The 144,179-nt window shown below is 37.8% G+C and overlaps 2 protein-coding genes and 2 long non-coding RNA genes across 4 annotated transcripts; 3 read left to right on the top strand and 1 right to left on the bottom strand.

The window, feature by feature from the left end:
• The first annotated feature begins 15,864 nt into the window (after positions 1-15,864).
• On the top strand, positions 15,865-71,143 carry LOC110935738 (receptor-like protein 8). The gene is made up of 10 exons (XM_035989721.1): positions 15,865-16,499; positions 16,588-16,752; positions 17,254-17,331; positions 26,372-26,527; positions 40,895-40,969; positions 41,077-41,244; positions 41,347-41,418; positions 54,727-54,807; positions 68,580-68,723; positions 68,853-71,143. Exons 1-10 carry the CDS (start codon positions 16,064-16,066, stop codon positions 71,057-71,059), a joined length of 3,582 nt encoding a protein of 1,193 aa, XP_035845614.1. The 5' UTR covers positions 15,865-16,063; the 3' UTR covers positions 71,060-71,143.
• On the bottom strand, positions 24,381-26,363 carry LOC118491710. Its single transcript, XR_004892031.1, has 3 exons — positions 25,844-26,363; positions 25,151-25,209; positions 24,381-24,427 (listed from the first exon to the last, which is right to left on the bottom strand). It is a non-coding gene; the product is annotated as an uncharacterized LOC118491710 (long non-coding RNA).
• Positions 71,144-74,552: 3,409 nt separating the features above from the next.
• On the top strand, positions 74,553-77,126 carry LOC110932903 (receptor like protein 21-like). Its single transcript, XM_022176154.2, has 2 exons — positions 74,553-74,718; positions 74,848-77,126. The coding sequence occupies exons 1-2, from the start codon at positions 74,553-74,555 to the stop codon at positions 77,052-77,054; spliced, it is 2,373 nt and encodes a 790-aa protein (XP_022031846.1). The 3' UTR covers positions 77,055-77,126.
• A 55,553-nt stretch (positions 77,127-132,679) lies between these two features.
• Positions 132,680-133,878, top strand: LOC110934367. Its single transcript, XR_002588273.2, has 2 exons — positions 132,680-132,776; positions 133,793-133,878. It is a non-coding gene; the product is annotated as an uncharacterized LOC110934367 (long non-coding RNA).
• Positions 133,879-144,179: the final 10,301 nt, after the last annotated feature.

A 144,179-nucleotide genomic window follows, 5' to 3' on the forward strand; every position in this document is an offset into this window, starting at 1 on the left:
AGTCTTTGTAGTCACCAAATTACAGCTGGTATGTGGGGTAATTGTGCACATTACTGTTATTATCACTCTATGTGAGTGAACATTACTCTATGTGAGTTATTATTATTACTCTGTGTGAGTACACCGTCACTATTTGGGCAACGGGACCCAATAGTGGTATGACCACAGTCACAGAAATGAATCGAGTGACAAATACCCATTCTTGATAATTGGTTGATAGAAACATTGTAATCGCTCTTAATACTGTAAATTATAACTAACGGGTCGTTTTAGAAAACGGAATGATTCACTCAGTATTTCCCCGCTGACAAAACCTTTTTCAAACATGTTTCAGGTGATCTGTGTGATCCAGGAAAAGTGCAGTAAAGCACTATCAAGCTCAGAGAAGTGGCTCAGTGTAAATAAACCAATAAAACGTGTTTTGAAAAATAAAGATTTCTGTGTGAAATCAACTTATTGTAAATTATGGGATTTATCCCTTAAACTTTGTGTAATATATTAAACGAGCATATTTTACGGATAAAAGATCCTGTTATAAGAAGACTTCCGCTGCCGTAATAATTAAATACCACGGGAACTGTCTCGCGGACCCCCGACTCCGTCCAGGGTGGGTCGGGGTGACGTGACACCTTGGGAACGAATATCTCCGTGGGATGGAAAAACAGTTAGTACCCAATGAGGAAGGAACATTGTGTTTCATGGGAAGAATTTGGGTACCCCTCTTTGGTGGTCTCAGAGAAGTAATTTTCGATGAAGCCCACAAGTCACAGTACTCGATCCATCCAGGATCGGATAAGATATACCAAGATTTAAAGGATTTCTACTGGTTTAAGAGACGACAGAAAAGATTATACAGATCCGAGAGCGCATCAAGGCGGCTCGTGATCGACAAAAGAGCTTTGGGGACCAAAGGAGGAAACCTTTGGAGTTTCAAGTGGGAAATATGGTTTTATTAAAGGTTTCACCCTGGAAGGGTATAGCACGCTTTGGGAAGTGTGGGAAGTTGAACCCGCGATACATTGGACCATTCAAAATCCTGGAAAGGATTGGTCTTGTAGCTTACAAGATGGATCTACCCGCAGAACTGAATGGCGTTCATGATACATTTCATGTATCTAATCTGAAAAAGAGTCCAAATCAAGAAATAGTTGTCACTCCTGCCGATGAAGTCCACGTTGACGACACACTCCACTTTACCGAAGAACCTGTTGAGGTTACTAATTGGAAGGTTAACAAGACGCGAAGGAGTAGTGTTAAGCTCGTCAAGGTTCATTGGAATGCGTGCCACGGCCCAGAATTTACTTGGGAGCGTGAGGATCGCATGAAAGCGAAATACCCACATTTGTTCCCTAACTCCTCTGCAGCTAGTAGCAGAGCCTAAAATTTAGGAAAAAAATTTCTTAACAGGAGGAGAATGTGACAACTGTCAAAAATCCAGGTATCCGTACAATTTAATTAACCATGATTAGTGCTTAATGACTGTGCTGAATTACAAATGATTGCTTTTTGATTACTGTATCATACTTACATGTGCATCACATTTCATACTGTCACATCATCTTTACATAAAACTCTTAGTGACATAAACGATGCACAAAGCACGGTTAGCACAGTTAACGGATAAAACAGGAATATGCTGACAGGGTTCAGTACATAGACAAACAATGTTTTGAGACCCTGTATGGGCCAGAGACTATGTTTCACACTAGTATAGTGTGTAGGAAAGTAAGGATCACAAAACTGCTTCACTAGGTGATAGTTTAAGTGCCAGAAGGTGCCTAAAACCCACTAAAAGTGCTGAATTCAGCATATTTCAGCAAAATTCAGCAATTTAACAAACTAGTAACATGCAAAAATATGACTAAATGGTCCTGAATGCTTACCTAAGTGTCGGGAATTAAAACTGTCAAAAAAGGGTACTAAAAATCACTAAACGGAATAGTTTGACAATTTAACGAACCGGTATCTAACCGAACAACCGGACATTAACTGAAACACCAAAATTATACTAGAAGCATTGTTTTAATGTTTCTGAGCTAGTCATGATCCTCAAACACCCTAACACACTATATAACACATCATACACATAAACACTAATCTATGCACTTGAAATCTAACTTAATCACTTAACTACCCATTAAACACTAACCAAAACCCCCCCTCCCCCCCTTAAGTGGACGGTCACCATGTGACCCCCACCAATATCATGCTAAATCTTCCTAAGATTTGCTAAGGATTATGTGGTGTACTTAAGAAACAAAAGACCCAATGGATAAAGAAGTTAGATGGTTATAAGAAGACTAGAGTGCTCATTCTCACACACACTTCACCCCACTCATCTCCTTCTCCTCCCTTGCTCTCCTCTCAGCCGAAACCCGCCCAAACACCACCATCATTTTCATCCATTGTCCAACCATTCCAAGTACATCCTAAGGTTCAAGAAGGTGTTTAAGGAAGTGTGGAACTTGTGGATCTTGAAGGACCTTCATCATTTGCTATTATCCTCCACATTTGTCATCTTCAACCTCTTGTGTTCTTCCCTAGCCTTGTGCTAGTAGTAAGGCCCTCATAATCCTTTGTTACTTCTAATTTTGTTGGCTAAAAGATGTTATACATTGATGATCATGAAGAACACTAAAGAACCTAATCAAGAAACATGAACATAAGCTTAACCTATAACGAACTCTTGATGAAACTATGTTGTTTAGTGTATGTATGATACTTGATGTTATTTTCTTGAGATTATGATGTTGATCATCATAAGGAGCTTGCTAGATTGTGATTAAACACATGATCTAGCAAGTGAGAGGATAATTATGTGATAAAACAAGATGATCATCCTCATGTGTAAGCATGAACTTGAAGAATAAAGTGGTTTCTTGAAAAATAATAATCAAAGTGGGTTAATAATCTTATGGATCTAAGTTTTATTGATGGTTTTCCAAAAGAACCAAGTTCAAAATATGATTTTTAGGAGATCTTGGTCCTTACTTAAAAATACACTATTTTTGGTGATAAAACAAGTGTAGAAACACTTGAGAAACAAGAAGATTTCACAAAGAAACGTTTTTGTAAAATATGTTTACAAGTTGTAAATACCTAAACCTTCCAAGAATGAGATTTTTAAAGAAGTAAGCACACTTTAAAAGGGTAACTAAACATACTAAGCACACTACCAAGTTACTACAAGTTTTTATGAAAGTTCAAGTTCATGATTATTATGCAAGTAGCATTGTTTTGGCACTTGGTAAGTGTAGGATGTCTAGGGTTGATTGTTGATTGTTTGTGATGTTTTTAAAAAGAAAATGACATGCTTTGATAGCATGGACACCTCCATTTTTAGGGGAAACTATGGCAAAATTTTCTAAAAATATAAACACTTAGTAAAATATTTTCTAAACAAATATTTTCAAGTGTGTTTTAACTATGGTTTTCAACATAAACTTTGCTATAATTTTTATTACAAAAATACAAATATTGGAGGTTGGTTTTTATAAATAAAAATGGATAAATATGTATTTAGAATATATATTTACACATTGTGTGTGATTATTTGTATACTTTGTGTAGTAGTTATATTATTTTAGGATTTAAAGTAATATAACTTAACAAAATACCAAGAATTTACAATTCAAAATAATACCAAAATCACAAGAAATAAATATATAAGTTACACACATAATATTGTAAAATCGAACAATAAAATGTAACTTACAAATAATCCAGAAAATACCGTTATAAATATATTTTCGGTAAATATTATTTTGGATACGAAAGAAATGAAAATATGATTTTTATTATTATTGCAAGTATATCATATTTTCGACAAGGAGAAAATATATTATTTTGAGAAGTAAAATTATATTTTCTTAGTATATTTAGAAGATATATGATTTTTGAGAAAGATATATATTTTCTTGAAATACATTATTTTTGGAAAAATAAGTTTATATATATTTTCTAAAGTGAGACTTGAAAATATACAATTTTGGAACTACAAATACAAGAAAACAAATATACATGTATGAGATACCCTCATCCTTGGGAAGGAAATACGAAAATAAATACTTGAGAAGTAATGTTACAAAAATATGGTTTAACAATTATTCCAAAATTAAATATAATAAAGTTAAGATATTTATTATTTTAACAAGTAATTATAACATGGAATGATATTGAAGACTTAAAAGAAACGTAACTCGAAAACATTAATTCTGAGACAAGGCACGACCCATTCGTCTAATAGACGTTAGTACCTTGTAGGTAGTCATGTTTGCTGAGGAGATTTGAGTTACGATTCTGAAGACGCAAGACTGTGAGTTCATGCCCCCCCCTTTTTTTAAACTGTTTTGTTTATTAACTTCGGGGGTGAAATACTTGCTACAAAAGGATTATATACAAATACAATTGGTATGGTTAGCCTTGGAAAGAACCATAGATCATGTGAATGGGTAGGCGGATACTTGAGACCATTAATCCTCGTATCAGGACCGAGGGGCATGAGTGATAGATCTATTTGGGTGTAGCGAGCCCACACCCATGAGGACCAGGGTGGCCCATAGGGTGACTATGTCTTCCAGCCGGAAGCCCGATACAAATTTGCTAGGTTTGAGTCTTCCTACACCGTCACACATATCAGTGGCCTTGCAAACCATTGGTGATCGTTTCCTTGTTTGCTTTCATACCGGGATTTACATACACTGTTTACCAAGGTTTATACATACTTATACAAACACATGAACTCGCTCAACTTTTGTTGATGTTTTCAAATTACATGTATTTCAGGGAACTAAGTGGATCTGGCAGGTGTTGCATGTTTTCAAGCTGCGAAACAGATAAAAGATGTCATCCGAGGTCGTAGGGTTTAGGAGGTGTATCCTATTCTTAGACGGGATACATGTTTCTAAAACTGGTTTTATTTAAGGTCTTTTATTGAGTCTTCATGAACTCATTTAAACATGTTGTGGTTTGTAACTTGAATTTGGTGTCGATGTTTCAAACAAGTATGCTGTGTTATTTTCAAACATAATTAATGGATGAACATCTTATTGGTTTTATCATATAGCATTGTTATGATTGAATGTTATGGTATTAAGAATGTCACACCAATAATCACGCTTCCGTAAAAGTCAGGGTGTGACAGCTTGGTATCATATATCAAGTCAACACCTTTTCTTGAAACTTCTTTTCCTTTTAAGTTCCATACATGGTTTATCTTTGTAACCATGCCGAAATTTACTTTTCGAAACATATATTTATTGTCAGATTGTGCTGAAACTAAGTTCAATTGTTTGAAGTTGTCCATTACACATGTTCGATTCAAAACACCATATGATGTGTTGGAAACATCATATGCAAATTCGTTTTAACAAGCGTTTCCTTTGTTCCGAGTCGTAGCAGACTTTTTTAGTCTACGACTCCATTAAGTCGTTTGTTGATTTCGACACCTTGTGATGGTGTTTCACTAATTTGAAGCTTGCGCTAATCTCGTTTACACATATCATGCACGGATTTAATTATTTATTTATTGACTTGTTTTAAATCCGCATTGATTTATCATATTAAAGCAGTCTTAACACAATCGTGTGGCAAGACAATGGTACACAAAATTCATTTTATATTCCAATGTACCTCCTAATGATCGAATCATTTGAGTAATGATTCGGTAGAACTCGATGACACGTAGTTTAGTTACCGCTTTTGGGTTAGAAACTTATAGTTATTCCGTTATAGGAATGCTTATAGAATGCACGCTAGCAAGTCAAGTCTTGGAAACGACATCACGAAGTCGTAATTAGCTAGCTTTGTACAAGGCAATTCAGGTGAGTTCATAACCCCACGTGTTTACGGTTTTGCATTTTTATAAATGTTTTCGGGGTGGAAAGACATGCACCTTTTTCTGTAACATACGAAGTTTTCGATGAACAAAATTTGCAGATTTTAGACAAGCACGTTTTGCAAAGAACATACGAGGTTTTTGAATGAACAAAAACTATATACTTCTAAACCATGTTACAACACGTTTTAACTAACACAAAAGATTTATGATTTTCATTAAACTCAAATGGTTTACGAATGATTCATACTAAATATACCGGTTTTACAAAACAAATGCGTATTATCGAAATGTGAATGATTTTCATGTCTAGGGATGGGACCGTCTAGTTATAATATTGGGACTGGGTTGGTCTGCATTTGAAGAATGGGACACCCAGTGAGTTTCGTGTTCCCCCTTTTTCCATTAACTATTTTTCCGTTTTATAACTTCGGGGGTGAAGTGTATGTTACAAACTGTTTACAAACGTTATTATTTGGTATGGTTAGGTAAGGAAGGGTACTGCTAGATCATGTGAGTGGTGGGTATAACGCTTAAGACCATTAATCCTCGTTGTAGGACCGAGTGACATAAGTGATAGATCTATTTGGGTGTAGCGAGCCCCGCCCATGTTGGACCAGGGTTTGGCCCATGGGTTGACTATGTCTTACAGCCGGAAGCCCGGTACAAAGTCTGCTAGGTTTGAGCCTTCCTGCATCATGTCACACATATTAATGGCCTTGCAAACCATTAATGATTTGTTTTTCCTTGTTGCTTTCATACCGGGATTTACAAATATACATACATACTTTCAATGATTTCAAAGGTTTATTCGCGCATACATACTTACAATGATTACAAAGGTTTTCAAGTTTATTTGGAGCTCACAGTGTTTATATATCAGGCCAAGAAACACGACAACTTTAAAACCGGTTATCAAACAGATTTGTTTTAAATCTTTTCAAAAACAAACTATGAACTCGCTCAACTTTATGTTGATTTTTTGCATGTTTCTTTCTCAGGTTACTTTTTCAAAGTATGGCACGGTTGGAATAGTGGAACCATTGGAGATTCGAGTACTTAGTAGGCGTTCATTTTCTAGAAGCCTGTGCTTATTTGCTTCAGATGTGCAATTAAGATACCAGTCTAGTCACGCCAATGCTCTGATATTTCGGGGTGTGACATATATGTATGTCCATAAATATATAAAATTTGTTCAATAAGTCCAATATTTGTCCAAGTCCATAAGTTGTAGGAAATATATTTATATTGATATATATTTTTGTATTTGTCCATATATCCTTTTATAGGTAATTTTGTATGCTTGTATAATTGGCTCGACTCAGTTAGAAAGTCAGTCTAGCTCGGCTCGGCTCGTAACGAGCCAGATTGGCTCGGTTTGGCTCGCATACCAGCTCGGACTTAGCTCAGATTATTTCACTTTAGATAGTTTATTTTTATATACATTTTAAGGTTGATTACCATGCTAATGAACTTATATTGTATTTCGTTGAGATTAAGAACGTATTTTGTGTTGTTAAACTTAATTTTAGCTCAGATTATTTCACTTTAAATAGTTTATTTTTATATCAGAAGAAAACTGATTATTATTTACATATGAATAGGAGTGTAATTTGATTTCTATACCACATTTTAAGGTTGATTACCATGCTAATGAACTTATATTGTATTTCGTTGAGATTAAGAATGTATTTTGTGTTGTTAAACTTAATTTTAGCTCCTAATATATTAGTTTGAGCTTATTTTCGGATATGTTCTTTTGAATTATTGAATAATATTTTAGACTACTGAATTTTGAGAGCCCTGTATTAATTTTTCTTTTTAAAATCGAGCCAAACTAAGCCGAGCAAAGTCAGCTCGGTTAAAACCAAATCGAGCCCGAGCTTAGGTTTCCAGCTCGGTTTCAAATCCGAGCCGAGCCAGCTTGGTCTATCATCGAGCCGAGCCCGAGTTTTGCCCTAGCTCGGTTTGGCTCGTGAACACCTAGTTAGAAGGTTCACTTACGAAACTAACTTGGTTAAACAATAAATTAGTTAAGTAATTATATCTATTTATATTTATATTTATATTTATATTTATATTTATATTTTTAACTCGGTAAATATTATAACGAGTTAATTACACAGTTAGTCCCTGTGGTTTGCACAAAGTAACATACTTATGTAGTAATAGTTTAAAATCGCATTCTAGGGTATTAACTTTTTATTTTGTAACGTTTGAAGGTATTAGCGTTATTTTTAGGTTAAAAATCACATTTTATTAGTACATAAATATGTTATTTTGTGGAAACCACAGAAACTAACTATGAAAATACCCTAGAAATTAATACCTCTAAACGTTACAAAATGAAAAGTTAATACCCTAGAATGTGATTTTAAATTATTAGTACTTAGTATGTTATTTTGTGCAAGCCACAGAGATTAACTCTGTAATTAACTCTATTATAACTAAGTTAGATAGATGATTTCCTTTTATTTATTAACGAAATTTAATGTATATTATTAAAATTAACGTTCTTTTAAAAAAAATATTCTGATTTTATCTGTACAAATGCGTATCTACAATAAAACATAAAAAAGTCGATAAATAGATTCTCTTTATTAAGTTCACAAGAACCCGATTTACAATACGAGTTGGTTTTTGGGGATCTGTTTTCTACGGATTTTACACATCACGCGAGTGTTATTTGAGAGAAAGATCCGTGTAAGGGAGGCCTAGGTGATGTTTCAAAATAGTTATAAATGGTCCTGTAACAATAATGTTAAGAAAATAAATAGAAATCCGAGGGTTTTTATTCAGTTAGGATAGGTGTAAAAGTACTATGAAAATAAACTAGATGATAAGACATGGCTGAAGTATAGTGGTTGTTACAGCCTTATTCATTACACTCCGGATACGGTAACAAAACCAGTCAGGTTTTCTAGGATCCGTTTTTGCCGAATATTACTGCATACTTAGACATTGATTAACCAAGCTACATGGATCATCCACACTTTTCCAAGGGACTAGAGTCTTCAAGGAAGAGAGAATAATGACACGAAGGCACAATTCTATCAGACTTGGGGCTATAGTAAACCAAGGAACCAGTGAGTAAAGGACATGCTTAAAATGGGTGAATGAGGCCTCTATTTATAGGCTAGTCGAGGGCAGGTAAGCACGAGCGTGCCATGGGTGGCACGACTGTGTGTCGTCCATGTGTTCGTTGGAAGCGTCGAGATCTTGTCCTCTCTGGCTCCCCGGAACATGTTTGGCACGGGATTGCCTCCCCATGCACAGGCGTGCATGGTGAGGTGTCCCGACATGGCCAACAGCATGTGTACTTCTGGTCTCTCGATTTTGTCTTGTTTGATTTGTTTTTAGTGGAAGAATGGGCGTGCACGAGGATGCACGGGCGTGCCCGACACTTTTTCTTTCTTACGCCTTTTATTTGATCTTTGCTAATTTTCCGAAAGGCGGGCTGAGGCTATAGGCATGGTCATGCACTATGGGGTGGATAGGGGTGCTACTTGAAAATTTTGTATTTTCTTCCGATTTTCATCGTTGTTTTCTGATTTTTTTAATTTTTTTTTTAATCTTGGACCTTTAATCCTTCAAAAACTGAAAATGATGATTTAGGTAGTGTTTCATTAATAAATTATCTAAGAAGTACTTTATAAATGAGGGTATATTCATATAATAAATATGTATAATTGATGGCACATTACCATTACCATTAACGTTTGAGCATCAGTTGTGAATCCTACATAAACTAATAAAAGGATCTCGTTTGCCTGTACATCTAGTGAATCCTACAATATGAAACCAATATATATATTGTGGGGGCCTTAAGCCCAAGCTTTGACTATTTGTACCGTAAAACCAACCCTGCACAATAGTCACACACACAACAGTTACACACATACGTTAACTTATGTTATTTAATGTAAAATGTGGAAACGGTGAAAATTGAGATAGTTCCTTCCAATATAGGTAATTATCGGGAAAGTGAAGAAAATTAAAGAAAAGTGATATGATATCTTTCCTAGGAAAATATCTAAATAAGACAACTCCCCCCCACTAAAATCGGTGATTGGGAAAATTGTGATAACTTTGGTATATTATTTGTGAAAAATGATTAATTGTACCAGCCTTTGAAATTTCAAGCATAAACATTTTAATTATCTATACGATATCCTAACACAATAAAGTGTGGGGGCTTGAAAATGCGACCACGTTTCAGAAATAGAGCATGGTGCAAAAACAGGACGTATGGGAGTGGTGTGGTTAGTGACATTTTTATAAAAATATAAATAAATAAACATTAACGAATTAAAACACATTCAAAATCTACATGCCAATCAATAGCCTCCATCTCACAACCCAAATGTCTTACACGCGAGTGAAAAACTCCCCGTCGTGTCCATTTCATCATAAGATCATGCCTAGCCGTTGGGGTGAATAATGTCCCACCCTTGGGCGTTGTGCGCCATGTGGCAGCTCAGTCAGCAATGTGTCATTTATCTAAAATGGGTGTAGTGGAGATGTGGGCGTTGTGCTAAAAATGAGGTGTAAATAAAATTAAATAAAAAAACATCAAAAATCTTTATTGGACAAGAAAAAGTAGAAATCATTGATTAGCCAAAACTTTTGAACATGGGCGTGAAAAATACAACGTCAAAATGAATTTTAGTGAAAAAAAGCCCATGAGGGCGGGCTCGCCGGCGTTTTGAGGCATGGAAGAAGACAAAAACACCCACAATTATAATAAGTACGGATAGTCTAAGGGGACTAGAGGTGGTTCACTAGTGATAGAATCCATCACTCTCAATATCCAATAAAATTATGTCATGTCATCAACCAAATTTCCATCACTAGTGATAGAAATGTAGGAGGGGTGGAATCACTAGTGATGGAATTCTATCACTCCCATTTATTTTTAATTTTCATTTTAAAATTATAAATTTCACTAATTTTTTTAATTTTTTATTTTAAATTAGAAATTAACAATAAAACACAAAAGTTAAAAATTTCATTAAATTTAAAACATACTACTTCAATTTAACATACTAGAAACATACAATTAAAAAAAAAAAAAAACCCTACTCCAATTTAACATACTAGAAACATACAATTAAAAAAAAAAAAAAACCTACTTCTCGTTCGAATCCGGAAACTCAAAACCTAGAAAACCTACTAGTTCGATTAAATCGAATCTCAACCGAAAGTGAGTTTCTTCGTTACGCAATTGTAAATTGATATCTTGTGGAACTTGAACTTGTGTAGGAGGATCCGGTACCCAATCCGGGGATATTGCACGTCCGTCGTGTTTGATCAACATATTGTGCAATATGATACATGCATACACTATGCTATGTATTGCTTTCTTGGTCATCGAACGAACCGGTCTGTGTAGTATACCCCATCTTCCCTTTAAAACACCAAATGCCCTCTCAACATCTTTTCTTGCCGATTCTTGCAATTTTTTGAACGCCTTTTCTTTAGCCTCGACAGGAAATGAGGGAGCTTTCACAAAAACAGACCAAGACGGGTAGATACCATCCACAAGATAAAAGCCTCGTCTGTAATGTCGACCGTTAACATAGAAAGGAGAGGAAGGTGCGGTACCATCCGTTACGCTTTGGAACAACGGCGACGTGTGCAACACATTGATGTCGTTGTTTGAACCTGGAACACCGAAATACGAATGCCAAATCCATAAATCATTCGACGCCACCGCTTCTAGTATGATGGTTGGTCTTTCGATGTCTCCCCTCACATACGCCCCTCGCAAATCTCTTGGACAATTTTTCCACTCGATATGTGTACAATCGATGCTACCGAGCATCCCGGGAAAATGCCATCTAGCCTCGTGTGCGGCGTAAATACGTGAGATGTCGTGGCTCGTCGGTTTACGTAAAAACTCGTTAGCATACAACTTAATGACCGCATTGCAAAAAAATTGCAAACATTCACGTGAAGTTCTTTTAGACATAGCTAGGTATTCATCATATTGATCGGGTGGGTTACCTGTCGCTAGTTGGCGAATGGCGGACGTGCATTTTTGTATCGGCGTGAAACTTGGTTTGCCCCTCGCATCGTAACGTTCTTGAAACCATTCCTCGCTTGCTTCGATGTCTCCAACAATCTTTAAAAATAATTCTTTGGGTAAACGAAACAGATCTCTAAACGTTTCGGCATTGTATAGCGGGTTTTCCACAAAATAATCGTTCATCAAAACTTCGTTGGCACTTATACGATCACGGTCGACCATCTTCTTCTTTGGGCGGGACGAGTCGGCATCAAGCTCGTTATAGACCGACACAAAGTAGTTTAGCGTGTCGTTGTCGGAAGACGACTCGGTATCGGTATCGCTAGACATCGGAAACGTCGAATCCGTAGGGAATTCCATTTGAGAAAGTTATAAAAATTGTGTGAAATGGGTTTAAAAGATATAGTTTGATGTGTGAAAAATGGTTAAAATGTAGATATATATAGATAAATGGTTTATTTTTTTTTTTATTGAACTTACCGTTTTAAAACGGTCATATTCCAACAAACAGTCGAAAAATTTAAAACTTTAACGCGTGATATGTAGCACGCGTTGATACTTCAACGCGTTAAACAAACACCGGCGGCGGTGTTCCGTTTGAGTTCAACGAGTGATGGACCTTCATCACGCTACCGCCCCGAGTAGCCTAAGGATGATATACCCGGCATGAAAAGACCACCACACCACTTTTCCACCCCTAACCGTGTGGTGTAATGGCCAAAAGTCGTCCAATGCAATCAATGGTAGGCCTAGAGTTGGTTGGCAATCAATGGAACATTTATTTATTATTATTATTATTATTATTAAAGCAACTTATTTTGACCAAATCGTAAATCTCGTCTTCCAATTTATTTACTAATATTGTAGTATTATTATTTTTTATTTAATTGTGTTGTTCTAACTTTCAAACTGTGTTATTATATTATTATTACTAATTACTAATTTCGTACATATTATAATCTTCTCTTATTAGAGCATTCACATTCAATCCACTAAAAATATACATACATTCCATTAAAAAACAACTCCTATATCAATATATTTCCACTAAAAACAAATACTTTTTCTCTCTCTCCTTTACAATCTATATTATATTTTCTCTCTCCTCTACTCACAACCACTTTCAAAATATATTAAAAAATTATACAGGGTGAACAGTGTCCCCCCAAATATACAGATGAACAGGAACATTTTCTTTCTCCTCCACTCAGGGGCGGACCCACATTGGTGTCAACGGGGTCCCCGGACCCCAATCTTTTTAAAAAAATAGTAGATTCGGTATATTAAATTGTATATGGACCCAATAAATACAATTAGGTAGACACCATAGAGAAATATAGAAAGCTGGTGTAGTGGTAAGTCTCCCTCTTTTCCACCAAGAGGTCATGGGTTCAATCCTTGATAAGCCTATTTTTCTTATTTTTTTTTTTAATCTAGTTCAAACCTCACTTTAACTCGACCTGAACGAGGGCCGACCCGAAAATGGACCCCATTAAAATAAAATCCTGGGTCCGCCACTGCCTCCACTCACAACCACTTAAACCACTTTTTATAATTTAAAAACCCATCTCTCAAGGTTTGGTGGATAAAATGTGAATGCTCTTATACTTTACAATTTTTTTTATAATATCACGAGTATATGGATATGACTCAGCTATGTTATCTAAGTAACCATATAAGTTTTTTAAAAACAAGTTCTGATTACTAATATGCAAGTTGTTAAGCACAAATGTATTTGTTACAAAGCTACCTCACACATTGTTTTCTTTAACTGACACCGTTTACATTTTGCATTATTAGAAAATAAAATATAATGTTTTATACAATTCCGGACACACTGTTGCGACATAGGTATTTTTTAATCTACATTTCGATAAAAGTTTTGATCAAACATAACTGTTTTTTTTGTTCTATACAGTAACGACTTTATTTACTTTTTTGTTTTCTTTTTTGATTGTTATAATGGGTGTTGGTACTAGGCCGACATCGGAATGAAGTAAACCTGATGAAATACTGGTTAACACCAAGGTTAACTAGCTGGATTGTCTCTTCTGTGAGTTCAATCTCCTTTTCAGCTCGTCAAATGGCTTGGATCCTGCAAAACAGCAACACCGTTAGCTCGTTAAGAGGGGAATATGGGAGTTTCCCTCTTAACCAGACTCCGGCGTGAGGATAAATACTGTTACGAGGAAGAAAACAGTGTGTGTTGAGTGTGAGAGTGTGGAGAGTAGAATAGAATTAATCTGAATGATGAATGGTCCTATTTATAGCCGGAGAGTGAAGGAGGGAGGATCAACCTTGCCAGCTGCTCGAGGGCGCCAGCTGTCCGACCAAGGGGAATATACTCTTGGTCTCCTCTGTTGTGGTCAGGGTGGTGGTACACATGGCGCGCCTATATTCGCCCATGCTGGAGACGTCGTACTGCTGTTGTCGATCTGCTCCTTGGATTTGTTCCAGGTCTACATGGCGCTTGGAGACTGGTGACACGTGTTGTCCTTCCTGTCGGGAGGAAAATCTTTTGGTGCCACTTTGACATCTTCCAGAAGCTTCTGGAAGCTTCTGAATGCACTTGCTGATGTAGGCGCCATGTTGGATGAAAAGGTGGTGTGGTCCTTGCCATATAGACAAACAATTGGGACCATACCTCTTCAAAACCATTATACCGAATTCTCGTCGCAATCTATGGAAATTTCCACTAGTTTTATAATTAAACATAGAATTAATTCTGTACATAAACACTACTAGAAAACTGCTATTTTTCCTACCAAAATTTCCTACGCATTTCCTACGAACGAAAATGGCTACACATTTCCTACGAAATTCCGACATATTAAAAAGGGTCTTAGTTTTGTGACAAAAAAAGCGACAAAAGAATGACAAATTGGTTTGCGTAGGCAAAGTGTAGGAAAATTCAGACCGATCTCCGACGGAATCCGTTTTCATTTTAACCATTAGTCGGAAATTCGTAGGAATTATTATGCGTAGGAAAAGTGTAGGAAAATTCCGACCGATCTCCTACGGAATCCAATTTATTATTAAAAAAAATTCATAATAAAATGAAATTACTGATATTAAAACATAAAGTTTTATTATTTATATCAATATATGTTATTTTTAAAATAAATTTATTTATATCCGTAGAAAAAGTGTAGGAAAATACCAACACAATTCCTACGAAATATGTTTCATTTCCTATGAAATTATTGATATTAAAACATAAAGTTTTATTATTTATATCAATATATGTTATTTTTAAAATAAATTTATTTATATCCGTAGAAAAAGTGTAGGAAAATACCAACACAATTCCTACGAAATATGTTTCATTTCCTATCCGTAGGAAGTGTGTCAGAAATTATCGACAAATTGCTCACGAAATATGTTTCATTTCCTATCCGTAGGTTTTTAATTAATATCCGTAGGAAATGTGTAGGAAAATATTGACTCAAATAGTATATATATAGAATTAAATCTAAGATATATCAGCTCCTGTACAGGAGGATAAACTGGTTAAGACACTTCGGTTATAACGTATAGGTCTCGAGTTCGATCCCAGGCACACACCGATCCAGGGGGAATTTCCCCTTTTTGGCCGATTTTTTTTCCGTAGGAATTGTGTAAGAAATTAAAATATATAAATATTATATAATAAATATAAATATAATTGTTTTAAGCACAAAATTTTAAAAAATAAATATTCCGTAGGAAATGCGTCGGAAAGTTAAGAAAATTAATTCCGTGAGAAATAAGTAGGAGAATTCTAACGAAACATTTGTGTGGGAAAGGAGTAGGAAATTCCATAGGAAATGCGTCAGAAAAAAATTATCCACGAGCAAAATTCCCACAGCCATTTTCGTGGGAAATCCGTGGGTAAACGCAGTTACCCACGGATTTCCTACGGAAATTGACGTGAGAAAAGTAGTAGTTTTCTAGTAGTGAAATTTAGTATATTCATGTCAATTTTTGATATAAATATTCATTATGTTTTTTGATGATTTGAGGGGGCAAAGGAATCGGTGTCTTTTAAAATAAAGACAACAAGACTTTTTATAGCAAGTTGAATATTCTGCATACAAATTATTTCTTCTATTTTAAGAGCCATAGAATAATAGAAACTAATCATATCTCTACACAGCCGTTGAAAATACTTCATTTATTTGCCGGCAATAGAAATTAAGCCCTTCTTGTTAGGCACTAAAATGGCTACTTGGTGTTCAGGTAAGCACAAATCACCGTTATTGATATTCATGTTGCTACTAATTTTCACGGTTGGACGGATGCAAGGGCGCGTTTGTATTGAAGATGAAAGAAAGGCACTCCTCGAAATCAAAGCCTCCTTTCACGAATTAGCATACCGTTTTAACATCGGCAATCTTCTCGCCACTTGGGTTGATCATGGCGTCGCCAGTAGTGAATGCTGTGACTGGGAGAGGATCAAGTGTGACAAAACTACCGGGTACATCACACACCTGTCTTTGGGCAACGTACTCTCTTTAGAATTTGAAGTCGACGAATACTTTGACAAAGATCCTATCCCCCTTTGGCCGTTAAATTTTTCTCACTTCCTTCATTTCAAGGAGTTAAAAAGTCTCGATTTATCGTGGAACTATATTGGCAAACCAATCGCGAACATAGGTATTTATGAAAACCTTAAAATGTTGACTCAAAGTGCCTGTAATTAAGTTAAGCATAAATTTACTACAAATAACTATTTTTTCCACAGGACTTGAAACGTTGTCGAGTTTGAAGAAACTAGAGCTATTGAACCTGAGTACTAATTATATTGAAACCAACATCTTTCCTTCATTGGGTGCACTCACTTCACTCAAAATTTTGGATCTCAGTTACATTAACTCATACCAAGGATACACCATGCCGCCTTTTTATGGTATGTTGTTTGTCATTCCATTTTCTTAACTTTTCTTATAATATATTGAGTAAACTGCCAAAATGGTCACTGAGGTTTGGTCATTTTTGCCACTTTAGTCCAAAACTCGAATCTTTTGAATCTGGGTCCCTGTGATTTTAATTTTGTTGCTATTTTCATCCAAAATCAAAATCTGGTCAATTTTTGTCAACATCCAACTTTTTCAGTTAAAATGTGGTTAGATTTTTTTTAAATTGTTACAATAAAACGTTAAAAAACCATTTTTCCCTTCATTAAAAGGGAGGAAAAAGAAAAAAAGTTGGATGTTAACTGAAAAAATCTAACCAGATTTTGATTTTGGATGAAAATGGCAACAAAATTGAAACAACAGGAACCCAGATTCAAAGGGTTTTGAGTTTTGCACTAAAGTGGAAAAAGTGACCAAACTTCAAGGACCATTTTAGCAGTTTACACTACTATATTTGTTTATGCTCTGAAGATGATACTTATTCACTTTTGCAGACATTTCTGAATTTTCAATTTTTGAAAACTTGGAGGTGCTGGATCTTACTCAATGTGGTTGTTATGGTACCTTGCAAGGTAATTAATATATACCATCTTAATTTTGTCACAAACAATAAATTTCACATAATTAAAGAGAGAAAATTATGAGAAGAGTCACAAAGAAAAACTAAAAACAAAGATTATGTTACCCTTATGTTCTTGTTGGTAATTAATTATGTAGATACATAGCCAGCCCTGAGGGTGGGCGGAGAGTACCATCGGCCAGGGCCCGATATTTCGAATGTCACGTTATTTTAAAAAAAAATCCGATATGTATAAATAAAAAAAGAGTAAATTACAAAATCATCCTTTATTTATGTCACTTATTGCAAACTGTTTCCTTTGTCTTTAATAATTACAGAAAACGTACTCTTTGTTTACAAACCCTTGCAAGTTACGTCCTTTAGCCCTAACTCAGTTAGTTTTCATGGTTAAATTTGAAAAAAATAAGCCATAAGAGGGTATTTTGGTCATTTGACCCTATTTACTCAAATTAATAAATTAAAACTTCAACCCACTCTTTCTCTCTCTTCCAGGTTTATCTCTCTCCCTCCCCCCTCTCTCTCTGTTTACTAAAATCAAGATCTTCATCTTCTCAGTCTTTTAAAACCTCAACCCCTAGAACACATAGCCCTAACCCTAAGCCACCCTCATGTTTGTCTGATGCATAAAGGACGACAACGGCATGACTAGGTGTAGGACCGTGTTTCGGGACCGAAACCGTAATTAGTGTGAGTTAGTTCAAGATGGGATAGATTAGAGATGGATAAACAAAACTTGTTTGTATTAATCGTTAGTATAACATTAGAAATCGGCCCGATTACAAGATAACCGAACAATACCAAAGTAGTATACATCCGGAGAGAGACCAAGTGTTGATCTCTCCCCCAAACACTAAAGCTCTCTGTGAACTCTCTCAATGAGCTCACCCTTTCTCAAATTTGCAAATGACAAAAGGGTTGCTATTTATAGCCACACCCCCATTGTCTAGCAAACACAAATGGTCAAACAAATAACTCTCTCGTTTGACCACTTCAAACGAGCGGGTCAATACACGTTCGTTTGACCGTTTTACTAACTATTACAAATTCCGCATAAAATAAAACTAATCTATTCGAACAGCATCAGACACAAAATCTGCATCAAAATGCTTTCGAACATTACGAATAACCAATAACAATCATAAACACTGACGTGCGGAAGTGAACATACCGTTTTTGGTTTATGGCCCATAGTCAACTCACCAAATTTGACGTTTGCATCGGTAACCGTAACTACCCCACGTTTAACAAAAATCAAGTTTTCATCATCTCACATCATCCCGCGCGCTCCCGAACCTGTACGAATTTGACGTTAAAGCGCGATTCAGATAAACTTTGCGAACACCGGACCCCACTTTGCAATTTAGAGTAGAAACGAGTCCAATCTCTGAAAGTGAGCCCAATACCTACGAACTCTCATGTGGGCCACGAAGACTTAATTTGGGCCAATGAGGACTTATGATGAACTAATAACCTGTTAAGCCCAAAATACAATCCAACGAACAATTAAAGGGTTCGTGACTCACTTAACTCTTAGTGATCCACTAAACTTCATGGTCCACTTAACTCAAAAGTGTAAGGCCCTACTTAATTGTTCCTACTAAAAAATCTTAGAGAACAAGCTGATGATACCAAGTCTGACTTTTCTCTCTAGGGCCCACTTAGTTGTTCCACTTAACTATTCTTCGTCCATTCAGGCCCAAAGGAGAGTAGAATTTAGGCTGATTAAGTGATGGGCCAAATAAAAAACATAGCTGCCTTACAATTGACTTCAACCGACAATATCATGGTCATCCTTTATTTCTCTCTCTTCGATACACAGCAAGTAGTATCTGTATCTTCGTCTACAATATTCCACATCCAAAATTAACAGCAAACATCTTCATGTCTGACTTCTTCTTCTTCTTCTTCTTCTTCGATACACAGACCTCATAGTAGCCGCCCCACATCAATTTCCATTTTCTCCTTTTGATAAACAACAACAACCGATCAACCTGGACCGACATCAACCTGGTACAGCCGCTGAGATTCAGATACAGCCAACAATAACCAAGTAAAGTCTTCGTCGCTGAGATTCATTGTCAGAGGAAGTCTTCGTCTTCCAATAACGAGTCTTTGTCGACTAGGAGTCTTCGGCTAGGAGTGAGTCTTCGTCGAAACATTGAGTCTTCGCCGGTAAACAGGCTTCGTCGTAGTGTTCGTCACAAGCATGCTTCGTCAATATAAGAATCTTCGTCATGTATAATAAGGTTTGTCGTTTTGATGCTTCGTTGACCCATTTCAAATGTTTAATTGTTCAATTGTTCGTCGACATGAAGTGTTCGCCAGTGGATTCTTCGTCGATGCAGATATGAAGAAACCCTAGTTTCTTAAAGCAGCCACCACACAGCTTTAAGAACACAACCACTGTTTCTTTTGTAGATCTGACAAAAATCACTTCAAAAGTGATATTTGATGATGAAAACTTGAAATACATGGTGTAAAACATAAAACCCAACACTCGGTTGTGATCCGTTTCAGCTAGACCCGCGAATTTCAGTCCAGATCTGGGTTTTCTTCATTTTCACCATTTTTACATCTTGAACAAAAATCACAATAAACACAAATCTAGAGCACATGTGATTTAGCAAACGGTTAGATTAACTAAATCGGGTACCATGGCTCTAATACCAATTGTAGGACCGTGTTTCGGGACCGAAACTGTGATTAGTGTGAGATTAGTTCAAGACGGGAAAGATTAGATATGGATACACAAAACTTCTTTGTATTAATCGGTAGTATAGCATTAGAAATCGGCCCGAGTACAAGATAACTGAACAATACCAAAGGAGTATACATCCAGGGAGAGACCAAGTGGTGATCTCTCCCCCAAACACTAAAGCTCTCTGTGAACTCTCTCAATGAGCTCACCCTCTCTCAAATTTGCAAATGACAAAAGGGTTGCTATTTATAGCCACACCCCCTTTATCTAGCAAACACACATGGTCAAACAAATAACCCTCTCGTTTGACCACTTCAAACGAGCGGGTCAATACAAGTTCGTTTGACCGTTTCACTAACTATTACAAATTCAGCATAAAATAAAACTAATCTATTCAAACAACATCGGACACAAAATCTGCATCAACACTAGGGTTCTGCCGCTAACCATAGTAGTGACGACTTTGACTAGGGTTCTGCCGCTAACTGTAGAGGCATTATCTTGTGAAATTTATATTGTAAATGTAGGAACCGTTCACGTAATAAAATAAAATAAACAAATTTTATTACTGATTACAATACAAAGAAAGTAGAAAATAAGCAATACTATTACAACTGAAAAAGCAAATACAAGAAATGGAATAGAAGCAGAGTGGCTGAGGCACGTGATCACACGCTTCCCTTGAAACAAATTCTGAGTCTCCCAGAAGTACTCGTTTTGTTTCCCAGGGTACAACAGCCGGAGCAGAAATACTGCCGGAATTCGCCTACAACTCGAAGGTTACCTTGACAACTACAGGAAAAAGATTAGAAGTAGGAAGATAGTTGTTTGCATAAGCTGTTGTGTAGCTGGGTTTTCGTAGTGTTCTCTACAGCAAGGTATGGAGCTGTATTTATACAGCTCCCGGTTTGAAACAGCAAAAAACGAATTAAATGAGAGGTTTAAATTGCATTAAACGTCTTCAATGCAATTTAATACGTCATTTAATTCTCAGTCAAAGCTTAGTAACTCGTCAGTTACGAAGCTGGATTGAAACTGCACTGTCATTCAATGCTGGAAGCTTCTGCGCGCGCAAGTCACCCTGGTGCGCGCGCACCCAGGTCTGCACGCCCATGCCGTTGCGTCCTCTTGGCTCAAGTCCATGCGCACGTGCGCCACGTCACCTATGAGCCTATACGAGCGCGCCACACAGTCGCGCCGTATTGGCTCACTCTGGTGCGCCGCGCACGACACAGTAGGACCCATGCACCATGCACGCAACCGCGCGCCTCCGTGCCATGTACTCGCGCGCGCATGCGCATGACTGCCACGTCATGCGCTGCATCACCTACCACTTGGTCCTTGCAACCTTTGTGCTCCACCACGCGCACGCGGTCAAAAATACAAAGGCGGCTCTTAAGCGGCTCGCGGCGATGCGAGCGAAGTGCGCCATCAAAGCGCCGCATCGCCCACGCGCGAGCGCAAGCGAGTTAGGGTGCACCGCACCCTTCGCGAGGACACTAGTGTGTCCTTCCATGAAACAATAAGGATAGGGAGTTCCACCTTAAATACCCATTTAAGTTCCATCTCTCCTCCGATGTGGGACAAGGAGCTACTTTCCCTTTAGTTTCAGCATTGAATGTTCCAAACACCCAACTTTGAGCATCGATGTCTCATTCATCTTAGCTCGGTTTTGGACGTGGTTTAGTTCGTTGCGAAGCTCTTCCTTCATAGAACACAAACCCACAAATAAATACATAAAACCCGCTCATTTTAGTATATTTATTTCTAGTCCAAAATAGGAAAAAATCATTTTCCTATATTTGTGAAAAATGCTATTTTTACCTATTTTTCCAACAGTAAATTGGCATATGCTCTGTTTTTACTTCGTTTTTCCTCTGCTTTTGCCTTGTTTTTGCCAAATTAATCACATTTTCTTGAATAAAATAAACAATTTTACAATACCATCATCATTGTTAGAATGTGAGTCATGGGTATCGTGAGAAATGGTGCTTACAAATATTGAAGCCATCGTCTTTCATTAAAATCAATATTATGATCTGGGTATAAATTTAATGTTTAGAATGAACCTTTTAGCCTAGATTCAAAATACAACTTTGAGAAACTGTAAATTATAAAATGTATCATGATTATTAGGCAAAAACCAGATTCGATAATGGGAATCATATGAAAGATAGAGAGGAGGAACGGAGGTTCCGCCAATTTGCAAGGGAGGAAACGAATGAGAGGGTTCAAATGTGCCAAATTAATATATGTTTTTTCCTCTGCTTTTGCCCTGTTTTTCCCCGGTGGTGGTGGTGGTAGAGAAGTTAGAGAGAGATAGAAATGTGATAAGGCTAGAGAAAAATTATGTGTACATATATGTATAATCTATTTAAACATGATTAATGTATTTATTATTTTTTTATGATTTTTTATTCTAATATTTATGGTAAAATGATTAAGATACCCTCATGTGGGGTTCAATTGGTCAGACTTAGTTCTGAAAACTAACTGAGTTAGGATTAAAGAATGTGACTTGCAAGGGTTTGTAAACATAGAGTACGTTTTCTGTAATTATTAAAGACAAATGACACAGTTTGCAATAAGTAACATATATAAAGGACGATTTTAGTTTGCAATAAGTAACATATATAAAGGACGATTTTTGTAAGTTACTCTGTAAAAAAATAAACTAATAGGGTATACTTATACAAACAAAAATATAAGCACACTTACAAAACTATTTTTATGGTTTAGATTAGTTATTAGCCCATTGACATTCGGTTTAGACCTTTAGTGAGCCCAATACCCAATTTCGTTAAGGCCTAAGGGCACGTTTTATCGAGCTCGAACAGAGTACACGAATTTTCAGGACCGACGCGCATATTATGAAAACAGTATACTTGTAGTGTGGCCACCTCTCCCCACCATCTGTGCAAACTCCATAAAATTGTCAAAGGCATTAAATGGGTAAATTTAACCAACCAACCCTGTGTAGTCATCTTAGGATGGAGATATGCATTTTAAATGTTATGAAAGGGGAACTGAAGAACTTTGCCTTTACCGCCCAAGTGTCATAAACATAGTGAAACATATTTCCATGGGTGAGTGATCTATGGAAGGTTGCCCACAAGTATGATGAATTCGAGGGACTGAAATACATGACCACATACTCTCACTTTCTTATAAGTTAACAGCGTCAAATCACACAACTGTGCTAAACACCTCCTAAATGCTTGAAACATTATCATATATGCCATACGTTTCTGTGTTTAAAAAAAATGAAAAACAAAAAGATCTATGTTTCCTTACGTTTCTGTGTTTAAAAGATCTATGTTTCCTTACGTTTCTGTGTTTAAAAAAAATGAAAAACAAAAAGATACTTGATGCTCTTTTCTTCTGGAATGGGCCGAATCCAAACATGAAGTGTTCTGAACCTTACTAAAATATTTTGGTATCTTTACCTCTATGACACCCACGCAACACGTGATGGGTGAAAATACTAGTTCATCTCTATGACTCAACCTTAGTATTTGTTTCACGTGATATTTTAAAATTTATTTTAGACTACGATAACTAAATACTTGGCGTAATTTTGATTTTTTGTAATTCCGTTGTAGTGATTGTTGTGTCTCTGGTTTGGGTGGCGTTGTGAATAATATACACTTTTCAAAAAAAAAAAAATACATAAATACTATATTGGTCAATAGGGTAGGGTTCCAGCGTGAACAACCTCCCAAGAGTGAACTGCGTGAACAGATCTGGACCATTGATTTCCTTTTTAGTTGTTAAGGGTAGGATTGTAATTATATAAAAAATTAGATTTAAATCATTATTTTAATAATTGAATTAAGTTACATCTTTCCTATTTTAAATTCATTATCCACATTATCTTTTATTTTTTTAATAAGATAATTATCAAAACAAACAACAAATCACAAGATTTCAATTTCAATTTTTTATTTCAGATTTCATCACCAGAATTCAAATTTTGATATTTAAGATCCACGTGACCTTCATATTTCAACGGTATACAAATGTGTACTTGGATATTAATAAAACAGTACACATGTGTACTGAGCATCGTACATATGTGTAATTAGCTACATAATACATACATAGAAACAATACATGTAAAACATTTTTATATAACAAATTACAAGTTCTATAATGTTTGCCAAACCAAACAAAAAAACATACAATTACAAGTTCCAGTTTCGTGAAAACAATAAACCCAACATAATCAGAAAAACAAAAAACATAATCTTTTACAACTATTCGCCACGTTGTATGCTGAATCATCCTTATCGACCAAGCAAACAAACATACGTGAATCATCCTTATCGACCTCATACATGAATCATCCTTATCGACCTTCCATCTCCACTTTTCTCGTTAACGACAACTCCTATAATAGCACAAAAAAAAACTCAGCAACTAATATTTTGCACAATCCACAAGTGTACATCAACAACTTTACACATTCAATACACAAAAAAATTATGAGATATCACAAATAGAGACGCTATACACATGTGTACGTCACATTAAAATTTGAGCAAAATCCGAATACACACATGTACTTCGCATTAAGAACAGAGCAAAATCAGAATACACATGTGTACATCGCGTTAAAAACAGAGTAAAATCAAAAAATTGAACAAAAAGAACTCAGCAACTAATACTTTGCATAATTCACAAGTGTACATCAGCAACTTTACACATTCAATACACAAAAAAATATGAGATATCACAAAAAATAGACGCTATACACATGTGTACATCGCATTAAAAACAAAACAAATCAGAATACACATGTGTACACCGCATTAGAAACATAGCAAAATCAAAATACACATGTGTACATCGCATTACAAACAGAGCTAAATAAAAAAAATTGAACAAAAAAAAACGCAGCAACTAATACTTTGCAATCACTATATAACGTGAATTTGTAAATTACAAGTTCAACAATGAGAATCAGTAACCTAATATTACAAGTTCATCATATTTACTTATCATTTAACTTAAACAATCCTTTTCATTCAGTAGTAAACAACCATCAATCGAAAAAGTTCAAAACGTAAAATGGAATCGTAACTCGTACACATATGTTGTTTAGAGTCCATACCTTAATTGCAAACATGAAACTGTAAATAACTCGTGCGAACTTAATGAATGTTGCAAGGCCTACAAATATTATTGTAACTTTAAATCTACTAAACTTGGTGTCACACAATTTGCTTGCACTTATTAAAGAAAAACATTTTATAATTCTTTAAAAGCTAACCTTCTAAATAAGTCAATGGCTTAATGAATAAAAAAAATAAGTCTAGCAGTTTATTTATCAAGAAGCTTAATTAGTTCTCATCATTGTCATGCATTAAATAAATAGATAAAATATACTTAGTAGTTTCTTCAAAGAAAATACACGAAGTCTTTTATTTATTACCAAAGAATACATATATCATTTATATATTTGATCTTGGTCTAACGACATGTTAAATTTTAAACATATATAGATTATTCAAAGAAAGAGCAACTAATTTATTTTTGAAAACAGTATGTGAAAAAGTTTCAAAAATGGTTTTATCCATTAAACCCTTTGATTCTTGGGGTTATCTGACAACCCATGGCCTAGAGTAAAAATAAAAATATGCAAACGAAATTCTATCTTCATTTACTTTGCAATACAGAGGTTATGAAAATAAAACTTGTTCTAATCAATTACTTCAAAAACAAGCCTAGTGATTTCATTTAACCATCGGGATCTAGTGACTTCCATTCAGAAACTAAAATAAAAGTGGGCTGATTGTATTATTACCTCTGGTCGCTACACGATTGTCACCACTGGGGTTCGCCGGAGTTCTTGTCTTCGATGCCGGCGAGATTTGAGACGAGTGTTTGTTTTGATGTCAGCGAGATCTGAGACGAGGGATTGTTTTGAGAGAGAGAAAGTTGGCCCTGTTTTTGTTTCGATGCTGGCGAGATCTGAGAAGAATGTTTGTTTTGATGCCGGCGAGATATGAGATGAGGGGTTGTTTTGAGAGAGAAAGTTGGATCTTGAATAAGGTTTGAATATGTTGATTTGTGAGAGAGAACGAGATTAATGCAATCAATTTTATATACCCTTATTCATTTAATTAAATAGTAACAATTAATCAAATAATTACCATCATGCCATTCAATTTAATAATCAAGATCATAATAATCAATGGTCCAGATCAGTTCACGCAGTTGAGATTTTGTTCATGTTTGAACCTAATCCTTAGTCAATAACTACCATTTTTGAATAAAATAAAATAAATAAATAAGTACCATATTGGTCAATAACTACCATGGATGATCACAGGTTCGGAGGCGGTCTCTATTTTGAAGAAATTAAAAGTTCTAAATCTTCGGGAGAATCAATTCAATGAAAGCCTTATAACATCATTAGGTGGTCTTTCATCACTTAAATCTCTAGACCTTTCTGGGAATCTACTATCCGGATCATTTCCAGCTCAAGGTATGTTTATCTCTAATTTAATTGATTTTATTATTTGTTTGTAAAATACACATGTGGTTGATTGTATAGCAAAGTGCTAGGCTAAAGCAGAAACAAATAAACATATACCTGATAAATAAAAAAATAATAATTGATTGTGTCACGGTCATAATTCTGCAAACACAATATTTTTTTTAATGTTTTCTTGTTTAACTTTATATTCTCTTTCTTATACATAATTTCAGTCATATATTATCTCTTCATATTCTATTTCTTATACATAATTTCAGTTATAATATGGCTGATATTGTTTTAGTCTTTTAGAAAATATTAAAATTTTGGTTTAGTTAATTTATATTTTTTACTTAATAAAGTATGTGATTTGATAGCTAAAAGATATATGGAAACATGTAAAGATAAGGAAAAAAAAAACTTTGTAGGTCTAGGGGTGTTCAAAAAACTCGTGGCTCGCAGCTCGCTCGAAACTCGCTCGAAAAAAGTTCGAAAAGAGCTCGGCTCGAAAGCGGCTCGGTTGTAAACGAGCCAGCTCGGCTCGGCTCGGTTTGTAAACGAGCCGAGCTCGAGCTTGGCCTGGCTCGGCTCGCGAGCTCGTGAGCCAGCTCGATAAGGTTTACATCCTTCATTTTTGGGTCCCACATCGCTCAGGAGATAAAAACTAAAGGAGTATCTCATCTATAAAAGAAAGTAAAGAAAATGTACAAAGTGAGTTATCTATTTATACTTGCATATTTAGCCATTTGGTTAAATATAATTGCAATTATGGCCCTTAGTCTATAAAAAGATTCATTTTTAGGGATTTTTAAGTAGTGAATTTTGTGGTTCTTTGTTAATTCGAGCTAGATCGAGTCGAGCCGAGCTAGCTCGAATTTTAATCGAGTCGAGCTCGAGCCTCAAATCTCAGCTCGATTTGAAATTCGAGCTCGAGCCGAGCCAGCTCGAATTAAGTTCGAGCCGAGCTCGAGCCGGGTCGAGCTCGGCTCGACTCGGCTCGTTTACAGCCCTATGTAGGTCCCTCTCGGAGGATCGAGAACAAACCTAAACCTTGTTATACTAACTCGCTAGCGAGTGCGGAATCCAAGCTAGCAAGCAAACCGGGATGATGCAAGAACAAACACAAACACACAAAGATTCAACGATTAACACCACTTGTATTAATGCGTATGAAAGGTTCCGGTTACAAGCACAATGTTTACAATCAGTTTGCAAACTCTCAAAGTGTGTGTGTGTGTGTGTTTCAGCAGAATGCTCTCAACTTTCTCTCTATCTCTCGGTGTGCATTCTATCTAACACAACACTGCATGGGCATATATATACTCAGCCCAGGTTGTCCAGTCCGAAGGATCCGATAGATGGTCCGAAGGATCATCTATCGATGACAAGTCAATCGAAAGATCAGCAGGGACCTCGAAAGATCACCTTTCGAGGTCTAGCATTCGAAGCATATCTTTCGGGCACCTCGAAGGATCAACAATATCCTTCGAGGAGCTATCCTTCGAGACAGACACCTTCTTTCTAACTGTTTGACCAAGTCAATCCGGAGGATGGTTGACTTGGTCAACTTACAGACTTAGAACATCGTTTATATACAGACCGAATACAGACAAAGTACAGACACAAGTGCACCAACAAACTCCCCCTTGGCTGTAGCTTTGTCTTGATCTTCTATAGTTGTAGACTTGTCTCGAACTTCGACGGTCTTTGGTCTTCGAGTTCCCAAAACTCTGATGTCCTTTCAAGTCTTCAATGTCGGAGGATCTTCAAAGTCTTCACGTCTTGAAAGTGGAGAGTGTATTAACAAACTACCCGTATCATGTAGGAAGTGTGTTTACAAACTCCCCCTTAACATAAGCTCCCCCTTGAGTTATGCTTGTGAAATACTTTAACTTTATGAAGTGAGATCCTTGAGGTGTTGATGATGGCCAGCGGCAACTCGTTCATTTTCATCACTTGAGTGCCTTCATGTCGTGTCTTCATTCCAAAGCTTTGTCATCGACCATGTTCTCCTAGCCTTTAGACTCTGCACATGCAAGAAATCTAAACGCGTAATGAGAACAACTGCTAGGAATATAGTTACCATAACAAATGACACACTCATGACCATGTCACAATCAAACACCGTCCGACAGTTTGAAAGTTTAATAAATTCAACAATTTCAACCTTTACTTTCAAAAACTTGCAAATTTCGACCGTTTATGAAGATTTAGTCAAATTCGGTTTTCGTTTAGATTTTAGGCAACGAAGACTCGAGTTCCAACATCGTACGATCGAAAATAAAGTAGAAATAAAATCTTTTTGGAATTTTATAAAGTTTATATTAAAACACACCCAAAATCTTTTTGGTATTTTTGAATATATTGAAAGTAAAGACTGAAAGCAGTAAATAAATAAATTCAGACATTCTTTTTGCGAGTTTCGAGGGTAAGAGAATCATATCAGTGTACGGTCATGCCAAAACGCTCTTGTTGTTCAATTAATTAACATTAAGATAAGCATCCTATAACAATTATCGGTATTGTTGTCCACTTAAGCTCAACTTATCAGATGTAATCATGTTTAGAGGATACGTTAAGGTATGATTTATACTTACCGACCGGTGTTTATCCACATCACGACACATTCCCGTATCAAGGTATGCACGAGGGTTCATCTTACCGGTGAGTATACCGATTATCATCTGTTTGACCGTATATTGATGTGAGATTCTCACTTATTTTTGATTTGAAAACAAGCCCTTTGTGATATAATCACTTATTGATGAGGAACTTGATTTTCATATGCATGAGGTCACAGGAGCAAGTCCGTGAACAGGTCAGTACTTCCGTATAGCAGAGAGACGAACTTGACTCCCGGATAAATGTGATATTTTATCACTTATTTGTTTGGACATGTGATTGTTTATCACTTATTGAGGTCGAATGCAATATGTAATGTACACGTATGTATAGTATCATGAAAGATCTTAGACTTAGTCTATTTATAGAAGCAATCATGATACCCAGATGATAAGCAGCATAAAGACCGAATATCTCAGAACCTCGGCAATCTATCAAACAAAATTTCGGTACTAAGATCATATGCCAATGAATGGTTCCCACCTGATCTTCAGTCGAGTTAAGATTTATATCACCCTGCACACTTTAACATGATTGTGAGCCTACCGATACATCTTATATAGAGCTGCTTATCGTTTTTCATTTAAGGTTTAAAGAGGCTTGGATAGACCACTGATGTACTATCATTTTCTCTTTTGCTCGCCAGGAAACTCATTTTTGATTTTCTATTGTTTTTGTGTTTTTGAAATTTTTCGATGTTTTTGGATTTTCATATTTTTGGATTTACTCCCCCTAAAATCAATAAACTAAGATAAATTTAAAACACAAAGATATTTACAAAAATGATTTTCCGATGTTGGTTTTACTCTTGCTTGACCTTAATGCCATTTACCAATAATAAAAAGTCAAATCTTGATTTGTCAAACGCTTTGGTAAATAAGTCGGCACGTTGGTCATCGGTGTGGACCTTAACTACATCGATTAATCTTTTCTCAAAGCAATCACGTATGAAGTGATATTTGATTTCGATGTGTTTAGTTTTTGAATGCTGCACAGGATTTCTAGTGATCTGTAATGCAGCAAAATTATCAACGTAGATAGGTGTAGTTAGGAATTCAAAACCGTAGTCCCGCAATTGTTGTTGGATCCACAGAACTTGGGAGCAACAACTTGAGGCAGCAATGTATTCAGCTTCGCATGTTGAAGTTGCGACACACGTCTGCTTCTTGCACTGCCATGTGACTAGGCGATTTCCTAAAAACTGACATCCAGCCGACGTGGATTTCCCGTCGATCTTACATCCGCCAAAATCAGAATCACTGAATGCGACCAATTCAAAGTTATTATCCCTAGGGTACCACAGACCGGTGTCTGGATAAGCCTTCAAATAACGAAAAATCCTTTTTACAGCTGCAAGATGAGAGTCCTTTGGATTGACTTGATATCTGGCAAGCAAGCACGTTGGGTACATTATGTCTGGTCTTGATGCTGTGAGGTACATAAGAGATCCGATCATAGCGCGGTAATATGAAGGGCTAACAGCTTCTCCCTTCAAATCTGGAGTAATTCCGTGATTTACTGCCAATGGGGTACCAATGGGCGTTGCATCAGACATCTGGAACCGGCTCAAGATGTCACCAACATATTTAGTCTGATGGATGAATATCCCAGACTCCGTTTGTTGTACTTGTAGGCCCAAGAAAAAATTCATTTCCCCCATAGCACTCATCTCGAATTTATCCTGCATTATGCGCTCGAAATTCCTACACAAGACATCATTAGTAGAACCAAAAATAATGTCGTCAACGTATACCTGTACCAGAAGAAGATCTCCATCTTGTTCTTTGATGAAGAGAGTACAGTCGATAAGACCCCGTCGAAAACCGTTCTCCAGCAGATAGTTTGATAAGGTTGCGTACCAAGCTCGCGGGGCTTGATGAAGACCATAGAGAGCTTTGTTGAGCAACCAAACCCGATCGGGATGGATAGGATCTTCAAAACCTGGAGGCTGTTCGACATATACCTCTTCTTCTACCACACCATGTAAGAATGCACTCTTCACGTCCATCTGATAAACCTTGAATCCTTTGAAGGATGCATAGGCTAGAAAAATCCGAATCGCTTCTAGACGTGCCACTGGTGCATATACTTCGTTGTAGTCGATGCCTTCTATCTGACGAAAACCTTGAACGACTAAACGAGCTTTGTTTCGAATAACCACTCCGCGGTCGTCTTTCTTGCATTTGAAAACCCATCGAGTACCAATCTTCTTGTAGTTCTCAGGTTTCTCGACCAGCTTCCAAACACCAAGCTTTTGAAATTGCACCAATTCTTCCTGCATTGCTTCAACCCATGAGCTGTCTTTCATAGCTTCTTTCCACGATTTTGGTTCTTCTTGTGACACGTAGCACGCGAAGGACCAGTCATTCTGTTGACCAGATTCTCTTATAGCTGAATACAAACCAGCATTCCGGTTGTTTCTCAGCTGATTACGCGTCTGTACACCGCGATGGACGTCTCCTATTATGTTCTGCTGGGGATGGGTATCATGAATCCTCATTTCAGGATTATCAGGCACACAAGCATTGATACCCAAATTGTTAAAATTAAGATCAACAACCAACTCCACACCAGGAATGTGCGTAGAGGTGGATGCATTCCCTTCAGCAGTATCCACATTCTGCACATGAGGTGTATCAACAGAAGCACCTTGAACAGGAGCAACTGGAGCAGAAGATCCTTCAGCTGCATCATGATATTCATCATCTTCAGAAGACTCATTATAGTCAGCAGCATCTTCATAAACCTCATTTTGAACCGTATTGTTAACTGATGAAGAACCTTGAGGGTCAACAACAATAGGTCTAACCAAAGGCGATACAGCAGCGTTGTCACTTTCCAACAACATTCGAGCCGCTGCTGATTCTTCGTCAAAGGTTGGCAGATTGAAGGAGTCAAACAGTCCATCATAATCGAACATCCACGGATCACCCGGAGCCCTAACAGGACTCGTATACCTTTGAACCCTCACCTCACTCCATAGCTCTACCTTTTTGGTAGCTAGATTCCAGACACGAAAGTTTGGAGTTTGGTATCCAAGAAAATAGCCCTCGATAGCTTTAGCACCAAATTTACCATCTGGTTCAATCATAGTACAAGGACCACCAAAGGGTTCTAGGTAAGAAAGATCCGGTTTCCTTTTCTGAAGGAGTTCGAAGCAAGTCTTGCCATGTCTCTTTACTGTGAGAACTCTGTTTAATGTGTAGCACGCAGTCGACACAGCCTCCCCCCAGAATTGAATAGGGAGTTCCGACTCAACTAACATTGTTCTCGCAGTCTCTATAATCGTTCGATTCTTCCTCTCCGCGACACCATTTTGTTGTGGAGTATAGCGAGAACTGTACTCATGAAGAATGCCTTTAGAAGTACAAAACTCATCCATAAATTGATTCTTGAATTCGGTTCCATTGTCGCTTCGGATCCTTTTCACTTTCAACGTATAGAGATTTTCCAACATAGTGAGAAGATCCTTGAGGATGCCAGGAGTTTCACTTTTGTGTGCCATGAAGAATACCCAAGAAAATCTAGAGTAGTCATCAGTAACTACTAGACAATATGCATCACCGAACATTGTCTTGTGCTTCATTGGTCCAAAGAGGTCCATATGAAGACGTTCGAGCGGCAAGCTGACAGTATTGATTTTCTTCAAGGGATGTGATTTCTTCGTCTGCTTCCCCTTTTGGCACGAAACACAGATATCTTGCAAATGAAAACTTCTAACAGGCACACCATTCACAAGATTGTTTTTCACCAAATGATTCATTTTTCTTAAGTGAATGTGCCCCATTCTTCTGTGCCAAGATATTGACTCCTTTTCCGTGGCTTTAGAGACAAAGCAGGTGACTTGTGCAGAAGTTGTAATCGCCTGGCTCATATCGAGAATATAAAGATCATTAACTCTCGGAGCCGATAAGAGAATCCATTCTTGTGGAATTTTGAATCCAGGTTTTAGCACATAGCAGCCGGCATCATCAAAATGCACGGTGAACTTTTTATCGCAGATTTGCGACACGCTCAGAAGATTATGATCAATCTGCTTCACATAGTTGATCTTGTCGAAACAAACAATACCATTGGAGACACTTCCCTCTCCAGTGATATAACCACCTTTATCTCCCGCAAATGCGACATAGCCTCCTCTAATATTTCTCACGTCGTATAGAAGCCGTAGGTCGCCAGTCATGTGCCTAGATGCTCCACTATCAACAATCCAATGACTGTTCATAGTTCCTCCTGGAACACCCTGCACATGTCAACCAAAACATCAGTTGAGAATGGGGACCCAAGCCTTAGTGGTCTTGGGTCGTCCCTGAGCATCACGAAATGTGATGTCAATCTCTTGATGGTTTTTCAGAACCACTGCTCCCCCTGAATTGTCACTCTTCTTAGGTAACCAAGGTTGTTTTTGCCTACCAGTTTTTGAAGATTCTGGTTTTCCAGGTTGTGACACACTTGGTTCCTTTTGAACTGTTTTAACTTCAGTTTTTAAGGCTTTTTCAACCGTTTTCATGTTCTTACGTCGTTGTTTAGTTTCTTGTTCTTTTACAGTTCGTTTATCATTTTTAGGTGAAACTGAACGACGTTGGGGATGAGTTGTTTCAGATGGAGCTTTCTCAACATATTTCTGCTTTGGAGCATTAGGGCAGTTTCTGATGATGTGCCCAATTACTCCACATTTAAAGCATTTTCTCCTTTCAACAAGCTTAGGAGAACTTGATTGACCATAAGATGTCGAAGTTGTAGACCCAGAGGTACTAGCCTTTTCATCACACCCATTTGTATGTTGAGTGTAATTATTATCACTGTTTCGTTTTAAGATTGTGACTTGTTTTACAAAATCTGTATTAGATTTGTTCTCAAAAGTTTCAATCTTATCAGTACCCTTGGATGACACGAACTTGACATCTTTTGCTTTCTTTTGAAACCGAGCTCTGTTTGTTTCAGATTTCATTTGGGAGACATTAGACTTTTGAGCTCGTTTGATTGGTTGTTTACCATTAGAAGCACTAGGTTGTTGAATGATTGGAGATTTTTGATTCCTAAATTGTTTTCTAATCTCAGATTTAGGAATTGGATCACATTGTGTTACCACAATTCCTGGAAGTGTTTTTCCCAAAAATTTGTTTGTATTGTCTTCAAAGACTTTATCAATCAAAGATTTATTTACATTTTTAATTGGAAAAACGTGATCTGAGTAGATTTTATTATCTCCAACCAATGTGTACAACACATTACTGCTTTTAACAGTAGACACCACCTTCTTTTCAATCTTGACAGGATCTATCACTTGTTTCTCGACTGATGAAACAGCGGGAGTGTCAGGATCACACAGGATGTGATTCTCAATGGGAATGACAACTCCTTTCATCTTGTTAAATGATTTATCCTGTTCACTCACATCCAGTTCTGATTCATCATCTGATGTCTCACAGTCCTCAATGATTGGAGGACTTTGATCCATGGATGTTGATGTTTCTTGTTGCTTTTCGGATGTGTTTGAGGAACTGTTCGATTTGAACCCTAGGCCAGTAGCAAATTCCTCAACATCAAGAGGCACACTGGGTTCATACCGAGGCATTTCCTCCTCATCAGGCATCTTGGTATAATTGTTCATCAAAGGGGGTGGACATTTCTTGTACCCTATGCCTTTCTGATTTCCCTTCAGTTGTTGAACATCGATGATGTGATCAAGCACAAATCGGGAGTTAGAATAACTATCCAATTTCTGTTTGATCGCATCATGCTCAGATTTGGCAATGGCTAATTGTTTCTTAGTTTCTTCCACAGTGTTAATATATTCATTTATACTTACTTGCTTGTGGTAAACTACTTTGTTAACTTCGGAAACATTTTTCTTTAAAGTTTCAATTACTTCTTTAAAGTCTTTTTCGTTCCGAGTTAAAGCCATATTTGCCTCTTTGCATTTCGATAGCTCAATAACCAAACTTTGATTATGACTATGAAGCTTTTCTGATTCAAGCTTCATGTCAGCACATGATTTACAAACACTAGGAGCAGGAGGTTCAGAAGTTACCTGACTCGAAGATGCTGAGACGTTTGCCATAAGGGCAGTTTGAAAAGAAAAAGCTCCATCTTGAGAAAAGAACTTCTCCATTTCCTTTGATGCAGTAGCAGCCCTTCTAATCAGAATTGATTTCTGACATTTCAACTCCTCAGCTTCATTTAATAACTCCTGAACACCAGAAGCTTCTTCCTCCTTCACTTCAGATTCCGACTCTGATTGATTATCCCCAGAAACAGAGCCTTCTTCATCCGAACTCCCAGAATAACCAGAACTGTCATCACTTTCAGATGACTTTTGATTGATGATCTTTGCATAAAGAGCAGTTCCACTTCTCTGATCACCGTCACCAAACTGTACAGACCAGTCACATCCCTCATCGCCTTGAACTGTCAAAGCCCGATTGGTATTTGATGGTCCGGACTGGTTCTGATTGTTGTTGACTGCCACAATCCTCCTGTCTTGGTTTCTGAATGGGTTGTGATTGCCTTGTTTTGTTGGACGAGTGCACTCACGTTTGAAGTGCCCTTTCTCGCCACAATTAAAGCATGTGACGGCATTAATATCAAACCCATACTTCGTATCTTTCTTCCCTTCCAACGAAGTTCTACCAGTACGAGCCATGAAGTCTTTGGCCCTTCTAACCGCACTAGCAAATGCCCACTTAATATCCATCAACTCCATTTCATCTTTGTCGATCTGTTGATAATCTTCATGTGTCATGTTGATGTTTCCAATCTGACCCGCAACTAGACCGCAGTAGGCACTGACCATAGTATTGATCAGTTCTACATGCTCCTTTGCAACTTCTATACTGACTTGGGAAAGATTTGAAGTGTCAACACGAACAGTGTTAGGGTTTGGAGGTTGAGAATTGCTTGTGAAATGAGCTTGCTGTTGTGGTTGTACTGGTGGCTATGATGGAACTGGAATGTAAGATCTTGGATCAAAACCCGGAGCAGGATTGGTTTGAGGAAACGGAAGAGAACTTGTGTTGGACACGAAAGCAGTTTGCAGTTTCGGTTGCTGAGCAGCAGCGGATTTTGCTAAGATGTCGAAGCCTGGAAGATACATTTCCGTATTTTGAGGAACTGGAGCTCGCTTAGCTTTCCTGATTTCTTCCTCATTCTTATGTTCCAGTTTCTGAATGAACTCATAGATATTTACTGTGTCTAGAGTTCCAGTATGCTTCAACAACTCGATGAAAGAACTCCACTTTGGAGGTAAGGCGTCAGCAAACTTGTTCACCATGTCTTGTTGAGTAGCAATAACCCCATAAGCACACATTTCACTGATCAGATGATAGAAACGTGTTGTCATATCATTTAGAGTCTCGTTTTCCAAAAACTGAAACGAGTCAAACTCTTTCTTCAACAAGTCATGACGAGACATTCTCGTAGCTGCATTGCCTTCTCCTCGAGCAACCAAGGCATCCCACAATGTTTTCGTGTTCTTGCAGTAGGAGAACTGATGATAAATATCTTTATTGAGCGCTTGTGTAAGTGTTGCAAAAGCCTTTTTCTCTAATTCATAAGATTTCTTGTCAGGCTCAAGCATGTTGGCATAACCTTCTGAAGTCGACGCAGCAACCTCAAGAGCTGTATTGAACGGATTGATGAAACACGTCCAAAGATTGGTGCTTTGCCCTTGAACATACGTGTGAAATCGGTTTTTCCATGATGGAAAATCGTTCATATGATTTAGCATTGGAGGACGATTGTTGCTGCCCGTTTCACTTTCACTAATAAGAAGATTCTGAATACTTTGACTTTGATTTGACACCAAAGCCCATTGACTTGGACTGATTGATGGCGATGGAAACATGCTCTTAGCCCAAGCATCAGCAGTAGTTAATTCTTGACTAGATTGTGAGTTTAAACTCCAATCCCAAGGACTTGTACAACTCATTTTGATCAAATATTAATATATAACCTACACAAGCACAAACTGTTAAGTGCAAACAGACAAGAGTTGAAGGATATAACCTGTTCGAAAGATCCAGACTAGTTCGAAGGATCAACAGTGATCGAAAGATTACTGTTGAGTTTCGAGCAAAGTCTTCGAAAGATTCACAATGAAAGATCCTTATCTTTCGACCAATTATCACGAAAGTTTTACAGTTCGAAAGATCTCTATCTTTCGAACACTGATCTCGAAAGATTCACAATGAAAGATCCTTATCTTTCGAGATGAATCCTTATCTTTCGGACAACTAACTTTCGAAAAGATTCCACACACGAAGGATAATTCTTAGACTTCGAAGGACTACTCTAAGGATGCTAATCTTTCGAGCTATCTCCAATCGAAAGATGATCTTTCGAAGTCGAAAGATATCTTTCGGAAACTCACTGACACACTGACACTGATTTGACAGGTTGGTGAAAAGGTGATGGGTTGGTGAAGGTCAACTTTCGGCAAAAGGTATGGCAGAATGTCCTTTCCTACCAACTTTGAAAATATTGCCTAAAAGGGAAAACCTTATCCTAATACCAGTCACCGGAATATTGATCGGAATATGACCGGAAAAACATAAAGTCGCTTAAAAATAAATTTTCAAGTTACCCAACCCAACCTTCAACACTCCCGATGGTTTAGAAACCGTTTTTCAGTTTAGAAAGGCAAGAAAACCACCAAAAACGGGTGCTAAACCAAGTGTCCAAACACACCAAGAACTCGAACAACCCGGTTTTAAACAAGGTAAAGAGCGAGGCTCTGATACCACTTGTAGGTCCCTCTCGGAGGATCGAGAACAAACCTAAACCTTGTTATACTAACTCGCTAGCGAGTGCGGAATCCAAGCTAGCAAGCAAACCGGGATGATGCAAGAACAAACACAAACACACAAAGATTCAACGATTAACACCACTTGTATTAATGCGTATGAAAGGTTCCGGTTACAAGCACAATGTTTACAATCAGTTTGCAAACTCTCAAAGTGTGTGTGTGTGTGTGTTTCAGCAGAATGCTCTCAACTTTCTCTCTATCTCTCGGTGTGCATTCTATCTAACACAACACTGCATGGGCATATATATACTCAGCCCAGGTTGTCCAGTCCGAAGGATCCGATAGATGGTCCGAAGGATCATCTATCGATGACAAGTCAATCGAAAGATCAGCAGGGACCTCGAAAGATCACCTTTCGAGGTCTAGCATTCGAAGCATATCTTTCGGGCACCTCGAAGGATCAACAATATCCTTCGAGGAGCTATCCTTCGAGACAGACACCTTCTTTCTAACTGTTTGACCAAGTCAATCCGGAGGATGGTTGACTTGGTCAACTTACAGACTTAGAACATCGTTTATATACAGACCGAATACAGACAAAGTACAGACACAAGTGCACCAACAAACTTCTTATTTCTTGATATTAACAATTAACCCGAAAGAAACTTAATAACCATATCACAAGTCATATGTTACATTTGCAAGTACCGCTTCTTCTATTAGGCTATGGGATATATTTTTACGCCACTTAAGTACGTATAAGCGTCACATCACCTATCTAACCTTCTTTCACTTCACCTTACAATAAGGAAATGGTTTAACCCTCATTAACACCCTTTAAGTTAATTAAAATACATATATATAGCATGTTGTGTGTATGTAAATTTTGCAATGCTTGATTCCATCCCTCTCTCTCTCTCTTAGTTAACTTTTTAACATATGAAGCTTTTAAAGCCTTTAAACACCCATCAGGAACGGTATAACAAGTGCTAACAGATGCCAACTAAAATTAACACCTATTAATGTTAGAGTATATTAAGTGCCCTTACCCTAGGAATCACTTAATCACACATGCAGGAATTCGTAACACAGCATTGCAATTAGACAAAAAAAAAGAATTTTAGAAATTCTACAAATTTACATACATCTATTAAGGATAAAAGGTGTGAGGGGCATAAATTATGTCATTAATGTCATGTAGGACCCCTAATAGATTGCTACGACACTTTCATACCTCATCCATCATGGTTTGCATGAATTAAACAATAGCAACCATGAGCATCCTTTCCTTTTTCAATATTTCCTTTTACTTTTTCACAAAAATAAATTAAAATTAATAGAATAGTGCTTTGGGTAATGAAATGACGCTGATGTGAAAGGTCTTGGTGATAGATGATGGATTGAAAGTGGATGACATGATGCAGATATGGAAGTTCTTGGTGATCATGAGAGGCTCATAACCATACCCTATAGCCTAACTATCTAGAAAGTTATATTTTTGTTTAAAAATTACATTAGTTAATTTGGAAATATAATTTTATTACTATTTTGCTGAGATTGTTTCAAACTAACACCTTAGTTCAAATGTGTTTCCATTTTTTGATATTTTTTATTAAAAAAATGTGAGTTAACTCACATTAAATAGTTTGATAGTTGTCATTTTTATCCAAAAATCAATTATTTTCTTTTATTCAATTATATATATGAAAAACATTAATTAAAAACCCTTAAACTAAAAAAAATAAAAATACATATTAACATATAAAAAAAACCCTATAATTTTTTAAAAGCGGACTATTAACTAACATAAATTAAAAAAAACCTTTAAGTTTTTTAAAAATATTTTATATATAATAAAAATCCACCAATCTCCAACCCACTTCTCTCTCTCTCACACACACAAATCAAGGTCATCAACCCCCATCTCCACCTCCTCCGTCACCCATCACCACCCACCATCCATCACCGCCCACCTCGCACATATAAAACAATCAAGGATTGTTAGATTTTGGATGAAAACAATGGTTTTTGGATGAAAATGACAACTAGCATACTCTTTAGTGTGAGTTAACTCACGTCTTTTAACGAAGTTAGTGAGTTGGACCAAAATGACAAGAAAATGAAAAACTCAGGGCTCAAAGAAGAAAAAAAAAATTTGAACTAAAATGTCAATTTGATGCAAACCTGAGAGACTAAAACGGCAATTACACTTTTTTAACCACAAATTTTTACTTCTTATAAGACTTGAAAATCCTCTCACTTTAATGTACTAAAAAACTTTACCTTTTCACTTTAGGGTTATTGGATTTTATCCCTCTAACTATTGGATATTAGCCGTTGCCACTCCTAACTATCACTTTGACTCCCATCACTTCCAGCTTAACACTATGTGTTGTGTCACTCCGGTTGAGTGGTTTTTGGCTCCCCACTGGTCTTTTAGTAGCAGATTCGTCAGCAATTAATCATTAGTAATTTACAAAATGTTAGTTTAATAGCACCAATAACACGAGTCAAACACTAAGAACTGTTCACCTGTGACGTGACACAACACACAAAGTGTTAAGTTAGTTGTGGTGGGAGTTAAAGTGATAGTTGAGAGTAGTAGCGGCCCATACCAAATATTAGGAGTGATAAAATCCAATAACCCTATATAAAACTCTGTTAACGATATGCTACATTCCATGTCTTTGACCGAATTGTAAATGTTTAGATTCTTTCTTTTTAACTCTTTAGCTTTCCAAAGAAAATAACCAAAACAGTATAATGAAGCACAATTGGTTTACACGCGTTGGGGTAACTTACATAAATTGCTCCAGAAATTTTTATGAAGTTTTCTTTCTTAAGTTTACAAATGACATATACATTTGAAACTTGTGACACTGATTTATATAATTTACTCAAAAATTGTTTTATTTTATACTAGGATTTATAAGATTATGGTAAAAAAAAGAAAATTATGTATCACAATCACATTTGTTTTTTTTTTCTCTCCCATTTTTGCATGACAGAATTAAGTAATCTCGCCAATCTTGAGAAGTTGGATTTAAGTTGTAACAAGCTCAACAACACGCCAAGTATTCAAGGTAAAATGAGGAGATGTAGCTTATAAAAACTGGTGATTTGTGGATATATGTCTTATATACACAATTCTTTTATAAAGACTATCATAATCGATAACCTTTTTTTATAGATTGTAAGAGCTTAATGAGAATGGAAAGGCTTGAGAGTGTATATCTTGGGGCATGCTACGATTTCAACTTCAACAAGAGCATCATATCATGCATAAGTTTCCTCCCATCCCTCAAGATTCTTGATCTTAGTGGTTCTTTACAATTTGGAAGTTCCTTTCCCACACAAGGCAACCAAATTTCTTGTTAACCCACAACACTAACAAACATATTAAATATAAATCTCATATTCACACTTATTTATTAACTAACCTACAATTTCTCCTGCGCAGAATTATCTTTATTGAGAAAGTTAAAGACACTTGACTTGAGCGTATGTGAACTTCAGTCACACACATTAAACGGTATGTTCTTAAAATGTGTTTTTGAATACTTTTTCGTTTACAAGTTCTCATTCTGTATATTTATTGTTTGAACAATGGCAATATTTTATATTTCACAAATAGTACAAAGCCAACCTCGAGCAAGATCCTGCAAGTCGTGTACAAAAAACTACATACAAATAACAAAGATTGATGGATGTTAAGCGTCGGCCAACGACGCAGGTTCCGTATCTTTGTTCAATTTTTTTTTTTTAATAATTTATAAACATTTTTCTAACATGGGATCATGTGCATGCTCTTTATAAAAATTAAATTATACGTATGTTAACGGAGCAAATTTTAAACGATATAAACATGTTATTTTTTAGTTAAAATTTTTTATATTAAACATTAAAAACATAACATAATAAAAAAAAAAAAAACCAAACAACACATAATATATTATCTATCTAAAACCATATCCTGATAGCTTCCCACTCCAAGATATGTTTGAAATCATGTCTCTCTTCATGGCGGTAGTTGATGAGGGCCACCTCCTTCTGATCGTCATCACCAAGGTCCGGCATTTCCGTCTCCACTTTCTTAAAATATCGATCAAATCTCTCACATTCCAACCGCAGCACACGGAACCTGGAGGATAGTGCGTCAACGGTCCGGTTGTGTTCCGAACCACATAGTTGGGCGAAATTTTGTTGAACATGGACCCAGAGCCCACTGTGTCCTCGAGGTGGAGGATCGATCATTGCCTACTCCCATGCTTCGCGCAGAGCAATGTCTTCAACGTAACGTCAGTCCAGGAGGTGGCCATTGTCGGGCCGTTGACGGCGTCAGATTTTCTAGTGAAATGGCTGATTTTTGTTTGCAAATCTTTTTAGAAAACGACGGGTGTTTTGGCAAGTGATAAGGGAACGGGTTATATAGTGGGGTAAATGTGTGCAACGGTAAAAGTTAAACTCCTTTTGAGTTTTCATTTTTTTACCGAAGCGTCGGGAAGCGTCGGCCAAGCATCGGGGGAGCGTCGGGGTCAGGCCTCGGAAGCGTCGTCCATGCCTCGGAACCGTCGGCCAGGCCTCGGAAACGTACACATGGATGCATTAAAAAAATTATGGTTATCATGCGTTGGTGACTGACGCAATTTTATAACGAAACGGACGCTTCAACACGTGTCGCTTGAAAGGGAACGGACGCTTCAACGTGACAGACGGACGCTTAAACGCGAAAGGCGGGCGCTTCCGATGCTAGGAGGACCTTCCAAGGACGCAGGAAGGTGACAATTTTGCAAGTGCACTTGGTCAAGAGACATTTTGGTAATTTTCCCTTTCTTTTATGGAAAACCACTTTTCTTTCTTTGAGAAACCATATCTAGTTTGCTGCAAACTCAAGTGGAAGTATTCCGGCAATACTGTAGCTCCGTCTCCGGCACTGACGATAAAGAAAAAGAACATTCGAGCACTACTCTTCTTCATCTCCACTCAGCTTCTCATCTTGTTCGATTGTTAAGCTTCGTTCTTCACGTTTACTTTCTTAAATCTCTGGAAGCATCTTTCCGACCTGAGTCCGGCCTTCACGTTCTTGAATCTCCGGTAGCATATTTCCGTACCTAAAGGAAGATCGGTTGGACCTTATTTACACCGATTCTCCGGTTTAACCACCGGCTACGGGTTCGGCCGGCCGGTTACTGCATAAATGGTTCAAAGGGCCTGACCGGACAACCGGCACCTTCGGTTAAACACGTTGGACTGGCCGGTCCGGTTTTCAAAACCATGGTGTTATTGTTTGTTTGTAAAATCGTTTTTTACAACTAGTATCAGAACAAGAAGATTAAGACACGGGAGAGGAGAAGATCAAAGGCTCAAGATCAAGGAACAAAGAAGATGACATGAAAAACATATGTTTGCCATCGATTCTGCGAAAATAGATCGTGAACCTATGATTGGTTCAAACAAAGAGGAAAAAGACTTATCATGCAATGCACACAGGAAGCTATGAAAGCTATGATCTGTGATAGATTAGAAGAACCCGTGGGATACAAATAAGGATGTGAAGTTCTGTTTGAAACATAAACATGCCGTGAGACGCGATCAAGGGCGTTAGTTGTTTGAGAGAACCAAGACCTAGAGACAAAGATTATAGTTGGAAGTTGTGATTAATAGATGTGAAAGACTTGAGTGATTAGGAGGAGTGAGCAAATATGTGTGAAGAATGAGTTTGTGTGATACAAGTTCATGCATTTTGTGGATGCAACTAGTGATGGTTCGCTCATGATTGAAGTCGAATGACGTTACTCCGTCGTGTGACTCGAATAACAAGTTCAAGTGAATCAAAACCCAAACCTCGTAAACTATCGCTTTGGAATATTATCAAGACATGCAGAACCATCATTTGGAATATTCATGGGGTCTATCGTTTGGTGTTATATGAGTTGCCATCATTTGAAATCCAACATGCAACAATCGTTTGAGACTGCATAAGCCATCATTTGGAATCCCATAACCATGAGAGTATTGTTTGATATATAGTCCAAACGACGATACTATCGTTTGGATATTATGCCTGTCGTTTGGCTTTGTTTCTAGGTTTTGTATAAATACCTAGACTGTCACTTGGAATTGCATGCTTGCAAGAGTAAAAACAGAGTTTGTTTGAGAACAGAGTGTGAGTGATCTTATTGTGTAAACAATGTAACCAAACTCTGTCGAAATCAATATACAAGCGTTAATCGTTGAATATCTTTGAGTTAATGAGACAGACGGCTCAAAATGAGGCATATCCTCCTTATCAAGCATCTTGGTGTAATTGTGTCTAACCGGCGGAAGACAATTTTTATACCCAATGCACTTGACATCCTTTTTCTCTTTGCGTATGTCAATAATGTGATCCAACACATAACGGGAGTTTGAATAGCTAATCAATTTAAGTTGGATCGCATCATTTTGACACTTAGCATAGGCCAATTCTTTTTTTCGTTTCCTCGAGCATGCTAATGTAATTGTTAATTGCACTTTGCTTTTTCGAAACAGTTTTCTTTAGTTCGGAAAGACCTTTCTTTAAGGTTTCAATTATGGTTTTAAATTCGTTTTCATGTTGTTTTAAAAACATGTTAGCATCTGTGCATTTCGAAAGGTCGACAATCAAGTGTTGATTGTGGTTAAATGTCAATTTAATTTACTTTCTAACTCAAATAGTTTACCTTCTAATCAAGAACATTTATTGTATTTAACACACTTGGAACATATAGAGTTATCGACACTTACCTGACTGGATTCACCCCTAGACATTAACCCATCTGCCTCAGAATCAACAATCTCCTTTGATGAACCTTCAGATCCATCGTCGCTTGAACTTGTAACATCTTCATCCGAACTACCGCTATGTCCGGAACTATCATCTTTTCCTAAGGATTCACCATCACTGACATTCTTGACAATTTCGGCAAAGAACACGGTTCTTATTTGACTTTCATTTCTCAATTTTACAGTCTGATCGCAACCGACCAAAGATTTAGCCCGGTGATTGATTTTTGTTGGTGGAAGGTTATTTGACGGTATAGGAGACTTAAACCAAATCATGTCCACATCACACATGGGGCTTTAAAGCCCCTTCCTTTTACTTGGAGGGTGTGGTTTAACTACCCACTTTGCACGATAGCGCCCCCATTTTGACCAAATATCATCGTTTAATTCAATTTCACCTCATTAACGTGCTGGCGAGAGGAGGATGGCGCCCTCCGATAACTCCAGTGGTATGGACGATGGCGTCCCTAGGACGCTATGGTGGATGGGGGTGGCGGGGTGACGTTAAGCCACACCCACAAGCCTAAATGATAGTGGGTTTGAAAAAGGATTTTGTGAGCGTTAGTAGACAAAAAAAAGGGATTACTTTTCCTAAAAAAATGGATTCCTTTTCCTTTTTGTTGATGGATAAATGTGAACGATAGTGTGTTGATGGGCTGGGCAAGTGGATAATTTGGCTAGATTTAAACAAGTGTAGGAACCGTTCGCGTAATTAAATAAAATAAAACAAATTTTATTAATAAGATTACAATACAGAATTTGGAAAGCTAAAAAACTAGTACGAATACAACTAAAATAAACCAAAAATACAAGAAAGGAGTAGAAGCAGAGTGGCTGAGTCACGTGTTCTACACGCTTCCCTTAAAACAAATTCCGAGTCTCCCAAGAGTACTCGTTTTGTTTCCCAGGGTACAACAGCCGGAGTAGTAGTACTGCCGGAGTTCGCCTACAACCCGAAGGTTACCTTGAAACTTGCAAGAAAGAGTTGTTGACAGTTGAGAGAAAGTTAGAGTTGCTGTTGTGTTGCTGGGTTTTTCGTGGTGTCCTCTACAGCAAAGTATGGAGCTGTATTTATACAGCTCCCAGTTTGAAACTGACAAAATCGAATTAAATGAGAGGTTTAAATTGCATTAAACGTCTTCAATGCAATTTAATACGTCATTTAATTCTCAGTCAAAGCCTATTAACTCGTCAGTTACAAGGCTGGACTGAAACTGCCCTGTCATTTAATGCTGGAAGCTTCTGTGCGCGTCACTCTGGTGCGCGCGCGCCCAGGTCTGCACGTCCATGCGCGGTGCGTCCTCTTGGCTCACTGGCCATGCGCGCATGCGCCATGCCACCATGCGCGGTGCGTCCTCTTGGCTCAAGTCCATGCGCGCATACGCCATGCCACCATGCGCGGTGGGTCCTCTTGGCCCAAGTCCATGCGCGCGTGCGCCACGTCACCTGTGAGCCTATACGAGCGCGCCACACAGTCGTGCCGTATTGGCTCACTCTGGTGCGCCGCGCACGGCACAGCAGGACCCATGCACCATGCGCGCAACCGCGCGCCATGTATACTCGCGCGCGCATGCGCCGCATCACCTACCACTTGGTCCTTGCAACCCTTGTGCTCCACCACGCGCGCGCAGTCAAAAATACAAAGGCGGCGGCCCGCGGCGATGCGAAGTGCAAAGTGCGCCATCAAAACGCCACATTGCACCTCATGGCCCACGCCACGCGCGCGCGTGTGCGAGTGCGAGTGCAAGTTAGGGTGCTCCGCACCCTTCGCGAGGACACTAGTGTGTGCTTCCATGAAACAATAAGGATGGAGAGTTCCACCTTAAATACCCATTTAAGTTCCATCTCTCCTCCGATGTGGGACAAGGTGCTACTTTCCCTTTTGTTTCAGCATTCAATGTTTCAAACACCCAACGTTGAGCATCGATATCTCATTCATCTTAGCTCGGTTTTGGACGTGGTTTAGTTTGTTGCGAAGCTCTTCCAACATAGAACACAAACCCACAAATAAATACATAAAACCCGCTCATTTTATTATATTTATTTCTAGTCCAAAATAGGAAAAATCATTTTCCTATATTTGTGAAAAATGCTATTTTCACCTATTTTTCCAACAATCCCCCACAAGAAAAATGCTCTTTTCATCAAATTTCCAACAATCCCCCACATGTATGGAAATGAATCTTTTCCTTACACTTTTCAACGATAAACTTCGACAGTTGAGCATTGCAAGATAGGTAGGTTGAAGCCTTTGAACCTTCTTTTGTGAAGTGCACTTAGCTTACTAGCGGTGTGTAGACGCGATGTCCTTGAACATACCCCCATTTGTGTAAATGACAATACACTTCACACAATACTCTCCCTGGTTTGGCCAACTCCTCATTGTCGTGTCCTATTATGGTCCTGGAACACTAGCCTGGTTCTGCGAGAGCTCTAGGATTTGCGCACCCCACAAATCCATTTGAAGCGACCCCACTTCTCTCTAACATAGGTGATTCCCATGAATCATTAAAAGCATCATGGTTATTTGATTTCCCGAAATCATTAACCTTAATATGCTTAACCTCACTTCATGTCACTGATTGGAATGGACTAGGAAGTATATGTAACTCCCTTTTATTTAGTTTGGGGTACTCCCCCACAGTGACTCTGTTTTGGTAATATGATTAAGTTGTCCTATTGAACTTAGATCTTGGGATCTCCAGTCAACTAAGTTAGGTTTCCCTCATATTCCCATTTTCCACGGGCTTTAGTCCCATTCCTCTTGACGAAGTTTCTACTAACTCTCTACTTAAGCCTTTTGTAAACGGGTCCGCAATGTTATCCGCTGATCTCACATAATCAATTGTGGTAACAACCGTTGAGAGTAGTTGTCGTATCGTGTTATGTCTACGTCGCATATGCCTTGATCTGCCATTGTACATCAAGCTTTGAGCTCTGCCAATTGCTGATTGGCTATCACAATGTACACATATAGCTGGCAAAGGCTTTGTCTATCTTGGAATATCTTCCACGAATTGACGTAGCCATTCCGCCTCCTCGCCTGACTTATCCAAGGCGATAAATTCAGATTCCATTGTGGATCTCGCTATGACTGTTTGCTTAGAAGACTTCCAAGCAATAACAGCTCCTCCAAGTGTAAACACGTAACCACTTGTTGCTTTGGAATCTTTATTATCCGATATCCAGTTTGCATCAGTGTATCCTTCGATCACTGCTGGTTGTCGGGTATAATGCAGTCCATAGTCTCTTGTGTATCTTATATATCTAAGCACCCTCGTGATAGCCTTCCAATGATCCGCGCACGGATTGCTGGTGTATCTACTTAGCCTACTCACCGTGTAAGCTAAGTCGGGTCTAGTACATGTCATTAGATACATTAGACTGCCAATAATTCTTGAATACTCTAACTGAGCTACTCCATCTCCTTTATTCTTCTTGAGATGTTGGGAGGTATCAATTGGAGTTCGAGCTACACTCGTATCTCCCGAGTTGAATTTTTCAAGAATTTTATCCACATAGTGAGATTGACTCAACACAAGACCTTCTTGGGTTCTTATGACCTTTACTCCAAGAATCACATCTGCTAAACCCATGTCTTTCATATCAAATCTCGCTTTCAACATGCTTTTAGTAGCTTTGATAATTTTATCATTACTGCTTTGATAATTTTATCATTACTCCCAATGACAAGCATATCGTCTACATAAAGGCATAATATCACATAACCTTCATTTGTGTCTTTGAAATAAACACATTTGTCGCACTCATTTATTTTGAAACCATTGTCCATCATGACATGATAAAACTTTTGGTGCCATTGTTTTGGTGCTTGCTTCAAGCCATACAAAGACTTAACGAGTTTACATACTTTACCCTCTTGACCTGGGCCAGAGAAACCTTCTGGTTGTTCCATGTAAATCTCTTCTTCTAAATCGCCATTTAGAAATGCGGTTTTAACATCCATTTGGTGAACTTCCAAATTTCTTAAAGCCGCTATAGCAAGAACCAATCTAATCGAGGTTATGCGCGTCACAGGCGAGTAAGTATCAAAGTAATCTAGACCTTCCTTTTGTCTAAATCCTTTAATCACCAACCTAGCCTTGTACTTATCAATACTTCCATCAGTTTTCATCTTCTTTTTGAATATCCAACGATATCCAAGTGGTTTGCAACCAGGTGGAAGATCTACTAACTCCCAAGTATGATTTTGCAATATAGAATCTATTTCATTTCTTATTGCTTCTTTCCATTGAGGTCCTTCTGAAGAGGAAACTGCTTCGCGATATGTATTGGGCTCGCCCTCAACCATATAGCTAACGAAGTCTGGACCGAAGGATTTTTCAACCCTTGGCCTTTTACTTCGCCTACGATCGCTTTCTTCAACCTCAAGTTGTTCATGTGTCTTGTCATGAACCACCTCATCAACTGGTGTAGATGAACTTTCACCTACTTCAAAATTAGGTGTTGATGACGTTGCATGTGTTTGTCTTCTCAAAGGAAACACATTTTCAAAGTAAGACACAACGTTAGAATTCACCTCCATAATAGTGTTTACGTGTACATCAGGATTCTTGGACTCATGTACAAGAAAGCGATGTGCACTACTTTGATGTGCATACCCAATAAATATGCAATCAACAGTTTTGGGTCCTATCCTAAGAGCCTTAGGAGGTGGTACAATCACCTTTGCTAGGCACCCCCACACTTTCAAGTATTTGTATGAAGGTTTCTTCCTTTTCCATAACTCATATGGAGTTTCGTCTCTCTTTTTGAGTGGTATCCTGTTCAAAAGATAATTAGCCGAGAGAATGGCTTCCCCCCCCCCACAGTTCCTGGCTCACCCCAGAACTTATCAACATGGCGTTCATCATTTCTTTCAATGTGCGGTTCTTTCGTTCCGCCACGCCATTTGATTGTGGAGAGTAAGGAGGTGTACACTCATGTACAATGCCACTTTTTGCGCATAACTCGGCAAAAGGTGCAACATATTCGCCTCCTCGATCGCTTCGCAAAGCTTTTATCTTCTTTTGAAGTTGATTCTCAACTTCATTCTTATACAAGATAAATTTACTTATTGCTTCATCTTTACTTTTTAGTAAATATACATAGCAATATTTAGTACTATCGTCAATAAACGTGATGAAGTACTTATTTCCACCTGTTGTGGGTACCGCTTTTAAATCACAAATATCAGTGTGAATTAAATCAAGGGGTTCGGTTATTCGTTCAACCGATTTTGATGATGATCTTTTAAGTTTGGATTCAACGCATGTTTCACATTTATAGTGTGAATCAATATGGAATGTTGGTATACAATTTAAATTGATTAAACGGCGTATTGAATTAAAATTTACGTGACCTAATATACCATGCCATTTATTCGAATCTGAAAACTCAAACATATAAGTAGAAGTAGTAGCAATTTTATTCATGTTCTTGACAGCCATTACATTCAATTTGAACATACCATTTTGGGCATAGCCCTTGCCTACATACATTCCTCGTTTAGTTAGTACAAATTGATCGCTCTCAAAAACTAAACGAAATCCAAACTTGTTAAGCAACCATCCCGAGACTAGATTCTAGCGCAAGTCTGGGACATACAACACGTTGTTTAAAGTGAGCTCCTTCCCTGAAGTCCACTTCAAGATCACCGTTCCTTCACCCATGATGTCAGCGGTGGCTGCATTTCCCATATACAGCTTCTCTTCTCCAGAAAGCGCCTTGAAGGTGGTGAAGAGGCTTTTGTCTGCACAAACATGACGGGTCGCGCCCGTATCAACCCACCATCCTTTTGGAGTGTTGGTCACAGTATTGACCTCATCCATCATTGCGCTTTTGTCAGAAATCATTGCCACCAAAGGCATTCCGTCTTCATCCACCATGTGCGCACGTTCACGCTTTGGTTTCTTGCATTGGTTAGCCCGATGCCCCGGCTCGTCACAGTTGTAACAAGTCCCTTGGAACGTTTGAGGTTTCTTTTTCACAACCCCTTTCTTCGGTCCAAGGTTGCTAGCCTTTGCTTTCCCTTTGTCCTTTTTCCCCTTTCCCTTAGAGGATTGCCCATGCTCAACCAGATTTGCGCTAGCACTACGCAACGCTGCCTTTTAGGGCACTTCTATTGTCCTCTTCAATCCGAAGACGAACAATAAGATCCTCTATAGTCATCTCCTTTCGTTTGTGTTTAAGATAATTCTTAAAATCAACCCAACTAGGAGGTAACTTTTCAATCATCGCTGCCACTTGGAATGTCTCGCTAAGTGCCATGCCTTCCGCCGAGATGTCATGAAGTATAATTTGGAATTCTTGGACTTGATTCATAACTGTTTGAGAATCAACCATTTTGAAATCCAAAAAACGGGCTACCACCAATTTCTTTGTGCCAGCATCCTCTGTTTTGTACTTCTTGTCTAATGCATCCCAAAGGTCTTTGGAAGTCTTGACGTTGTAGTACACATTATACAACGCATCCGCCAACCCGTTTAACACATAGCCTCGACAAATAAAATCCGCGTTATAGTACACATTATACAACGCATCCGCCTTTCCGCAGGTTGGGGAGCGGATTCAGTTAAGAACCTCGCAAGGTTCATGGTGGTCAGGTAGAAGAACATCTTCTGCTGCCACCTCTTAAAGTGTAGACCCGAGAACTTCTCGGGTCGTTCAGCGTGATTGGCCACTGTGGACGCTCCCACAGTGTTGGCGTTAAGGGGGGTTCCCGTCACAACATTCATGTTGTTAACGTTGACATTTTCGTTCGACATGCTGAAAATATAAAAAATTTAAAGTTTAGTCAAAAAATTCTGATTTACACAAAAATCAGAAGTAAACTATTAAATTTTAATTTTACCATAAAATTACTGTTTTGGCTTCTAAGTCCAACTTTGAAGACCAAAAACAGAAATTTTATAATTTTTAGAACTTTCTGATTGGCTTCTAAGTCCAACTTTGAAGACCAAATCAGAAAGTTTTAGCAAATTTAGGACAAGTTCGAAAGTAACCAAAATAGTTTTCAACCAAAGTCGCTCCTTTGAAGATGAAAACTAAAAAAAATTTGTTTTTAAAACACAAACTGAGTGAAAACAAAACTGGTTAGAATCACAAACAGAATGGTTTTGATTACACGAACGGTTTTAAAAATTTGTTTTAAGATTGTAGGAACCGTTCGCGTAATTAAATAAAATAAAACAAATTTTATTAATAAGATTACAATACATAAATTGGAAAGCTAAAAAACTAGTACGAATACAACTGAAATAAACCAAAAATACAAGAAAGGAGTAGAAGCAGAGTGGCTGAGTCACGTGTTCTACACGCTTCCCTTAAAACAAATTGCGACCCTCCCAAGAGTACTCGTTTTGTTTCCCAGGGTACAACAGCCGGAGCAGTAGTACTGCCGGAGTTCACCTACAACCCGAAGGTTACCTTGAAACTTGCAAGAAAGAGTTGTTGACAGTTGAGAGAAAGTTAGAGTTGCTGTTGTGTTGCTGGGTTTTTCGTGGTGTCCTCTACAGCAAAGTATGAAGCTGTATTTATACAGCTCCCGGTTTGAAACTGACAAAATCAAATTAAATGAGAGGTTTAAATTGCATTAAACGTCTTCAATGCAATTTAATACGTCATTTAATTCTCAGTCAAAGCCTATTAACTCGTCAGTTACAAGGCTGGACTGAAACTGCCCTGTCATTTAATTGCCCAGGTTTGCACGCCCATGCGCGGTGCGTCCTCTTGGCTCACTGGCCATGCGCGCATGCGCCATGCCACCATGCGCGGTGCGTCCTCTTGGCTCAAGTCCATGCGCGCGTGCGCCACGACACCTGTGAGCCTATACGAGCGCGCCACACAGTCGCGCCGTATTGGCTCACTCTGGTGCGCCGCGCACGGCACAGTAGGACCCATGCACCATGCGTGCAATCGCGCGCTATGTATACTCGCGCGCGCATGCAACGCATCACCTACCACTTGGTCCTTGCAACCCTTGTGCTCCACCACGCGCGCGCGGTCAAAATACAAAGGCGGTGGCTCGCGGCGATGCGAAGTGCAAAGCGCCATCAAAGCGCCACATTACGCCTCATCGCCCACGCCACGCGCGTGTGAGGGCGAGGGCGAGTTAGGGTGCTCCTTCGCGAGGACACTAGTGTGTGCTTCCATGAAACAATAAGGATGGAGAGTTCCAGCTTAAATACCCATTTAAGTTCCATCTCTCCTCCGATGTGGGACAAGGTGCTACTTTCCCTTTTGTTTCAGCATTCAATGTTTCAAACACCCAACCTTGAGCATCGATATCTCATTCATCTTAGCTCGGTTTTGGACGTGGTTTAGTTCGTTTCGAAGCTCTTCCAACATAGAACACAAACCCACAAATAAATACATAAAACCCGCTTATTTTATTATATTTATTTCTAGTCCAAAATAGGAAAAATTATTTTCCTATATTTATGAAAAATGCTATTTTCATCTATTTTTCCAAGAATAAGGACGTGCCTTGGTCAACATTCAAACATAAGCGAAGCATTCAAACATAAGCGAAGGTGAGTGATAATAACTTCAGCGAAAATTGGATCTGTATCATTCACTTTCGTTTTATGATGTTACCAAGTCACCTTCGTTTAAAAACAAAAAGAATGAGACAAATATTTCTGCAAAGGTCAGACAATAAAAAGTACAATCTGCTCCACCTTAAATGTCAGCCAATGAAAAACTATTCAAACAAAACTTTGAAATTATGATGTTTTAACATGTTTTACACACAAACATCATAATCATCAGATTTTGAGGTTTTAATCCATGTTTTTCAACTGACAAAACTTGGGTTTTGAGTTTATATTCAAGAAACTTTCAAAAATTACATCACAATTCACAACCTCACAACGAACTCTCAGTTTTCAACAAGAAATCGAGCCTTATGCTCTGATACCACTTGTAGGTTCTGATACGGATCGTCAAAGTACGATGATTTCTTGTTTCAGATGCCGTAATGAGTGCGGAATCCTCGCTACGACCCAAACCGAACGAGAGAGTAAACACAACACAAAGATTCAACGTTAAACGGTTCCGTGTATTCGATTCGACAGAGTTTCGGTACAATATACGAGCATACAAAGCTTTCCGACAACTCTCTCTCTCTACTCTCTCTCTAGGCTCATACAAGCTCTAACATTACAGATGGCATGAATATCATATATTTAGTAACAGTACATACTCTCACACGAAATTCCAATGGATCCACGAAGGAGATGATTCCATGCGAACGTATGCCATGATATACGAATGTCATTTGTTTCCATGCGAAGGTGACAAGTGAAGTCTTCATGCGAAGGTGAACAAGTGAAGATCCATGCGAAGGTATTTATCAAAGTTATACTGAACGAAGGTTCACCTCATGTTGCATGAATACTACAATCATGACATCATCATCATGATGTCATGATGATGATGTCATGTCAATGTCGTTCGTGTATCCATGCCGTTATCGAGTCGTCATCACCTTCATCTACAGTGGCGAAGCTTTAGATTTCCGATCGAGGGGTCGAAAACGTATATACCAAAATATTTCTATAAAACCTGGGGTTAAAAACGTATATACCAAAAAACTTCTATACGAAAACTACATACTCTCCACTGCTGAGCGAAAAGTTCGGAGGTCGGCCACCCCCTCCTGCTCCTACTATCCTACGCCCATGATCTCGTACATCGAGTCGAACCGACTGAGGAAAGTCGTCGACTTTGGTCCTGACCCGATCGGTCTCGAACGTTACTAGCTACAACCACACAAAAATGCATCAACAAACTATAGGCGTAAATGGTGTTACCATAATTAATAATAACTTAATGGTGTTAAGTAGTTAATTTGGTTGGGCCGGTGATGTTGCGGGTTGCCGTTGATCATTGGAGCATTGATGATTATTGTTAAATTTAATTCAATAAGATTAATTTCAATCATTTGCATCCTTAAAATTTCTAGTTTTACTAACTACTTGTTTATTCTAGTATTATTATTCAGTTATGTGATGTGTCTTTTTATGTAACTCAGAACTCCCTAATTTACCTGACTTGGAAGTCCTCATCTTGAGTTTGAATAATTTCAATGGAACACTACCAATGGCAATGGCAGGTAAGCTCTTTTTAGTTTTTCTTTTCCCAAAAGGAAATTTATTGTACGTATGTGCTTTAGAACTGCCTTAACACTCTATACTCTACAAGCGGTTAATACATGTTCAAGAATCGGAATTCAAATAGGCCAGACAATAAGGACACATAACCTTGTAGCTTTCTCAAATCAGTACTAAACCCTAGCAACGATAATATATGGTAGCTATGAAGAGAATTAACATACTTGATCCAGGAATCCTAAGATGAAGTTTTTCATATAACAACCTAGAGCGAGACAAAACTCAGAGATTTAATATTTATATTAAGAGTTAAATACCTGGTTGGTCCCTGTGGTTTGCGAAAATTACAGACTTGGTCCCAAGGGTTCACTAATTACACACTTGGTCCCAGTAGTTGCAATTTTCGCACTCGGGTGGTCCTTAACACTAACTTAAGTTAAATTTCTCAGTTAAGTGTGTGCAAAATTACTTCTTTACCCCTAAACAATTTAGAAAAATAAAAAAGATGGCCACACTCATCCCCCCATCCACCTACACCCCCTTCACCACCACCATGTAACCAGGTATTTAACTCTAATAATAATAACTCACTTCACAAATCTTGATTCAGTTTCATCATCAAACTCTAACAATGAACACTCCAAATTTCTTCCATCTTCTCCTTTCACTCCCAATTTCAATCGCCATTGTCTCCGCTTTCTCCGCCGACGATCACCACCTCATTGACAGCCGCACTACCGCCTCTACGGTGGTTGACCACGACCACCGGCCGTTCACCGGCGACGGATCCTCTTCAACCCTCTCATGAACCAAATCTTTATCGTTAAAGAACTCAAACCCAGATCCCAATTTGTCCCCAATTTATCACACAGCTAGGGTTTTCACGAAATCCTCACATTATAAATTCTAAACTGAAGAAAAAGGGACTCACTTGGTACGTATTCATTTCTATAAATTCGATTTTATGAATATTGGAACCACGTGTCATGATCAATTTCATGTTTCTACTAATGGGTATGTACCCTAGAATTAAGGATTTCATGTTTCTGCTAATGGGTATGTGTTGTTACATCTTTTAATGATTCTTTATGGAGAAATTGGGTTCCTGATGAGCTTTTGAAATTGGGTGATGGGTCGATCGAAAGCTATAAAAAGATTCACTTCGATGGTCGGGTTAATTACCGAATAGGGTTTCAGTTATGAACTTGAATTCGGGGTTGCAGGTGACACGGTGGTCGGAGTTACGGGGTGAGGGTGCAGGTGGTGAGTGTGGGTTACATGGCAGTGGTGAAGGGGGGTTTCGGGGTGAATGGTGTTGGTGATTCGGGTGTGACGTTCAGCAGTGGCGGTGGTGGAGATTTTGATGGTGGCGGAAGTGGAGATGTATGGTAGCGGTGGTGGAGATTGATGGTGGTGGAGGTGGTGATGGAGGGTGGTTGTTATGGTAGAAGAGAGAGAGATAGATGGTCGTTTGTTTGGTTTTCCAACCACCGGGAACACATGCTTTTAGTAAACGTGTGAACTCACCTTTGTTTTGCTCGTCAGCTAAATTTATTTGTTTAAACAGTGGTCAACCACGTCCTATTATGGTTACCAATATCGGGCAGGTTTTTGTATGCGAGTATTTCACGTATTTGTACACGTATCAAGTAGCACATGGACTTTATGTATTATACAAGAAACATACGGCTATATATACATAAAAAGCCTAACAGATGAACAGTACACAGATAGCCCAACAACGTTACACCTTAATGTGCGGTCCATAATAGAGTGTGCGGTCCAGCTAATATGTCAGTCCATTCAGAGTGTGCGGCCCAATAGATTACATGTCCGATATGAGAGTGTCAGTCCATTCAGAGTGTGCGGCCCAATAGATTACATGGCCCATAAGAGAGTGTGTGGCCCATCATTGGACAACCCACATAGAGTGTGCGGCCTATCCAATGTGTGCGATCATGCAATGTTGTGATGTACATTGTGCATCCATAGTTGTACCACAGAAGTGTGCGGACAATCCTAGTGTGCGACGTGCATTGTTCATTTGTACGCTATGCCTCCTAAATGGTACATTTTACAATTGTACGACACACCTGGCACACTTGGGTGTGCGATGTGCTGTACTGAGTTGTATAGTAAGCAGGTCTTGTTGTACATGCCTGAGTGTGCGGTATCAGACTATCCAAACAATAAAACATTCATGTTTTTAAACAACCATTATATTATAATTCTCATTCATTGTATTAACACAATTAACATCACATAACCACAACACAAACGAATCGTGTGGGAAAACCCGAAGTGTCACAACATTTGTCTCTATGTGTACAAGGGAAGGGTATTATGATCATTATGTTTAGAGGTTATTACATATTTTATTATACGTGAATTATGTATACATTTTTTTTCTCTGCCTATATAAGGCAAGGCTTTGTACACCTTTCAATCGTTTTATTACGTACACAACACTTTATAACACACCTTACAATTTGTTCAGACTATAACATAGAACTATGTTATGTCTATAGTGAAGGAAGAACTATGACCAGTAGAGGTTATTACATATTTTGTTTTACATGAATATATTGTTGGTGCACTCGTGTCTGTACTTTGTCTGTATTCGGTCATGATGTACAACGATGTCTTTGTTAGTCTTGTAAGTTTGACCAAGTCAACCATCCTCCTGGTTTGACTTGGCCAAACAGTTAGAAAATGGTTGTAATGTCTGTGTCGAAGGATGACTCATCGAAGGATAGTTTAGATCCTTCGATGAGCTCGAAAGATGAACCTTCGATGGATGCTCGATAGATCATCATTCGAGTCTAATGTAGATCTTTCGACATGTTTAACATCGATAGATGATCCTTCGATCATCTATCTGATCCTTCGGACAGACAATCTGTGCTGGGTATATATATACCCATGCAGTGTGTTCCTTAGTGTGACACACACATAGACAGAGATAGACACGAGAGATAGAGAGAGCATTCTGTCCAGAACACACACACACAGAGAGTTTGCAAAACTTATTTGTAAACATTGAGCTTGTAACCGAACCTTTCATTGCATTAATACAAGTGGTGTTAATCGGTGAACTTTGTGTGTCTTGTGTTTGTGCTTGTTTCATCCCGGTTTGCACTCTAGCTTGGATTCCGCACTTGCTAGTGTGTTAATATAACAAGGTTAAGGTTGAACCTCATCCTCGAGAGGGACCTACAAGTGGTATCAGAGCCGTGGCTCTTTACCTTGTTAAAAACCCGGGTTTGTTGAAGTCTTGGTGTGTTTGGACACTTGGTTTAGCTCCCGTTTTTAGTGATTTTCTTGCATTTATAAACATAAAAACTTCCCCTAAACCTACCGGGTGTGTTCAAGGTCGGGTTAGGTAACTTAAAACTTGCTTTTAAGAAACTTGGTGATTTCCGGCCAAAAATTCCGGCTTATCTCCGGTGACCAGGTTCTGGATAAGGTTATTCCATTTTGGGAATATTTTATTATTCAAAATCAAAGTTGGTAGAAAGGTAAGGTCTGTCCATAACCTTTTGCCGAAAGTTGACTCTACCAACCCATCACCCTTTCACCAACCTGTCATATCACTGTCAGTTGTGTCAGAAGCGATCGAAGGATATCTGTCGATATCGAACGGTCATCTTTCGATCAAGGAAGGCTCGATAGATAATCATCTTTCGACCCATCCTTCGAAGTCAGAGACTTATCCTTCGATCCAGGGTATCTATTCGAAGGATACATATTCGAAAGATAAGGATATATATTCGAAAGATAAGGATCTTTCAAATTGTGAATCTTTCGAAATTGTGAATCTTTCGAAATCATTGTTCGAAATTCAACAGTGATCTTTCGAACACTGTGTTGATCCTTCGATCTTGGTCTGTTTAAATTTTACAAGTTTGTGTTTGTCTGGTCTTTCGAGCTTGAATCTTTCGACTGATCACTTATAGCTTTTTAGTTGTTTTGAGTGTGATTTCCAGGAATTCCATTTATAAAACATGAATCCAAGTTGGTGGGGAAATCCGGCTCCAGACAGTGGAAAATATACCAGTACAGTTTCCACTCCCTCATGGTGGGGTACACCAGCTCCAGATAGTGGAAAGTACACAAGTACAAGTCTATCTCCTTCATGGGCCGAGTCTCCGGTGTCGACATCTTCTCAAGCAAATCAATGGGCATTAGTATCGAATCAAACTCCAAGCATTCAAAGTATTCTCTTAAGCGAGAGCGAAACAGGAAGTTTGAATCGACCTCCGAAGTTGATGCACTTAAACGAGTATCCGGGTTGGGCTGACAGATTCCGTACATATGTTCTTGGTCAGAATACAGAGCTGTGGATACGTTTCACTACAGATTTCGATCAAGCTATAGAGGTTGCTGCTTCATCGACTGCTACGTTTGCCGATCTTCCAGAAGATCAAAAGAAAACGTATGATCTGGAAAAGAAGGCATACGCCATTCTCACTCAGGCGTTAAGCAAGGATATTTATCACCAGTTTGTCAGTTTCAAGACAACAAAGAAGTTGTGGGACGGATTGAAAACTAGAGGAGTAGGAAATGAAGCAACACGCCAATTGCGTCATGATCTTCTCAAGAAGGAATTTGACGGTTTCGCGTGCATAGATAAGGAGTCTTTGGGAGACATGACAAGCCGGTTTTATCATTTGCTTACTGCGTTAAATAATTTTGGTGTAGCGACAACTCAAGCAGAAGTGGTGAAGAAGTTTGCTGATGCACTGCCACCCCAATGGAACAGTTTCCTGGAGATTTTGAAATATAATGGGGTTTTGGCTACTACAAACATCAACGACTTCGTGCAGCTCTTGGAGAACAAGGATCAGGAGGAAACCTTGAAAGCAAAAAGGGTTCTAGTGCCACAGAATCCTGAAATGTATTATGGAACTTCAAGTATTTCTACTGCAAGATCCATTGTGCCGAGCAACCCTGGTTCACATGCTCCACTGCAGACAGCTTTTGTCACAAGCACAGATATGTATGGCAATACAGTGCAAGTTCCTGTTAAGCCACCTCCTACCACAGACATGTATGGAAATCCAATACAACCACCTTCTCCTCCTCCTGCTCAACAACAAGCATGCTATGGAGGTACATCATCTGCTGGTCAGCAATCAAAGCCAGATACAGTACGGCTCAACACTTCAAGCTTTTCAAAGGTCAGTGTGGAAGTAGCAAAGGAACACATGGAGCTGCTTAACACTTTAGTGAGTGCATACTGCGGGCTAGTTGAAGGTCAGATTGGTAACATTAATCTGACACAAGAAGACTATCAGCAGATAGATAAGGAGGAGATGGAGATGATGGATATCAAGTGGGCCTTTGCCAATGCTGTTAGACGAGCAAAGGATTTCATGGAGAGAACAGGCAGAACCAGCTTGGAAAGCAAGAAGGATACCAAGTATGGGTTCGATAAGCAGGCTGTGAAGTGCTTTAACTGTGGTGAACGTGGACATTTCAAACGTGAATGTACGAGGCCATCTCAACATGGGAACCAAAATCCCTTCAGAGGTCCAGGGAACAGGGCAAATCAGAACCAAGCAAGGAGCACTGAGCGTACATTGGTACCTGTTAACAACCAGAGCCAAGTGGGACCATCAAATGCCAACCAGGCACTTGTGGTTCAAGTAGATGAAGGTTGCGACTGGTCTATTCAGTTGAGTAGTGATATTCAAGATGGAACAGCATGCTTTGCTAAGGTTGTGGAGGATCTAGCTCACACCAGTGGTGGAGAATCTTCCGCCAATGGTGGTGAATCTTCTGAGGATGAATACTCTTCGGGTTATAGCAGGAGTTCAGATGAAGAATCCTCAAGTTCAGGCGATGAGAATGTGGGTGAGACATCAAGTGCTTCAGTTGATGCAAATATTGATGAGCTTTTGGAGGAAGCCGCAGCAAGAACTGATAGAAAATCTATTCTGGTGGATCAAGCTGCTTATTCTTCGTCTTTTCTCCATTCAGCCTTTATGGCTAATGTCGGCAGTTCATCAAGTCAGGTATGTGTCGATGAACCCACTGCTGTTAATTGTGATAACTGTGATAGTTTACATGTTAAATGTGCTGATTTAGAGGCAAACATGTCTGAGTTGCAAGGCAAACATGATGCTTTACAAGCTAGTTTGTTTGACTTGCAAGACAAACATGTTTCTTTAAAGGATAACTGGTGTGACTTGCAAAGCAAACACGAGGCTTTGCAAGAGAAATATGATGTGACATTCATCCACAATCAGAAATTAACTGTGGATCTTTCAAAATGCACTGAAGCCAACATGTTTTACGAAAACCATGAAAAGGAATTTAAGTCAGTAATTGAAACATTAAAGAAAGATAAAACTGAACTGACAAAAATGGTTTCAAGAAAACAAACTGACATTAATTTGTATATATCTCGCCTTGAGATTATGCAAAAAGAGATGGCTTGTGTGAAAACCGAAAGTGATGCGATCCAACTTAAGCTAGACAGTTATTTGAGCTCTAGCTATGTGTTGGATCACATCATTGACGTTCAGAAGGAGAAAAGGGATGTCACATGCATTGGCTATAAAAAATGTCCACCACCAGTTAGACACAACTATGATGCCATGCCTGATGAAGAGGATAGAGTGTTCTTTGAACCATCTGTTCCTCTAGATGTGAAGGAGTTTGCTACAGGGCTTGGATACAAGAAAGAAGTATCACCAGATTCAGATACTTCAGCAGATACTTGTGTGTCTTCTGCTGAACCGAATCAGGATCCTCCAGTCATTATTGAGGATGCTGATTCTTCTGATGATGAATCTGATGATGCTATCCCAGCAAAGTCTGATGCGGTAGTCAAAGATGAGGACATACCTCTTGAGAATTACATTCTATGTGATCCTCCTGCAAAACCCGCTAAGACTGTTGCAATCGAGCCCTCGTCTGAGAAAGAGTCGGAGAGTGTGAACTTGCTGTACACTCTTGTTGGTGATGACAAATTTACTCAGACAAAGATTTTCCCATTAAGAATGTTAATCAATCCTTAATCAGTAAAGTATTTGAAAATTCGACGAGTAAGTTTTTGGGAAAGACAGGACCACATGTTACAGTTACACAGTGTCCTCCTATTCCAAAGGCCGAAGTTCGAAAACAATTTGGCAACAAGAAATTACCAACAGTGCCAAAACAGCAAAATCACACCAAGCCAAAAGGAAAATCACCAGCTCAAGCACAAAAGAAGCCGAACCAAAAGAAGAAGAAAAATGTTAACTTTGTGAAATCGACGGGAACGGACAAAATTGAAACGTTTGAAAACAAACCTAACTTAGATTTTGTTAAGAAAGCAATCGTACAGAAAAGAAATGAACCAAGCAGTTCAAAACCTAGTACCTCGGGTTCACAAAGTTCATCATCATCGGCTAGACGAACACATGATACTTCGGGGTTTGTTGAACGAAGATCATGTTTTGAGTGTGGAACAATTGGGCATATAATTCGAAATTGCCCATATCTTCATAAGCAAAAAGAAAAGGTTGATGTTCCCCGTGACCCAACTCACCGTAAGCGATCTGTTTCTGTAAAACAAGATCCCCGCCTTGTAGAAGAAAGGGAAAGGAAACAGAAACGCCAACAGGTCAAGAAGATTGAAAAAGCAATTAAAACCGATATGGTTAAAACCGATAAGCCCTTTCGAGGCAATTCGAATCTTTCTAGCCTATGCATCTTTCAAAGGATTCAAGGTTTATTAGATGGACGTCAAAAGTGCATTCTTACACGGTGTGGTTGAAGAAGAGTTGTATGTCTAACAGCCTCCAGGTTTTGAAGATCCTATCCATCCCGATCGGTTTTGGTTGCTCAACAAAGCTCTCTATGGTCTTCATCAAGCACCGCGAGCTTGGTACGCAACCTTATCAAATTATCTGCTGGAGAACGGTTTTCGGAGAGGGCTTATCGACTGTACTCTTTTCATCAAAGAACAAGATGGAGATCTTCTTTGGTACAGGTATATGTTGATGATATTATTTTTGGTTCTACTAATGATGTCTTGTGTAGGAATTTCGAGCGCATTATGCAGGATAAATTCGAGATGAGTGCTATGGGAGAAATGACCTTTTTCTTGGGCCTACAAGTGCAACAAACTGAATCTGGGATATTCATCCATCAGACTAAATATGTTGGTGACATCTTGAGCTGGTTCCAGATGTCTGATGCAGCGCCCATTGGTACCCCACTGCCACAAAATCACGGAATTACTCCAGACTTGAAGGGTGAAGCTGTTAGCCCCTCGTACTACCGCGCAATGATCGGATCTCTTATGTACCTCATAGCATCAAGGCCAGACATAATGTACCCAACGTGCCTGCTTGCCAGATATCAAGTCAACCCGAAGGCCTCACATCTTGCAGTTGTAAAAAGGATTTTTCGTTATTTGAAGGGTTACCCTGACAACGGTCTATGGTACCCTAGGGATAATAACTTTGAATTGGTCGCTTTCAGTGATTCTGATTTTGGCGGATGCAAAATCGATGGCAAATCTACAACAGCTGGATGCCAGTTTTTAGGAAATCGCCTAGTCACATGGCAGCCCAAGAAACAGACGTGCGTCGCCACATCAACATGCGAAGCTGAATACATTGCTGCCTCAAGTTGTTGCTCCCAAGTTCTTTGGATCCAACAACAATTACGCGACTACGGTTTTGAATTCCTAACTACTCCTATTTACGTTGATAATTCTGCTGCATTACAGATCACTAGAAATCCTGTGCAGCACTCAAAGACCAAACACATCAAGATCAAATATCACTTCATACGTGATTGCTTTGATAAAACTTCATACGTGATTGCTTTGATAAAAGGCTAATCGATGTTGTTAAGGTACACACCGATGACCAACGTGCCGACCTCTTTACCAAAGCATTTGACAAATCAAGATTTGACTTTTTATTATTGGTAAACGGCATTAAGGTCAAGCCAGAGTAAAACCAACATCGGAAAATCCTTTTTGTAAATACCTTTGTGTTTTAAATTTTATCTTAGTTTATTGATTTTAGGGGGAGTAAATCCAAAATCTGAAAATCCAAAAACATTAAAAAATTTCAAAACCCAAAAACAATTGAAAATCAAAAATGAGTTTCCTGGCGAGCAAAAGAGAAAGTGATAGTGCATCAGTGGTCTATCCAAATCTCTTTAAACCCTTAAATGAAAAATGATAAGCAGCTCTATATAAGATGTATCGGTAGGCTCTCAATCATTTTAAAGTGTGCAGGGTGATATAAATCTTAAATCGACTGAAGACCAGGTGGGAACCATTCATTGGCATATGGTCTTAGTACCGAAATTTCGTTTGATAGATTGTCGAGGTTCTGAGATATTCTGTCTTTATGCTGCTTATCATCTGGGTATCATGGTTGTATCTTTTTCGAAAAAGTACGGGGACGCAAGTCTAGATCTTCCATGATACTATACATACGTGTACATATTCATACTGCATTCGACCTCAATAAGTGATCAACAATCACATGTCCATACCAAATAAGTGATAAAATATCACATTTATCCGGGAGTCAAGTTCGTCTCTCTGCTGTACGAAAGTACTGACCTGTTCACGGACTTGCTCCTGTGCCCTCATGCATATGAAAATCAAGTTCCTCATCAATAAGTGATTATATCACATAGGGCTTGTTTTCAAAATAAAATAAGTGAGAATCTCACACCATATACGGTCAAACAGATGATAATCGGTATACTCACCGTTAAGATGAACCCTCGTGCATACCTTGATACGGGAATGTGTCGTGATGTGGATGAACACCGGTCGGTAAGTATAAATCATACCTTAACGTATCCTCTCGCCATGATTACATCTGATAAGTTGAGCTTAAGTGGACAACAATACCGATAATTGTTATAGGATGCTTATCTTAATGTTAACTAACTGAACAACAAGAGCGTTTTGGCATGACCGTACACTGATATGATTCTCTTACCCTCGAAACTCGCAAAAAGAATGTATGTATGTATATATATTTATTTACTGCTTTCAGTCCTTACATTTCAAAATATTAAAAATACCAAAAAGACTTTAAGTGAGTTTTAATATAAACTTCATAAAAGCCAAAAAGATTTTATTTCTACTTTATTTTCGATCGTACGATGTTGGAGCTCAAGTCTTCGTTGCCTGAAACCTGAACGAAAACCGAATTGACTAAATCTTCATAAACGGTCGAAATTTGCAAGTTTTGAAAGTTAGAAATTAAAACTGACAAATTTATTAAACTTTCAAACTGTCGGACGGTGTTTGATTGTGACATGGTCATACGTGTGTCATTTGTTTATAATAACTATATTCCAAGCAGTTGTTCTCATTACGCGTTTAGATTTCTTGCATGTGCAGATTCTAAAGGCAAGGAGAACATGGTCGATGACAAGCTTCGGAATGAAGACACGACGTGAAGGCACTCAAGTGATGAAAATGATCGAGTTGCCGCTGACCATCATAAACACCACAAGGATCTCATTTCATAAAGATCAAGCATTTCACGAGCATAACTCAAGGGAGAGCTTATGTTAAGGGGGAGTTTGTCAACACACTTCCTACATGATACGGGTAGTTTGTTGATACACTTTCTGCTTTCAAGACGTGAAGACTTTGAAGATCCTCCGACATTGAAGACTTGAAAGGACATCAGAGTCTTGAAGACACGAAGATCAAAGATGGTCAAGATCGAGACAAAGCTACAGCCAAGGGGGAGTTTGTTGGTGCACTTGTGTCTGTACTTTGTCTGTATTCGGTCATGATGTACAACGATGTCTATGTTAGTCTTGTAAGTTTGACCAAGTCAACCATCCTCCTGGTTTGACTTGGCCAAACAGTTAGAAAATGGTTGTAATGTCTGTGTCGAAGGATGACTCATCGAAGGATAGTTTACATGATACGGGTAGTTTGTTGATACACTTTCTGCTTTCAAGACGTGAAGACTTTGAAGATCCTCCGACATTGAAGACTTGAAAGGACATCAGAGTCTTGAAGACACGAAGATCAAAGATGGTCAAGATCGAGACAAAGCTACAGCCAAGGGGGAGTTTGTTGGTGCACTTGTGTCTGTACTTTGTCTGTATTCGGTCATGATGTACAACGATGTCTTTGTTAGTCTTGTAAGTTTGACCAATTCAACCATCCTCCTGGTTTGACTTGGCCAAACAGTTAGAAAATGGTTGTAATGTCTGTGTCGAAGGATGACTCATCGAAGGATAGTTTAGATCCTTCGATGAGCTCGAAAGATGAACCTTCGATGGATGCTCGATAGATCATCATTCGAGTCTAAGGTAGATCTTTCGACAGGTTTAACATCGATAGATGATCCTTCGATCATCTATCTGATTCTTCGGACAGACAATCTGTGCTGGGTATATATATACCCATGCAGTGTGTTCCTTAGTGTGACACACACATAGACAGAGATAGACACGAGAGATAGAGAGAGCATTCTGTCCAGAACACACACACACAGAGAGTTTGCAAAACTGATTTGTAAACATTGAGCTTGTAACCGAACCTTTCATTGCATTAATACAAGTGGTGTTAATCGGTGAAATTTGTGTGTCTTGTGTTTGTGCTTGTTTCATCCCGGTTTGCACTCTAGCTTGGATTCCGCACTTGCTAGTGTGTTAATGTAACAAGGTTAAGGTTGAACCTCATCCTCGAGAGGGACCTACATATATATAGATTTTTTTCTCTGCCTATATAAGGCAATGCATCGTGCACCTTTCAACCATTTTATTACACACCTGTCAATCATTTTGTAACACTAACACTTTATTACACACCTCACAATTTGTTAAAACTATAACATAGAACTAAAAAAAGGGTAGTTGCACGGTACCCCTGACAAGGATCCCTGGCGGCAAATACCCATAGCCATCAAAGAGGGGTAAGAAACATGTTTCGAACCCGAGACCTCGGGTGTCCTCGGTCCGGCTTTAAAGCGGGTGTCGGTGGCCACCAAAGTGACAGTAATGGGAATTGAACTTGGGTCTCCATTGGAGAACCCAAGTCACTCCACCACTAGGCCACTTGTGGTGGTTATAACATAGAACTATGTTATGTCTACTGTGAAGCAAGAACTATGAGCAGGGAGGATTTTCTATACATATAAAATTTTCAGTAAAATTTACACTTGGAAGCAAAAACACAAGGGGGCAGTCTCCCCTAGCCCTAACTAAGATTCTCCGTTGACAATAATAAAGAATCAATCTAATTTGATCAACCAAAATAATGTCCTATTATATTTTTTTGCAACTTGTTTCAATGTTTAAGCTCTCCTCCATCATCTATATAGTTTCATGCCAATAAGCCTTCAAACTTCATAGTCCTTCAACTTTCATTTCCTTCCATTATTTGAAACTTTTGTATAGTTTACTTCTTTTTCAATTTAATGGTGACCTTATTGTTTGTTTTTTTCCTTTTTTTGAGTGATCTTTTGGTGAAACATGATCATACTCAGTATATCTCATCAATAGCAAAGCTAAGGTAAGGTCTGAGGAGGGTAGATGTAGACTAGGGGTGTTCAGGATTCGTTTCGAATTCGAAAAATTCGAAATTCGTTTAAATTCGATTCGATTATCAAGAATTCGTTTCAATTATAAGAATTCGAATTCGAATTCGATTCAATTCGAGTCAAGTAAATGGAATACGAATCGAATACGAATTTATAATTTCAAATTCGATTCGATTCGAAATTCTAATAAAAATTATACATTTTTAATTATTATTTTTATATATAACAAAATTTATAACTTTTATTAAGCAATACTATAAATTCTTTTCTATTTTATCCAAGTATTAAAATTATCCATTACATGACACATAAGTAAAACCTAATTAACAAATCCATCAATAGATTTCTAAACATAAAAATATTAACTTATAATGTGGAGTGATTATTCCCGGCTTCTAGTTTTGAATTTTAGACTTGTGGTATTTTATTTGAAACTTTTTAATGTGATTTCGTGTTTTATGGCTGATTTAAAATTTATGTTTCATTTTTATAGTTTTATACATGTTTTAAAGAATCTGAATTAATCGAATTCTAGTTTTATTCGAATTCGATTCGAATTTGAAATTTTAATCGAATACGAATTGGGTTTTTTTATTCGAATACGAATTCAATTCGAATTCGATAGGTTTTAATCGAATTCGAATCGAATACGAATTCAAGGACAAATAAAAATTATTCGAACAATTCGATTCGAATAATTCGAAAATTCGATATTCGATTTGATGAACACCCCTAATGTAGACAACCTTACCTCTACCCCGTAAGAATAGAGAGACTGCTTCCAGTGAGACCCCCAGCTCAATTGTAGTTTTGTATCAAGCCTTGGACCTAAGAGACATAATACTCAAACAATCAGGACAAAGGACAAAGACTGATTGGTGCATGTACCCCCTGTCTTTCAGCTATTAACGTCACCATATGATTCATAATTAACCATCCGCCGCTTTTCACGAAATTAGTAATATAGCGTTAAAGTTAGTACCATTTCACTTTTGCCCCCAAACGCCCACACATATATACATTATATGTGCACACCACAAACGGGACATTCTTTTGGTGAAACAAATATCACAATCCGTTAACAATAAAAAATGTAAATGAAAAGTCGATATATAAACTATTTTATATGGTTACCACATGCTAATAACATTGAGCTCGAAGTTATCTTGCCTTGTCACCAAATTTTAGTAATTTTTAGTAACCTATATATATAATCATGTCTTGTTATTTTTATATAGCTTTGGCATCTTTCCACCATCTTGAGGTCTTAGATCTGGAAGACAACCATTTTGTTGGAAACATCCCATCAACAATAAAGGCATTATCTTCTCTTAAAGTTATCTCATTGGCGTACAATAATCTGAACGGATCATTAGATCATGGTAAGTTGTCTAAAGCAAAATGCTTAGACACTATCTTTCTTCAATGGTTAATCTTTCTAATTTGAATAGCCATGCATGTGCAAGTTAGTTTTACACATGAATTATGAACCATAATTTTCTCTTTAACAGGCTTGTGTGAGTTAAAGAACCTTCAAGAATTGAATCTTAAAGACAACATGTTCACTGGAAAGCTGCCCGAATGTTTCAACATGCTATCGTCTCTTAAGTTCCTTGATATTTCTTCAAATCAATTCATAGGAACACTTCCGCCATCTCTGATTGCTAATCTTACATCTCTCGAGTATGTGGATTTCAGTCATAACAAATTTGTAGGTTCCTTCTCATTCAGCTCGTTCTCCAACCTCAAAAACCTTGAGGTTGTTGGATTCATAAGTGACAATGACAAGTTCGAGGTGGAAACAGAAGAGCCTAGAGGTTGGAATCCTATGTTCCAGTTGAAAGGTCTTGCGTTATCAAATTGTAATATCAACATGCATAAAGGAAGTGTTGTTCCTAGCTTTCTACTTCAACAACACAGGTTAAAGAAACTAGACATGTCGCATAACTCAATGGAGGGAGATATTCCAACTTGGTTGATGAAAAATAACACAATGCTAGAATTTCTTAGTCTAATGAACAACTCATTTGGTGGTGTATTTTCTAAGCCATTTTACAGGAATCCTAATACAAGATGGTTGGATATGTCTGGAAATCTCATGAAAGGTGCCATTCCTAAAGAGATACAAAAGTCCCTTCCCTCTATAACTCGTTTGAATTTATCTGGGAATTATTTGGAGGGCCCTATCCCGTCTTTAATAGGTGATTTGAGCGAACTAGAGACATTGGATTTATCTCAAAACAGGTTTTCTGGAGAAGTACCACTTGGATTGTTCACAAACCTCACTCGATTGGAGGTATTAAAACTATCAAATAACATATTTCATGGTGAGGTACTTTCTGGAAACCTAAGTTTCAAACTTAGGCTTAGTATCCTTCACTTAGATGGCAACTACTTCTCTGGGAAAATTGGAGACCTTGATGATAAAAGGAGTATATTATCTGGGCCTAGCCTTTTGGATATTAGCAACAACTTTTTCACTGGTTCGATCCCTGGTTGGATAAGCAACATGAGTTATGAGTCTGAACTTGTGGTGAGAAATAATAGGTTGGGAGGTCAGTTTCCTTGTGGAACAAATTCATTCACTTTTCTTGATATCTCACAAAATCACTTTTCAGGATCCATCCCATCCTGCTTAGTTTCGGAAAGTTTGAAGCATCTTCATTTGGGTTCCAACGCATTCACTGGGTCTATACCCAATTCCTTCTGTAATTTGACCAATATTTTGACTTTAGACATTGGCAATAACAGATTGTTTGGCAGGATTCCTAAATTTCTTGGTGAATTGTCAAATATTAGGATTCTTCTTTTGGGAAAAAATGAGTTCAGTGGTAATATTCCAAAGCAGTTGTGTCAGTTAACTAATGTGAGTTTACTTGATCTATCTAGTAACTTCCTTTCTGGTTCAATACCCGGTTGCCTACAAAATATTAATCGTCCAAGTTATCAAGCTTTCACAGCTGTTGATCAATTTCATGGTACTGGTAGTGGATATAGCTATCGGAATCCTCGAAATAGTTGGTTTAGCATAATAGATCATCCATATGAGGTATCAGGAACACAAGATGAAGTTTTGTTCACAACAAAAACTCTCTCTTACGCCTACAAAGGTAACGTTCTTGATATCATGTCGGGACTAGATCTATCTTGTAATAAACTAATAGGTTATATCCCCGAAGAGCTAGGATTGTTGACCGGAATTCATGTCCTCAACCTCTCTCATAATAAGCTAATTGGACCCATTCCAGTTAACTTCTCTAGCCTTGCCAACATAGAGAGTTTGGACCTTTCTTTTAATAGTCTGTCTGGAAACATTCCACAGGAACTAATTAAGCTAAACGCTTTAGCTATTTTCAATGTTTCTTACAACAATCTATCAGGCAGACTACCAGAAATGAAAGCACAATTTAGTACCTTTAACAAAGAGAGCTATAAAGGGAATCCTCTTCTTTGTGGACTGCCGTTGGAGAATAAATGCACAATTCAATCATTGATAATCCAACCAACCAATGAAGAAAGAAGTCATGAGAAATGGTACAATATGGACATGGCGTCATTCTATGGAAGTTTTGGTTCCACATGGTTTGTGTTCATCTTGGGATTTATCGCACTTCTCTGCGTCAATCCTTACTGGAAAAGAAGATGGCTTGACTTCGTTGAAGAATGTATGTATACATGCTGTTACTTCCTTTGTGATCTAGTATGGAAGCCCTTGTAGGTAGGACATGTTTAATATGTGTATGACAGAATAAACACAACTTGTTTTCATATACTTTTATACTTGATTCTATGTTTCCTATTATTGAAAAGAAGAGTGAAAACATGCAAAATACATGCAACCTAAATTTACCAATGGAAGTTGCTACTTTCTTATAATATTATAAAATAGCCGGAACTCCGTTGGTAAATTAATTGACAAACGAAATTAGTAATGGATAATTTTTTCTTAAAGAATGAACCAATTTCTGTCACTCCATTGCTATTTAATGTAATTCCATGTTGGAAATAATTGCAAAGGATTTATTTGAAATTCCATAGGTAAGTTGTTGAAGAATGTATGTATACATATTATTACTTCTTTTATAGTAAGGAAGCTTTCTACGCTCTTTCACATGTAGGGTCTAATTAATAGCGTGTAACAGAATAAACAAAAAAATATGTGTTCGTATGTATATATACTTGACTTTTTGGTTTATGTGTTATAATGTAGAAGAAGACTAGGTATAAGTGTTTTTAAATCCTACTTATACAATAAGCGCTACTGAAAACTAGCAAAATGGAATTGAAATTTACGAACAGGGAAAAATCTGAAGCCATTTTATAAATGAAATTAGCAATATATAGTTTTTCTTAATACAACCGCTGATTTTTGTCACAATCCCTGGAGAGATAAAGATGGACACTTGTATAGGCATTTTGATGTATTTTCTTTTTCTTCTTGTTTATTTTAATTTTCTCTGGACTGCCTATGCAAGGGAGCCCTATGTCTTATAGCTAGTGTCAGCTGTGAGTCTTGCTTGACATTGTGTTTTAGGGATTGAGGGTTGGGTTATTGGAGATGGAAGCAGATCGGTATTCATGAGAAATACCACTGCCAGTTGAAGATATGATGTGTTGGAGCCATCAAAACATAGGTAGTAAGGGTAAAACTTTGGATAAGTTGAGTTATTATTACTTATAATCTAGTGACACATATGTTATGGATGTGCTGGAGTCGTGGGACGGGCACCAAGGTAGTATACTGCATGTCGTAAAAACTTGTTACAGTTGAAGTCACAAGTAGTATATCATCATTAAAATCATTCATGCTTGGCAAAGGGTCAAAGGGATGCATTGAGAATGCTAAATTGTGTTTATTGCAGTAATCCGAAGAGTAATAATGCTAAATTGCTTAGCGGGTCCAATTGGCATCACTATTTTGATGGAAAAAAGATGCTTGTGTTTCGGACCAACATGGGATAGAAAAGTCAACTTTATTTGCTGGGTCAACTGGATCAAATGGTATAATTCGAAATCTGTTGGATCTGCCCAAAAACAACATAACTTAAAGGATTAGAATTCATGGGAAGGATCCACTAAAAAATTGATTTTGCCTAAGTAGCCTAAGAAGGATTGTGCTGATAACATGTGGCACTCCTAATTAGTAGGATGGAAGGACATTTTGGTCCTTATAAATAGGAGTGAAAATGACAGGTGGCACCCCTTTTGTTTTTTTAAGAATACAACAAAAAAATCTAGCACAAAAAAATCTAGCACGAAAAAAGTCAGAAAAAAATGTAGTACAAAAAAATCTAGCACAAAAAAATGAGAAAAAAAAATTAAAGCAAAAAAATATAGCACAAAAAATTTAGCATAAAAATAAAGTATAAAAATATAGCACAAAAAAATGTTATACAACATAGAAATACAACATATTTTGGTGGGTTTTTTTAGTCTTCATATTTTATATAGCAATATGGTACTCAAATTAAAGATAAAAAGACGCTCGATTTTATGGTGAAATTTTTATGAAAAAATAAGGTCGTATAAAAAAGTTATGAACATTTAAAAAATGAGGGTGGAATATGCATGTGCCTTCCATGTGGAGAGAGAAAGTCCGTAAATATGATTTTAGCAAGATACCCTTGCACTTCTTCTTTCTCCTACACTTTAATCTTAACCATTGATTTGAAAAATGAATGGTTAAAATTCCTTCTCATCCTACTTAGGCAAAATAAACTTTTTATTTGATCTTACCCCTAGAATTCATAATAGTTACAAAATAGTAGCGGATCTAAGATTTTTTTTTTTCTATGGATTCACCTTTTTCGGGTCGGGTTGGGTCAAATTTCTCACAACCAAATGCTGAATTGAATTTTGTGTTTTTAAACGATTATTAAAATTATTATATTAAATTAGTTATTCCCTTCTTATTATTAAGAAGTATCAGATTTTGTAATTATTTTATATAATACTAGGTTATAGACCCATGTATCACATGTGTTTGATGATAGAAAATGAAAGACTTTAAGATAATCATAGAGTTGATCGAGTTCTTTGGGAAAAAAAATGTGTTTTCCATATATATAAATTTGAATGAGTTTTTTAAAATAAATATGTTATTGTTGAGGTTGGTTGCATTTGAATGACATAGCGATTAAGTTTTAAATTATTTTTTATATTTCATATTTCATATTATTTCATGCATCACACATAATAAATACAAATTTTGATATGAATACATATAACCCTAATATGATCTATACATAAAAAATTAAAGAAAATATAACATTACTCATGCTGCGTTTACGAAGTAAGAATTTTGTTTTTGAATACAAAATAATTAGTAAATTTTATTTCAAAAAGCAACCGTAGGTGTGGCAGGTCCATGAAGCGAGTGGAGAAAAAGTTCATGTGTTTCAACTTGAATAAGGACGTCACGATAAGTAGGAGTAGGTTTAGAGGTGCAAATTATCGTTGAGAAAGTTCCAAAAGAGGCACCCAAACCACATAAAAACCAATGTTCCTTTCCTTGGTCTCTTTAAGGCTATAGTCTTGGGCTGATCTCACATTTCAATCAGGACCATTGTACCTCGATCTAATCGATCGATGTTGATACACCTTTTGTGGACGCGACTCGACTCAGTTCGACTCGGTTCGGTTCAACTTCGATTCGACACGGTTAGGTTCGGCTCAAGCCCGACGTCACGACATTCCTCTGTCGTGCGCCCCAGAGTTCGACACCCGAAGCACGGAGAGTCGAGAACGTTTCACGCTTGACACATCATCATGACATCATGATGATGTCATAACTTTGACTAAACTTCACAAATCTGAAACAAGTTGAATCAGAATCGTGTGCGTGCATGTGACATGAATTGTGGGCCAATCAGAATGCGACATGGGCCTTAACTGTTTTGGGCCAAAGCCCAAGTCGGCGAAACAGAGATGTTGTCGACGAAACAAACCTGTTTCGTCGACCTTGATCTTGTTTCGTCGACTGCCCTTCTGTTTCGTCGATGATCATGCATTTCGCCGAGTTCTGTTTCGTCGATGCTGTGTTGCTGTGTGTATATAAACAGACTGAAGACAGAACAAAAAGTAGAGAACACAAGAGAGAACACAAGTGTGAGAGAACACACACACGAGAGAACTAGAGAGAGAGAGAGTTTACAGAGAGCATTTGTAAACATTGAGCTGTAACTGTTTTTCAAGTATTAATATATATAATCATGTCTTGTTATTTTTATATAGCTTTGGCATCTTTCCACCATCTTGAGGTCTTAGATCTGGAAGACAACCATTTTGTTGGAAACATCCCATCAACAATAAAGGCATTATCTTCTCTTAAAGTTATCTCATTGGCGTACAATAATCTGAACGGATCATTAGATCATGGTAAGTTGTCTAAAGCAAAATGCTTAGACACTATCTTTCTTCAATGGTTAATCTTTCTAATTTGAATAGCCATGCATGTGCAAGTTAGTTTTACACATGAACTATGAACCATAATTTTCTCTTTAACAGGCTTGTGTGAGTTAAAGAACCTTCAAGAATTGAATCTTAAAGACAACATGTTCACTGGAAAGCTGCCCGAATGTTTCAACATGCTATCGTCTCTTAAGTTCCTTGATATTTCTTCAAATCAATTCATAGGAACACTTCCGCCATCTCTGATTGCTAATCTTACATCTCTCGAGTATGTGGATTTCAGTCATAACAAATTTGAAGGTTCCTTCTCATTCAGCTCGTTCTCCAACCTCAAAAACCTTGAGGTTGTTGGATTCATAAGTGACAATGACAAGTTCGAGGTGGAAACAGAAGAGCCTAGAGGTTGGAATCCTATGTTCCAGTTGAAAGGTCTTGCGTTATCAAATTGTAATATCAACATGCATAAAGGAAGTGTTGTTCCTAGCTTTCTACTTCAACAACACAGGTTAAAGAAACTAGACATGTCGCATAACTCAATGGAGGGAGATATTCCAACTTGGTTGATGAAAAATAACACAATGCTAGAATTTCTTAGTCTAATGAACAACTCATTTGGTGGTGTATTTTCTAAGCCATTTTACAGGAATCCTAATACAAGATGGTTGGATATGTCTGGAAATCTCATGAAAGGTGCCATTCCTAAAGAGATACAAAAGTCCCTTCCCTCTATAACTCGTTTGAATTTATCTGGGAATTATTTGGAGGGCCCTATCCCGTCTTTAATAGGTGATTTGAGCGAACTAGAGACATTGGATTTATCTCAAAACAGGTTTTCTGGAGAAGTACCACTTGGATTGTTCACAAACCTCACTCGATTGGAGGTATTAAAACTATCAAATAACATATTTCATGGTGAGGTACTTTCTGGAAACCTAAGTTTCAAACTTAGGCTTAGTATCCTTCACTTAGATAGCAACTACTTCTCTGGGAAAATTGGAGACCTTGACAATAAAAGGAGTATATTATCTGGGCCTAGCCTTTTGGATATTAGCAACAACTTTTTCACTGGTTCGATCCCTGATTCGATAAGCAACATGAGTTATGAGTCTGAACTTGTGGTGAGAAATAATAGGTTGGGAGGTCAGTTTCCTTGTGGAACAAATTCATTCACTTTTCTTGATATCTCACAAAATCACTTTTCAGGATCCATCCCATCCTGCTTAGTTTCGGAAAGTTTGAAGCATCTTCATTTGGGTTCCAATGCATTCACTGGGTCTATACCCAATTCCTTCTGTAATTTGACCAATATTTTGACTTTAGACATTGGCAACAACAGATTGTTTGGCAGGATTCCTAAATTTCTTGGTGAATTGTCAAATATTAGGATTCTTCTTTTGGGAAAAAATGAGTTCAGTGGTAATATTCCAAAGCAGTTGTGTCAGTTAACTAATGTGAGTTTACTTGATCTATCTGGTAACTTCCTTTCTGGTTCAATACCCGGTTGCCTACAAAATATTAATCGTCCAAGTTATCAAGCTTTCACAGATGTTGATCATTTTTCTGGTCCTAGTAGTTCATATAGCTATAGGAATCCTCGAAATAGTTGGTTTAGCATGATAGATCATCCATATGAGGTATCAGGATTACAAGATGAAGTTTTGTTCACAACAAAAACTCTCTCTTACGCCTATAAAGGTAACGTTCTTGATATCATGTCGGGACTAGATCTATCTTGTAATAAACTAATAGGTTATATCCCAGAAGAGCTAGGATTGTTGACCAGAATTCATGTCCTCAACCTCTCTCATAATAAGCTAACTGGACCCATTCCAGTTAACTTCTCTAGCCTTGCCAACATAGAGAGTTTGGACCTTTCTTTTAATAGTTTGTCTGGGAACATTCCACAGGAACTAATTAAGCTAAACACTTTAGCTATTTTCAATGTTTCTTACAACAATCTATCAGGCAGACTACCAGAAATGAAAGCACAATTTAGTACTTTTAACAAAGAGAGCTATAAAGGGAATCCTCTTCTTTGTGGACCACCGTTGGAGAATCAATGCACGATTCAATCATTGATGATCCAACCAACCAATGAAGAAAGAAGTCATGAGAAATGGTACAATATGGACATGGCGTCATTCTATGGAAGTTTTGGTTCCACATGGTTTGTGTTCATCTTGGGATTTATCGCACTTCTCTGTGTCAATCCTTACTGGAAAAGAAGATGGCTTGACTTCGTTGAAGAATGTATGTATACATGCTATTACTTCCTTTGTGATCTAGTATGGAAGATCTTGTAGGTAGGACATGTTTAATATGTGTATGACAGAATAAACACAACTTGTTTTCATATACTTTTATACTTGATTCTATGGTTCCTATTATTGAAAAGAAGAGTGAAAAGAAGCAAAATACATGCAACCTAAATTTACCAATGGACATGGGTAAATTAATTGACAAAACGAAATTAGTAATGGATAATTATTCTTAATGTAATTTCGTGTTGGAAATTAGCTCCCAAACTGCAAAGGATTTATTTTGAAATTCCATAGGTAAGTTGTTGAAGAATGTATGTATACATATTATTACTTCTTTTATAGTAAGGAAGCTTACTTCTTTTATAGTAAGGAAGCTTTCTATTCTCTTTCACATGTAGGGTCTAATTAATAGTGTGTAACAGAATAAAAACAAAACTATGTGTTCGTATGTATATATACTTGACTTTTTGGTTTATGTGTTATAATGTAGAAGAAGACTAGGTAAAACTTTGGATAAGTTGAGTTATTATTACTTATAAACTAGTGACACATATGTTATGGATGTGCTGGAGTCATGGGGCGGGCACCAAGGTAGTATACTACTTGTCGTAAAAACTTGTTACAGTTGAAGTCACAAGTAGTAAATCATCATTAAAATTATCCATGCTTGGCAAAGGGTCAGAGGGATGCATTGAGAAGCACAATACAAGGGAATTTGTGTAATAATGCTTAATTGTGTTTATTGCAGTAATCCGAAGAGTATTAATGCTAAATTGCTTAGCGGCTCCTATTGGCATCAATATTTTGATGGGAAATGATGCTTGTGTTTCTGACCAACATGGGATAGAAAAGTCAACTTTATTTGCTGGGTCAACTGGATCAAATGGTATAATTCGAAATCTGTTGGATCTGCCTCAAAACAACATAATTTAAAGGATTAGAATTCATAATAGTTACAAACAGTAGCGGATCCAGAATTTTTTTTCTATGAATTCACCTTTTTCGGGTCGGGTTGGGTCAAATTTCTCATAACCAAATGGTGAATTGAATTTTGTGGTTTTAAAGGATTACTAAAATTATTATATTAAATTAGTTATTCCCTTCTTATTATTAAGAAGTATCAGATTTCGTAATTATTTTATATAATACTAGGTTATAGACCCATGTATCACATGTGTTTGATGATAGAAAATGAAAGACTTTAACATAATCATAGAGTTGATCGAGTTCTTTGGAAAAAATGTGTTTTCCATTTATATAAACTTGAATGAGTTTTTAAAATAAATATGTTATTGTTGAGGTTGGTTGCATTTAAAGGACATAACGATTATAAGTTTTAAATTATTTTTTATATTTCATATTATTTCTTGCATCACACATAATAAATATAAATTTTGATATGAATACATATAACCCTAATATGAACAATACATACAGAATTAAAGAAAATATAACATTACAAATGATGTGTTTATGAAGTAAGAATTTTGTTTTTGAATACAAAATAATTAGTAATTTTATTTCAAAAAGCAACAGTAGGTGTGGCAGGTCCATGAAGCGAGCGGAGAAAAAGTTCATGCATTTCAACTTGAATAAGGACGTCAAGATAAGTAGGAGTAGGTTTAGAGGTGCAAATTGTCGTTGTGAAGGTTCCAAAAGAGGCACCCAAACCACAAAAAAAAAAAAAAAAAAAACCAATGTTCCTTTCCTTGGTCGTCTTTAAGGCTATAGTCTTGGGTTGATCTCATATTTCAATCAAGACCATTGTACTTCGATCTAATCGATCGATCAAGAGGCTAATCTCATTTGTTTGGGTTGGTAGCTAAAGGAAACTCCTCACTTTCTCTTTAACAAGGGTAAGAAAACATAGTGTTAGCTTTAATGAAACAAGCTCAACCTTGATCATGGTGCCATTCAAAGCCATGATCTACTTCAAAAACTACCCAAACTTTATTATTCGTCGACACCATAATGTAGCTCCCTTTGTTTTTAATTATTATGAAGCGACTGAATATATCAACATGCAAAGCGTTCACCATATCATTAGTCATAACATCATTGTATTGATTGCTTTCACCTTCACCATCTTCTCCTTTATCAGCGTATTGCCTCTTCCCTTGTGGGCAAACTAAAACTTGAACATGAATGTGCATGGTAGTTTACGCTCGCTCAAAGTAACAACACACAATGTAGGTTTTAAATTACTATACGTACTAAACTACAAGCATAAACTAAGAGGTTATAGGTGTAAACTTGATGTTCATACATGTAACTATCATGCAAACTCCTGCATAATTGATAATCCTTACTTTGATTGTGCTTGCATGAACTACCTCACAAGTATTCAAACATATGAATCTTGGGGGGAACATCTTCTAACCGAAACCACATAGTAGCAGCTCAAAGTCATAAACAACTCCATCTTGACTCCGAATTTTGCAAAATTTGAAAATAAAAAATCTAATGTTCTAAAAGAACCTGAAAATAAATAAATTGGAACCCAAATTGATTCATGTCAACCTGGAATTATCAAAAATCATTTTTACTTGATTTTCCTTTAAACTTGCTTTAAATTGCTTGTAACATGATCAGATAATGCTTGAAATCTTCACAAAAATGAGGACAAAGGCTTTGATACCAATTATAAGTCATTTCACCAAAACCCAAGAGTATGAGATCTTCTTTGAATCTGTATAATCAAAGAAAAAGGAAGAAGAAACGAAAATTGAGAAATGATTCCGGTAATTCAGATACTTCTCCACCTTCCGTACATAAATACCCTACGATCCGAATCAGAACAGAACTCACAACAAATACCTGCACCAACACTACCATCCGATCTCACTAATACCGTCAGATCTACCGCCACACTGTCAGATCTACCACCACCATCTCTTTAAACTCTTTCCCTTTCCCTTTCTCTCTCTCCCTCTCTCTAAATCAAAACACCACCATCATTAGGTACCACCTATCACCGTTGCATCTTCTATAAACTCAAAACACCCCCATCAACCATTGTAGGAGGGTCAAAACCCTAAATCAGTTTGAGACATGTTACATACCAAACGAGAGAACTCAACCCAAATGACTAGTCTGGTGGGTGTGAGAGCTCATTTGGTATATAAACCCCACATCAGTTGCCCATACAGACAAGTCCCATACCTTGTAATGGTATTAGTCCATAACAATTGACCCTCCTTAAGGGCCAACGTCCTCGTTGGTCCCGCCCATGCTGGTCACGACTGGTTCTTTCCAGACCACCACTCCATGTGCCACCACTCCGAGCCTCGTTGGTCACGGCTACATTGGTTACGGCTGGCTCTCTCCAAGCCACCACTCCGAGTTCTGGCTCTGATACCAATGTCACACACCAAACGAGAGAACTCAACCCAAAAGACTAGTCTGGTGGGTGAGAGAGACCATTTGGTATATAAACCCCACATGAATTGCCCATACAACCGATGTGAGACAAGTCAGATACCTTGCAATGGTATTAGTCCATAACAAGACAACCAGAGATTCAAATCTGTAATGGTGTTTTTCCAGCGACTTTTAGTGTAATAAACCAGAGATTCAGATCTCAGATGAAGATGGATTAAGATGGATTGAGAAGGTGAGAAGGAAGAGGGAGAGAGTGCAAAGGTGTAGAAAGAGATAGATTTACCAGATTTTTATCTATCTTTGTTAAATTGATTAGTAAAATTACTAAACTGCCCTCATATGCAAGGCACATGCCAACTTAACTGAAAATTTTTAACAAGGTTAGGACCGAAGGACGTAGATTGTAACGAGTTTTACAAATAGAGGACTGTGACTGTAATTATTAAAGTTAAAGGTCATTCATTGCAATCTAATATAAACATAAAGGACGAAAAGTGTAATTTGCCCTACATTTTTACATAAGATTACAGGGAGCAAGATGAGAGGGTCAAACGAATTGGATGATAGTGAAGCAAATAGGTTAACATGATGTTTGTAGTTGGTGACACAGTTCTTAAATTTAATAAATGAATATCCAATACGATTACAAACTAATGGTAGGTAGACGAGCAACAAGCTGCGCCGCTACCCCTTTCTGAATAGCAAACCCTACCCTGCTAAACACAAAATTCTGCCCCTTAACATGTGCGGTGTTACTGCTTACCACCTGTTGAACCCGCTTTAGGAACCGCACCGCGTCAGGGGCGAGAGCGCCGAATGTATCGAAAGCGAACGGGACGAACACATGCTGATTCTCGATGCAAGCTTTTTCGTGTTTAGCTACTTTGCCCGCCTCTGCCTTGGTTATCGCCTGTCTGCTCAAGATTTTCCAGCTTTGCAAAGGTTAAACATATTCCAAATGTTAATTTATAAAATGTCACATGTAGATTAATTCAGAGGTGGCAATTTTGATTTAATTACTTATTAGAAATCTACAGATCTTACAACATGGCAACTGAGGGCTTAGAGACCTCTCGTCTTCGCGTTCTTACATTCTTCCCCTTTTTACAAGTCACAATTCTCTTCAAAGTAAATGCAGGTATACCCACCGACGTCCACGAATGTCCGATTGCGGATTTGTGGGTGGTTAACCAAATTCTCATATTGTGTTATATTATTTATTCAGATTTTCACTTTCTACGAAAAATAATTTCATTCTTATTTTAGATATATGGTAATTTCAATTTATTACTTAACGATCTTAAATGGGTTACAACTCTCTATATATTTGGAGTTGATGCGGGACTAGCTCTTTAAGTAGTCTCTTAGAGAAGAGGTTTTAGCTTCAAATATAGACAAAAGAAGTATTTTAATGTATTTAGTGTAAATTAAAGGATGAGTAACCTTTATGGTTAAAATAACATATTTGGGAGTTGTAGAACTTTAGAAAGGAAACAGTGGAGTGATTTATACTCCAAAAGTAATGAAATCATAATTCTTCAAAGACAAAACGGAGTGACTTGGCAAGTGGCAACGGAAAAAATATGCAAGGGTCCTAATTGACCATTGACTTATTGACTTACTTTGTATTATGCATCATCCACTAAGCGCCTTATTGACTTTGTAATGTATTATGAATTATCCACTAAGCAAAAGTTGTTGTCAATCGATGTCTTGACGCCTTTTAATATCATGTATAATGTTATATTATTATTTACTAGTTGTTGTCAATTGATGTCTTCACGACTTTAATATCATGTATAATGTAATTTATATTATTATTTAGCATTATGAGTTAGTTCTTAAACTAAATTGCCACAATCGTCCATGAGGTCTAGCTTTGTTCGTCAGTTTTATCCAAAATGATTTTTTGTGCCAAATAGTCCTTCATCTTTGGCATATTTTGTCATTTTCATTCAAACCCCTAACTTGGTATACTTTTTCTGTTAAGTTGAAAGATATTAGACGAAACTGACAAATATAAAATCTTAGAGATGATTTTATAGAAATTTACTTAAATTCTTTTTAATGTCTTTTATTTAATTAATTTTGTCACATATATATAAAACAAAATATACATGCAGTTCTAATAAAAAAACTAATAGTTTTATCACATAATTTTTATAAATTTTCACCCAACCACTAAATCAGTTATTTTTTTCTATTAAGGTGAAGGATCTCTTTAAATTTTATAAAGTAAGACAAAAATTAATTTCCAATTTTTTTATATAAATCAGTTTTATAAAAATAAAATCTACTTCCAACCTCTAAATTTTATAAAACGAAAATGCTAGTGACTTTATAGAAAAATGTCAAATAAACAAATCTTATCATATGTATCTTGCTGGAACGGATCGCCACCCGAGCGAACGGCCATCCAACCAGACGCCCGTTCGATCGAACGATCTGAAAGGTAGAGTTACTTCTCAGTTTTTAAAATACTACAACGAAAACTTTAAAGCTATCATACACAAACACATCGATCCTAAACGAGTGGCAATCCGACCGAATGGCCATCCGACCGGATGACCATCCGTCCGGATTGTCATCCGATCGAATGACCAACTGTACGAATTGTTATCCGACCGGATGACCATCAGCCATTCAACACACTCATCCCCATTTAACGCACTGTTCATTGCTTATGCTATCGTTCTGTAATCAGGCTAACTTTCCAGCGCTCCCTTCAATCCAAGAGAGTGTTTATTTACTAAACACAATCTGTGAGTATACTCGTACCCTTTTTGCTTTACGCACTTTTGGGTGTTACATACGTTATCTATTTCAAATTACAATCGACACACAACGCAACACTTTTACACGCTGACCGTTATTGCATGTTATACGTGTTACTCGGTCAATGCTTGTATGTTATGTTTACACAGTGATTGTTGCCTGACACCTTAACAACGATATTACTATAGTTTGGACTCAGCACCTGTCGTGGACAGGGGTTGTTAAGGGCTTTACTTCACGTGTCACAGTGGTGATATGTGTTGCGCATTCTACAACTTGGAGTCACGTCTGTGCATATTTCATTGTTGATAACCTACATGCTTCACTTTGCTACATGTTTCATGCTGGTTATGCGTAAAACAATTTCGCTACCTCTTATACTATCAAACTTGTATGCTCACCTTTACACTATGTGTATTGACCTTTATTTTAACGTATGTGACAGGTGTTTAAGATGCTGTGCTTGCTAGATTTTGTGGAATCAAGTTAGGAAGAGTCTAGAAACAAACAAACATTTTATGAGTTGTTGGAACAGTATTTTATTTGTCTTTGAGAACTAATTATCTGTAATAACTGCGTTACTTGTTATGTCATGGTATGGGATGTGATGCTTAAATAATTGGTAATCGTAGTTGTTATGATAGACCTTTTTTTCTAAAACCGTATCACACTATTGTAATATAATTAGGGGTGTGAATTTCTGACACGACATAAACCTAACACGAAATTTACGGGTTTAGATGTTGATACATATTGTGTGGATATCCTCTTGTCTTGACTCGGTATGCTATATACTTTGTATTGTTCGATGTACATGTAACTGCGTGTGTGCAGCATGTGTGCAGTATGCATGATTAGATTAAGTTTGAGTGTTGCCTGTTTGTTGTTTGGCCCAATATGTCGAAGCCCAAGCCCAACACATGTGACGAAATCATATGTGACGAAGTCCCCTTGGACGACGAAAACCCCATATGTGACGAAGACCCTGTATGTTCGTCATGATTGATAAATGGCCAACTTAGAGTTCGCCGTTGCATGGGACTTCGTCGATGCTTCACTATATAAACACAGACAGTAGACAGAAACAACCAGTAGAAGTCTGATTAGATTTCACAGAGAGAACACACTGTAAACACACACACACACTGAGAGTTTTTGAGAACATCTTGTAAACATTGCTTTGTAACCTTTTTCTAGATTAATACATTGGAGTGTTAATCGGTGAATCTTTGTGTTTGTGTTCGTAACTTGGTTTAACTTACCCGTTTGGATTCCGCACTCTTGGGTTCATCGGAAAACAGGGAATAGAGGTTTGACTCGATCCTCCGGGTGGACCTACAATAGTCAAGACAAGAGGATATCTTGACTACGGCCTTCACTTCGTAGCCGAGTCGAACCGAGCCGAGCCGTATCCACACAATATGTATCAACAAACTCCCCGTTGGATGCTGCTCGCGAGGTTCGTAATCTCGTTCTCCATTTCTTGATGGTTCTTTTTCTCAGAAATGATCTTCAAAGTTATGAAAATCATACTTGTTTGAAAATCATACTTTTCTGGAAAACAGTTATGAAATCGTGAAAACCTTGTTGTTCACTGTTAAAACACATGCTTACATGTTAATATTTGGTTTTTACTAAACTTTTGTGCAAAAATCGTTTTCGAAAAATTTGTCCGGTGAAAACTTGGCCAGAATATTCAAGTTGTTCTTGTCTATCTTCAAAGTGTTCTTCATTGTATTCAAACTGTTCTTGAGCTTTATATCTGTTTGATCTAAATTGTGGTTTGAATTAAAGTGTTATTGTGTTTATTAATATTAAAAGGCAAGTGTATTGACAATTGTGTACTGTGATGATTTTATGTTGAAAAAGAAGCTTTAATACAGCAGAAAGTAAGGTGACTTTGAAACTAGGGCCACCAACTTGTCAGAAAGATTTGATCTGTTTTAGTTTGCAAAATATCTTACAGGCTGTTACATTTGTCAACGAAATCACATTTGTCCATTGACGAAACCACCATTTGTCCATCGACGAAATCACCATACATCAACGACGAAATCCCCATAAGTTCGTCGACATCTGTCTTCGACGAACACTAAGACTTCGTCAAAAGAAGTCCTCGGCGAAATCACCCATCTTCGCCAACTTTTCCATCGACGAAATCTCTAATTTCTTCAAAAGTTGTTCCGGACGAAATCACTATTTTCGTCGAAAGTTGTTTTGGACGAAATCTCTGAGTTCGTCATACAGGATTTCGTCAAGCATCGTTGTGATTTTTAACAGAAGACTTGAAAAACATTCTTAATTGTTTGATTTGAGTGTTTTAAGTAGGTTTTCATCAATAGACATCCAAAATGAATCCGGATTGGTGGGGTACTCCGTCTAATACGGAAAGTAAGTATAGAAGCACGGGTTTATAGCCATCATGGGTCGAATCTCCCACACCCGCATTTAATACGGAGAGCAAGTATAGAAGCACGGGTTTGTCGCCATTATGGACCGAATCTCTCGCACCTACATCTTCGCAAGCAAATCCAATTTCGACAGGTCAATGGGCGTTTGTTTCAAATCAAACTCAAAGTATTCAAAGTATACTTCTAAGTGAAAGCGAGACCGGAAGTCTAAATCGCCCACCGAAACTGATGCACATAAATGAATATCCTAGATGGGTAGATAGATTCGATACGTATGTCCTTGGGCAAAACACGGAATTGTGATTATGTTTTACTACAGATTTCGATTAAGCTCTTAAGGTTGCCGCTTCAACTGCCGTGACATTTGCAGATCTTACAAAAGACGAGAAAAAGGCATATGATTTAGAAAAGAAAGCATATGCTATTCTGACTCAGGCGTTGAGCAAGGATATATATCATCAGTTTGTCAGCTTCAAGACGTCAAAGCGATTATGGGATGCATTGAAGACAAGAGGTCTAGGAAATGAAAAGTCACGCCAATTGCGACATGATTTATTCAAGAAGGAGTTTGATGGCTTCACATGTATGGAAAATGAATATTTGAGAGATATGACAAGTCGATTTTATCACTTGCTGACTGAATTGAGTAATTATGGGGTAGTAACAACTTCAGCAGAGGTTGTCACAAAGTTTGCCGATGCACTGCCACCTCAGTGGAATGGTTTCTTGGAAATCCTGAAATACTGTTGGTGCAGTTGTCTGTCGACTTCTTCTTCGTTCGAGTCTTAGATTAGAACTAATAGATTAGTGCATGCAAAACGCGAAATGGGATTATAGGTAATTCCGCTTGAAATGACATGGAGTCATTTCAAGCGAAATCAGAAGAATTATTTCAAGCGAAATCATATTGATTAGTCTGTTTGAAGAGATTCCGCTTGAAGTTGTAATTCAGCTTGAAGTTGTTTCAAGCGGAATCACGTGCCTATAAATACCATACAAGCGAAATCAGTTGTATTCTTCTTGTTTCCGACGGCGAAGCTCCGTCGAAGTGTCTCTGTGTCTGTAATTGTGTTCTAATCAATACAAGAGACAGTTAATAGTGATTCTAGTGTTATTCAAGCTAAACAAAGACTGAATCAATGAATTTCGCCTCTGATTTAGTCTAAGACCTCTTCTGATCGACTCATTCGGGTCTCAACACGATCCTACGTGGGGTATCAGAGCTCATGAGGAAGAGTTCTTACTGTTTAGCTCGTTTTCGCTAGAAAATTCTGATTTCTACACTTTCTTTTCGAAATTGAACATGTTTTAATGGATAAAATGGCCTGATTTTTTTTCACAACAAAGACGAAATTGTGTTTTATCAAACCCTTGAGAGAATCAGATCAAAATTCGGACTAAAACTGCTAAAAATGGACTGAAAACCTTATTCTGCTTGAACTGACCATCTGATTCCGCTTGAAAATACCTGATTCCGCTTGAGAAGGTTCAAGTGAAATCAGTGATTCCGCTTGAAATAAGGTATTCCACTAGAAATATCATCTCATTCCGCTCGAAAACGTTATCTCGCTTGAAATTACACCTGATTCCGCTTCAAGTTGTTATTTCGCTTGAATTATTCAGTTTGAAAACTAATTTCGCTTGAAACATTTCAAGCGAAATCAGTTATTCCGCTTCAGAGTGTATTTCGCTTGAAGTTGGTGTGTTGGTAATTTCGTTTGAAAGTTGACAATTGTGTGAAATTTATTGGGATTGTTTTGGAAATATGGAAAACATGTTTGATGAAAAGGAAAATGATTTTATTGAATGATTAAACAGTAGTTATAGTTGGTATAGAATGAGCATATATGAACAAGATGATAAGAATATTTGGATGCTCAGACTTAAAAATTTTGTGTGTCAAAAGAATGAAACAGTGGAAGAGTTGAAAAGAAGATTTGATTACTTAATTGACAAATTAAAAACATTTGAGATAAAATTGACAGATGCTGAAAAGGTGTGACAACTCGTATTTCACCGCCTTTTATAGTACGTGTAACTGTTTGAACTCTTGTGAATACGTGAATTATATTGAGTGAATAAATGCTATGTGTTACGTGTTTATGTGATTGAGAGATATGTCTACTTAAACCAAATAGTATTCGTTTACACAAAAACCCACTCGGTCCATTCAGTGGACTCGAGACCATGAGATAGCCCAAGTGGGGGTTTCGGCCCACTTCCCTATTACGTATTTATGCATACACATCTCTTAGGGTTTACTTTTCACAACTTTGGCAATCAAGCACACATACTCTCTCTCTCGATCGGAACCAAAGGCAGCCGACCCTCCCAAATTCTCGAAGCCCCTTGTAATCGGATCATCCCTCGTTACACACTCTAATCCGGTTAGTGTTTATGGTTGGTTGTTTATACATGATGTTGTGATTATTATACATGCTCTACATAATAAAGGTATTATAAATTGTTAATCTTGATGTGCTTGAAATCGGTTAGTGTGCTTATGATTGTTTGCGTGATTGATTGATTATGTTGTTGTTCATGTTATAACCGGCTCATAATTATATATTAGATTATGTTCACATAAATCAGAATTTTATGATAAGGATCTAGAACCGAATGCATGGCTGATATGTTGAATCGGTTAGGGTTACATGCTAGTCTTTTAGTTCAATAGTCGGACGATTAGGTTGTATGTTCATATGGTACTGATTGATTGTTCTTGAATTGTTATGATTATGATTGAATGCTGAATAATCGTTGATTTGATCCAAGTTGAAACTGCCAAAAATTGTTAGCAATTGTTACGGAATTAATGGGCTGTAAATTAGGAAGTTGGTTACATTCCTGATCTAGACACGGATTGCGAGTCGAGAACTCCTAGTCTCGACTCGAGACCACAACACTCGCACACAGCAGCACCAACCGAGACCGAGGTTGCGGGTCCAGTTGCGACTCGAGACCGAACAGTCTCGACTGGACCATGACAAACCGAGACCAGCCCTCTTGCGACTCGAGAACACCCCTGTCGCGACTCGAGATCTCATTCGTTGCGACTCGAGATCTCGACACCAGCATAACTCGAGACCGATAGTCTCGACTCGAGACTGACTATGTTTGCTATTGGACTTTTACTGTTACAAGCCCAACTGTTTGGGCCGAATACTTGGAAATTGTTATCTGATTTCTATTGGACTGCTGATACGTAGGTGAATTGCCATGATTGCTTTTGTGTACAATACGTGTAGAACATACGTGCTTGAATACGAACCTGACTTGTATAATAACCATGATAGGACGTGGTTGACCACTTACTAGCTTACCTGTACTTTCTGTGTATCTGCCGAGCAACCCAAGGTGAGTTCACACAGCCAAGGCATGGGATTCCCGGGTTGGGAATTGGGTTGGAAGGTTTGATATGGAATGATTACTCGTACTTACGCAATCACTAGACTATAGACCATCGTCCTCAGGATAGTCAGGACACTTACGTAAAACCTACGTAAACTAGTATCTACCATTGTCTCTCGGGTCGGGAGGACACTTACGTAAATCCTACGTAACCTAATACCCACTACTGTCTTCCGGGTCGGAAGGACACTTACGTAAATCCTACGTAAACCCCACGCGTACCACTGTCCTCGGGGAAGGGCACTCACGTAAATCCTGCGTGACCTTGTACGTATTCCTGTTCTCGGATTAAGAAGAACACATGGTTGAAAATAGTCTAGTAAGTACCATAATGGGAAGCCCCCGTTAGTAAAGATAAACGTGGGAATCCCCCACTAGTAATATATATACAAGGCATGGGAAACCCCCACCATTAGTACATACATGCATGGGAAGCCCCCACTAGATGAACTTACGCATTACTGTTATGAACTTACTTTCTGTGAACTCGCTTAACTAGTTGTTGACTCTTTGCTGCATGCCTTGCAGGACCTTAGGTACATTATGGAGCTTGCACAGGGAGGAGCAAGTCGTTGTGGGATACGGATCGTAAACGATATTTGAACTTATAACTTACTTTGGGTTTTCATTATTATGCTTCCGCTACTTAAACAATGTTTGGTTATGAACATCAGTCATGTCACGAAGAAATACATTTTCTACTTTTACACCTAAATACTATGTTTGATATGATTGATGGCTTGATCCTGGTCAAGTCACGCCTCCAAGCGGTGGTACTCCGCGTGTGGATTTTGGGGGTGTGACAAAAGGTATCAAAGCTTGCAGATGCATTACATGCTGAATGGGATGATGTATTGAAAAAGATAAAACAAAAGTCTAAATTTTCAAAATTACATCCATCTGATTTCATCAATAAACTTCAAACGCATAGTTTTGAAAATTATGAAAAGAAGAAAACATTGATGAATAAAATAAGAGGGAATCTAGGTGAATTGAATTTGGGGAATCTAGATAAAATTAATTTGGATGTAATTACTGAAATAGATAGAAGAATCTGTATATATTTTGTTGCACAAAGGAACATGAGATATGACTATAAAAGGGGATGTTACATTGATAAAAATTTAAATCCTCTTGATTTTGTAAAAAACATTTTGTGCAGGAACATACAAGACTGAGATAAAGGAAATTGCAAAGAATGAAGAATCTATGAAGATTGAATCTTCGAATTCTGAATCAGTGTGCTCTAAATGTGATAAATTTGAGGCTGACAATGTCAAACTCTTGAAGGATGCGGAAAGTTTGACATTGGAAATCAAAAGGTTGAAAGATGAGAAACAATTTGATGATAAACAAATTCTTATGTTGCAGGAAAATTGTAAGAAGTTGAAATCTGAAAATGCCAAACTGTTGAATGACTTGAACAGTTTGACATTAGAAAACAAGGTTTTGAAAGAGAAAGAAAAATATTTTTAAAGCAAAAATAAATCTTCAGAAAATGAAGATTTCTGGATAAAACTTGAAAACAAAAATTTGAAAGCAAATGAAACAAAATTTCAAGAACAGATAAAAGTTTTGGAAAATGAAAAGTCTGTTCTTAAAAACATTAAAATTGAAAATGAAAAGACATTCAAGTCTCATCTTGAAAGAATAAGCTTGAAAATGAAGCTGAGAATTCAAGAGCTAAAATTGATGAGCTTGAAAAGAAATTGAAAGGTTTTGTGACCTCATCAGAGTTTTTGAATCATCCTTGTCCAAAACCGATCAATTCTGTTCTAATAAATGACAATGTCACAAATTTTGACCAAGTCAAAATTGAAGATTGCGATGAGAAATCTGATGATAAAAATGAAAAAATTGAGAAAAAGAAATTGTTTTTGAAATTAAAAGAAAAGTTTCAGAAAACTAATTTGCATTCTACAGAAAAAGGTGAATGTTCAAAGCAGAAACCTTTGGAAAAGAATGCAGATACAAAACAAAAAATGAAAAATAAGAAAATTGTTCAAAAAGAAAATAAAAGCTCATCAGATCAATCATCTAATCGCAATCAAAAATCACAAAAATTGAAAAATGAAAGCTCAAAAATAGTTGGTAATGAGTGGTGCAGGTTTGACCACAGTGCTTCAAAGCCAAATCCAGCTTTTAGGAGGATTGATGATTACCATAGAGCCAAACAATGCTTTAATCTGAGTATTTGGTGTGAAAATGGTGATTGGTACGATAACAGAGTGTGTTACACATGCGGTGTTCGAGGACACATTGCTGTTAACTGACAAATCAGTGGTTTGAGACGAGAAGATGCTTTGAATGCCAAATCAAAGGTCATATTGCCAGAGATTGCCCAATGAGATCAAAGGGAAGAGCGAAGGCTGCATCTCAGAAAGTGGCAAAGAAACCAGTCGGTGTCAAGCCCAAAGAACAAAAAGTTCAAGAATAAAAAGTTCAAGAACCAAAAGTTCAAGAACAGAAAGTTCAAGAAAAGAAAATTAATCTTTCACAAGGGCAGAAAGACAGACTGAGAAAGAAGAGGAAGAAAGCGATTGAGTATCTGGAAAGGATTTTGTTCTCGGATAAAACAGGAAAATCAGATAAATGTTCTGATAAATCGTCTTGCTCTCCAAAGAATGACAAGTCTTGCAAAACGAATTCATCAGATACAAACCTGAGGACAGAAGAGAAAGGGAAGAAAGAGAATGTAGTTAATCAAAAGATTAACAGAACAAAGAAAGTGAAGTTTTCACTTCCTGGCGATGAATTTGTTACCCCGGAAACAAAGGAGCCAGTTGTTGGAAATGATCTTGACTCAACAAAGTCAAAGGAGCCATGTTCAGGCGATGAATCTGGTTCATCAAAACCAGAAGAGCCATTTGCTGAGGTAAAAGTTGAGAATTCTGGTTTAACAATGGATGATGCAAATTTTCCACCATTGTTGAACAAGAATTCAAAAACACCCAAGGACCGTCAGGCTTGGGTGAATTTGTTTAAATAAAAAATCCTGACTTGCCGGAGTTCCCAGGTTGGTAAGCGTGGAACATGAATCGGCACATTTCTTGAGAAATTCACTTCGGTGATATTTCGATCGACAAGTGGATAATCAAGGACATTAAATTGTACTTGAGTTTCTACAAGTGGTGTTGAGGTTTAAAACCGGAAAAATGATAAATCTACATGTGGTTAAAAGGAACAATATGATGAAGTAACCCCGAACCTACAAGTGGTTGGTAAACAAACTAATTTTTCCGGAAAAACCATTTTGATTAAAACAAACTTAAGTGTTTTGAAATCATAATGGGAAAATAGTTTGTTGTAAGGGGGAGTTCTGATTGTTTATGCCAAGTGGATGGAGAATTGAAGCGATTCTCATCAAGTTGTCAAGTTTGTACAGGTTGTTTCAAATTTTTCCAGAAATTCAAAATTGAAACATATTTTGATTTTAGGGGGAGTAAAAATTTTAAAAAAATTAGAAAATTTGAAAAAGTCAAAAACATTGAAAAATTCAAAAATGAGTTTTGTTGATACAAAAGGAAATGATAGTAATCAGTAGACTATCACAGCATGCTAAAGAAATGTAATTCCAAAAGTGATAAACGATCTCACTAAAGATGTGACGATAGGCTCAGCTAGACTAGTAGATTTGCGATAACGATACAAACATAAATGAAAAAGCCTAGTTCTAGTGGGAAACATGATTGAAAGCATAGTATTTAGTTTTGTCCTTCTTGATTGTGTGCCTACTCAGTAATCACTGAATGCCAAAATGCATAAAACTGGTTAAGTGTGTGAGCTTTCACAACTTTGTTGAAAATGACACTATGATTGTGTATTTCTTTTGCAAAGATTTAAACTTGTTTTATTTCTTTATTTTGTTTAAGCATTGGACATCCTCTGCGTATACGTGAGTATCGACCTGGATGTTATTACCTAAACGTTCTACGTTATTTTCTTTTGGTGTTTCGTTTAAGATTTGGATCACCTCTGCGTATACGTGAGTATCGAACTGGTGGTTAAAGCCTAAACAACTTCAACTTGTTTTTAGTTTGTTTATTTTGTTTAAACATTGGACTTTCTCTGCGTATACGAAAGTATCGACCTGATTGTTAATGTTTAAACATTCTGTGTTGTTTTCGCACAAATCACAGTTGATCAAAGTTTAAAGGCATTACTTGAGTTAGTGTATTACATGATGAGGGGATATGCTGAGATCGTGGGGCCCATAAGAACTTAGTGCATAGTTAATATACCCTAATGTATCAGTAAGCATTTTGAAAGTTTTCAGATTGAGTTTAAGAGGACAAATATATCGTCAATCTATGTGAATCGTTTAGAACTTAAAATGAAATGAAGCTTAACGGTGCTAGTGATTTGTCTCATAAACTGATATGATCTTCTTGCACAAGCTCACAAAAATAGTGTCTGTAAATATTTCTGTATTGCATTTCATATTATTCAAAAATCCAAAAAGATCTTAGTGTGTTTTAGCATAAATTTTGAAAAATCCAAAAAGATTTTCGACAACTGATATTGAAGAGCTGATTTTCAAAATTCAAAGGCTAAACATGACGATCTAATGGTTTGGATAAGAGTGGTTGAATTGGAAATTTTGAAATGTTTAGATGATTCATTAATTTGAATCAGAATTTAGAATGTTTCAAATTTTTGATAAGATTTTAAATGAGAAAATTTGTTTATGAGTGGTTTGAGATGTGTGTAGGTGAAAGAAAGGTTTCTGATCTTGTTGCTACGGAAAGTTAGGATACAATTCAGAACCTGTGGAGAGCTTAATCAGAGATAAAGCCAGAGATTGATCTCAAGGTGATAGCTAATTCCAGACAGCGATCCCAACATGATGAAAGGGGGAGTCTGACGAGGTTAGAGCCAAAGAGAAGATCCTGGTACTTGCTAAGAAAGAAAGAAGACCGATCAAGATTGAAGAGTCGTCATATTGAAGACTCTCACTGAAGATTTCGTCAACATTCAAGGGGGTGTCTGTTGGTGCAGTTGTCTGTCGACTTCATCTTTGTTCGAGTCCTAGATTAGAACTGATAGATTAGTGCACACAAAACGAGAAATGGGATTATAGGTAATTCCGCTTGAAATGACATGGAGTCATTTCAAGCGAAATCAGAAGAATTATTTCAAGCCAAATCATATTGATTAGTCTGTTTGAAGAGATTCCGCTTGAAGTTGTAATTCCGCTTGAAGCTGTTTCAAGCAGAATCACTTGCCTATAAATACCATACAAGCGAAATCAGTTGTATTCTTCTTGTTTCCGACGGCGAAGCTCCGTCGAAGTGTCTCCGTGTCTGTAATTGAGTTCTAATCAATACAAGACACAGTTAATAGTGATTCTAGTGTTATACAAGCTAAACAAAGACTGAATCAATGAATTCCGCCTCTGATTCAGTCTAAGACCTCTTCTGATCGACTCATTCGGGTCTCAACACGATCCTACAAATACAATGGCACATTGGCTACGAAAAACATCAATGACTTCGTTCAGCTCTTGGAGAACAAAGATCAGGAAGAAACCCTTAAGGCGAAAAGGGTTCCAGTGCGACAAAATCCTGATATGTATTACGGAGCTTCTAGCACTTCTGCAAGACCTGTTTCACACGCTCCAATTCAAACGGCGTTTGTCACAAGCACAGATTTATATGGCAATCCGATACAAGTTCCTGTAAAGCCAGCTCCAACCACAGACTCGTATGGAAATCCACGTCAACCAGCTCCACAACAGCAAAGCTACCGGCCATCTACCGTAGCAACTGATTTGTATGGGAATTCACTTCCTGTTCAACAACAAGCCTGTTATGGAAGCACATCATCTGCTGGTCAGCCATCAAATTCAAATACAGTATAGCTTGACACGTCAAACTTCTCCAAAGTTAGCGTTGAAGTAGCTAAAGATCATATGGAGATACTAAACACATTGGTGAGCGCGTATTGTGGGTTGATTGCAGGGCAGATCGGAAACATCAATCTAACTCAAGAAGATTATCAGCAGATCGATAAAGAAGTGATGGATATGATGGACATCAAATGGGCTTTCGCCAGTGCTGCAAGGCGAGCAAAGGACTTCATGGAACAGAATGGTCGAACCAGCTTGGAAAGCAAGAAAGATACCAAGTATGGGTTCGACAAGCAGTCTGTTAAGTGCTTTAACTGTGGCGAACGGGGTCACTTTAAGAGGGAATGTACAAAGCCAGCACAGCATGGGAACCAAAATCCTTTCAGAGGTCAAGGCAACCAACAGAATCAGAATCAAACCAGGAATAATGATCACACCTTGGTCCCTGCAAACAACCAAGCAGGACCATCGAACACCAATCAAGCTCTTCTGGTGCAAATAGATGAGGGTTGCGACTGGTCAATGCAATTAGGCATTGGTGATCAGGGAGGAGCAACTTGTTTTGCTGAAACTGCTAAGGATTTGAATCACGCCAGTGGTGGAGAATCTTCCGCTAGTAGTGGTGAATCTTCAGATGAAGAGAGTTTTGGTTATTCAAGGAGTTAAGATGAGGAAACCTCAACCTCAGGCGAAGATTATTCTGATGATGTATCTAGTGGGAGAATCGATGCAGATATTGATGAATTGTTAGGAGAAGCTGCAGTAGGGAATGATAGAAGATCTATTTCGGTGGATCAATCTGCTTATTCTTCTTCTTCTTCTTCTTCTTCTTCTTCTTCTTCTTCTTCTTCTTCTTCTTCTCTTCATTCAGCATTTATGGATAATGTTGGCAGTTCATCAAGCCAGGTATGTGTCGATGAACCAACTGTCGTTAATTGTGATAATTGTGCTAGCTTAAGTGATAAATGTGCTGATTTAGATGCTAATATGTCTGAGTTGCAAAGCAAATATAATGCTTTAAATGCTGAATTGTCTGATTTGCAAAACAAACATGTTTCTTTAGATGCTAAGTGGTGTTATTTGCAAAGAAAACATGAGTCTTTGCAAAACAAATATGAAGTGACATATATCCATAATCAAAAGTTGACAGTGGATCTTTCGAAATGCAAAGAGGCTAACATGTTTTATGAAAACCATGAAAAGGAATTTAAAACGGTGGTTGCAAATTTAAGAAAAGATAAAACCGAGCTGACAAAAATGGTTTCAAGAAAACAAACTGACATAAACTGTTATATCAATCGTCTTGAGATCATGCAAAAAGAGTTAGCCTGTGTAAAGTGTGAAAGTGAGGCGATCTGGCTTAAGCTAGACAGTTATTCAAACTCTAGGTGTGTGCTGGATCACATCATTGACACACAAAAAGAGAAAAAGGATGTCACGTGCATTGGATACAAGAATTGTCCACCACATGTTAGACAAAATTATGATGCAATGTCTGATGAGGAAAATAGAACTTATTACGAGGAATCTGTTCCTTTAGACATTGAGGAATTTGCAACTGGACTTGGATACAATAATGAAGTATCATCAGATTCGAATGTTTCAACAGTTTCAAGTGTGTCAACTACTGAACAAAATCAGGATCCTCCAGTCATTGTTGAGGATGCTGATTCTTCAGATGATGAATCCGATGATACTGACTCAGCACAGCCTGATGAGGTAATCAAAGAAGAGGACATACCTCTTGAGAATCATATTCTATGTGATCCTCCCGCAAAACCTGCTAAGACTGTTCTAGTCGAGTCCACGTCTGCAAAAGAGTCAGAGAGTGTGAATTTGCTGTACACTCTTGTTGGTGATGATAAAATCTATTTTGATAAAAAAATTCCGATTAAGAATGTAAATCAATCTTTAATCAGTAAAGTTTTTGAAGATTCGACAAGTAGGTTTTTGGGAAAGTCGGGTTCACACGTTGTGGTAACACAGTGCCCTCCGATTCCAAAGGCCGAAGTTCGAAAACAATATGGCAATAAAAAATTACCAACAGTGAAAAAGCAGCAAAATCATACCAAACCAAATGGTAAATCAACGACTCAAGGTCGAAAGGAACCGAACCAAAATAAGAACAAGAAAGTGAACTTTGTGAAGTCGAAGGGAACAGATAAACTTGAAACATTTGCCAATAAATCTAACTTAGATCATGTCAATCAAGTTAAATCTTTGAAAAGAAATGAACAAAACAGTTCAAAACCAAGTACCTCGGGATCACAAAGTTCATCGACAAGAAAATCACATGTTACTTCGGGGTTTGTTGAATGAAGATCATGTTTTGAGTGTGGTGAAATTGGACATATCATTCGAAACTGTCCATATCTTCATAAACAAAAAGTCAAAATTGATGATCCACGTGACTGAAATGACCGAAAGCAATCTGTTTCATCAAAACTAGATCCCCGTCTGGTAAAAGAAAGGGAAAAGAAACAGAAGCGCCAACAGGTCATGAAAATTGAAAAGGCAATTAAAACCGACGTGGTTAACAAAACATCTGTTTCTGTCAAACCAGACAATTCAAAAACTTCAGACAATCATGAAGTTAATATTTTAAAGAATAAAACTGGTAAAACAAAATAGACCTGGAAACCAAAAACGGTTACTGTATCAGGGGGAACATCACAATTTCCACAACATCGAGAAGTTCAAGTAACTTACGTTGATGAAAATGGAAGACCCAAGACCACAAAGGCTTGGGTCCCCATCTCCAACTATCATGTGAGTACATGTGCAGGGTGTTCCAGGAGGAACTTTCAGCAGTCATTGGATTGTTGATAGTGGGGCATCCAGGCACATGACAGGTGACATGAAGCTTCTCTACGACGTTAAATCTATTAGAGGAGGTTATGTTGCTTTTGCTGGAGATAAAGGCGGATATATAACAGGAGAAGGAATTGTATCTAACAGGGTTGTAAGTTTTGACAAGATTAACTTTGTACAACAGCTTAATCACAATCTTCTCAGCGTTTCACAAATCTGTGATAAACAATTTTCAGTACACTTTGATGCAAATGGATCTTACGTGCTGAAACCCGGCTTCAAGATTCCAAAAGAATGGATTCTCTTATCAGCTCCAAGGATAAACAATTTATATGCACTTGATATGAGCCAAGCAATAACAATGACTACACAAGCAACTTGTTTTTATTACCAAAGCCACTGAAAAAGACTCTATCTCTTGGCACAGACGTATGGGTCACATTCACTTACGGAAAATGAATCATTTGGTGTCAAATGAACCAGTAAATGGTGTTCTTATTAAAAATTTCCATCTTCAAGACGTCTGTGTTTCATGCCAAAAAGGAAAGCAAACTAAGAAACGACATCCGACAAAGAAGATCAACACGGTGGCAGTTCCTCTTGAACGTTTGCACATGGATTTGTTCGGTCCTGTCAAGCACAAAAGGGTCAGGAATGATCAATACTACCTCATGATAACTGATGATTATTCAAGATTTTCTTGGGTGGCGTTCGTGGCTCACAAGAGTGATACATTCGGTATTATCAAAAACTTGATCATTCAGATTAAGAATTTGTATACTTTGAAGGTTAAACGGATACGCAGCGACAATGGAACAGAATTTAAAAATCAAGCCATGAAGGAGTTTTGCACTTCAAAAGGTATTTTTCACAAATTTAGTGCGGCTTACACTCCTCAACAGAACGGTGTCGCTAAACGTAAAAACTGTACTTTGATCGAGACTGCTAGGACTATGTTGGTAGAGTCGCAGTTGCCCATTCCATTCTGGAGTAAAGCTGTGGCCTCAGCATGTTACACGATGAATCGAGTCCTTACAGTCAAAAGACACAACAAGACCTGCTTTGATCTTCTTCACAAATGGAAACCAAATTTGTCATATCTTGAACCGTTTGGAGCTCCTTGCACAATGATCGATCCTAATGGAAAGTTTGGGGCAAAAGCTATTGAAGGTCACTTTCTTGGTTATGCCACCCCGAACTTAAGAGTCTGGAATCTAGAGACCAAAAGGGTGGAGGAATGGTCTGAAGTCAGAGTACAAAGGCACACCTTGCCAGTGAAAAATCCAGGTCAACCATGGACGTTTGAGTACGATGACTTTTTCAATTCGATTAATGTTGAAGCAGTTGAAGAAAGTGCTGCGACAAGGATGTTTTTCGAGAGTGACAACGCAACAGATTCACTGTTGGTTCGTCCAATTATTGTTAACAATTCAGAACCAACTTCAGTGAACAATAATGCTCTCGACAATGAAGATTTTCATGATGCAACTGAACTGAATGAATCTTCAGGGGATGAAGAATTTCTAAATTCAGATCAAGAAGTTCCTACATCAGCAGTACATGGTACTTCAGAGGCTACACCTCCAGTGGACGCCCCTAAAACAGCTGAAGCTACTGCATTATCCTCTTCGCCAGTTCCGGGTATTGAATTGGTTGTTGATCTCAATCTCAACAATCTGGGTAGAAATATTCTAGTTCAAGATAATCCAGAAACAAGGATTCACAATACCCATCCTCAACAAAACATCATCGGTAATATACAGAGTGGCATTCAAACAAGAAACATGTTGCGAAACAACAACAATGCAGGCCTGTATGCGGCGATTCGAGAATTTGGTCAACAAAACCATTGGTCTTTCGCGTGTTATGTCTCACAGGAAGAGCCAAGAACTTGGAAAGAAGCTTTGAAAGATAACTCTTGGCTTGAAGCAATGCAGGAAGAACTGCAACAATTCTAGAAACTTGGTGTCTGGAAGCTCGTAGAGAAACCTGCTGATTACAAGAAGATTGGTACCCGTTGGGTGTATAAATGCAAAAAGCACGACCATGGAATCGTTATTCGGAACAAAGCAAGTTGGTCGTTCACGGTTTTCGTCAGATTGAAGGTATAGAGTACAACGAAGTGTATGCACCTGTTGCACGTCTGGAAGCAATTCGGATCTTTCTGGCTTATGCCTCATTCAAAGGATTCAAGGTTTACCAGATGGACGTCAAAAGTGCATTGTTACATGGTCTAGTCGAAGAAGAGGTGTATGTCGGACAACCTCCAGGTTTTGAAGATCCTACCCATCTCGATCGGGTTTGGTTGCTGAACAAAGCTCTCTATGGTCTACATCAAGCACCACGAGCTTGGTACGCAACCTTATCTAATTATCTGCTGGAGAATGGATTTCGCAGAGGTCTTATCGATTGCACTATCTTCATAAAAGAACAAGATGGAGATCTTCTACTGGTACATGTATATATGGATGATATTAAATTTGGTTCTACTAACAATGTTATGTGTAGGGATTTCGAGCATGTAATGCAGGATAAATTCGAGATGAGCGCTATGGGGGAGATGACTTTCTTTTTAGGCTTGCAAGTGCAACAAACGAAGTCTGGGATTTTCATCCATCAGACTAAATATGTTCAAGACATTCTGAACCGATTCCAGATGTCCGACACATCGCCCATTAGTACCCCACTGCAGCAAAATCATGGAATTCATCCAGACTTGAAGGGTGAAGTTGTTAGCTCCTCATATTACTGCGCTATGATCGGATCCCTTATGTACCTCACAGCATCAAGACCAGATATAATGTATCCAACATGCCTGCTAGCCAGATATCCAGTTACCCCGAAGGCCTCACATCTTCAGCTGTAAAAAGGATATTTTGTTATTTGAAGGGTTGCCCAGTATAACAACCCTCGGTAAAACCGACATCTTCATAATAAGTTCCGATGCCCTAATATATCTTTAAATATATCTAATTGTCTTTATATGTACCCCGTATGTGAAAACCGAGCCCCGAACTAGAATATATTATATAAAATAAATAAAAAACAAAATTTGTTAAGCTGAGGCGGGCCGTGTAGGGCCTCACCTCAACTTAACGCGGGCCGCACGAGTGGATAGCCAAACTTAGCCAAAACCATAAGCCCAGGCGGGCCGCGTACATATCCGGTTTAGTTAACGCGGGCCGCGAGCGACCCAATTTGTGGCGTGACCCGGTGAGGCCACGTGTCATCATCGTGGCGAGTCTAGGAGATGACCCGGATCAGCTAAGCCTAGGCCCTAGGCCATGCGGGCCGCGTAGAACCAGGCCCAATCTTCACGCGGGCCGCGTGGGGACGCGATTTCACAACTATAAATAGAGGGCAACGGCCTTCAGTCTGTTTCGCTCAATTCTTTTTCTTTCTCTCTAGCTTTTAAATAGCGGGCGTTATACCCGAGTCCAATACCCCCTAAAAATAGCGAGATTCTGCTACAATGTAAGTATTATAACCCCTGGAGACGTATTAGGTACTCTGCCCGATTGATCTAGGGTTCCGTAACGGCTGTCGTGGTTCTGCCCGACGTAGTCGTTGGAATGCCATCTCGGGGAGGGTATTACTAATGTTAAATTGGGTTATTATACTAACACACGTGCATTTGTATAAATTATAGATATTCACCAGGAAATCATAAAGGATAACCTAAAACAGCAAGGTGAGTTGATCCACTTTTTGTTAACTGTTTTTACAAAACCTTGCATACTTTCTATGCAAATAACAGTTATTGAGTATTTGTAAGAATACAATTATCAAGGGTATGTTGGGGTTTTGTATACAAAATTGTTACAACCTGGAGATGGAGTAACATTACCACAAGTCGGGTATCGACAGTACCATGGGTGATAATTGATATAACTTGGAAACAAATGTAATTGCGGGATACGCCCTCAATACTGTTCACTGTGACTTTTTATTTAAACTTGATTAAACTGGGATTCACTCACCAGTATTTCCCACTGACAAAACTTTTTAAAACGCGTTTCAGGTAACGAAATGTGAAAGCCAAATAGAAGCCAGCTGGACAGCACTGGAGGCTTGGAAAAGTGGCAATAAAAGTTACCTAAATAAAAAGAAAGCGTTTTATTTCAATAAAGTAGGATTTATCCCTGCAATGCAGTTTGTAATAAAAATTTGGGTTTTACCCATGTGTTCAATATTATAAAATATGGTGGTTTACTCTGATTTAAATATTTCCTAACTACGGTCCTGATGAAAAATTCCGCTGCCAAATTGGATAAATTAATAAACACGATACCACCGCAACTGGCTCACGACCGCCCGTTCCCCGGAAATTGGGATCGGGGGTTGTGACAGGAGGTGGTATCAGAGCTATGCCACTGATTCAGCCACAGGAGTGTTCTGCTGACATCAAAATTCAAATTTGTTAGGAAATAAATTACGGAAATACGTGCATACTTGTATTTACTTGTTATGTGTTATCTGACTATCTGTTAGTTTACAGTATGAGCGACCAAGGACCCTCTGACGCGTATCGTCAATTGTCTGGTTCGCCTAGAAGCGAAGGCACCTCTTCTCAGCCTGCCCTCTCAGGGTACTCTGCTGATACGTAAGAAGGAATCTTTGTGTTTAAGGCTCAGTCTGAAGAGCCGTTTCCTCAGAAAAAGAGGGGATGGTTCAGTAGGGGAGCACATGAGCGTAGGAAACGTCTGAAAAAGTTACAGGATCAGCGAGTGTTAGCCGCAGCTAAAAGAGAAACCGATGCCTATGCCCAAGATATGCTCAATAGGGGTATAGCCAATATCCGTATTTTAGCAACCACTGCAGCTGACCCAAACTTGGAACAAATGCTTGCACCCCAGCCACAATTACCAAATCTTAACCAACCCATGGAAGTAGAAAATCCTGAAGAAAACCCAGAAGAGATACCTAGGGTACCTGCACCCAATCCCCTAGATCCAGATAATTACGACCCCTGGTGGAACGAGGTTAGGGATTATGTGCAACAAAACCCAATTCAGGAAAACGTGCCGATGCCAAATCTAGGAGCCTACCCATGGTTAGATCCTCAAGATCCCTACAATATTACTGATGCTTACGTTAGGGAAATCTTAGAAAATCCATACCCTTACCAGGCCCCGTATCAGGCACCCGCACCACAAATTCCAAACCCAGTCCTAGAACCTGCACCCCCAATGAGTGCAGAAAATGTCCAGGAACTTAGGACTTTTGGGGAAGAAATTTTAGAAAACAGTGAGAGAATGAGACAGGTGGGAGAGCGTCTCGTCTGGAAGTATGACGAGCGCAATATGGATTTCTGGATGAATCCATATCAGTGAATGTGATGGTAAACCGGTAGTAGTAATATAATATAATAATATAATAATAATATATGTGTGTATATGTTAAAAAAAAAAAAAAAAAAAACTACGGATGCATACTACTAGTATTGTAACTTTACATTTCAGTCAGTACTGTAATTTTAATTTCTATACTGATGTGTATCGATGCATAGTATATATAAAAAGAGTAAAGTCGCAATGTTCGACGCTTTTGGTTAAAAAGTGCGTGTTATGTGATTGGTTATATAAATATTATTTGTGATATTAATATTTGGTAAATGTCTAAAATTCAGATGGCCGACGCGGGAAATCAAGAAAATCTGAATAACGATAACCAGAGTAACAATAACGTGGTTAATGAGAATCTGAACAACGATAACAACGGAAACCAAATGGATAATAGTGCCATTCAGCATATTGTGGCACAAGGAATTATAGATGCGATGCCATTTATTATTCAAACTGTTCAAGAAGCGAATAATAAAAGTAAGCATAGCAGTAAGCGACCAACTGAACCCGAAAACAGCGTGAATAATGAACTTGTACTCCAAGCGCCCATTCCCAAAAGAAGAAGAACCATTTCACATGGTTGTTCTTACAAAGAATTCTGGTCCTGCAAACCAATAGAATTCTCGGGCAATGAAGGACCCATTGCAGCTTTACGCTGGATAGAGAAAACTGAGGCAGTTTTGAAAATAAGCAAGTGTGCCGAAGAAGATAAAATAATGTTTGCTTCAAATCTGTTTAAAAATGCAGCCTTAGAATGGTGGAACACTATCCTCCAGTCAAGAGGAAGTGATAGGGTTTATAATATGGAGTGGGAAGAATTTAAGAACATGGTGGAAAGAAAATTCTGCCCTCCCAATGAAAAAGAACAGATAGCAAATAAGTTTCTGAATCTTAGAATGACCGGGGTAGACAGTAAAGGTTACACTACAACATTCTTTGAATATGCTAGGATAGTACCAATCCTTGCATCACCTGAACCGGTATTAATTTCCCGTTACATCTGGGGATTAATTGGAGAAATTAGACATATAGTCAAGGCAGCTAGACCTCAAACCATAGAAGAAGCTGTAGAACTAGCTAATACCTTGACAGATGAACTAGTCCGTACTAGGGAAGAAGATCAGAGGAGAAACTTAACCCAAAGGCTTACTCAAGAATTCCGTTCTGGGAATTCTAACCGTAGAAATATAGGTTCTACCTCTGCACCATACTGCAGGAACTGCAGGAAGAAGCATTCTGGGAGATGCTCCATTTACTGCAATTACTGTAAATTGCCAGGTCACAAGGAAGAAAATTGCAGAAGAAAAACCAGTAACGGAATGTGCTACAATTGTGGAGAAAAAGGTCATATTCGGACCAACTGCCCAAAGTTGACTCCAGCTGCAAACAACAAGAACCCTAAAAATGCTAGAGCATTCGTTTTAACTGCAGACGAAGCCAAGATGATTCCAGACGTCATTGCTGGTACGTTTTTAGTTAATGATATTTTTGCTAAAGTATTATTTGACTCTGGTGCAAACCAAAGTTTTATTAATACTTCGTTTTGCAAATTCCTAAATAAATCATTAACTAAACTACCACAAGAATGTCTAGTAGAAACCGCAAATGGAGAAACTGTTAGGATTTCTGAAATCTTGCAAGGGACAAGAATAGAAATTTTAAATCAAAAATTTATGGCAAACCTTTACCCAATGAATCTGGCTGGATTTGATGTTGTGTTAGGGATGGATTGGTTAATAGCCAATAAAGCCAGTATTTTATGTGATCAAAAGACAATTCAATTAAAATCACCAAGAGGTGAAAAGATCTCAATTAAAGGAGATAAACCCTTTAGGTCCACAAAATTCATCTCTGTGATGAAAACTGCAAGTTGTATAAGAAAAGGATCTATAGTGTATTTGATTTCGATAATCACTAACACTAAAGGAAAAGAATTAAAAGATATCCCAGTAGTATCCCAATTTTCAGATGTCTTTCCAGAAGAATTGCCAGGATTACCGCCAGACAGGGAAGTTGAATTTAGAATTCATTTACTACCTGGAACAGCACCAATTGCCAAAGCACCTTATCGTTTGGTACCCGCTGAAATGCAAGAACTGAAGAAACAATTGGATGAATTGTTGGAAAAAGGATTTATACAGCCAAGTTCATCGCCATGGGGAGCACCGATATTATTTGTCAAAAAGAAGGACGGATCAATGCGTATGTGCATTGACTACCGTGAATTGAACAAAGTCACGATTAAGAATCGGTACCCATTACCAAGAATCGATGATTTGTTTGATCAACTTCAAGGAGCTCGATTTTTCTCTAAAAACGATTTAAGATCAGGATATCATCAATTAAAGGTACAGGAAGAGGATATTCCTAAAACCGCATTCAGAACAAGGTACGGTCATTATGAATTTACTGTCATGCCATTTGGATTAACCAATGCCCCAGCCGCATTTATGGACATGATGAACCGAATATGTAAGCCATATTTGGATAAATTCATAATTGTCTTCATAGACGATATTCTCATTTATTCTAAAAGTAAAGAAGAGCATGCTAAGCACTTGCACTTACTTTTAAGCTTGTTAAGAAAAGAAAAGCTTTATGCTAAGTTTTCAAAGTGTGAGTTTTGGTTAGAACAGGTACAATTTCTCGGACATTTAGTGAATCATGAAGGAATTCATGTAGACCCAGCAAAGATTGAGGCAATCACTAAATGGAAAACCCCTGAATCACCAACTGAGGTTAGAAGTTTCTTAGGATTGGCCGGTTATTATAGAAGATTTATTCGAGATTTTTCTAGGATAGCCATTCCTTTGACTAAGTTAACCTGTAAATCTGTTAAGTTTGAATGGGGACCAAAACAAGAAGAAGCTTTTAGAATCCTTAAGCAAAGATTAACCCATGCACCTATATTAGCATTACCAGAAGGAAATGAAGATTTTGTAATTTACTGTGATGCTTCTAAATTAGGTTATGGATGTGTGTTAATGCAACGTCAAAAGGTTATAGCTTACGCCTTTAGACAACTTAAAAGTCATGAAGGAAATTATTCAACCCATGATTTGGAATTAGGAGCTATAATTTTTGCCCTTAAAATTTGGAGACATTATCTTTATGGTAGTAAGTTTACCATATTCACAGATCATAAAAGTTTAAGATATGTTTTCGGGCAAAAAGAGTTGAATATGAGACAAAGGCGTTAGATGGAATTGCTTAGCGATTATGACTGTGATATTCAGTATCATGCAGGAAAAGCCAATGTGGTGGCTGATGCTTTAAGTCGAAAATATTACGAAAAGCCAAGAAGGGTACGTTCTCTTAAATTAAACCTGCAAGTAGATTTAAATGAACAGATTAGAAAAGCACAAGAATCAGTAATCAAGGAAGATACTGAAAAATTAAAAGGAATGATTAAAGAATTAAAACAAGGATCAGATGGAATTTGGAGATTTCATAAAAAGAGAATGTGGATACCTAAATTAGGAAACTTACGTCACCGTATATTAGAAGAAGCTCATAAATCTAAATATACGATGCATCCAGGAAGTGATAAAATGTACCAAGATTTAAGGAAAAATTTCTGGTGGATAGGAATGAAAAAGGATGTAGCAGCGTATGTTTCTAAATGTTTAACTTGCTCACAAGTTAAAGCTGAACATCAGAAACCCTCAGGTTTGTTACAACAATTAGAAATGCCAGTCTGGAAATGGGAATTGATAACCATGGATTTTGTTACTAAATTACCCAAAACAAGAAAAGGTAATGATACAATCTGGGTGATTGTAGATAGATTGACCAAATCAGCTCATTTCTTACCAATGAAAGAAACCTTTAGTATGGAACAATTAGCCAAATTATATGTAAATGAAATCGTTTCTTTACATGGCATTCCCTTATCAATTGTTTCTGATAGAGATAGTCGTTTTACTTCTCATTTTTGGTCAAGTTTTCAAAGAGCAATGGGAACCAGGCTAAACCTAAGCACCGCTTATCATCCTCAAACAGACGGACAAAGTGAAAGAACAATTCAGACAATGGAAGATATGCTTAGAGCTTGTGTAATTGACTTTGGAGGTAATTGGGACGAACACTTACCTTTGATAGAATTTTCTTATAATAACAGTTATCACACGAGTATCAATGCTGCACCATTCGAAGCACTTTATGGAAGAAAGTGCAGAACCCCAGTCTGTTGGGCGGAAATTGGAGAAAAACAACTATCTGGACCCGAGATAGTACAAGAAACAACCGACAAAATTTTTCATGTCAAGGAACGACTGAAAACCGCGCGAGATCGCCAGAAGAGCTACGCTGACAACAGGCGTAAACCCTTAGAATTTCAAGTAGGAGATAAAGTATTATTGAAAGTTTCACCCTGGAAAGGAGTAGTAAGATTCATCAAAAGAGGAAAGCTAAGTCCCAGGTATATTGGACCTTTTGAAATCATCAGAAGAATAGGACCTGTAGCCTATCAGCTACGACTGCCAGAGGAAATGACAGGAATACATGATGTGTTTCATGTATCTAATCTTAAAAAGTGTCGAGCTGACGAATCACTCGTAATACCTCTTAAGGATATAGAGGTTAATGAACAACTCAAGTTTGTAGAAAAGCCTCTGCAAATTGAAGATTGGAAAATCAAGAATCTCAAGCACAAGAGACTAGTTCTAGTCAAAGTGAAGTGGGACTCCAAAAGAGGACCCGAGTACACATGGGAACTTGAATCAGAAATGAAAAAGAAATATCCACACTTGTTCCAGTAGATCTCGAGGACGAGCTCTAAAACAAGGTGGGGAGGATATAACAACCCTCGGTAAAACCGACATCTTCATAATAAGTTCCGATGCCCTAATATATCTTTAAATATATCTAATTGTCTTTATATGTACCCCGTATGTGAAAACCGAGCCCCGAACTAGAATATATTATATAAAATAAATAAAAAACAAAATTTGTTAAGCTGAGGTGGGCCGTGTAGGGCCTCACCTCAACTTAACGCGGGCCGCGCGAGTGGATAGCCAAACTTAGCCAAAACCATAAGCCCAGGCGGGCCGCGTACATATCCGGTTTAGTTAACGCGGGCCGCGAGCGACCCAATTTGTGGCGTGACCCGGTGAGGCCACGTGTCATCATCGTGGCGAGTCTAGGAGATGACCCGGATCAGCTAAGCCTAGGCCCTAGGCCATGCGGGCCGCGTAGAACCAGGCCCAATCTTCACGCGGGCCGCGTGGGGACGCGATTTCACAACTATAAATAGAGGGCAACGGCCTTCAGTCTGTTTCGCTCAATTCTTTTTCTTTCTCTCTAGCTTTTAAATAGCTGGCGTTATACCCGAGTCCAATACCCCCTAAAAATAGCGAGATTCTGCTACAATGTAAGTATTATAACCCCTGGAGACGTATTAGGTACTCTGCCCGATTGATCTAGGGTTCCGTAACGGCTGTCGTGGTTCTGCCCGACGTAGTCGTTGGAATGCCGGCTCGGGGAGGGTATTACTAATGTTAAATTGGGTTATTATACTAACACACGTGCATTTGTATAAATTATAGATATTCACCAGGAAATCATAAAGGATAACCTAAAACAGCAAGGTGAGTTGATCCACTTTTTGTTAACTGTTTTTACAAAACCTTGCATACTTTCTATGCAAATAACAGTTATTGAGTATTTGTAAGAATACAATTATCAAGGGTATGTTAGGGTTTTGTATACAAAATTGTTACAACCTGGAGATGGAGTAACATTACCACAAGTCGGGTATCGACAGTACCATGGGTGATAATTGATATAACTTGGAAACAAATGTAATTGCGGGATACGCCCTCAATACTGTTCACTGTGACTTTTTATTTAAACTTGATTAAACTGGGATTCACTCACCAGTATTTCCCACTGACAAAACTTTTTAAAACGCGTTTCAGGTAACGAAATGTGAAAGCCAAATAGAAGCCAGCTGGACAGCACTGGAGGCTTGGAAAAGTGGCAATAAAAGTTACCTAAATAAAAAGAAGGGTAAATTACACTTTTCGTCCTTTATGTTTGTACCGTATTGCAACGGATAACCTTTAACTTCAATAATTACAGTCATAATCCTTTATTTGCAAAACCCGTTACACTCTACGTCCTTTATTACTAACTAGGTTAAAATTTTCAGTTAAGTTTATCCACTTAAGGGTATTTTGGTCAATTTATGTCTTTATTTAATTGTTTAATAAATAAAATATATTAAAACAACTAAACCCCCCCTCTCTCTCTCCTCTCTCTTTCTCTCTCTAGCCAACCCCTAGCATCATCCCATCCACACCATCGTTTTTTCTAGATCTGCATACATAAAATCTTTTCTAAACAATACAAATTTGTTCTTTTATCTAAAAACCTGAATCATATTTAGTTAAACCAAATTTTGGAAACAACAGAAATCTAAGTTTGCTCTTTTAGTATGATTCACAGTGAATTAAAACAATATTGGCCAAATTTCCTCAAAAAAGATCAAATATCATGAATCGGCAACAATAACGGAACTTGAAGCGGGAAAATCAGAGAGAAAGTAGAAAGGAATGATACCGTGTTTATCAGGGACGAACAAGGAGGGGATGGGTTTGGTGGTGGTCGGTCGGCCAACGAGTTCATAGGTGTCACATATCTGGCCAAACTAGAAGGCGGCGGAAGAAAGATATTGATGAAGAAAAGAGAGCTCCGGTTTTAGGTGGCGGCGGAACAGATCTGGAAAGCGTCGGTTGTAGGTGGTGGTTGCCGGCCAGAGGCAATTTTAGGTGGTGGTGGCTATGGAGAAAAGAGCGAGATGGAGAAGAGAAGGAGAGAGTTCCGGATTTTCAGCATTTGATGGTGATGGTGGTTATGGCAGTTCTGTAATAAACCAGAGATTCAGATCTCTGAGATGATGGATTGAGGAGAGAAGGAAGAGAGAGTACAGAGGTGTAGAAAGAGAGAGATTTATCAGTTTTTTTTTTATCTTTCTTTGTTAAATTAAGTAGTAAAATTACTAAACTACCCACATGTGCAAAGCACCTGTAAACTTAACTGAAAATTTTTAACAAGGTTAGGGTCAAAGGACGTAAAGTGTAACAAGTTTTACAAATAAAGGATCGTGACCGTAATTATTAAAGTTAAAGGTCATCCATTGCAATCTGATACAAACATAAAGGACGAAAACTGTAATTTACCCTAAAAAGAAAGCGTTTTATTTCAATAAAGTAGGATTTATCCCTGCAATGCAGTTTGTAATAAAAACTTGGGTTTTACCCATGTGTTCAATATTATAAAATATGGTGGTTTACTCTGATTTAAATATTTCCTAACTACGGTCCTGATGAAAAATTCCGCTGCCAAATTGGATAAATTAATAAACACGATACCACCGCAACTGGCTCACGACCGCCCGTTCCCCGGAAATTGGGATCGGGGGTTGTGACACCCAGACACCGGTCTATGGTACCCTAAGGATGATAACTTTGATTTAGTCGCTTTCAGTGATTCTGATTTTGGCAGATGCAAAATCGACGGCAAATCCACAACGGCTAGAAGCCAGTTTTTAGGAAATCGCCTCGTAACATGGCAGTGCAAGAAGCAGACTTGTGTCGCTGCATTAACTTGTGAAGCTGAATACATTGCTGCCTCAAGTTGTTGCTCCAAAGTCCTGTGGATACAACAGCAAATGCGTGATTACGGTTTTGAATTCCTAACTACTCCTATTTTAGTCGAAAATTCTGCTGCCTTATCTAACACTAGAAATCCTGTGCAGCATTCAAAGACCAAACACATCGAAATTAACTATCACTTCATACATGATTGCTTTGATAAAAGGCTTATCGATGTGGTTAAGGTCCATAGCGATGACCAACGTGCCGACCTTTTTAACAAAGCATTTGATAAATCAAGATTTGACTTTTTATTATTGGTAAACGGCATTAAGGTCAAGCAAGAGTAATCCGCATCGGAAAATCTTTTTTGTAAATATCTTTGTGTTTTTAAAATTATTGTAAGTTTGTTGATTTTAGGGGGAGTAATTCCAAAATTTGAAAATTTAAAAGCATCGAAAAATTTCAAAAATGCAAAAACAATAGAAAAACAAAAATGAGTTTCCAGGCGAGCAAAAGAGAAAATGATAGTACATCAGTGGTCTGTCTAAACCTCTTTGAAATGAACTTAAAATGAAAAATGTTAAGCAACTCTATATAAGATGTATCGATAGGCTCACAATCATCTTAAAGTGTGCAGGGTGATATAAATCTAAAATCGACTGAAGACTGTGTGGGAACCACTCATTGACATATGGTCTTAGTACCGAAATTTCGTTTGATAGAATGCTGAGGTTCTGAGATACGTGGTCTTTATGTTGTTTATCATCTGGGTATCATGGTTGTTTCTTTTACCGAAACAAACGGAGACGAAGTCTAGATCTTCCATGATATCATACATACGTGTACATACTGCATACGACCTCAATAAGTGATCAACAATCACATGTCCAAACAAATAAGTGATAATATATCACATTTATCCGGGAGTCAAGTTCGTCTCTTTGCTGTACGTTTGTACTGACCTGTTCACGGACTTGGTCCTGTGCCATCATGCATCTGAAAATCAAGTTCCTCATCAATAAGTGATTCTATCACATAGGGCTTGTTTTCATCAAAATAAGTGAGTTTCTCACATTTTCATATACGTCAAAACAGATGATAAATGGTATACTCACCAATAAGATGAACTCTCGTGCATACCTTGATATGGGAATGTGTCGTGTGTGAATGAACACCGGTCGGTAAGTATAAATCATACCTTAACGTATCCCATCGCCATGATTACATCTGGTAAGTTGAGCTTATGTGGATAACAATACCGATAATCGTTATAGGATGTTTATCTAAATGTTAACAAAAAGAATAACAAGAGCGTTTTGGCGTGACCGTACACTGATATGATTCTCTTACCCTCGAAACTCGCAAAAAGAATGTCTGTAAATAATTATTTACTGCTTTCAGTTTCTGCATCTCTGTATATATTTATTTACTGCTTTCAGTCTTTAAGTTTGAAATATTCAAAATGCCAAAAAGAGTTTAGGTGTGTTTTACTATAAACTTTATAAAAGTCAAAAAGATTTTATTTCTTCTTTAGTTTTGATTAACCGATGTTGTAACTCAAGTCTTCGTTGCCTGAAATCTGACGAAAACTAATGACTGAATCTTCATAAGACACGACGTGAAGGCACTCAAATGATAAAGATGATCGAGTTGCCGCTGATCAATCATCAACACCACAAGGATCTATAGTATCGAAAATCAAAAGATTCACGAGCATAATCAAAGGGAGAGTTCGTTGATGCACTTCCTAAATGAAATGGGGAGTTTGTTAATACACTTTCTATGTGTGACATGTGAAGACTTTGAAGATCATTTCTGAGAAAAAGAACCATCAAGAAATGGAGAACGAGATTACGAACCTCGCGAGCAGCATCCAACGGGGAGTTTGTTGATACATATTGTGTGGATACGGCTCGGCTCGGTTCGACTCGGCTACGAAGTGAAGGCCGTAGTCAAGATATCCTCTTGTCTTGACTATTGTAGGTCCACCCGGAGGATCGAGTCAAACCTCTATTCCCTGTTTTCCGATGAACCCAAGAGTGCGGAATCCAAACGGGTAAGTTAAACCAAGTTACGAACACAAACACAAAGATTCACCGATTAACACTCCAATGTATTAATCTAGAAAACGGTTACAAAGCAATGTTTACAAGATGTTCTCATAAACTCTCAGTGTGTGTGTGTTTACAGTGTGTTCTCTCTGTGAAATCTATTCAGACTTCTACTAGTTGTTTCTGTCTACTGTCTGTGTTTATATAATGAAGCATCGACAAAGTCCCATGCAACGGCGAACTCTAAGTTCGCCATTCATCAATCATGACGAACACACAAGGTCTTCGTCACATATGGGGTTTTCGTATGTCACACCCCTAATTTCCAGGTGTCATCGGTGGGCCCGGTGGGGGAGTATCGTGACGTAGTTGATATCATCATAGTCAAACAACACAAATTATAATGCACAGCAGAATCAATAAAATAAATTTATTTCAACTATATAAAATGTAATATCCAGTATCACATAGTAGCTGAAATAGATCCACAGGCGGATAAAAATAAAAAGGAGAAAACTGTTCAACAGATAATGGCATCCAAGCTTGCGAGACTCTACGATGCTAAGAAGTAGCCAGCCTATTACGTGTAGAACCTGCACTTAATCTTTTTGGGGAAAATACGTCAGTTTACACTGGTAAATACAATTTAACTGACTCATTTTGAAAATGTTTTAAAAAAATTGATTTAAATGCACATGTTACAAAACTTTTTATAACTTGGGATAATTAATCAATTTTAAACTTGTAAAGGAATTACATGTCTGTTATGCGTTCAGTCGCCCGGATCGTGCCGGGTTTAAGGTTAATAGACACACCACTCAGTATAAATCCGTGGCGGGAAAACCAACGGTTATACCTTAATAAATATGGACACATTGTCTGGTGTACGCCTACACCCGCGTGTCAAGGTCGTGGCCATTTCATGAATGATGCCAAGGATATCCGGGACATGGTTATTAGACTCCCAAAGGCGTAAAACAAACAAACCAATTTTCAAACGGGTCACATTGATAATACCCAACTACTAATGAGTTAGGGTCAACTGCCCGACCAAGCGGTATTTTATATACCGTACCCCAAGCCCGTATAAGGGAAAATAAGTTAAAAGTATTTACCTGAGTAAGTATAAAACCACAATGAGCAAATGCAAGTGTCTTTTACTGGTCTCCTATTCTGGAATGAAGGTTTATAATAACCTATTTGAATCCTAACTGGTCTTTAATATAGCCTAAGCTTAGACCGGTTAGTTTCAAGGAATAAATACGGTTTAATCGCATGGAAGGCGAAAACCAGGAAGGAATGTGATTTAGGCCCAACAAGTGTGGAGACTAGTATATTATGGGTAAATTGATCACATTCTGGATTTTGAGACAAAGATGATATGGTTTGACCCATTTCGGCTATTATGCGTAAACTAGTTACATAAGCCGATCCGAACGTGAAAATGCGTAACGGGTAACCATATAAATCATATACAAGTTTCCTGAGATTATATGCACCAAATATGTTGTGATATCAGTAAGATATGTCCTATTATGCCCCAAATGACTTTAAACTCAAATTACGCCTCATAAGGGCATTTTGGTCATTTAAAAGGGTATAAAAGAGTTAAACTAGCAATCTGAGTTATATATCTGAATAAATCAGTAATTATACTTAGTTTACCATGTTATAACAGTAGGGTATCAAATATATGTGAACTTTATTAATTATAACCATCTTATGCACCAAAAGGGCATTTTGGTAATTTCACATAAGTCTAAAAGGTCAAAACTGGAAATCTGAGTTTCAATCTTTAGTTTACTGTTATAATATAGAATTTTACTAATTATATCAGTAGGTATTGACTCCTATACATATAAACTAGTTTTGACATAGACTATATCGTAAAAATGCCTAAAAAGACGATTTGGAGCCATTTCCGGGTTTTAAAAGAAAATTTGATATTTTTATAATTCCAGAAGGCTAAAAATAATGTATTTGATATAACAAATCAGTAGAAAAAGGTTTGAGGTCAAAAGGATTTATAAAACTCCTTTTATAGTCCAAAAGGGTAAAACCGGCATTAGCCGGATTAAGCGTAAAACACAAAGTTATGTTCAGCCTAAAAATAAATAAAAATCTTTAAAATTCCCAAAATATTATTATATATCAGTGGGTATAAATTCTTGATATAAAAATTGGGTTTAGATAGGCTACATGAAATTTATGCTATTTAATTACTAAAGAAGCTCTTAATTACGCTAATGAGCATATCTTAAATTCTATACCTCAAACTGATGTCAAAATTTGGTTACAAGACAATATTCTAGTAACTAAGATGTCTACCCTTTTTCATTTTCAAAAATCAAATTTTATGGACATTTGGGCATAATGGTCAACATATGGGCATTTAACGGAAATTTGCATAATAATGAGACAACTAGTGAACTAAGCCGTATAATCACAAAGGGTTATATTAACATGTTACTAGGTCCAAAAGAAGCTCTAAGGCAATCTTAAACTAGATAAAACGGGTTAGAACTGAAAGTCAAAGTGAAAGTCAAACTATGCGACTTTCGGTTCCAAACCGGGTCTAAACAGAAAACTGTCGAGTTGAACATGTTGGGACATGTTCTTACATTAGTTACCAAGTTATATTAATGATCAAACAGGTTGCATGCATCCTACATTGCTAATTATGAGTTAATTTGGATTTAAGCATTCTGTTGACTTTTTGAAGTATACTTTGACTCGACAATTAACATGGTTAGAATGGGAAACTGATAATACCCTTTTAAGGGTTTGTTACCCACGTAATTACCTACTTAAAAGTATTTTTAATTCGAGATATCACTGAGTAATTATGGATTAATCTCGAAGTCAAACCTTAATTACGATGGTTTGACTTTTAGCTAATTAACTAAGCTAAAATGGATTAAGGATGATTGGAATCACTTACAAAGATCCACAATAGGATTAGAGTCTTAAGGGGATCTTGGTTGCTATCCAGAGAAGCTCCAAGGTGGTTGAACAAGAATGCAAGTGAGCAAGTCCAAATGGTCACAACTTAAGCTACTTATATAGTGAACCTCATGGCTCAAGATCATGCCAAGTGACCCTACAATTGATGTGAGATGGTTCCAGGTGCCCCTATGTGGCTACATACTGCCTAGCTAGTCCCTTGTTTCGAAAACCATCCATTTAAGTCGGTGTAACACGCTGAACAGACAGCTGTCCATTTTCTGGTGCCAGCGACTGGCTTACGGACCGTAAGCCTAAGCTCTTACAGTCCGTATGCAGATCTTGCGGACCGTATGCTAAGATGATTGCGGTCCGTAACCGACCTTTGTTGAAATCGCCCAGGTATGCACCTTACGGACCGTAAGCTTAGGGCCTTGCGTTCCGTAACCGGTGGCCAGAAGACATAATCAATCCCTAAACTGTGCTAACCTACATGAATAAAACTTCGGGTTCCAACAAACAATCACATGTCCAAACAAATAAGTGATAATATATCACATTTATCCGGGAGTCAAGTTCATCTCTTTGCTGTACGTTTGTACTGACCTGTTCACGGACTTGCCCCTGTGCCCTCATGCATCTGAAAATCAAGTTCCTCATCCATAAGTGATTCTATCACATAGGGCTTGGTTTCATCAAAATAAGTGAGTTTCTCACATTTTCATATACGTCAAAACAGATGATAAATGGTATACTCACCAGTAAGATGAACTCTCGTTCATACCTTGATACGGGAATGTGTCGTATGTGGATGAACACCGGTCGGTAAGTATAAATCATACCTTAACGTATCCCCTCGCCATGATTACATCTGGTAAGTTGAGCTTATGTGGATAACAATACCGATAATCATTATAGGATGTTTATCTAAATGTTAAAAAAAAGAACAACAATAGCGTTTTGGCGTGACCGTACACTGATATGATTCTCTTACCCTCGAAACTCGCAAAAAGAATGTCTGTAAATATTTATTTACTGCTTTCAGTTTCTGCATCTCTGTATATATTTATTTACTGCTTTCAGTCTTTAAGTTTGAAATATTCAAAATGCCAAAAAGATTTTAGGTGTGTTTTAATATAAACTTTATAAAAGTCAAAAAGATTTTATTTTCTGCTTTAATTTTGATTAACCGATGTTGGAACTCAAGTCCTCGTTGCCTGAAATCTGATGAAAACCAAAACAACTGAATCTTCATAAACGGTCAGAGTTTGCAAGTTTTGAAAGTTAATAATCAAAATAGAAAAATCTATTAACTTTTCAAACTAAATTGTCGGACGGTAGTTGAATGAGAATTGGTCTCATTTGTGTCATTTGTTTATGTTAACTATATTCCAAGCAGTTGTTCTCATTACTCGTTTAGCTTTCTTGCATGTACAGATGCTAAAGGCGAGGAGAACATGTTCGATGATATGCTTCGGAATGAAGACACGGCGTGAAGGCACTCAATTGATAAAGATGATCGAGTTGCCGCAGATCAATCATCAACACCACAAGGATCTATAGTATCGAAAATCAAAAGATTCACGAGCATCATCAAAGGGAGAGTTCGTTGATGCACTACCTAAATGAAATGGGGAGTTTGTTAATACACTTTCTATGTGTGACACGTGAAGACTTTGAAGATCATTTCTGAGAAAAAGAACCATCAAGAGATGGAGAACGAGATTACGAACCTCGCGAGCAGCATCCAACGGGGAGTTTATTGATACATATTGTGTGGATACGGCCCGGCTCGGCTCGACTCGGCTACGAAGTGAAGGCCGTAGTCAAGATATCCTCCTGTCTTGACTATTGTAGGTCCACCCAGAGGATCGAGTCAAACCTCTATTCCCTGTTTTCCGACGAATCCGAGAGTGCGGAATCCAAACGGGTAAGTTAAACCAAGTTACGAACACAAACACAAAGATTCACCGATTAACACTCCAATGTATTAATCTAGAAAACGGTTACAAAGTAATGTTTACAAGATGTTCTCATAAACTCTCAGTGTGTGTGTGTTTACAGTGTGTTCTCTCTGTGAAATCTATTCAGACTTCTACTAGTTGTTTCTGTCTACTATCTGTGTTTATATAGTGAAGCATCGACGAAGTCCCATGCAACGGCGAACTCTAAGTTCGCCATTCATCAATCATGACGAACACACAAGGTCTTCGTCACATATGGGGTTTTCATAGTCCAAGGAGACTTCGTCACATGCGATTTTGTCACATGCGATTTTGATCCACACAATATGTATCAACAAACTCCCCCTTGGATGCTGCTCGCGAGGTTCGTAATCTTGTTCTCCATCTCTTGATGGTTCTTTTTCTCGGAAAGGATCTTCAAAGTCTTCACGTGTCACACATAGAAAGTGTATTAACAAACTCCCCATTTCATTTAGGAAGTGCATCAACAAAATCTCCCTTTGACACGTGAAGACTTTGAAGATCCTTTCCGAGAAAAAGAACCATCAAGAGATGGAGAACGAGTTCCAAAATTTGAAAATTCAGAAACATCGAAAAATTTCAAAAACGCAAAAACAATAGAAAAACAAAAATGAGTTTCCTGGCGAGCAAAAGAGAAAATGATAGTACATCAGTGGTTTGTCTAAACCTCTTTGAAAATGAACTTAAAATGAAAAATGTTAAGCATCTCTATATAAGATGTATCGGTAGGCTCACAATCATCTTAAAGTGTGCAGGGTGATATAAATCTTAAATCGACTAAAGACTGTGTGGGAACCACTCATTGGCATATGGTCTTAGTACCGAAATTTTGTTTGATAGATTGCCGAGGTTCTGAGATATGTGGTCTTTATGTTGTTTATCATCTGGGTATCATGGTTGTTTCTTTTACTGAAACAAACGGAGACGAAGTCTAGATCTTCCATGATACCATACATACGTGTACATACTGCATACGACCTCAATAAGTGATCAACAATGTAAAACCCGTGAGGATCTATCAATGATATCAAACTTTAACTTGTGAAAGCGCGGAAATCAATCACAAGTTGATTCAAGAATATTAACTAATAAACAAGATGAAATCAATAATCAAAACACAAACCGATAACTTGCAGTCAATGACTTGGCAAAGACTGATACAAGAAATCGTATGGAACTCGGTTCCTTACTTGATGTCGCCTACTCCTCTTCACCAAAAACAACAACCTCAAACAATGAGGTTAAAGTTGTTTAAATACAAAACAAACAGGGCCGAAATCCTAGGCCCATGCGACATCTACTATGACTAGCCCAAACCACATAATTAACCCAAAACATAAGAAACAAACAAGTACATAATCAATCCCTAAACTGTGCTAACCTACATGAATAAACCTTCGGGTTCCAACAATCTCCCCCTAGGTTTATGCATGAAGGTTCTTCTGACTTCAGTTGCCTTGATTACCACCACTTGCACTGTCTTTATAGCCACCAAAACCCTTCTTATGGATATGCATGACAGACGCTACAGCAGACGTCCAACCCTTAGCAATTTCTTCATATTTCTCTGTAGCTCTGATTTGATTGCTTGCCAACACTTCCAGATCTTCAACCGCAAGATTCAACAAGTCAATCTGATCTACCAAACAATAACTTGCATCTCCATCACAAACAATCACCGCTTGTCCAAGACGTTCATCATATGCCCAAAAGTGCAATGTTTTCAGTGCCCCTTTGGGAATCTTTCTCACCAACGGGATTGTCTTCTCTTTATCAGTAGCTGGCCAATGCACGATCTTCATGCGTTTGTTTGTATAAGGATCTCTAATCCCTGTTGCTGGTTTAACAATAGAATCTGCCGTACGCATCGAGGGAAAACCGTTAGCAACCTCCCTTTTCAACCTCTCAAAGAATGCATATCCAGGACCATTAGGCTTATCATCCACATAAGGTGCATTAGACAAGTCTGTCAAATCCACCTTAGTGAAAGACTGAAACTGTCCTGAACGTTTATACCACTCGACAGGCCCAACTTTTCTTTTGATCCACCATCTCTTGCGATCATGGTCATATCCCCAGCTAACTACACCAGAACGATTTCCAACTTTATCGTTGAGAGTTTCACCAACATCCATTAAATGATGAGTTGCATGTGAATCTTCATCATCTGGATTCGCATTCTTGTTCTTCAAAATCACTAACTCTCTTTTCTTCTTTATCCTCTCTGCCTTTGCCTTATCTGCTTCTGGATCAGTAACTCTTTCAAAGTATTTCTCCATTGCAGCATTCTTTTCAGCATTATCCTTTTCAAAGGCCTTCTTTCTGTTTTCAACGTCTGTTGGGTCAGAAAATTCCTGCCCAAACTTCTTTTCAAGCTTTCCTCGTAGATCATAAACAATGTTGAACAACAAGCTAACATCTCCTTGAAGTTGCTCAATTTGTTGATCTTTCTTCACGATAGTATCTTCAAGTTGAATAATCTTTGCATCTTTATGAATCGAATCTTGCTCAAGTACAATCATTCGTTTCTTCATCTCTCTCATGCTGATAAACTCATCATCATCACTTGAATCACTATCAAATGGCATTCTTAGTGGTTCTACAGGCCTTTTACCACTAGAACTGCCAGGTTCTTCATGAGCAATTCCAGAAGGTCCAGCATCAACAGTTCCAGAGGGCCCGGCTTCAACATTTTGAACTTCAACATTGGGCCTAGCTTCATTTTGAACTTCAACATCCATTGTAGCTATATCATCTCTTCGAGTACCAACATCAAACTCAAAGATATTCTCTGCAGTGGTGGTAGTATCGTCAACATTCTTTTCAAAATCGAAGTCATACAAACCTTCGTTATCATCAGCAACAGTCACGGATTGATCTTTTCCTTGTTCAACAAACATTCCAGGTCTAGGATCCCTCCTTTTCCTTTTCAATGGAATAGAATCAGAATCCCTTGGGCTTTCAACAGGCTCTTCAGTTGATACTGACAGATTGGAAGGAGGATTTCCCATCTTGTCAGTTACTGTCTTTATCAGCATAGCCAAACTTTCAGCAGTAATCACTGGATTAACCGTAGAAACAGCATCAACATTAACTTCATGAGGAAGTTCCATGTCATCATCAGAATTACACATTATCTCAACACCTTCATCGTCAGAGTTAATTGTAATACGCTCTGGCTCAGGTTCACCTTCAACTCTCCTTGGAATATCATGTTCTTCAGCAACAATAGCACGTGCAGTTACAGATCGTGCCATCACTGGATTCTCACCAATATCTTCGGTCTCTGCAAACTGACCAAATTTCTCCAACTCGATCAAACCTTCAAACTTTTTCTCGGTTCCTTTCTTCGTAGTGAGAGCACCAAAACATGAAGGACCCATAGGCTTTAACTCCAACGTATTACCAGATCTCTTCAATTCAGGATAACGCTCATTCAAAATCATCTGCACGAATCTTGGATACATAAGAAACTTATCCTTTCGAAGCCCAATTGCATTTCTCTTCATTGCTTCCAGAATATATCTTGAATAGTTGAACGGCTCGTTTGTTATCACACATATCAATGCAGCAGTCTGTGTGGTATTCAACTGATCAATTCCCCCTCTATTTTCTGTCATGCACAAAAGGAACATGTGCAGTAATAGACGCCAGTAAGGATGAACAAACTTCTTAACCAGGGGAGGAAACTTTCCTTCATAACTTAAACGAGGCAAAATTGCTTCAATGGTTCCAACAGCAAGTTCTATAGGATCTGTTTCCTGATCATTAAACTTCAACACATCTCTAATAATCTGCTCAGTCACTATAACTTTCGTCTTTTCAATCTCAGCAACTATAGCTCCCTTTCCTTCAATGATTTCAACTTTAGCAGTCTTCCAAAAGTCTCGAATAAGGCTTTCATAAACAACTGGATTCTCACGAAGAGCATGAACAATCCGGCATGTATTTAGGCCTTTTACCAATGACGTAAACAGCTGCTTGTGCTTCACAGGTGGAGGTGCCAAATATGCAACTTGATTATGAGACGATATAAACTTTAAATCCATTTTCTGCACACAACACAAATCAAATAAGTTTCCAACTACAGATATAACAGTGATAAAAATAAAAATCAAAACAAACACTGTCACTGTTCACTCGAAACCATGAGTCGCAACCACAAGGTCTCGAGTCGAAACCATGAGTCGCAATCAGCAGATTACGAGTCGCAATCATGAGTCGCAACAAACAAATTGAGTCGCAACCATGAGTCGCAATCTTGATGTTGCGACTCGTAACCACTGGTTTCGAGTCTTAAGTGTTTTGATTGCGAGTCAAAACTTCATCGGAAACATCATCTGAAACTTCAAATCCTCATCGGAATCTTCAAAAATTCATCGGAATCTTCAAAAATTCATCGGAATCTTCAACAAATATTCAAACTTTCCTGCAAAACTTGAATGATTACGTCATTATACATTGAAGATCAACAAATCAGATTGCGAGTCGCAATCGGGAACCAGTCGGAACAGTTGATGATTGCCGGAGTCTTGAGAGAAAAGTAGAGAAGTGATTGCGAGTGAACAAGGATATGACTCGTATTCTCCCTTTTATACTCAAACTGTTTTCATGGGCCCATGTCTTATGGGCTTGGGCCTTATGGACTTGGGCTCAAAACTGATTTATCAATAAATATTTTCAAACCCTTTTCAAAATCTGATTTAATAAAAAAAAACTATCCATTAAACCTTTTGAGCAATGTTTGCAAAATAAAACCTAAAAACAAAATTAAATAATAAAATATTATTTACAAAAATAAATCAGGAAATTTGCATAGATATTCAGGGATCAAATCACAAGGTTTCGGGCTTGACTTCACTTATCAACATTGATCTATTTTAGGATGATCTAGACAACTGCCAGTATATTTGTCCTCTTAAACTCATCTCCCTAGATGTTTTCCATATAGCTGCCCATACTTCATTTTATCATGTTTTGATATTTTAACCATGAACACCCAAACAAATATTAATCAAATCCCGGAAATATAAACAACACACTCTATTATGCCAGTATCTTCCCTACCACATATTTCACAAGTCCAATCCAGATTTCTGAAATCTTAACTGGGAGTGGGTTGAGAAAAGAACAGAATAGATCTTTTGCAGAGAGGATATAATATACAGATCAAATGAGTTTTTCTCAATTTGATATAGGTTTATTTGGGTTTCTTTTGCGCACTAGAGGGCCTCTTTCGGGTGTTTAGATCTACAGCGCGACAACAGACAGCTAGGTCAGCATGTATCTGGATGCAGCAGAAGCTGTCATTGCCTAGCACCTCCAGGTCAGCATGTATCTGGATGCAGCAGAGGAGGTACACGACTTTTTCAGATAAGATTTCAGAATCAGATCAAAATTGTGTGTATCGGGACAACATACAGACATTCAAATAGACATGAGCTAATTCCAAGTGATTTTCTTTTCTGAGGTCATGTACTAGTTTAGTTCTGAACAGAAACAACTAATTTTTCCAATCTTAAGGATAGAGCCTACCAACACATCATACTAGAGTCAAACTATTTCGATACTGGTCTTACATGAGTCAGCCCTCGACCATAATGTGAAAATTCATTTCATTTCCCAGTCCAGCCAGCCACACTTCCTTTTGTACTTCTTTTTGTATTTTTCAATTTTTTAATGTTTTTGTATTTTTCGATTTTCTAATGTTTTTGTATTTTTCGATTTTTTCTCCCCCTAAATTTGAGCATAAATAAAAAACTACCTAAGAATAGAAAAACTTTATGAACAAATTTACCTACGAAAAACAAAAACATGCTCAATCAGTAAAACGGATCATTTTTAGAAAATCTACAAGCACTCTGAATTTCGAGTTGCTGGCAGGTTTGGTGAACAAATCGGCAGCATTTGCATCTGTGTCGATTTGTTCAAGAGTAATAAGACCTCTGTCAAAACAGTCTCGAATAAAATGAACTTTAATATCAATGTGCTTGGTTTTGGAGTGGAAAACATGATTTCGAACAATTTGTATTGCAGCATCATTATCGCAGTAAATAGTAGTGTTAAGATAAGTCAAACCATAATCCTGCAATTGATGTTGCATCCACACCACTTGAGAGCAAGAAGCAGAAGCAGCAACATACTCGGCTTCAGCTGTAGATATCGCCACAGTTTGTTGTTTCTTGCATTGCCAAGAAATGAGCCGATCACCCAGAAATTGGCATCCCGCAGATGTAGATTTCCTGTCACTGTCAGTACCTCCAAAATTGCTGTCAGAGAAAGCAAACAAATCAAAATTGGAATCTCTCGGATACCACAGGCCAAACCGAGGTCGGCCTTTAAGATACCGAAAGATCCGTTTAACAGCAGTAAGATGAGAAGTTTTAGGATTAGCCTGATAGCGTGCACAGTTGCAAACAGCAAACATGATGTCCGGACGACTAGCTGTGAGATACATCAATGACCCGATCATAGACCTATATTGACGTTGATTGACAGACTCTCCTTCTTCATCTTCAGTCAATAGTGGTCTCTCTGCCATAGGTGTTTCAGCAGGCTTTGCGTCCGTGAATTTGAATTTTGCCAGCACATCATCCACATACTTCCCTTGATGAATAAGAATTCCTTGTGAACTCTGCTTGACTTGTAGACCCAAAAACAGTGTCATCTCCCCCAGAGCACTCATTTCAAACTTCTTCTTCATAACTCTCTCGAATTCCTTGCAAAGATCCTCGCTTATAGATCCGAAAATGATATCATCAACATAGATTTGAACCAAGATTTGATCACGTCCTACTTTCTTGATGAACAGAGTCTGGTCTATGGTGCCACGCGTATACCCATGAGCCAACAGATGCTCTGTTAGTGTGGCATACCAAGCTCGAGGAGCCTGGTGTAACCCGTACAGTGCCTTGTCTAGCTTGTATGCGTAATCAGGATGGCCTGGATGTACAAACCCTGGTGGCTGCTCGACAAAAATTTCCTCCTTCACATCTCCATAGAGAAATGCGGTCTTGACATCCATCTGATAAACAGTGAATCCCATGTATGACGCGTAAGCCAAGAAGATCCGGATGGCTTCAAGTCGTGCAACCGGAGCATACACTTCATCATAATCCAGTCCTTCAATTTGTCGAAATCCCTGAACCACCAGCCTTGCTTTGTTCCGAACGATGACTCCTGCAGAATCCTGCTTGTTTCGAAATACCCATCTAGTTCCAAGTTTACGTTTTCCTGATGGCAACTTGACGAGCTTCCATACTCCAAGTTTTTCAAACTGGTTCAGCTCTTCGTGCATAGCATCTACCCAGCCAGGTTCCTGCAGAGCTATATCAATAGTTTTAGGTTCGATTTGAGAAAGATAACAAGAATATAAGCAAGTGTTAATGGTTCCTGATTGACTCCTGGTCAAAATTCCTGCATTTACAGGACCAATCACATTCTCGATTGGGTGATTTCGTTGAACGCTCGTAGGTATGGCCAAATCAGGTACAATCTCCTCTTCGGTGGTGGTGTTGCTAGACTCCCCCTCATTAGGTGCTGTAGTAGTGTGAACTACAGGAGAAGTGACAATACAATCCTCAGGAATTGGTTCAGGAAACAATGCAGAGTCACTAGTTGATGCACCCTCAGGGGATCGATTGACCGTTGGAGTTGGTGTAGGATGTTGCGTAAACACCATTCCCGGTGGATCAATGGTATGATGCCTCACGGTGTCTTGCATCTGTGCTTCGTCTTCCGTATCTTCAAACGACAATGGTTGTTTGGGAACAGACACACCTGCAACTGAAACATCACTTGACAAAATGTTAAATGATTTAAACAGAGCAGAATAATCGTATAACCAATCTGGACCAACTCTAGCGTCCGTAGCATTCTCTTCAAGCCATTCAATGTTGCACGACTCGAATACCTTTTTAGTTACTTTGTTGTATACCCTATAAGCAGAGCCTTTAGCATATCCAACAAAGTAACACTCGTCACCTTTGACTTCAAACTTTCCGTTGGAGTCCATTAGTAATAATACACATGGACAACCAAAGATACGAAAGTGTGAAACCGAAGGTTTACGTCCTTCCAGAATCTCATAAGGGGTTTTCATGTGACGTTTTTTTACTAAAGCATGATTCTGGATATAACAAGCCGTGCTAACAGCCTCGGCCCAAAAGAAGCTAGGAAGCTTTGAATCAGCCAGCATAGTACGCGCAGCTTCAATGAGAGTGTGATTCCTTCTTTCAGCAACTCCATTTTGTTGTGGAGTTCGAGGCGCACTGAACTGACGATCGATTCCCTTATTTATACAGAAAGTATCTAAAATAACGTTCTTGAATTCTGTCCCATTGTCTGATCGAATAACCTTCACCTTAGTGCTCGCTTGATTTTCAGCCAAAGTAATGAATTGTTTTACCAAGGCAGCAGTTTCATTTTTGTGACTAAGAAAATACACCCAAGTGTAGCGAGAGTAATCATCGACGATTACCAGACAGTAAGCTTTCTTCCCAATGCTTAGCACATTCACTGGACCAAAAAGATCCATGTGAAGTAGCTCGAGTACAGCTTTTGTCGAAGGTGCTGGTTTAGTCTTATGAGGTTTTCGATGAGCTTTCCCTTTCGCACAAGCAACACATTTCTCCACCAACATGAAATCCTTGATTGGAAGATCACGTACCAGTTGACCTTTAGCTAGACGGTTCAGATTTTTCATGTTGACCTGCCCAAGTCGACGATGCCACAGCAGACCATCATGCTCTGAAATCTTTGAAAATAGACAAGTAATCTCTTCACACGGTTTCTTGTTCATATCAATGACGTAAGCATTTCCCTTCCTTTCAGCTGTCATCAAGAACCAGTCTTCTGGAATAACAATCCCAGGCTTAAGAACATGACATCCCTTCTTCGTGAAATGAACTGAATTCCCTCGATCACAAATCTGCGAAATACTTAACAGATTGTGTTTCAGTTCTGGAACATAATTAACATTTTCGAAGCTGAGAACACCGTTTCGAACAGTTCCTTTCAATGTGATTCTGCTAGATTCACCTCCCGCAAATGAGACATATCCTCCATTAAATTCTTTGACGTTCACAAGTTGGGATAAGTCTCCTGTCATGTGCCTGGAACAGCCACTATCCATGTACCAGAGGCGCACGGTAGTCCTCCACAGCTGTTCCTGCACGAGTAGCGGGATTAGTTAGATTTAGGAACCCAGCCCATAGTGGATCTGGGTTTTCCTTGAGCATCGAAATACGTCACCCTCTGCCAAACTAAATTATCTTTATTCAGAAATTTTGAAACATTCCTGTTGGCGACATTTTGATGATATAATTTCATTGAATTGGATTGCATGCCATTGGCTTTAGGTTTCCAAAACTGTCTTGACCAGTTAGAATTGAAACTTTCAAAAACGTTACCAAAAGAATTACTTCGATTACGCTGAAAATTTGTTTGTCTATTCTGATATTGATTATGGCGTTTGGCTGCATTCCAATCCTGATCAGAAGGTCTAGTCCTATGATAGTTGTTCTTCATAGTCTTAGTCCTTGCAGACATCATGGACTCCGAACAGTGATATCGATTAGACGTGACCTTCTAATTTCGCCCTGATGTTTTCTTGTTCGGTGTCCTTGGGAGTTTACCACAATTTCTGGCAATGTGACCAGCAATGCCACAGTTAAAACATGTTTGACGTTTCACATTTTAAATATTCTTGACATTTTGACTCTGTTTGCTTGATTTCGTATGATTCGATGTTTTAGTTTTCTGAACATGTTTGACTTGTGGTTTTTCTTTTGACAGATTTTCTTCTAATGATTTCTCTTTTAGACCATCATCCTTTTCATTTTCACTTAATCTTGATTCCGAATTTGAACATGTATGAGTTTCATCCAAATGCGTTTTATCAACGCATTTATCATCTGAAACTGATTCAAGTTCACTTCCCGAACAAGAAGAAGTCTCAACAATATGCTCTTCCTCAATGCATTTATCATGTGAAACTGATTCAAGTTCCTTTTCTGATCCTGAAGAAGTTTCATCAACATGCATTTCCTCAGAGCATTTATCTTGTGACACAGATTCAGATTCATTGTTAAACACAGTTTCCAATGGGGTCCCACTAGATTCAACATTAGGGACACCCACTGAGACAGATTCAGAAGAAGAATCAGGATACACTTGATTTTCTTGAGAAGTCGTTTCAGTGGTTTCACTGAATGCATCCTAAGGGACCTCACCTGTAACATTTTCACAAGCTGAAACATTAGATATGTTAGTATCACAAGCATTAGCTGAAAAACAATCATCACCACACTTATTGTTCAAATCATCCACACAAACATTATCAGTTTTGCCCAAAACAACAGGCTCACAAGACGAAACATAAGCAGAAAACGACGCAAACAAAGAACTAGTAAAAGCAATGTCAGACTCAGTTGGTTCAGAATAATGTTCAAAATAAGGTTCAGAAACGTTTGAAATAACGACTGGTTCACTCCCATGAACATCACCACACTTTACTTCAGAGCTATCATCTGCACATGACAATGAAACGGTAGGATCAATTGTGCCTTTAGGAACAAAATTCAAAGGTGAAGACTTTTGTGGCTCAACATGTCTGTTATGAACAGACGATTTGCTAGGTGAACCATAAGTCATTTTACTTTCGTTCAATATCTCCTCCCCAGTCATTGGTAAATAAGTGTAATTATCATTGTACGGAGGAGGAGTCTGATTATAACCCAATCCTGACCCTTTCTTTTTAGAATATGCCAATTGTTGATCACACAGATTTTTGACTAATTTACCGGAGGAATCGAACTTCTTAATGTTTAATTGATTTATTTGGTATTTATCCCTAACATTCTCCAGTTCTTTAGTCACCTCACACCGTTTTTCTTTGAGTATCATGAGTTGGGCCGTAGCTACACTAACATCGTCCTTGAGTTGAACGATGTCCTTACGCTGAGCTTCGATTTTCTCTTTGAAAAGTTTTTCGTTTTTCGTTAAAGTGAAATTTTTCCGTTTGATTTCATTATAGTCTTCGATTAGCTCAGCGTTGTGAATTCTATAAGCCTCAACTCGTTCCCTACATTCAGGAGTGCAGAAAACAGAAATTACCTCTTCTTTCGTGAGACCTTTGACAGGTGCTGACAGGATTTGAGTCATGAAAGCAAAATCATCAGCTCCAGTCTCTTCCTCTGGCTTAGGGCTATGTTCGCTTGAGGTCATGAAAGCAATGTTGGATGTAGCAGTTTGATTCTCTGGAGCTGATATGTTCAGACGCTCAATTTCTGAAGACCAATCAAAGTTGACGTTGGGCTACACCACCAGTGCTTGTGCTAATCCTTGCGGCTGTGGACTTCCAGAAGCGGCAGCATCTGCTATACTTGTAGTGGTCACAAGAGCTCTTTCTCAATTAGGAGTTGCAGGTTGAGCAGGAGTTGCAGGAGTTTGATCTCTGTTTATAAGAGGCTTCGGACAGTTCCGAGCATAGTGTCCTTCCTCATGACAGTTGAAACAGCGAAGATTAAAGGGCACTTTAGCAGCTCCATTCCATGCATTTCCCCACCTGTTTTTACCTGTTCTTTTCACAAACTTTTGGGCTCTGAAAGCCGCCATTGCCATCTGCCAGATAATGTCCATTTCTATCCATTTTTATATACTATTATACCAAGATAAAAAATACTTAATTTTTTAAACATATCCATTTTTATAACAATAATATAAAATAAAAAAGGGTAGTTGCACGGTACCTCTAATATAAAATAGAATATACCTAAAAGTAACCGAGTTCTCTAAAATAGTTAGCAAGCTTTCGTTAACACCAACTCTTCCTCCGTTGTCCATGGAATAATGACTCGATTCTCTTTGGCTTTTTCCTTATCCACATCGATTTTCTTCCTAAGGTTATGTTTTTTTCGATTAGAGGGTTCAATGATATTTTGAGGTTGCGTTTCGAGAAGGAATTCGGGTGTATAGGGAGTTTAGGATATAGGAACTTGTGGTTGTTGTTGAGGGAGGTTTGGGATTTGTGGCGGATAAAACATTGGGTAGCTTGCAATAAGATGCTCATAAGCTGTTAAGTCGGCAGAATTACCTGGAACTTGTAGAAGGCGGCGCGGGTTGAGGAGAACTAGTATTCTGTATTTCGCCTACACCATACAGGTTGTTCGGATCGGAAGAACATTCGTGAAGATGCATTTTTTATAAAACTTGATAGATTTCATAAATTTTTTAGTAGTGTAGAAGACTAGTTAGTAAAAAAATGGTCGAATAGGTTGGGTTTTAAATAGGGTGAGTTATTTAATTTTTAAAATTTTATAATCTTTTTTTAAATAAAGTCGTTGGGGTCCAACGGCTACAATGCCACCCAACCACAACATGCCACGTCCACTCCCCTTAAACCTCCATGCCGGTGAAAATTGTGCCGCCGATCCACACCGTTCGTGGGGCGGTGTGCATACCATTCCTCAGCCGATTAACCCTAGCCTTCGCGCCGTTCAAGCAGGGGATGAAAATTGTAACCTGATTGGTTTCCCCTGGCTTCTTTTACGATTTGCTCCGGTATTTGTCTTTCGTTTTATTGTATCAACTTTACGTTCGGATGGCTTATCAGGTTTTGCAATTTGGTCATTGGCTTTATTGCTTTTGTGCTTCTAAGTGTTGTTTATTTAGGGTTTCTAATGATGGTTGGTGGTTTTGATATGTTAGTCGACTTACTTAGGTAAGTTGTTCTTCCTTTTTTGGTGTTTTGGATTGTGTTTAAATTTTTTATCTTTTAAGCTTTTTGTTTATGACTTTTTAAATTGGGTTCGATTGTTTTGCATGTTGTCTTTGCTGTTTGGTTCATCTTTTAGCTGTTGATACAAATTAGAGATTTTTATCTTAAGATTTCACAACTTGTAAGATGCAACAGTTAACCAGCTTTTTGTTCATTCACTTGTCAAGAACTTGATTTTGTGGTTACATTTTTCAGGTTATGTGAGGCTAAGGAATGATCACCCGCAAGGTAAACATTGCATCATTATTCGAGGTGGCAGTTTTCAATCCTTTCTCACCCATTTGATTAAAGTTGTACACTTACATTGATGCATTGTAAAAGTTGGTTTTCTTTTTCATCCAAGGTTTCATTTAATCTGTTGTTTATTGTTTTATGTTTGACTTAAACAAAAATTCAAACTAGTTATCGTTTATGTACTTTTATGTGTATATATGTATATATCAATGGTTTGGTTTGTATTCGGAAAACTGAAAATAGCAGTAAAATAGATTTCTTTTTTACTTTTTTGACTTTTAGTGGCGACAAATGTCGCCGCTAAAGATCAAAATGTCGTCGCTAAAAGTGAACCTCTATTAGCGGCGACATCTTTAGCGGCGACGATTGACCTAAATTCACTCCCTTTCGCCATCGCACTCTCCAAATCTTTTTTCAATTTCTAAATTTCTTCGCGATTTTGGACTCAATTTGTGGCTCTACTCTAGCTTCTTTGGATTTCTTCACCAAGTTTTCATATTCTTCCAGTTGAAACTTCCAGTTGGCCAAGTCTCTTAGTATAACTTCAAGCACTACAAAGAATTCTGGCAATAGTGGCGACTGTACAATCAGTTGTAATCCATTATACCATTCTGGAAATAGCATTCGAATTCCATAATACTTGCAGTTTATATGCCTTTTAATAATATTAAGCGCTTCGGCAATTGTTTAAATTGTTAAACTAATACTGTATATCTTATTTTGTAGGAATATTTTGACGAATTGTTTGAAGACCCGAGATTTATGGAACGACTGTACCAAGCTATGGATAAGAAGAGATCAAGAAAAGACAAGGAAAATGACACGGACGAGGAGGGAGAATGATGTATTTTGCATTGAACTTAGGGGTTTCAAAACTTTAACTTAACCAAACAAAATACTTTTGTTTTAGTTTTATGTTTAAAACTTGGTTTGTTTGAAGAATTGTTTGAATTATTGTTTGCGTATGGAAAATTTAAAGAAACAGCAGGTTACGGTTATTTGCAAAAACTGGGATTAAGCGAGAAAAAAAAAAGAATTAATTGGTTTTTTGACTTTTAGCGGCGAATGATATTTGCTGATGTGTCATATATGGCTTTACCGACCATAGAAGTCGTCGCTAAAACAAAAGGTCGTCGCTAAAAAGTTAAAGGAATTAGCGGCGACAAATACTATTAGCGGCGACAAATACTATTAGCGGCGACATGACAAGCATTAGTGAACCTCTATTAGCGGCGACATCTTTAGCGGCGACGATTGACTTTTAGCGGCGGGGCATTAGCGGCGACTGGTCGTCGCTAAAGCCTTTAGTGGCGACAGATGGGACTTTTAGCGGCGACAATTGTCGTCGCTAAAGATCTGTTTTCTTGTACCACACCTTCGTGGGGCGGTGTGCATACCATTCCTCAGCCGATTAACCCTAGCCTCCGCGCCGTTCACGCAGGGGATGATTTGCAAATGGAGTTGATCTGAAGTGAACCTATTTTTTGTGGTTTCAACTTTCCCGATCATTGCAGCAGATCTGAAAATATGACTTTTTGTTGGGTAGATTCACAGCGACCAAAATGGGTTGCGTGAAATAGTTTTCTTTACCGCATAATCGAACATACAGATTTGAGGATAAGGTCGTCTTCTTATTTAGTCTGTTCAACCAGACAATTCAACCAAAAGGATGTAGGCGACAAGAAGCTCATATTCTTCTTTGGTCCATGGAATTCGATAAATGGGAGCAGAGTAAGAAAATGCAAGGCATGTAAATTTCTTGTAAAAGCAACATCATTAAGAATACAACTAAAATATTGACACCATTATTTATTAACTAAAAATGTCTTTTGTGTAGAATTATCTCCCTTGAAAGAGTTAAAGGCACTCGACTTGAGCTGGTGTGACCTCAACTCACTCACATTAAATGGTATTTAAGTTGTTAAAATGTGTTTATAAATTCTATTTCTTTCAAAGATTTCTTCATATGCTGGTGGGGCACTATATTTTAAAGACGTTAACATTTCGCCACTGCACCAGTACAACCCCATAAACATACTCCCAAGCTCTACATTTAAGAAAAACTCAACATACTCCCATAAACATGCTCGGCGTGGAATTTATAGGGGACTTGGACGTAAACCTTCTTTATCTTCAGCCTCGAGTGACGTGAGTCCTCATGAGAAGGAGAAGACACGTCCGCAATTTTCAGAGGTAACACACCCACGTTTCAAATCATTGCGATTTTAATCCACATGATTAACTGCCATCGACTTTGATTGTTAATTACTGATAGTTAAATCACAATTAACAACTGTTAATTACTTGTGAATTATTGATTAGAGCATGTGCAGACTGAATTTTTGATTACAAAAAAAGATTGTTTTGGTTCGGGCCGGATTGGGTTCGGGTTGAAACTGGTTCGGGTCAGAATGGTTTCGGGTCGGATTAAGCGTCAGTCACAGATAACGTTTAAGAGTCAGTCACAAACATGAGTTGGACGCTGAAACCAGTAGATGTGTAAATCCCGAATATTAACAAGAACCAACAGTCTTTTAACTTATTAATGTCTATATATATATATATTTATAATTATGAGCTTCCTTTTAGAAACTTTAAGTTATTATTGTTCAACAATAGTATGTTTTCAACTATTGCTTCATTTTCAGAAACTTACCCAATGGCATGTATGTTTTAGAATTATCATCATACTCTAAACTGTGGCTCGATCTCGACATCGATTCTGCTCGGAGGGCGGCTAATGCGGCCCTCCGTCTTTGCTTCTGTTCCTTCCACTCCTTTACTTGCTCTTTGAGGGCGGCTTTTGCCTGCTCTGCCACCTCAGCTCGTGTTGTCGCCTGTTCTGCGCGTGTCCTAAATTCACTCCCTTTCGCCATCGCACTCTCCAAATCTTTTTTCAATTTCTAAATTTCTTCGCGACTTTTGGACTCAATTTGTGGCTCTACTCTAGCTTCTTTGGATTTCTTCACCAAGTTTTCATATTCTTCCAGTTGAAACTTCCAGTTGGCCAAGTCTCTTAGTATAACTTCAAGCACTACAAAGAATTCTGGCAATAGTGGCGACTGTACAATCAGCTGTAATCCATTATACCATTCTGGCAATAGCATTCGAATTCCATACTACTTGCAGTTTATATGCCTTTTAATAATATTAAGCGCTTCGGCAAGTGTTTAAATTGTTAAACTAATACTGTATATCTTATTTTGTAGGAATATTTTGACGAATTGTTTGAAGACCCGAGATTTATGGAACGACTGTACCAAGCTATGGATAAGAAGAGATCAAGAAAAGACAACGAAAATGACACGGACGAGGAGGGAGAATGATGTATTTTGTATTGAACTTAGGGGTTTCAAAACTTTAACTTAAACAAACAAAATACTTTTGTTGTAGTTTTATGTTTAAAACTTGGTTTGTTTGAAGAATTGTTTGAATTATTGTTTGCGTATGGAAAATTTAAAGAAACAGCAGGTTACGGTTATTTGCAAAAACTGGGATTAAGCGAGAAAAAAAAAGAATTAATTGGTTTTTTGACTTTTAGCGGCGAATGATATTTGCTGATGTGTCATATATGGCTTTACCGACCATAGAAGTCGTCGCTAAAACAAAAGGTCGTCGCTAAAAAGTTAAAGGAATCAGCGGCGACAAATACTATTAGCGGCGACATGACAAGCATTAGTGAACCTCTATTAGCGGCGACATCTTTAGCGGCGACGATTGACTTTTAGCGGCGGGGCATTAGCGGCGACTGGTCGTCGCTAAAGCCTTTAGTGGCGACAGATGGGACTTTTAGCGGCGACAATTGTCGTCGCTAAAGATCTGTTTTCTTGTACCACACCGTTCGTGGGGCGGTGTGCATACCATTCCTCAGCCGATTAACCCTAGCCTCCGCGCCGTTCACGCAGGGGATGATTTGCAAATGGAGTTGATCTGAAGTGAACCTATTTTTTGTGGTTTCAACTTTCCCGATCATTGCAGCAGATCTGAAAATATGACTTTTTGTTGGGTAGATTCACAGCGACCAAAATGGGTTGCGTGAAATAGTTTTCTTTACCGCATAATCGAACATACAGATTTGAGGATAAGGTCGTCTTCTTATTTAGTCTGTTCAACCAGACAATTCAACCAAAAGGATGTAGGCGACAAGAAGCTCATATTCTTCTTTGGTCCATGGAATTCGATAAATGGGAGCAGAGTAAGAAAATGCAAGGCATGTAAATTTCTTGTAAAAGCAACATCATTAGATTATCATTTGGCAAAAAAAAAAAAAAGTTGTTCAGGCCGTCCGACACTTTCTCACCCATTTGATTAAAGTTGTACACTTACATTGATGCATTGTAAAAGTTGGTTTTCTTTTTCATCCAAGGTTTCATTTAATCTGTTGTTTATTGTTTTATGTTTGACTTAAACAAAAATTCAAACTAGTTATCGTTTATGTACTTTTATGTGTATATATGTATATATCAATGGTTTGGTTTGTATTCAGAAAACTGAAAATAGCAGTAAAATAGATTTTTTTTTTTACTTTTTTGACTTTTAGTGGCGACAAATGTCGCCTAAAGATCAAAATGTCGTCGCTAAAAGTGAACCTCTATTAGCGGCGACATCTTTAGCGGCGACGATTGACCTAAATTCACTCCCTTTCGCCATCGCACTCTCCAAATCTTTTTTCAATTTCTAAATTTCTTCGCGACTTTTGGACTCAATTTGTGGCTCTACTCTAGCTTCTTTGGATTTCTTCACCAAGTTTTCATATTCTTCCGGTTGAAACTTCCAGTTGGCCAAGTCTCTTAGTATAACTTCAAGCACTACAAAGAATTCTGGCAATAGTGGCGACAGTACAATCAGCTGTAATCCATTATACCATTCTGGCAATAGCATTCGAATTCCATACTACTTGCAGTTTATATGCCTTTTAATAATATTAAGCGCTTCGGCAAGTGTTTAAATTGTTAAACTAATACTGTATATCTTATTTTGTAGGAATATTTTGACGAATTGTTTGAAGACCCGAGATTTATGGAACGACTGTACCAAGCTATGGATAAGAAGAGATCAAGAAAAGACAACGAAAATGACACGGACGAGGAGGGAGAATGATGTATTTTGTATTGAACTTAGGGGTTTCAAAACTTTAACTTAACCAAACAAAATACTTTTGTTGTAGTTTTATGTTTAAAACTTGGTTTGTTTGAAGAATTGTTTGAATTATTGTTTGCGTATGGAAAATTAAAAGAAACAGCAGGTTACGGTTATTTGCAAAAACTGGGATTAAGCGAGAAAAAAAAAAGAATTAATTGGTTTTTTGACTTTTAGCGGCGACATTGTCGTCGCAAATGATATTTGCTGATGTGTCATATATGGCTTTACCGACCATAGAAGTCGTCGCTAAAACAAAAGGTCGTCGCTAAAAAGTTAAAGGAATTAGCGGCGACAAATACTATTAGCGGCGACATGACAAGCATTAGCAACGGTTCATTAGCGGCGACAATTGGGAGTATTAGCGTCGACAAAAGTCGCCGCTATTGCCAGAATTCTTTGTAGTGCCTCTTTTACGATTTCCTCCGGTATTTGTCTTTCGTTTTATTGTATCAACTTTACCTTCGGATGGCTTATCAGGTTTTGCAATTTGGTCATTGGCTTTATTGCTTTTGTGCTTCTAAGTGTTGTTTATTTAGGGTTTCTAATGATGGTTGGTGGTTTTGATATGTTAGTCGACTTACTTAGGTAAGTTGTTCTTCCTGTTTTGGTGTTTTGGATTGTGTTTAAATTTTTTATCTTTAAAGCTTTTTGTTTATGACTTTTTAAATTGGGTTCGATTGTTTTGCATGTTGTCTTTGCTGTTTGGTTCATCTTTTAACTGTTGATACAAATTAGAGATTTTTACCTTAAGATTTCACAACTTGTAAGATGCAACAGTTAACCAGCTTTTTGTTCATTCACTTGTCAAGAACTTGATTTTGTGGTTACATTTTTCAGGTTATGTGAGGCTAAGGAATGATCACCCGCAAGGTAAACATTGCATCATTATTCGAGGTGGCAGTTTTCAATCCTTTACTCATGAATAGATTGACGGGTAAACAAAAAGAAATTAAGAGGAAACGGGTCTAAAGTTGCTCACAAGAAACCTTTTAAACCATTTCATTAAAAAAACTAGATTATCATTTGGCAAAAAAAAAAGTTGTTCAGGCCGTCCGACACTTTCTCACCCATTTGATTAAAGTTGTACACTTACATTGATGCATTGTAAAAGTTGGTTTTCTTTTTCATCCAAGGTTTCATTTAATCTGTTGTTTATTGTTTTATGTTTGACTTAAACAAAAATTCAAACTAGTTATCGTTTATGTACTTTTATGTGTATATATGTATATATCAATGGTTTGGTTTGTATTCGGAAAACTGAAAATAGCAGTAAAATAGATTTTTTTTTTTTTACTTTTTTGACTTTTAGTGGCGACAAATGTCGCCGCTAAAGATCAAAATGTCGTCGCTAAAAGTGAACCTCTATTAGCGGCGACATCTTTAGCGGTGACGATTGACCTAAATTCACTCCCTTTCGCCATCGCACTCTCCAAATCTTTTTTCAATTTCTAAATTTCTTGGCGATTTTGGACTCAATTTGTGGCTCTACTCTAGCTTCTTTGGATTTCTTCACCAAGTTTTCATATTCTTCCAGTTGGCCAAGTCTCTTAGTATAACTTCAAGCACTACAAAGAATTCTGGCAATAGTGGCGACTGTACAATCAGCTGTAATCCATTATACCATTCTAGCAATAGCATTCGAATTCCATACTACTTGCAGTTTATATGCCTTTTAATAATATTAAGCGCTTCGGCAATTGTTTAAATTGTTAAACTAATACTGTATATCTTATTTTGTAGGAATATTTTGACGAATTGTTTGAAGACCCGAGATTTATGGAAACATACTCTTCGCCCAAGCATCAGCAGAAGTTAGTTCTTGACTAGATTGTGAGTTTAAACTCCAATCCCAGGGACTTGTACAACTCATGTTGGTGAGATAATAATTGAAAAACCTTCACAAACACAAACTGTTAAGTTCAAACAGACAAGAATTGAAAGATTCTGACCTGTTCGAAAGATCAAGACTTGTTCGAAGGATCAACAGTGATCGAAAGATTACTGTTGAGTTTCGAGCAAAGTCTTCGAAAGATTCACAATGAAAGATCCTTATCTTTCGAGCAATTATCGCGAAAGATTCACAGTTCGAAAGATCTTTATCTTTTGAATACTGATCTCGAAAGATTCTCAATGAAAGATCCTTATCTTTCGAGATAAATCCTTATCTTTCGGACAACTAACTTTCGAAAAGATTCCAGAAACGAAAGATAATGTTTAGACTTCGAAAGACTACTCGAAAGATGCTAATCTGTCGAGCTGTCTCTGATCGAAAGATGATCTTTCGAAGTCGAAGGATATCTTTCGGAAGCTTCTGACACACTGACACGATGGGACAGGTTGGTGAAAAGGTGATGGGTTGGTGAAGTCAACTTTCGGCAAAAGGAATGGTCAGACCTCACCTTTTCCCACCAACTCTGATTTTGAAATAAAATATTCCAAAAATGGAACACCTTATCCAGAACCAGTTACCGGAGATATGGCCGGAAAACACAAAGTCACTTAAAAAACAAGTTTTCAAGTTACCCAACCCAACCTTGAACACTCCCGAAGGTTTAGAAACCGTTTTTCAGTTTAGAGATGCAAGAAAAACCACCAAAACGGGTCCTAAACCAAGTGTCCAAACACACCAAGAACTCGAACAACCCGGTTTTAAACAAGGTAAAGAGCCAAGCTCTGATACCACTTGTAGGTCCCTCTACGGAGGATGACGAACCTAAACCTTGTTATACAAACACACTAGCGAGTGCGGAATCCAAGCTAGCAAGCAAACCGGGATGAAGCAAGTATAAACACAAACACATAAAGTTCACTGATTAACACCACTGTATTAATACGTATGAAGATTCCGGTTACAAGCACAATGTTTACAAATCTAACTTGCAAACTCTCAAGTATGTGTGTGTGTTTTCGGACAGAATGCTCTCAACTTTCTATCTCTCTATGTGTGCATCTATCTTCTCACATACACTGCATGGGTATATATATACCCAGCCCAGGTTGTCATGTTCGAAGGATTCGATAGATGGTCGAAGGATCATCTATCGACTACAATGCTTTCGAAGGATCAGTAATCACTTCGAAGGATGATCTATCGATCATCCATTCGAAGGATATCTTTCGAGTTCATCGAAGGATCAGCATTATCCTTCGATGTTCATCCTTCGAGCCAGACAAATGACAACCAATAACTAACAGTTTGACCAAGTCAATCCGGAGGATGGTTGACTCGGTCAACTTACAGACTATCTAGGACATCGTTTTACATACAGACCAAATACAGACAAAGTACAGACACAAGTGCATCAACATAGCCTCCGCGCCGTTCAAGCAGGGGATGATTTGCAAATGGAGTTGATCTGAAGTGAACCTATTTTTTGTGGTTTTAACTTTCCCGATCATTGCAGCAGATCTGAAAATATGACTTTTTGTTGGGTAGATTCACAGCGACCAAAATGGGTTGCGTGAAATAGTTTTCTTTACCGCATAATCGAACATACAGATTTGAGGATAAGGTCGTCTTCTTATTTAGTCTGTTCAACCAGACAATTCAACCAAAAGGATGTAGGCGACAAGAAGCTCATATTCTTCTTTGGTCCATGGAATTCGATAAATGGGAGCAGAGTAAGAAAATGTTAAACTAATACTGTATATCTTATTTTGTAGGAATATTTTGACGAATTGTTTGAAGACCCGAGATTTATGGAACGACTGTACCAAGCTATGGATAAGAAGAGATCAAGAAAAGACAACGAAAATGACACGGACGAGGAGGGAGAATGATGTATTTTGTATTGAACTTAGGGGTTTCAAAACTTTAACTTAAACAAACAAAATACTTTTGTTGTAGTTTTATGTTTAAAACTTGGTTTGTTTGAAGAATTGTTTGAATTATTGTTTGCGTATGGAAAATTTAAAGAAACAGCAGGTTACGGTTATTTGCAAAAACTGGGATTAAGCGAGAAAAAAAAAAGAATTAATTGGTTTTTTGACTTTTAGCGGCGAATGATATTTGCTGATGTGTCATATATGGCTTTACCGACCATAGAAGTCGTCGCTAAAACAAAAGGTCGTCGCTAAAAAGTTAAAGGAATCAGCGGCGACAAATACTATTAGCGGCGACATGACAAGCATTAGTGAACCTCTATTAGCGGCGACATCTTTAGCGGCGACGATTGACTTTTAGCGGCGGGGCATTAGCGGCGACTGGTCGTCGCTAAAGCCTTTAGTGGCGACAGATGGGACTTTTAGCGGCGACAATTGTCGTCGCTAAAGATCTGTTTTCTTGTACCACACCGTTCGTGGGGCGGTGTGCATACCATTCCTCAGCCGATTAACCCTAGCCTCCGCGCCGTTCACGCAGGGGATGATTTGCAAATGGAGTTGATCTGAAGTGAACCTATTTTTTGTGGTTTCAACTTTCCCGATCATTGCAGCAGATCTGAAAATATGACTTTTTGTTGGGTAGATTCACAGCGACCAAAATGGGTTGCGTGAAATAGTTTTCTTTACCGCATAATCGAACATACAGATTTGAGGATAAGGTCGTCTTCTTATTTAGTCTGTTCAACCAGACAATTCAACCAAAAGGATGTAGGCGACAAGAAGCTCATATTCTTCTTTGGTCCATGGAATTCGATAAATGGGAGCAGAGTAAGAAAATGCAAGGCATGTAAATTTCTTGTAAAAGCAACATCATTAGATTATCATTTGGCAAAAAAAAAAAAAAGTTGTTCAGGCCGTCCGACACTTTCTCACCCATTTGATTAAAGTTGTACACTTACATTGATGCATTGTAAAAGTTGGTTTTCTTTTTCATCCAAGGTTTCATTTAATCTGTTGTTTATTGTTTTATGTTTGACTTAAACAAAAATTCAAACTAGTTATCGTTTATGTACTTTTATGTGTATATATGTATATATCAATGGTTTGGTTTGTATTCAGAAAACTGAAAATAGCAGTAAAATAGATTTTTTTTTTTACTTTTTTGACTTTTAGTGGCGACAAATGTCGCCTAAAGATCAAAATGTCGTCGCTAAAAGTGAACCTCTATTAGCGGCGACATCTTTAGCGGCGACGATTGACCTAAATTCACTCCCTTTCGCCATCGCACTCTCCAAATCTTTTTTCAATTTCTAAATTTCTTCGCGACTTTTGGACTCAATTTGTGGCTCTACTCTAGCTTCTTTGGATTTCTTCACCAAGTTTTCATATTCTTCCGGTTGAAACTTCCAGTTGGCCAAGTCTCTTAGTATAACTTCAAGCACTACAAAGAATTCTGGCAATAGTGGCGACAGTACAATCAGCTGTAATCCATTATACCATTCTGGCAATAGCATTCGAATTCCATACTACTTGCAGTTTATATGCCTTTTAATAATATTAAGCGCTTCGGCAAGTGTTTAAATTGTTAAACTAATACTGTATATCTTATTTTGTAGGAATATTTTGACGAATTGTTTGAAGACCCGAGATTTATGGAACGACTGTACCAAGCTATGGATAAGAAGAGATCAAGAAAAGACAACGAAAATGACACGGACGAGGAGGGAGAATGATGTATTTTGTATTGAACTTAGGGGTTTCAAAACTTTAACTTAACCAAACAAAATACTTTTGTTGTAGTTTTATGTTTAAAACTTGGTTTGTTTGAAGAATTGTTTGAATTATTGTTTGCGTATGGAAAATTAAAAGAAACAGCAGGTTACGGTTATTTGCAAAAACTGGGATTAAGCGAGAAAAAAAAAAGAATTAATTGGTTTTTTGACTTTTAGCGGCGACATTGTCGTCGCAAATGATATTTGCTGATGTGTCATATATGGCTTTACCGACCATAGAAGTCGTCGCTAAAACAAAAGGTCGTCGCTAAAAAGTTAAAGGAATTAGCGGCGACAAATACTATTAGCGGCGACATGACAAGCATTAGCAACGGTTCATTAGCGGCGACAATTGGGAGTATTAGCGTCGACAAAAGTCGCCGCTATTGCCAGAATTCTTTGTAGTGCCTCTTTTACGATTTCCTCCGGTATTTGTCTTTCGTTTTATTGTATCAACTTTACCTTCGGATGGCTTATCAGGTTTTGCAATTTGGTCATTGGCTTTATTGCTTTTGTGCTTCTAAGTGTTGTTTATTTAGGGTTTCTAATGATGGTTGGTGGTTTTGATATGTTAGTCGACTTACTTAGGTAAGTTGTTCTTCCTGTTTTGGTGTTTTGGATTGTGTTTAAATTTTTTATCTTTAAAGCTTTTTGTTTATGACTTTTTAAATTGGGTTCGATTGTTTTGCATGTTGTCTTTGCTGTTTGGTTCATCTTTTAACTGTTGATACAAATTAGAGATTTTTACCTTAAGATTTCACAACTTGTAAGATGCAACAGTTAACCAGCTTTTTGTTCATTCACTTGTCAAGAACTTGATTTTGTGGTTACATTTTTCAGGTTATGTGAGGCTAAGGAATGATCACCCGCAAGGTAAACATTGCATCATTATTCGAGGTGGCAGTTTTCAATCCTTTACTCATGAATAGATTGACGGGTAAACAAAAAGAAATTAAGAGGAAACGGGTCTAAAGTTGCTCACAAGAAACCTTTTAAACCATTTCATTAAAAAAACTAGATTATCATTTGGCAAAAAAAAAAGTTGTTCAGGCCGTCCGACACTTTCTCACCCATTTGATTAAAGTTGTACACTTACATTGATGCATTGTAAAAGTTGGTTTTCTTTTTCATCCAAGGTTTCATTTAATCTGTTGTTTATTGTTTTATGTTTGACTTAAACAAAAATTCAAACTAGTTATCGTTTATGTACTTTTATGTGTATATATGTATATATCAATGGTTTGGTTTGTATTCGGAAAACTGAAAATAGCAGTAAAATAGATTTTTTTTTTTTTACTTTTTTGACTTTTAGTGGCGACAAATGTCGCCGCTAAAGATCAAAATGTCGTCGCTAAAAGTGAACCTCTATTAGCGGCGACATCTTTAGCGGTGACGATTGACCTAAATTCACTCCCTTTCGCCATCGCACTCTCCAAATCTTTTTTCAATTTCTAAATTTCTTGGCGATTTTGGACTCAATTTGTGGCTCTACTCTAGCTTCTTTGGATTTCTTCACCAAGTTTTCATATTCTTCCAGTTGGCCAAGTCTCTTAGTATAACTTCAAGCACTACAAAGAATTCTGGCAATAGTGGCGACTGTACAATCAGCTGTAATCCATTATACCATTCTAGCAATAGCATTCGAATTCCATACTACTTGCAGTTTATATGCCTTTTAATAATATTAAGCGCTTCGGCAATTGTTTAAATTGTTAAACTAATACTGTATATCTTATTTTGTAGGAATATTTTGACGAATTGTTTGAAGACCCGAGATTTATGGAAACATACTCTTCGCCCAAGCATCAGCAGAAGTTAGTTCTTGACTAGATTGTGAGTTTAAACTCCAATCCCAGGGACTTGTACAACTCATGTTGGTGAGATAATAATTGAAAAACCTTCACAAACACAAACTGTTAAGTTCAAACAGACAAGAATTGAAAGATTCTGACCTGTTCGAAAGATCAAGACTTGTTCGAAGGATCAACAGTGATCGAAAGATTACTGTTGAGTTTCGAGCAAAGTCTTCGAAAGATTCACAATGAAAGATCCTTATCTTTCGAGCAATTATCGCGAAAGATTCACAGTTCGAAAGATCTTTATCTTTTGAATACTGATCTCGAAAGATTCTCAATGAAAGATCCTTATCTTTCGAGATAAATCCTTATCTTTCGGACAACTAACTTTCGAAAAGATTCCAGAAACGAAAGATAATGTTTAGACTTCGAAAGACTACTCGAAAGATGCTAATCTGTCGAGCTGTCTCTGATCGAAAGATGATCTTTCGAAGTCGAAGGATATCTTTCGGAAGCTTCTGACACACTGACACGATGGGACAGGTTGGTGAAAAGGTGATGGGTTGGTGAAGTCAACTTTCGGCAAAAGGAATGGTCAGACCTCACCTTTTCCCACCAACTCTGATTTTGAAATAAAATATTCCAAAAATGGAACACCTTATCCAGAACCAGTTACCGGAGATATGGCCGGAAAACACAAAGTCACTTAAAAAACAAGTTTTCAAGTTACCCAACCCAACCTTGAACACTCCCGAAGGTTTAGAAACCGTTTTTCAGTTTAGAGATGCAAGAAAAACCACCAAAACGGGTCCTAAACCAAGTGTCCAAACACACCAAGAACTCGAACAACCCGGTTTTAAACAAGGTAAAGAGCCAAGCTCTGATACCACTTGTAGGTCCCTCTACGGAGGATGACGAACCTAAACCTTGTTATACAAACACACTAGCGAGTGCGGAATCCAAGCTAGCAAGCAAACCGGGATGAAGCAAGTATAAACACAAACACATAAAGTTCACTGATTAACACCACTGTATTAATACGTATGAAGATTCCGGTTACAAGC

This window comes from Helianthus annuus, chromosome 4, assembly GCF_002127325.2.
Source record: "Helianthus annuus cultivar XRQ/B chromosome 4, HanXRQr2.0-SUNRISE, whole genome shotgun sequence".
In the NCBI taxonomy this organism is placed as follows: Eukaryota; Viridiplantae; Streptophyta; class Magnoliopsida; order Asterales; family Asteraceae; genus Helianthus; species Helianthus annuus.

Coding starts and splice junctions, on each gene's coding strand:
- LOC110935738 (XM_035989721.1), top strand. CDS start 16,064: ATGGCTACTTGGTGTTCAGGTAAGCACAAATCACCGTTATTGATATTC. Junction 16,753..17,253: donor CACCATGCCGCCTTTTTATG/GTATGTTGTTTG, acceptor TCACTTTTGCAG/ACATTTCTGAATTTTCAATT. Junction 41,245..41,346: donor AAGTTCCTTTCCCACACAAG/GCAACCAAATTT, acceptor TCTCCTGCGCAG/AATTATCTTTATTGAGAAAG.
- LOC110932903 (XM_022176154.2), top strand. CDS start 74,553: ATGTCTTGTTATTTTTATATAGCTTTGGCATCTTTCCACCATCTTGAG. Junction 74,719..74,847: donor GAACGGATCATTAGATCATG/GTAAGTTGTCTA, acceptor TCTCTTTAACAG/GCTTGTGTGAGTTAAAGAAC.